At 47.4% G+C, this 144,179-nt stretch overlaps 1 protein-coding gene and 2 long non-coding RNA genes across 7 annotated transcripts; 1 reads left to right on the top strand and 2 right to left on the bottom strand.

Annotated features, from left to right (window-relative positions):
- Nucleotides 1-52,642: 52,642 nt before the first annotated feature.
- On the bottom strand, nt 52,643-79,674 carry LOC108351918 (uncharacterized). Of its 2 annotated transcripts, none has more exons than XR_015629091.1 (3): nt 78,111-79,674; nt 55,265-55,338; nt 52,643-54,351 (listed from the first exon to the last, which is right to left on the bottom strand). It is a non-coding gene; the product is annotated as an uncharacterized LOC108351918 (long non-coding RNA). The 2 variants fall into 2 exon arrangements; XR_015629092.1 differs by lacking the exon at nt 78,111-79,674 and adding an exon at nt 55,492-55,691.
- Nucleotides 72,985-77,483, bottom strand: LOC148003700 (uncharacterized). Its single transcript, XR_015629093.1, has 3 exons — nt 76,567-77,483; nt 74,357-74,419; nt 72,985-73,600 (listed from the first exon to the last, which is right to left on the bottom strand). It is a non-coding gene; the product is annotated as an uncharacterized LOC148003700 (long non-coding RNA).
- Nucleotides 79,551-141,005, top strand: Rfx8 (regulatory factor X8). 4 transcript variants are annotated; one of them, NM_001447251.1, is given in 15 exon segments: nt 79,551-79,675; nt 82,018-82,141; nt 90,013-90,074; nt 91,136-91,222; nt 109,028-109,091; nt 114,679-114,789; nt 116,188-116,265; nt 119,509-119,622; nt 121,675-121,825; nt 122,813-122,871; nt 124,850-125,006; nt 127,132-127,226; nt 133,379-133,493; nt 135,704-136,020; nt 140,654-141,005. In NM_001447251.1, coding segments are annotated over 15 exon segments (1,794 nt in total). In that variant the 5' UTR covers nt 79,551-79,610; the 3' UTR covers nt 140,849-141,005.
- Nucleotides 141,006-144,179: the final 3,174 nt, after the last annotated feature.

Raw genomic sequence — 144,179 nt, 5'->3', positions numbered from 1 at the left:
AATCATTTGATGTGGAAAGACCCACTTCTAGTCTGGATCTTTGAGGTGGGAAGATACACTTTTAACCTGGGCCACACCTCCTTCTGGCAGTCTGTGTAAAGGACGTGGGAGAAGGAAGCTTTTGCTCTTTGCCTGCTTGCTCTCGATGGCGAGCCTATTCCTTTATTGCCATTACAGACATCTTCTTTGGAATCCCAGTATTATTCTGAAGACTAGCTGAGACAGCCAGCCTCATGGACTAACAGCTAGCTACTGGATTCCTGTACCTTCCATTCATAGACTGGACAACAACCTGTAAGCCATTCTAATAAACCCCATATTCTGTGTGTGTGTATATGTGTGTGTGTGACTATATGTGTGCATATGACTATATGTGTGTATGTATATATATATATATATATATGTGTGTGTGCATACATATATTCATTCATTCACTCATCCATCCACTCATTCATTCTATACTTTCTGTAACCCTAGAGACCCCTGACAAGCACTCGAATCCTACTCACATAGCCCTCAATAGATTTGGCTTCTGAGCTGATAGCCAGTGCGTTCCTGGTGCTGTGCTTCCTGCTCAGCAACCCTCCGTGTACATTTTCACCTACACTGCACCCAGCCTGGGACTGTTGCACAGAAACCAACAGTTAAAAGAGCAGTGCCATCAGTTAGGAGCTGTCAGAGGCAGCGGATTAAAAATGTTGCCTTTTAGAGCGTCCCCGAGGATGGCACCTCTGTTCGTTGCTTTCCAGGTCCTAAAAATACAACAATACAATAGTTCAAAAAGGAGGGGGGGGGAGAGGAAGAGAGAGAGGAGAGAGAGAGAGAGAGAGAGAGAGAGAGAGAGAGAGAGAGAGAGAGAGAGATAGGAGCGAGCCTCATACAGAATCTCATAAAGATCAAACAAAGGGACCGAGCTGGTAAGGCCGAGGGTATATTAAATTCCAGCCCTGCCGCCTGATATCCTTCAGATCCATAGCCAGGGTCACCCTCTCCCCCTGGCTGCTATATATAGACATGCCGTTAGACCAGGCTTTTCTCCAGAGGCTGCTCCGCTCTGTGCTATGCCGCAGATCCCCACCCCAGGGAATGCTGGGAACAGGGGGCTGCTCTTGCCTGCAATTTTCCTCTTCATATTTGGTGGTATAGTCAGTTCCAAAGTCATGGATTTAAAAAAAAGTTATTTAAAGTATACAATAAAAAAGACAGAAGTACTGCCTTCGCAGCTTCTGTAGCTGCATGCCTCAACCGGAGAAGGCGCTTCCATTTAAACCCATGAGGTAGGCCAGGGCCCAGTATGTGTGTTTACAAGCACGTGTTATGTCTATGGTCCCAGATATGTGCTAACCACAAGTGCTCAGAGGGGTTTTCACCAGCATGGTGTTTACTGAGACAGAAAGGCGATGTCTAGAAAGCTGCTTCCGAGTGCCAGGACTTTAGCTGGTGCTGCCACAGAGAGCCAGCACCGTCGGACACCTGTAGCGCCCCCCACCACTCCGCGTGGTTCTAGCTTCCCTACCCAGCTGTCCGTTCCACGGTAACCCTCAGGTCTTCTCACGCTGTCTGATCGCCAGCCAGTTCTAGAACCCAAATCAGAACCAGCACAGATGAATTTCCAAGCCCGGCTAATGTGGAGATTGATTTCTTTGGCATTTCGGAACATCGTGTGGATTCTCTATCTCTGATTTCCTGCCAGTAAACATGGAAAAGCTAAAGTTTGCCTGTTAATTGAGAAGAGCTGTTAATTGGGGGGGGGGGGGGGAAGCTGTGAATTTGTTATTTATTCAGGGTACCAATCAGTGTATTTGGAAGCATGGGATTTTTAAGCAAGGAATGAATAAGGGGTCTTTCAGAGTTCAGTGAGGGCCTGGAGCTGCTGTTATAGAGGGTGAGAGTTCACTTCCTAACACCCACATCCGGAGGCTGATAACTGCCTGTGACTATTTTCCCATGGATTTGACCCTCTTTTCTGGCCTCTGAGGGCACACAGAAGAATGCCTCTCCCTCTCCCTCTCCCTCTCCCTCTCCCTCTCCCTCTCCCTCTCCCTCTCCCTCTCCCTCTCCCTCTCCCTCTCCCTCTCCCTCTCCCTCTCCCTCTCCCTCTCCCTCTCCTTCTCCCTCTCCCTCTCCTTCTTCCTCTCCCTTTCCCTCTCCTATTTCCCCTCCCCTCCTCCTCCCCTCTCCCTTCCCCCCACTTACCTATAAAGTTATCATTCTAAAACTACCAAATCAAAATCTTTAGCTCCATTACTCACTTACAGGAGGTCCAGGAGATGGACAAGTCCATCGAACAGCAGGAATTTGCCAGCCATAAATTCCAAGAAAGCACGTAACGAATGGTCTGGTTCCCTCAGTACAGGAGACCTTCCATGTCTAGGGCCTCAGCATCCCTGGGTTCAACCACCCGTGGACTGAAAACACTTGGGGAACAAAATCGTGTCTGCATTGAATGCACAAGGCTTTTTCTCTTGTTGTTATTCCCTAAAACAGTGTTTCTCAAGCCTTCCCAATGCTGCCACCCTTTAACATAGCTCCTCCAGCTGTGGTGACCCCCCCCCACACACACTGTATAATTATTCTCATTGCTACTTCACAGCTGTAATTTTGCTACTGTTGTGAATTCTAATGTAAATATCTGTTTGTTTGTTTGTTTGTTTTCTGATGGTCTTAGGCAACCCCTGAGAAAGGAACCGTGACACACAGGTTGAGAACCATCATCCCAAAGAGTTTAACGTCCTTTGAGTAACATTTAAATTATGTTAGGCACTACACGTAATCTAGACATGCTATAAAAGGAATGGGAGGATGTACGGGGGTTTTATGCATATATTACTCCATTTTGTATATGGGATATAAGCATGACAGAGAGAGAGACAGAGAGAAAGAAAGAGACCAGAGAAGTGACAGGTAGCTTAACAGCCAATCTATCACTTGTAATATGTTTACCTTGCTCCACAGACGACGGGAAACTTGAACATGAACTGGCTATTTGATCATGGTAAGATACTACTGCTACCTCTGAAGTTTGGACAACAGTATTGTATCTAGATCCTCTAAACCTAGTACTCTGAAAGTACCCATTGAGACATTTTCAGGCAAGAGATCCTGGGGCCTGGCTAAATGACCTGAGGTGGATCCCCAGAACCTGTGCACAGATCAGGTGACAGTAGTGTAAGAACCTGTGATTCCTCCCTGTGCACCTCTGAGGGGATAGGGGAATCCGAGGGAAAGTCACAGGGCGGCCATCTTGGAATGTGCAATGCGGCAGGAGTCACTGGGGACCCCGACTCAGCAAGACGGCAGGTGAGAGCTTACTCCCCAAAGTTGTTCTTTGATCTCCACATGCATAACTGATCTCTCTCTGTCTCGGCCTACACACACACACACACACACACACACACACACGGGCAGGGGGTGGGGCATTTGCCTCCAACAACACGGTGAGGAGGAATGGCAGAGGCTTATTTGACACATGATAGCCACATACTGATCATTAATCACAAAATGTATATATAATATCAAACCTATCAAACCAAAATTTATAGAATTCAATGTTGCCTCTAAATTTTGTCCATGTTGAAGAAACACCTCACTAATGGCAAAGATGTTAAGTTCGTGTGTGTGTGTGTGTGTGTGTGTGTGTGTGTGTGTGTGTGTGTGTTCACATCCTCTCAATCCACTGCATCACTCATGACCTCGAGTCTCATGCCCCTCTGAGCACCGCAGGCCTGGATGTGCAGCAAAGAGCCCATGTTCCAGGCTGCTGTCTGCCCTCCTGGAAGCCCTGTCCTCTGCACAGTTCTTGGCCCCTTTCCTATTCCCCTAGCTGCTCACCCCGTCACTATCTAGTGTTAATAGAAGTTTTAAAAAACAAATAAACACTTTTATTCAAAGTAATTCATTTCTCCTTTCTCATCCCAAGCCAGCTGTGTCATTTTCCCAGGGGCTGTTACAGGGAACACAGATCCGTTCCCCCTCCCAAACATAGGAATATTCTCTTAGCCTTAACATCAAGGTGCTAGTCTGCAGTCATGGCCTCCAATCAGAAGGTGAAGTCTATTTGCTGACATCTTGAACCAGAAATAGCATTTTGACTTGGATAAACCAGCTGAAAGGGAATGAAGCTGTGCTTCATGTGGCCTCAGTACCCCTCTGGAAACCTGGCCTCTTGGGTAGGTCTTGCCTAGGACTGACTGTAAGTAGGAGAACACATGGGGGCAGAGAGGTGACCTGGAAGGGTGAGGCCCCTGTTTCTCCTGGCTCCTGGCATAAGAACCCCAGCAGGACTGGCCTAGCCCCTGTACACTAAAACACTCAGTCATGAGCCAAGTGGGCGGTAATTCTTCCGAAGGATTTGCCTGGAGACTTCACTGTTAATTGCGAAAACAGTTATCTAAGGCAGCCAGCAGTTTACTCCTTCCCATTACATTATGGGACCAACAAGAACATAAGGATGGGAGCTCAGTGGATAGTGTTACTCAAGACCTAGAGAACAGACTTTCCCAAAGCAAGAGATCCCTAACGGAAGAGCCACACGGGAGAAGGGATTAGCAGAAAATGTTTCCGAAGAAAATGATCTGTGTCCGGAAGACTGGGGATTTCTAGCATGATTGCACATTGAATAAATGGACAGAGGGTTAAATGGACAGATAAAAGTGTGATGGGCAGTGGCATCTTAGAGCCAAATAATCATAGTGATACAATAAAGGAGAAATTTTTTTGCTTTTAAACGAACATTCAAATTTATCTCTGGATATTTTGAAAATGAATTCAAAATTTGAAATTGAAATCATGAGGCCTTAGCTGTGGGGTGCTTAGTGATGACATCATAGCAAGCACATATCTTCCATCCACTGCAAGAGAATAAGTTCCTTAGAGAATCACGGATTATGTACTCTTTTGTTCCAGTCAGATATTCAGCACCACGTTAGTGGGTAAATGAACAAGCCAGTATGTTCGGTTTGGTTGACCTTAGAGTCCTGGACAATGTTAAACCACCAAGAACAGTTTCAGCATGCTTTAGGCCCTGATTGGCTCTGTTCTGTTCCCCCCAATTTTTGCCCAGATCTGAGAATATAAGCACCATTTTATTCAACACCCTTCTGGTGAGTTCCTTTTGATCATGCGTGGGATATTTTAACATCAGAACTCCTCTATACTTCCCCACAAGTGGTCTCATCCCTTATCTTGTGCTTTCTGGCCAGCCGGGTCCTGCACTTATGTCATGATCGTGCTGGATTGAAAAATAGGAACAACTGGCAAATCTTCAAAATGAGAGATGTGGAGTGGCAGGTTACACAGAAAACTGCCAGCTTTTGACAGTAAGCAAATGACTCGAAAATTCTCCTGAAACACGAGAGAAAGCATCCATCAGGCTCATTTGTATTTGAGCTGAATAAAAGCCCGGTGATATGTAAAAAATGGACCTAGAGTTTCTGTCTGTCTGCATATTTTATTTACAGACATGAAACTTTGGGCTCAAATGTATCTGAACTCATGGAATAATTGACTAAGAAGGGAAAAGTGATAGATAGATAGATAAATAGATAGATAGATAGATAGATAGATAGACAGACAGACATTGCAGAGAAGGACAAAGGTGTATTGTGTGTGTGTGTGTGTGTGTGTGTGTGTGTGTGTGTGAGTGTGTGTGTGTGTGTGTGTGTCTGTGATAATTTTGTGCCCAGAGAGCCAAGTGAATTGTTGGTATTAGCTCGTTATCTTGACTGAGTTAGTGGCTTCTTGGTATAGACATATGCACTTGTTGAATGGCATTTGTCCCTCAGTATACACAGGTGGCTGATTCCAGAAACCCCTGTGGATACACAAGTCTGCCAACATTCAAGACATTCCCATGACACGTTCGTACTGCTTGCATCTAGCTTAGCATCCCTTCCCTTGTTCTTGCAGCTGCATCCAATCATCATCGTTATGCCTAGTGTATTATAAATGTTATGTAAATAGCATTAGAGAAAATGTATTGTTTAGGGGATGATAACACAGGGAAATGTCTGTGCATGTTCAGCATAGGTGCAATTAAAAGTATTTCCAATTCATGGTCGGCTGAGTTTACAAAACCTCATAACACCTTTCACTTATGAATTCTCCCTCCTTATTTTCATAGATAACTTGCTGAAAACTGCATATGTGTCCGGCTTTTTCTGGGAACTAGTCACTCCAGAAACATTTGTTGAATGAAAAGAGCTCAGAGTTCTGAGTGAGGGTAAGGCTTAGGGGGTTCCATATCTCCCAGAACTTCAGAGGAAGCTCAGTTGGGCTCACTGGCACCTGGGAAGTTTCACATCCCCTGAAGGCCCAGGGGTGGACTAGTCCTCACCTAAGGTAAAGACCTGTTAGGATTAGGGAGCTCCCTGTCTCCCAGGGAAGCTTCAGAGAAAGCTTGAGGACTAGGTTGGGAAACAGATTAACTGTAGATTAGATCCACAGGTAAGTGGAGATTTCCACAACCCACAGCCATTTCTGCAGACACAGGGCAGAGCCTGACCTTCAGAGGAACACTTGACATAGAGCCTTTGGCCCCAAGCACCAGCCCCACAGGAGGAAAACCTAGTAGGATTATCATAAAGCTAAACACTGCAAATGCCACCCCTAAAATATAAAGTTAAGAACGATAAATATAAAACATTCAGAAGAAAGAAAAACTGAAAACCAGCAAGCTACAGGCACAAGTCCCGCTGCGGGGGGGAGGGGGGACAAAACAAAACAGGAAAGACTAAGATCAGATCCCCGGCTCCATTAACAACCACACGTGGTGTGGGTGACCTGGATGGCCTCTCAGACAAAGAATACAAAAGAAGAAGCATCCCAAACAATTCCAAGAAGACATAACTGCACTCCAGGAAAACAAAGACCAAGACATGGATGGGACACGGAAGTTGATCGATTGGAGACGAGAATAGAGAGCAAAACTGAGGTGATGCTGGAGATGAAAACTGGACAGGACAAATCAGAATTTCAGTGGGAAACACAACAGAACGGACCCTGTAGAAGACAGAGAACCGGGGGTGAATGGCAAAGTGCAAGGCGGAGGAAAGAGATTCCTGGGTAAAGGTCAACGATGAAGTTAAGATGAAATGCGAACAGGAAGTACAAGCTCTGGGACGATGAAAAGACCTAGTCTTTGGATTATGGGAATAGGAGGAGACTATAGCAAAGTGTTATATTCTCAAGACAATCTTAGAAGAAAAGGTCCAAAAACCTAGGGGAAAAGATGCCCATCCAGGTTGAAGAGACCTACAGAACTCCAAATTAGCAGAACCAGAAAATAAAATCCTCATAACATAGTTAAAATATTTAGAGCCCAGAATAATGAACAGGTATTAAAAGATACAGGAAAGAAATGCCAAGTCACATACAAGGGCAGGCCCATAGTAGAAGCATGTGACTGACAGTCTGTGTATGTGGTGGTGGGCTTCCCTTTTCCCCATCTGAGAGCCTGGTAGAGACCAGCCAGTTCTACTCTCTGGGCTGAGGTACCCGGCTTGGGCCCAAGTCATTTTGCTTAAAGTAACCACAGCGGCTGCCAGGTGCCTGGTTTCAGCTTTCATCTCACAATGGTCATGGGCAAGCATCTGGGACTTCAGACAAGAAGATAGCCAAATTGATGGTGGCGGTGTTTTCTCAAACCAGACCCGAGGTGGGCCAGGAGTAGTGCCTGGTACTGGTGAATACCCCAGATCACAATGAGATAGAAACACTCATTTTAAATCTCCCAGAGGAAACAAGCCAGAGGTCTGATGGAGTTGATACAATGTTTCTCAATTATTCTGTAAAGCAGAAAGGGGAAAATCTCTTCCTCATACTTTTTATAAAGTCACATTACCCTGATACCAAAACTAGACAAAGGCCCAGCACTACCACCAAACAACAACGTCATCATGAAATACAGGCCAATCTCGCCAATGAACATAGGTTCAATTTTTTTCTTTAAAATTGGAACGGAGTGGGTTTTTTTCTCCATACAGTATATTCTATTCACGGTTTTCTCCATCCCCTCTCTCTCCCCAGACCTGAAGTGGAAATTTCTGGTTTCCTAATAACTCAGTTGTGTCACATGGTGTTTTTCTGGAAGCTGTCTTGTGAGCGGGCATGTGATGTTTTGCTGAAAACAGACACTTGAGAGGGTTCATAATGTTTAGAAAGAATATAAATGGAACCCCACCAACAGTGAGAGGAGGCTCTTGAATTGCTACACCTTACAGTGCTTCGCTGGTCTTCACTTTGGAGAAACACACCAAAGAGCTTCCGGGTAGCCTGGCTGCTTCCGCTGACTCATGCTGACTTGGAGCAGCCTGATCTTTCTGTCAGATCAAGCCACTGCTATGGATTCCTGTTGGGTGTTTGCTACTGAACGGGGCTGCTAGAATCTTAGCAACGAAGAGTGGAATCTCCCCCAAGGAACTACTTCTAAACAAATCCACAGCCCCGCTTTCCTACTAACCTTCCTTTCCCCCTACTTCTGGTTTGTGGGTTAGAAGGGAGGTTGAAGCATTTAGGAATCATAAATTAGATTTTGCAAAAAACCTAAGCCTTCACAGACCCTCCTCTCCCACCCAACTTCATGACTTCTTTTTCTTTTCCTGTTAGAAAACAAACAGCCAATATAAACACAAACCAAAATAAAATAAAGCGAACCAAACAGGAAAAAGAAAAAAAACATAAGAAACACACACACACACACACACACACACACACACACTCACACTCACTCACACACTCACACACACTCACTCACACACACACACTCACACACATACACACACACACACACACACACACACACACACACACACACACACCACAAAAGCAGAAATCACAATAGATAAGCAAGACAGAAAAAGCCCAGCAAAGTCTCACAAAACATTGTGAGACCATCTTGAAGAATACTAGACTTGCATTGTATTGGCCACTTACTGCTTGCTGGGCATGGGGCCTGTTTTGTATACTTAGTAACACTACACCAGAGAAAACTAACTTTTCCTTTTTGAATAGTTGTCAGTCGGAGCTTCTGAGTTAAGTCTGGAACCCCATCTGGCTTGGACCTGTACAGGCCTGTATGCTTGTCTCTGCGCATGTGTACTGCCTCAGTCTCTGTGTGTCCACCTGTAAGTATATTGTCTCTCTTGTGTCTAGAAGGCTGTTTTCCTTAGCATTTTTCATTCCCACCGGCTTTTACAATCTTTCTACCTACTCTTTCACCCAGATCCTAGAGCCCTGAGGGGAGAGTTTCGATGAAGACAAAATGTTCCACGGTTTCTCATTCGCTGTACATTGTCCAGTTGTGAGCCTCTGCATCTGATCCCATCTTCTGCATGAGGGAAGCTTCTCTGAGGCTGGCTGGGTGAGACACTGACATATGGAGTATACAGTAGTATTGTTAGTAGTCATCTTATTGCTACATTCCTTCAGCAGAACGATAGCATTTGGTTTTCTCCTAGGTCCATGAGCATCTAGTCTCAGATTCTTGGCTACCCAAGCCATGTCAGAAATGGGTCCCATCTCGTAGAGTGGTTGGTTACTCCTATAACGTTTGTACCGCTCTTGCCCCAGTGTACCTTGAAGGCAGGTCACCATTATGGATCAAGCATTTACAGCTTTGTTGGGTTTACCTTCCTCCTCTGGTAGCGGGCAGTACCATGTTTTAGTACCACCAGTGCCATGAACGCTGGTCAGGAGGGGTGATGACTCAAGTTAGGCACCAGCTCAACTTGTGTTCAGTGAGCTGTGTAGATGTCATCTTCAGAAATTGGGCCTTATCATTGGTTTGTCTTGACAATATCCTGAGTTGGTTGGGATTTTCATGGGGCCCCTTTGGCCAACAACTCAATTAGATGTAACCCATTCCAGGCACTGGAGTTTTCGTGAGTAGCAAGACACTAGTTGGGGCTTTGTCTCCCTCATTATTGGTTGATTCACTTTAGAGTTCTTTCACATATTTATACATTTTAGGAAGCTTCTACTATAGTATGTGTCTTAGTTAGGGTTTTACCACTGTGAACAGACACCATGACCAAGGCAATTCTTATAAAGGACAACATTTAATTGGGGCTGGCTTACAGATTCAGAGGTTCAGTCCATTATCAACAAGGTGGGAACATGACAGCATCCAGGCAGACATGGGGCTGGAGGAGTTGAGAGTTCTACATCTTGTTCAGAAGGCAGGTTGCCACTCCCTGGGCCAAGCATATTCAAATCCACCATAGTGTATTACCATATGACCCCTAATGTCCCTAATGTTATTGTCCCTCCCTGTATTCCCTTCCTCCTCTCTTGCCTCCTCCTCTTTGTTTAATCCTCTCTAGTCCCTGCTCCATCTCTCCATAACTATATATTCTGTCTCCAGATCTTTAGAGTTCCTTTCCCAGTCCCTGCTTCTATACCCAACTTCTGTGATAATACTGATAGCAGCATGTTTATTGAAGGTTTAAAAGCTAGCATCCACATATAAGAGAATGCATACCACATTTGTCTTCTGGGGCAGGGTTACTTCACCCAGGATGTTTTTTTCCCTAGTTCCCCCCCATTTAAACCGCAAATTTCATGATTTCGTCTTTTTTTAAACAGCTGAGCGATAGTCCACCATTATCTATTTTCATCCATCTGCTCGTGGCCATCTAATTACGAATAGAGCGGCAATAAAAATGAACCAGCAAAGGTCTCTACAGTAGGGTAGAGAGTCTTTTGGGCACATGCACAAGAGCGGTGTGTAGGTTGATGTCAAGGTGATACTCAATTAGACAATAGAGAGTGGGGTGGGGACAAAGGAGAAAGGAGGAAGGGGGGAAGATGAGTGTACGGAGGAGGATGGTTCAGAGTAGGGGAGCTAGATCAACTTTATCTCATCTAGGGTTAGGGTTTATATCTTTATCAATTGGCAGTGATTTTTATTGTGTGGATGAATTGTGGATTGAGGATTTAACACGTAAATCTAATAGCTAGATTACAGGTTTCTGGAACTTTGATTTACCAGGCTAAAGAGGACAGTGTGTGAAAGAAATGGATGAGAGGCAGTTGGAGTGTGCGGACCTTGTTCTGTTGCCTGTGGAGAGTGAGAACTTGCAAGGGCCTGCAGAAGGAGATGCGTGCGTGCGTGCGTGCGTGCGTGTGCGTGTGCGTGTGCGTGTGTGTGCGTGTGTGTGTGCGTGTATGTGCATGTGCGTGCGTGCGACAAGCGGGATAACTACCGCCTAGGGGACGCCGCAGAAAGGGCAGCTAAAAGGGAGACAGCAGGGAGTGGGTGGCTTGCAGACCACATGGCAGAGTAGGAGCCGGAGTAAATGGATCCAGCTCTCGGGAACAGATAGCAAACGATCCATATTAACTTTTACCGCAACAGTGGTACGGCTGGATTTCGAGGTAGATCTATTCCACGGTTGCTGAGGAACCACCACACTGATTTCCATCATGGCTGTAAAAGTTCGCTTTCCTACCGGCAAAGCGCGAGTGTCCCCTCACTCTGCGACCTCATCAGCACGAGCTGTCATTTGTTTTATTGATCTCCGTCATTCTTTCTGGCTTAAGATGAAATCTCAAAGTAGTTTTGAGTTTTCACTTCTCTGAGGACTAGATGTTGGCAGTCAAGTGCTTCTCGGCCATTTGAATTTCATCTTTTTGAGAACTTGCTATTTAGTTCCGTACCCCGTGTTTTAACCAAGTTGTTTTCTTAATGTCTGGTTTTATCTTCTTTTAGCTCCTTATATGGTTTAGATCTTAGCCTTCTATCAGATGTGTAATTGGTGAAGATCTTTCCCCATACTGCCGATTTGCCCAAATAATGGTGTCCTTGGCCATTTAGAAGCTTTTCAGTTTCATGAGGTCCCAGTAATAGTTTTCCTCATGTCTGTGCCATTGGTGTCCTGTTCAGAAAGTCATCTCCTGAGCCAACGAGTTCAAGACTATTTCTTACTTTCACTACTGTCAGATTCAGGGTACCGGGCCTGAGGTTGTGGGCCTTGATTCATCTGAGGTAGAATGTTGTGCAAGGTGACAAACACAGATCTGCTTGCACTTATCTTTGTGTGGTTTGACCAACACCATTATTTGAAGATGCATTCTTTCTCCACTTACTCATCTCTGGCTTGTCAAAGACCGGGTGTCCACAGACATACCAACTCACGTCTGGGTCTCCCGTCTTACCCCATTGATCAAGGTGCCTGCTTTTATGCCAGTACTGTGCTGTTCTTATTACTAAAGCTCTGTGGTGCTGCCTGAAGGGGAGGATGACATCCCCAGCAGCTCTTTAATCATCATTCAGAAATGTTTGAGCTCTCCTTGTGTGTGTGTGTGTGTGTGTGTGTGTGTGTGTGTGTGTGTGTTCTCATCTGAAGCTGAAAACTATTCTTTCAATTTTAGTGAAGAACTGTGTTGAAATCTTGATGGGGATTGCATTGAATCCATAGTTGCTCTTGGTAGAATGTTCATTTTCACCTTATTAGTCCCCCTGATCCATGAACATGGGAGGTTTTTCTGTCTTCTTTTTAAATTTCTTTCTTCAATATCTTAGAATTAGCCTGAGTTGTGTCTTGGGGGAGGGGTGTTATTGCAAAAGATACTGTTCTCCTGATTTCTCTCTCAATCTGTTTGTCGTTTGTATATAAGAAGACTACTGATTTTTGTGTGTTAATGTTATATCCAGCTACTTTGTTGAAAGTGTTTATCAGTTGTAGAATTTTCCTGGTGGATTATTTTAGGATGAAATACGTAGAAAACCATATAATCTGCAAATGAAGATATATTTTACCTTTTCTGTGTGTAGTCCTTGATTTCCTTCAGTTATTAGATGCAAAAATTCTTAATACCTGCAAATGAAACTCAAGATCAGAACAAAATCATTTGCCATGATCAAACTGGCTTCACTTGGAGATGCAGGCGTGGTTCAACATATGTAAGTGAGTAAATGTAATCTACCATATACATAGGTTCAGAGACAAAAAAAAAAGACCCAAAAAACAGAAAACACATGATCACCTCATTAGATGCAGAAAGAGCCTCTAACATCCACTCAAAACATAAGTCTTGGAGAATCTAGGCACACAGGGGACACTTCTCAACAAAATAAAGGCAGCATATTGAAAGTCCATAGCCAATGTCATGAGACATGAAGAAAACCTCAAAGCAACTTCACTGAAAGTAGAAGTAAGACAAGGATGTCCTCTCTCTCCACTCCTGTTCAGCTTCGTGCGCAAATCTTAGCAAGGGGTCGTAAGTCAAGAGGAGATACAAATAGAAACGAAGAAATCAAAGTATTCTTATCTCAGATAATATGATTTACACATACATGTCTAATGACTTCACTAGAAATCTCCTACAGTTAATAAACACATTTAACAAAGAACCAGGAAATAAAATTACACACAAAAATTGGTAGTCTCTTATTATAGTGTATTTTGAAGACACCAAGGAAAGAATCAGAGAAACATTGCCATTCACAAAAGCCTTAATTTTGAATAAATCTAGCCAAGGAAGTAAAAGTCTTGTACACTGAAGAAAACAAAAAACAAAAACAAGGAACCAAAGAGGATAACAGAAGCTGGAAAGACTGGTAGGATAAATATCATGAAAATGCCCATCTGATCAAAAGCAACCTACAGTCTTAACACAATTCCTGTCAAAATTCCAACAAGACTCTTCCTGAAAATTGAAAAAAAAAACTTAAATTTTATATGGAAATATAAAAGATCCAGGAAGGAAAAACCTCCTAAACAACTGGACAAAGAGGAAGGAGGGAGAGAGGAGGGGAGGAAGAAAAGGAAACTCTCTGGAGGAACCATCCAAGATTTTAAGCTGTACTACAAAGCTATAGAAATAAAAGGGCAGAAAAACAGACACATTGATCAACAGATAGGACTGAAGACCTGTGTATTAGCCCATACTCTTGCAGGCACCTGACTTTCCACAAAAAGTCTAGCAGTGCACATTGGAGAAAAGATAGCATCTTCTACAAGTGGTGCTGGCCAAACTGGATGGCTACATGCAGAAGGAGGAGACTGGATCCTTTTCTCTCACCCTGCACAAAACTCGATTCCAAATGGATCACCTTAACCTAAGACCTGATTACCCAAATCTGATAGAGGAGAACGTGGGAGAGTTAACATATAAGCACAGAAAAGGACTTTCTGAACAGGATCCCAATAAGTAAGAAAGACCAACAGTTGACAAATGGCACCTCGTGAAACTGCAACGCTTTTGTACAGCAAAGGACACTGTCTTAGCTAGGGCTTCACTGCTGTGAGCAGACACCATGACCAAGGCAACTCTTACAGAGGACAACATTTAATTGGGGTCTGGCTTAAAGGCTCAGAGGTTCAGTCCATTATCATCAAGGTGGGAACATGGCAGCATCCAGGCAGCATGGTGCAGGCAGAGCTGAGGGTTCTACATCTTCATCTGAAGGGTGCTAGCAGAATACTGACTTCCAGGCAGCTAGGATGAGGGTTTTATAGCCCACACCCATAGTGACACACCTACTCCAACAAGGCCACACCCACTCCAACAAGGCCACACCCACATTGACAAGCCACACCTACTCCAACGGGGCTACACCTTCTAATAGTGCCACTCCCTGGGCCAAGCATAAGCCAGCCATCACAGATACCATTGTCTGAATGAAGAATCAGCTCACAGAATGGGAAAAATATCTTTACTTGCTACACGTTGTAGGAAGCAGCCAATCTTGGTGACTCAGACTCAGAATGACAGACTTGGCAAATCCTCCCTCGTGTGGGTGCCAACATTGACTGTCTCAGTGTGTGACTAAATTGGAGTATCCATAAGGGCCAGGGAGTAGCACAGAGATGGAGGGGATAGAAGGCAGGCAGTTGAGAGCGTGGGTCGGGTCTGCACCAGGTCCTCTGCATCCTTATTATGGCTTCCAGTTGGTATGGGATTCCTGAGCACAAGAAGGAGTGGGTCTCTAACTCTCATGCCTTCTCTTGGGCTCTTCTTCTGTTGGCTTGTCTTGCCCTCGTTCTATCTTATATTTTGTTATTTTTTTAAATGTATGAATGAATGCTTGAATGAGTGACTGAATGAATGACTACCTAGCCTGGAGGGTAAATGTTAACAACTGAACTGTCACTTATAGCTGCTGTGAGAGGAAAAAACTCGGTTTTCTCCAATAGTGACCTCAGGTACATCAAGCACTTCGGGGCAGGTCTCATGTTCAGGAGTAGCTGACCAACATAACATATAATGGCTTCCACAGGTTTTGTGTGCTTTAATTTGGCTACAGTTTGGTGTTTTTGTTGTTGTTTCCTTTTCCTTTTTTGGTCTTATATTTTATTTTCTTAGGTGAGGGGCATTTTGTTGTTCTTTGAGCTTTTGGTTTGTTTGGTTTTGAGAAAGAACTTAAAGTTGGATGGGTAGGAAGGAGAAAAGAATTTGGAAGTACTGAGGGGATATAAAAAATACGTAAATTTAACAATTTTTAAAACAAGATATATAACAATAATTAATAAGTATAAACAAAAGAAGAAAGAAAAAAGGAAGGAAGGAAGGAAGGAAAGAAGGAAGGAAGGAAGGAAAGAAGGAAGGAAGGAAGGAAGGAAAGAAGGAAGGAAGGGAGGGAGGAAGGAAGGAAGGAAGGAAGGAAGGAAGGAAGGAAGAAGCCAAAAAAGAGGGCTGGAGGGAGGGCTCAGAGAGAGAGCACCGGCTACTCATCTAAATGACCCAGGTTCGGGTCCCACCACCCACACTGCAGCCTACCACCATTGGTAACTCCAGTTCTAGAGATCCTACGCCCTCTGCTGGCCTCCATTAGGCACTGAATGCATGTGGTGCACAGACACATGCAGGCAAAATGCTCCTACACATAAAATAAAAATAAACAAGTCCTTCAAATTATTGAGTCTGTACTCAAATTTATCTTCGCATAATAAACTTGCCCAGCTGCTATCTCCTGTCAGTTCCCACAAACTGTCAGAATCATTAATTCTACTGTTGTATCTTCGCCTCAGAATAAAAAGAAAAAGGACATTTTTCTTTGCCTATTAATGCTGAAACATTTGCTTGATTCCAAAGTGTACCATGGTTAGTATGAGAAAAAAAAAACAAAGCTTTGCTTTGATACCAAATAGATACATGAATTCAATTCAATGAATTCAATCAAGGTTATGCAAACAAAAAGGAGAAAAAAGTTTAGTTGGTAGTTCTCTCAGGCTGATACTCATTTTATATTTTCCAGAGTAAAATTTTAAAATTAATTTCATGATGTTACTGATTCAGCCCTGGATTGTTGGTGCTGTACCATCAAGTCAGAGGAAGCAGGGAGGGGCCTGGGTGCACGGCCCTGGGGTAACATAGATCACAAGTGGAAAGAGTCTTTGTGTGAGGCCCCTGGGAAGCAAGCTCTGGAGCACGTGCAGGGCGCAGTCAACAGAGCCATGGAAAACAAGAAAGCCCTCTGTCCTCAAAGACAGACTAAGGCACCCGGCATCCAGGAGCACCAGAAGACTTTGTGTGCTGATATTTACCATGAAATAACAGCCGGTGGTGAGGACACCTCATTGTTTGCATAGAGGGATAGAGATAACTATCAAGCACTCTGTTCCTACAGCCTAGCCTCTACCTGGGTTGAGGGTAATGTTTTTCCTGAAGGGAAACTGGTTTAGATGGTTCCAGTTTTGAAGCACACCTTGATATAAGCTACCATAAAACAAAAAAAAATTAATTAAGAAAAGTCAGAGATAGCACAAAGCCCTCTCTACTCTCTGTATGAAGGCTCTGGTTTTCTCCTGTGTCTGAAGTCAAGTCTCCATCAGTGTTTATCATCTTCCTCACTTCGGACTGCATTTCCTGCCTAGAAACAGTGTGTCAGGAGTTACTATTAAAACTGCACACAGAACTCTCAAAGCTACATGCAGGAAATAAAGCCCGGTGGGAGTGGGATGGGAGCCCGTGATGGGAGCCCGTGATGGGAGCCCAGGACCGGAACTCAAGTCTGGAGCCCAGAGGATAGGAGCCCAGGTCCAGAGCCCAGGTCCGGAGTCCAGGACTGGAGTCTGGGACCGCAGCCCAGGTCCGGAGTCCAGGACGGAAATGCCCCTTGGATCTTAGCTTCATCACTGCTTTGTCCAAGTTTCCCCTCCCCTGCTGTCCATGTCCATGCTTCCGGTCACAGCGTGTGTGACGGTGAGTAGCATCCAGAAAATGAGCCAATTCTGAGAGCTCCCATATGCTTCTTAGAGGCAGGGGATTCCTAACTTACTAAGCTCCATACGCAGCCACACATTCACGCAGACGCACATGATCACGCAATGTCCGTAGCATAGTGTTTCGGCTATGGTGGTGGTGTTGCTCATTGTTCCCGCCCAGATCTGCACTGAGACCAAAGGGGCATTAAAAAAAAAAAAAAAGCTTTAGCAAGGAAATATGCGAATGGGTTGAAAATTGTGGACAGGGGAAGTTCAGATGACCACACACCTGTAACTATTGAAAAGAAAGCCCACTCCCTTCGCTGACCAATAGGAACAGTGTCCTGAAGGCAAGACCTGTCCTGTCGAAAGGACTCCAATGTGTGAAAATGCAAATTCATTTGAAAGAAGAGGGCCTGAACTAAAATTGTCAGAGTGAGCTCCCTGCTCTAAAACAACAACCAAAAAACAAAACAAAACAAAAAACAAACAAACAAAAAGACCAGTTGCTCCTGATTTAGCCACAGAGGCACACATTAGTGTTACAGCCCTGGTCTGAGGGTGCTAGGATCCGTCTGGAGCTGGCAGTGGAACTAGGCCTTCCATTCATGTGGTACTGGGTTGGTAGCTATGAAAGAGGCAACACTGAGGTCATGAAACGGTGTGTCACAGTTCCAAAACATTGCTAGGTGTGGAAAAGTCAAAATGTCTAGAAGGAGGCCATGAGAGGCCAGCATCCAAAACTGTGAAGGCGAAGCTTGTATCCCAGTGGAGACCCCAGCAGGTTGGAGATGATAGAACTACAGGACATCCAACAAGAAAAGCTACATGCATGGAGTAGACCTGGCTCAAGAGAGAGGTTGTATATTGAAAAGGAGGCAGCAGAGCCCTTTGGAGCCCAGCTAATCCATCATGAGCCCCAGGTGCCTAGCATGGAGCCGCAGGATTTGGTGTTGGCCCTACTAGGGTTTGATCTTTATTTAACTGGATCAATCCTTGGGTATGTAACCATTCTGCCCTTTTGGAATGGAAATGCATGACTGGCTATTGCATGTTAGAAGCATGTGATTTAGTTTTAGGTGACAGGAGATCGCAGTTAACATGAGATCAGGATCCTGACCTTTTAAATAGTTTTGGAACTGTTGAAGACTACAGGGCTAACTGGTTTTGAAGGTTAACTGGGCTGTCATTTTGCATTATGAGCGGGCCATGAGCCTTTGGGGTCATAAAAGTGATGTGCTTGGGGGTCACATTGGGAAGGAATGGGGATGTGATAATGAATATTGATTGTCAGTTTGTCCAGATGTAGGATCACCTTGGAGGAGGTTCTGGGAATATTTCTGACGATTGGTTATCTAGATTCCATTAGCCTTGACACATCCCTGGGGGAATTATCTACTTTAAGTTAACTGAAGTGGGTGGACACACCTTGACTGGAGACAGCACTATCCTATGGGCTGGGATTGTAAGCTGGGTATAAGGAGGAAACTGATCCAAGCCCCTGAATTCACCAGTGCTTGCTGACTGAGGACACCACGGGATCAGCTACCATAAACCAGTGGTTGCCACACTGGCTACCTTGAACTGTGAGCAAAACCCAAACCGTCCTTCCTTCAGCTGCTTTCATGTTTTATCACAACAGGACAAGTAACTGATGCATTGGGTGGGCAGAGAGCAAGAAAATATGCCCACAAAGAACAGTGGGTAAGTAAACGGAGACCTACGTAGAAGTGGCGAGTATGGCAGAATTACTACACAAACACATCAAAGCACGTATAGTTGTGTTCTGTACGCTTTATACCTAGAGGAATGACTGCACGCAGTAAATGTAGACAGAAAGGAAACCTCTAGGAACAGAGATTCCAGTATCTGAGATGAAAGCCACACAGGATCAGGCTAACCAGGGTTAGACTCTGAAAGCCATCAGTGGACTGTTGACACAGCACTGGAAATCATCCAACCAGAAAGAAGGTGACTCAAGACTGGAGAAGATTATGAATCCTGGGAAAATGTGAAACAACCTAACACACATGTGACTGCTCTAAGTGTGATCCAGAGACAGCAAGATTGTCTGAAAGGGGGCTGGAGAGGCCACCTAGTGGGCTAGGAGCACTGGCTGCCCTTAAAGGGGACTCAGATTTGGATCTTAGCACCTACTTGTTGGCTTAGGGCTAGCTGTAAGCTCTAAGCTATCTATTTCTCTCTCTCTCTCTCTCTCTCTCTCTCTCTCTCTCTCTCTCTCTCTGTGTGTGTGTGTGTGTGTGTGTGTGTGTGTGTGTGTACAGACAGAGCACACAAAAATAAAAAAGGAATATTTAAAAAAATAATGAGAGGGGTTGGGGATTTAGCTCAGTGGTAGAGCGCTTGCCTAGCAAGGCCCTGGGTTCGGTCCCCAGCTCCAAAAAAAAGAACCAAAAAAAAAAAAAAAAAAGAGAGCAAATATTTTGCATATGACACAGACTAAGTCACATGTGAACCCCAAGCACAAGAAACAACGATTAAGTTACACCAGTTCTTACAGCAATCAGACTGCTGTCAGCCGTGGGTAAAGGTATAATATTTAATTACATGGCAGAGAACGTACAATACAAAGAAATCAAGACAGGCCTCGAATGTTCTGTCGGAAATGAGGAAGCTGGAAAACAACAGAGAAATCATGAGAAGAGAAAAAGCCGATATCTTAAAGCTGTAACTCCATCGAGTATCTTACTAAGCAAAGCTGAAATGAAATAGTTTGCAGACAAAGAAGCTGGAAAAAATGGTCACCAGCAAGCCCGCACTGTAAGCAACAGTAAAATATATTCTTTTTTTTCTTTTCTTTTTTTTTTTTTTCCAGAGCTGGGGACCGAACTCAGGGCCTTGTGCTTGCTAGGCAAGTGCTCTACCACTGAGCTAAATCCCCAACCCCAAAATATATTCTTTATGTAGAAGAGAAAGAATATAGGCTGGCATGATGGTTTGTTTATGCTCAGCCCATGAAGTGGCCCTATTGTAGTAGGTGTGTCACTGTGGGTGTGGCCTTAAGACCCTCATCCTAGCTGCCTAGAAGTCAGTATTCTGCTAGCAGCCTTCAGATGAAGATGTAGAACTCTCAGCTCCTCCTGCACCATGCCTGCCTGGACACTGCCATGTTCCCACCTTGGTGATGATGGACTGAACCTCTCTGAACCTATAAGCCAGCCCCAATTAAATGTTGTCCCTATAAGAGTTGCCTTGGTCATGGTATCTGTTCACAGCAGTAAAACCCTAAGACAGCTGGAGACCTAGAAATGTTAACTAAGTGGCTGAATAGGAGGGGTTTGTTGCCACTTTAATCTCCTCAGGAAATGATTGACCATCTAGAGACCAAGTAGCATGCTACAGAGTCAATTTTGTAGGTAAAAAAATGTTTGACGGCAGAAGCCTGAGAACTGAGGAACAGAAGCACACTATAGTTCTCACACTATACATTAAATATTACATCGTCCCTTGAAGTTAGAGCGAATCGTCAAGAATTGCCATAAAACAAGCCACAGCTAGTTAGCCAATGATGGGATTTTAATTCTTTTAATTAAAAATAATCAGTTGTTGTTATTGCACGTGTGTGCTTGTACGTGTGTGTTGGAGAGGGGTGTGTGCTACGGTGTTTGTGTGGTCAGGGGGCAATTGTGTGAAGTCGGTTCTTTTTCCATGTGGGCTCCGGGGAATAGACTCAAAACTCCAGGCTTGTACAGGAAGTGCCTTGAGCCATCTTCTGTGGCCTTGTGATGGGATTACTGTGAAGTGTTCAACTGACCCAAAGGGACGCAGAAACAGGAACACAAAGAACAGGTGTTGTGAATACAAGCAGGTAGCCAGACACATGCATGACAGGAGACTGACTTACACACATGCATGAGGTCAGGCAGCCAGACAGTACACTTACACACATGCATGTCACTAACCCCACCACACATGCATGGAGCAAACAGTCCACTTAAAAGACAAAGATTTTTCAGACTGTACATTTAAAAACCAACGCTATCGTATCTCAAAACATGCTCTGAAATCTTTTAACCCTCAAAATCCTGATGGCGTCTTAGTAAGGTACCCTCTTCTTACTTCCTCCCCGTCTGAAACAGTTCCTTCTCCATCCAATAAGCTTATGTTGCCCGAAGCTGTTGTGGTGATAGTTTTAAAGACTCTCTGTGCTGGTGACTCGGAAACGGCTTGCCCAACTGAGTGTTAGGATGACATATTTTGTCTCGTTTGTTTCCTTCTTTTGACCTCTGACCTCTGACCTCTCCCCCACTCCAGCTGGCTGGCTCTTGTCCAGTACACCATGAGAGTTGGGAGCACTGCCCACTCTCAGCTGCCTGTATTCCCAAGCTAAGGTTATTCTGGATGGACTCTGCCCTTGCCTAGAGCTAAGGAAACTCACTCAGCGTTAAGGATGCCTTATCTGTGCTCATGGACCCCTCCTTCTAACAACTTCTTAAAATTCATTTACAGCTGGTACCCAGCTTTAAATAACCTTGAGCAGCAGTAGCACCATTGGCTTTCTTGTACTCATATAAATAAAAAAAAGAAAGAGTTCTGGGTTCGGTCCCCAGCTCTGAAAAGAAGGAGAAGAAGAAGAAGAAGAAGAAGAAGAAGAAGAAGAAGAAGAAGAAGAAGAAGAAGAAGAAGAAGAAGAAGAAGAAGAAGAAGAAGAAGAAGAAGAAGAAGAAGAAGAAGAAGAAGAAAGGAAGGAAGGAAGGAAGGAAGGAAGGAAGGAAGGAAGAAAGGAAGGAAGGAAGGAAGGAAGGAAGAAAGAAAGAAAGAAAGAAAGAAAGAAAGAAAGAAAGAAAGAAAGAAAGAAAGAGTTCCAATCTTCAAATCATAGCTGAGACCATCTGGGGACCAGTCCCTCTATATGAGACCCACGAAGAGTCACCTTATAAAAACATATTCCTCTCACTCAGGAATTCCCAAGGGCTCTAGAGTCAGAAATACAAATCCAAAACACCTTTGACACCTCTCATTCCTACCTTGGAAAACAGTTGTTTAGTTGGTCCAAACCCAAAGAGTAATGCCAGGACAGAAGCCACTCACTCCCGTAGATGAGAAGAGCCACTTGCTAGCTTTGTCAGTGATCAAATACTAGAACAAAAGATGCTTTATGGGGTTGGGGATTTAGCTCAGTGGTAGAGCGCTTGCCTAGGAAGCGCAAGGCCCTGGGTTCGGTCCCCAGCTCCGAAAAAAAGAACCAAAAAAAAAAAAAAAGATGCTTTATTGTGTAGGGGAGCAGATACGCTATGTTGACCTCTGGCTTCCACACAGACACATATGTGTACTCAGACACAGACCAACACAGAGAGAGTGAGAGACTTAGGAAATTACAGCAGTTTTCAAAGCTATGTGCTAGGAAGCAAATAATAGAGACTGGATCTTATGCACACATGCATATGCACATACACACATGCGTGTTATCAGGCCACAGATTTTTATGTTAGGCAAACCCTGGACTAAACCTAACTCCCTATACTCACCAGTACGGCCAGGAGGTGAAAGGGCACAGTGTCAGGATAAGCCTGCCTAGGCTACCTCAGCATCTTTCAAGTGTTGCCTGAATGTTGTATTCTGCCTACCTGCTGGCCAGGTCCCTGTCGCTAGAATGGGCCTACTATAACCCTAGGAGTCTTAGCCCAACCAGCCTTTCTCAGACTGTTGCCCAGAGCCTTCTCAAGGACACAGGACTCACTATTCCTGGTATGTCACAGCAGCCTCTAGGCTTGGCGTGCTGGATACTGATGGGCATTCGCTACAGCATTGAGTGCCTCTGTTCTTCAGTGCTTACACCTAGGACAAAGCACATACTTTCCAAGACCGACGAAATAAGAAAGGTCAAAAGCAGAGCATGGGCAGGAATTGTGTCACCTGTGGCCTTTTGATGTCTTTCTAAGTTGCATGCAATCAGTGTCAAACAGGCACCCATGCTCTGTCCGTTTGTGCCACGAGATTCGAAGGTCGCCAGGGTGCTTCTCACTTATGAGAGATGGGGCAAAGCAGCCTGTGACAATGTAAAAAGCCAGCTTTGGAAAGCGATGGCAGGTTAGAATTGTAGCTCTCATTTCACTGTGACCCTGGCACAGAAAATAGCAGAGAATTAAGAGTCCCGTCCAGGGGTTGGGGATTTAGCTCAGTGGTAGAGCGCTTGCCTAGTAAGCGCAAGGCCCTGGGTTCGGTCCCCAGCTCCGGAAAAAAAAAAAAAAAGAAAAAAAAAAATAAACCAATTTTAAGAGTCCCGTCCAGCCATTGCTTAGTGCGCACGTGTCTACCTGGCACCCAGGCAGCTTTGTCTACTCCGACACAGGGAGTAGTGTGTATAAAGTGAAATTCCCCTATCTTCACCTCTATCTGTCCTCACTGTAAATTGAGAAATAAGTGAGGAAACAGAAAGAAATTAATTGGAGTCAAAATGCTAGTGAGCTCAGCAACTTCAAATTCACAAATACCTAAAGCTGGTTTCAAGTGAGTGAAGCAGAAACTGACTGAAGCTGAAACAGACATTGATATAGTTCATTAGCTCTCCTCACCACACATTCAGCAAGAACCCAGGGGAGCTGGACAGGCCTAACTGACAAGTAGGTTACTCCTCGGAATGTACATTCTCTCGCAAAGCATATGGAATATTCCCTAATTAGATGGGTTGGGAGGCTGTGAAACAAGATCCAAATATCAAAACAGAGAAATTGAATAAAGGGCTAGTTCTGACTGCATCAGAACTATCAACCAACGAGAAGAAAGGAATCTGGGAAACCCCGTTATATTTGAAAAATGTTAAGAAATGCTTTCATCTAACCTATAGGTCAATGAAGAAACCGAAGGGGGAGTTAGAGAACATGCCTCGAGCAGCCCACGTAAGTCTATGGAATTCGGTCAAACAGTGTTTACATGGACCTTTAGACCACTACATAACAACGTCAAGAAAAACAAAAACTCTCAAACAAAATATCCACATTAGAAGAATATAAGGCAGTTAATACAAACTAAAAGAAAGAAAATCGAGGGACAGAAGCTAGAAAAGGTATCAGGAAACAGAAGAACTACAGAGAAACTTCAAGGAAACTGCAAGTGGTTTATTGGTGTTTTGAGGGAAAAACAACAAAACAAAACAAAACTATGTTCAGAAACCAAGACTGATGGATAAAGAAAGAACAAGTTTCCAAAATTGTGATTCAAAAGGGAATGTCACCACTATTATTACAGAAATTAGAAGGGCAGAGGGGGCTATGAATGATTTTATATAAATAAATGGACAGATTCTCATAAAGACAGGAGTAAAATTTAATTCAGACATAGGGCTGCAGACAGAGCAAAGGATTTATGTGTTCAATCTATGGCCAAGGGGGCTTGGAGAGTAGGGAAACTGATAAAGTTTATAACTTTCCATAAAGAAGTCTCATTATCTAATGGTCTTGCTGTTGGGTTATACGGATTAGAGATGTATATATGTTTCACAAACTTCAGAAAATATGAGGGAGATACCTCCCAATTCATTCTATGAGGTCAATATTACGCCAACAAAGATGTTTCAAGAAAATGTCTAACACCCTAAAATACACAGACGACAGATCTTTAACATTGACAAACTGAATCCAGAAACTCATAAAAGAGTTGAAACACTGTGCCAAAATGGGATTTATTTTGGGGTGAAGGTTTAATATCTGAAAATCACGATATACTCTAGTGTGATACAAAATAAAGGACAAGGTGAAAACGATTACCTCAAAAGTTGTTGGGAAAAAAATAACAAAATCTCTCATTTGACCAAAATAATCCTCTCTTGATAAATTAAAAAATTTGTTGCAGATCCTCAATAATTACATAGAGATCACCCGTGACAAGTCCAAAGCTGACAAACCTATGAAAAAATGAGTAACTACCACCTAAAATCAAGAGCAGGGCAAAACAGTCCAACTTGCTACTCACTCAGGAGGCAGAGATGAGCAGATTTCTGAGTTCGAGGCCAGCCTGGTCTACAGAGAGTGAGTTCCAGGACATCCAGGGCTACACAGGGAAACCATGTCTCAAATAGCTAATAATAAACAAACAAACAAACAAACAAAAAAACAAACACAGTCATGTTTTAGGCTGTTTGGTAGTTAGGAGTGTTTACTCTGCAAGCATGAGGATGTAGGTTCGAATCTCCAGCGGCCATCTATGAAGCTGATCACGGCTGCACATGTCTGCATGCCCAGCATTTGGGGGCATGGAGATGAAATAGCAATCTCTCAGTGGGTGAGAGACCCAGACTTAGCCCAATAAGGAGAAAGACAGAGGAAGACAACTGTCCTCTCCCTCCAGCCTCCATATGCACATGATGTGTTGCACACTCCTGTGCATGCACACACATACGTGCAGGCACATACAGGCGCGTGATCAAGTTTTAGTCACTAGAATGTGAAAAACCCAATCAATTTCAACAAAAAGCTACATTCCTCTAGACTCTTGTATGCAGAGGATGCAACACAAACCAAAGGAAAACACCGGATACAATCCATGCTGTTGGTGTATCTCAGCAACTGTGTGCTAGAAAACAGATACAAATGGCCACATTTTAAACAATTTAAACATTTGTATCAGGTTTCCAGAATGGGCGAGGGCATAAGGGAAAGCTAGCCGCCTGGGGGTTGGGGAACATTAGTTACAGTAGGAGGGATTCTCAGGTTAGTGGGCATATTCTCAAACAGCCAGGTTGGCAGCCACACGACCCCATGTATTTGTTTTTTTAAAAAAAAAAAAAAAAAAAAAAAAAACTATTGAACAAAAACCCTTGCAAGTGAGTCCATTTAAGGCTCCAGAACTGTTTCACAACAGGAATAGAGAAACCTAAAATGTAATTAAAACTCACTTGGCCCTACATTGCTGTTGCCAGAGGTAGTTGGGTCGGAAAGATCACGTGATCTTGGCAGGCAGCTGGCCTTGAAGGGTGGTCTTCTGTACTTAATGATATTTAAAGAAATGAATACACAGGAAACGCTGTTTACACAAGTCACTTCTTGCTATGTGTTCTCCAGCATACGCCACTTCTTTCAGAGAGTCTCTTGTCTCTGGAGAGCGGTCATTAATCGGCCCAGCCCCTGCATGGGCAGAAGGAACAGTAGACAGGTGCCCTCAGAATAAATCTGGCTTTGTTTGTCAGCAATTAAAACATTAATACCAGGGTTGGGGATTTAGCTCAGTGGTAGAGCGCTTGCCTAGAGAGCGCAAGGCCCTGGGTTCGGTCCCCAGCTCCGAAAAAAGAAAAAAGAAAAAAAAACATTAATACCTTTTGAATCTTACACACTGGCTACTGAAATGTGTAGGTAAAAAGTCATGCATGAATGAGGGCGGTTCTGGTGTCTACAGGAGAAGATTCTGGCTTTGAAAGAGGGCAGCTTTCCTTTCCTTCCCCACCCCCAACCCCCCCCCCCCCATCAACTCTCTCTGCTTATTTTGGAGTCTCAGTGAATTTAAAGTCTGCATTAGTGTTGAGAGACTGGACTAGGCCAATGTAAGCAGAGTCATAACATTCTACAGTAGTAAGATGAGAACACGCACCGTGTTATGCTCAGAATAATGGCTTCTACTCAACAACAAAGATGTAAGGGAGAGTAAGGGAGAAGACAGTTGATAGCAATGTCAGCAAATGTTTCTGTGTGAATAGGCAGACTGCCAATGGCTTAGGTCCTACAGGCCAAGTACATCCCTGTGCCTGAGACAGCTATGAACTACTAAACTATTGAAACAGTCAACTGCAGTAGAACGCGTTCAGGCTGAACAAAAATGGTCCAAGGACCAGGGCCAGGGTTTACAAGCCCTGAAAGATAGTACTGGAGGAAAAGTTTAAAGCAGTGCCAATAGAAGAGGGTTGGAAATTAAAGACACTGAAACAACTAAAAACAACCAGCAAATTAGCATGAACACAGGCAACAGAACAGGGCAGGGATTGTGTGACATGAATAGAAAGTGAGCTCAGTGTAAACAAGTTCTTACAGAGGAGGAAAATACAAGTGAAACATGAACAATAGAACACTGCAAATCTTCAGCTTGCAAAAATCAAAATAAAGGAAAAGCAGCCAAAACAAAACAAAACAAAACAAAAACAAAGATAGAGGTTTGAAAAAAGTCTCAGTGGTGATGGATCCAGTTCAACTCCTCTGCCACACCTATATTAAGTTCTTAAGTACCAGAGGCCAAACTTTGCATCCGTAAGAAGAAACCGTAAGAGAATGATCATGTCAGCATACAAATCATTTGCTTATATTAAGGCACAGCATGAACCATAAAGGAAAATGACTAATTAGACTTGATTGATGTGGAAATATTTCTTCATTAAAACATGCCATAGAAATGAAGGAACCCGTCACAAGTCAAAAGCAAACGAGTGCAGATAGATACATGGTCATCAAGGACTTATAACCAGGGACCAGAGTGTAAAGAGTTCACATAACAGGAAAGATAAGTCTAATGGAGAAGAGGATGAGGCAGCTGCTCACAGAAAAGGAGATGAAGTAACCAATAATATAATTATAATAGGAGGAGGAAGGAGGAGGAAGGAAGGAGGAAGAAGGAAGGAGGAAGAAGGAAGAAAAGGAGAAGGAAGGAGGAGGAAGAAAAAAGGAAGAAGGAAGAAGGAAGGAGGAAGAAGGAAAAAGGAAGAAGGAAGGAGGAAGGAAGGAGGAAGAAGAAGGAAAAAGGAGGAAGGAGGAGAAAGGAGGAAGGAGGAAAAGGGAGATGGAGGGAGGAGAAGGGAGGAGAAGAAAGGAGGAAGGAGGAAGAAAGTGGAGCAGGAAGGAGAAGGAAGGAGGAGGAAGGAGGAGCAGGAAGAAGCAGGAAGAAGCAGGAAGAAGCAGGAAGAAGCAGAAGAAGGAGGAGAAGGAGGAAGGAGAAGAAGGAAGAAAGAGAAGGAGAAGAAAGATGAAGGAAGAGAAAGGAGGAGGAGAAGAAATAATAATGATGATGATGACCACCTTCATTATTAATCCCAGAAATAGTAGAAATTTGGGCCATACCAAGATAACAATTTGTTTCCGGTCATCTGGTATATTAGTTTGGTTTCTCTTGCTATGATAAACATAAAACCAAAACCAACTTGGGGATGAAAGGGTTAATTACAATCTTACACTTCTGGGTAAGGAACAAGAGTCAGGAGCGTGAAGAAACCATGAGGCGAAGGGGCTAACTGGTTTTCTCATTGGTTTGCTTCTTTTCTTATACAACCCAGACCCACCTGCCTAGGCATAGTGCATGGCGCTGCCCACAGTGGGCCGGGCCCTCCTGTACCAATTAGCGATCAAGACAATGCCCCACAGACAACAAAGGGGCTGAGCTAATTGAAGCAGTTTCTCAGCTCAGGTTCCATCTGCCTCGGTGACTCTAAGTTGTGTCAAGTTGACAAGAACTGAGTAGCATAACTGTGGGAAGAGCATGGAGCGCTCAGAACTCATGCAGGCTGCTCCGAGCTCTGGTGAGGAGATAAACCGGTTGGGTTCTTGAAAAAAACCCAACTATGACGAAGACCCTCAAATCCCACGCTTTGGTATTGGCTACAAAAACATTTGGAAGTATCACATTGGTTAGTTTCCCTGTCAATCTGCAAAACGCCTGATGCAGGGACTCAAAAGGAGACCAGGTCTCTGTGGTTCACAGTTTCGCGGGGTGGTTTACCTGTCGATCTCTTGGTCCCACGTGCTCGATGCGTCATGGAGGTTGGAGCTGCTGAGAACATGGCTGACCGTGAAGCAAAGAACAAGGCAGTGGCTAGGAACCCCACGATCTCCTTCCTTCAGTTAGGACCCATCTCCTTAAGTTTCCACAAATTGCGCCGCCATCTGGGGAACTACTTGTTTAAAACCTGAGCCTCTGTTGGGCATTTAATATCTACCCCACTGCACACTTGCAAACATCTCAGTGAAAAAAAAATACAGTAAAGATGTTAACAGCAATGACTACAGCAGCAAACACTTAGAACCACCAAAATACCCCCTTGTCCATATAAGACATGGTGTGCTACCCCAATGGTACACCATGCAGCAGTAAAAGCAACTTATTGAACCAGCGACAATCCTTATCAGGGACGGATCTCGCTGTGTTGAGGGTAGAACAGGATCAACAGGATCTATCATTATAAGACAGGTCTGTCTTAGTTAGGGTTTCTATTGCCGCGATGAAACACCATGACCTTAAGAGCAAGTCAGGGAGAAAAGGGTTCATTTGGTTTACACTTCGAAGGAAGTCAAGACAGGAACTCAAACAGAGCAGGATCCTGCAGGCAGGACATGATGCAGAGGCCATGGAGGGGTGCTGCTTACTAGCTTGCTCCGCCTGCTTTCTCATAGAACCCATGACCACCAGCAATGGGTTGGGCTTTCCCCCATCAATCATTGATTAAGAAAATGCCCTACAGCTGGATCTTATCAAGACGTGTTTTCAATTAAGGTTCCCTCCTTTCAGATAACTCTAGCTTGTGGGTCAAGTTGACACAAACTAGCCAGCACACAGGACAAATATGATATGTTTACACAACAAGGGTGGTGCACGATTGCCTTCAGGCTCGGTGGCCCAGAAACTAGTCTTAGTCCAAGAGACTGGAACCCTCAAAACCTAAGGGATTAATGTTAGAGGACTTGGAATCTACTTGTGCATGCTCAGAAAGGAAAACTGCAAGGGAGTGGATGCTGCTAGTGGGGCTCAGGAGGCCACAGGGAAAGGAGCAGATGAACAGTTTGAAAGCGGCCTGCTGGGTGCTGGGCACATGAGTATGCGCTTTCTCATTGAGGTCTTGCTGAGGTGTGCATGGCAATAGCATCTGTGTCCACTCATCCAACTGGGAGTAAATAATATTTGGGGGGGGGGGTGGGGGGGATGTGTTCATGTTGAACATGCCCATGCCTGTTCTTACTGTTAGTCTTTAAATAATCCAGTTCAACAATAATGTGGGGCTTGTGCTGTATTTGTTCACATGTCATCCAAAGATGACTTACAGTAGGATGGTGAACCCAGGCTATACATCACGTGATGTAAAGCACTTCAGCATTTGTGGATTTCAATATTTGCAGGAGACCTAAAAGCGACTCTTTATGGGACTTTGGGAAGGTTATATATTATGTATAAAATATATAGTATTTACATCAATGACATTTTATGTTTTAAATCGAAGTATTGAGCAGAAAGAAAAATGCAGTAAGATATTTAAACAAATCTCCAAAGTGCATGCACATGCACACACACTATACATGCCCAATACACACATACACACAGCACATATACACACAGCACACAAGCATACATGCACAACACAAACATCCACACAACATACAACACACATGCCATGCATGCATACACCCTAGGATATCTTGGTTAAGTGAATTTCAGACAAAGAACATATAATTTAGATATGGGCCCATCCTCTGCAACATATAGGCTATGCTCTATTTTTCGACTGTTAGTTATATGAATCTCTATATGGAAATAGTCTAAGATAACAATGTCTTGGCTGGGAGATTGCATGGGGTTAGGGAGACTGTCATGCAAGATCGAGAACTAGAGTTTAGATCCCTAGAAACTCTCGGGAATGCTGGTTGCAGTGTGGCAGCTGCCTCCAATCCCAGCCTCAGAAAGCAAGCTGGCCAGCAAGAAAAGCCATATGAGCAACTTCCAGGTATGACTGAGAGATCCTGCCTCAGTAAATGAGGTAGAAGAATGGTCATCCACGCCATATGTGTATACAACCATGCAAATAAAAAAATGTGCACACAGATACATACATACCACATAGAAACTGTTTTTTTTTTTCATTTTCCTATGGAAAAGCTCAGCAGCAATGACCAGTATAGCTTACATTAACTGTGGGAGCTCATTATACATTCTATAGCATAGAGGACCCTGCCATTCTTGACTACTGAGTTGCAGTGCCGGTGTCTTACCCCCCCACCCCCATTGCCCATACCATCAAGGCTTTCTAACTCTTTCATGTGCCTGTTGTGTCAAAGTGATGATCACCACATGCCATACATTATATCTCCTTTAATCCCTACAGTTCTGTAGTCTTGGGGCATCTCTTCAGTCTTGTAAATCTGACATTTCCCCCCAAACCAGACATCTGCCAGGATCACACACTAGTGAGTACTTTCAAAGCCGTGTTCCTCCCCGGTCATTGCCCCACCCCCAGTCTCCGCCCAGCCCTTCCAGGTGCCCCCATATTGCTACAGCCATTCAGTATGCTTTCTGAGTGTATACTAACCTTGTGCTTGCTGTGCTCCTAGACACAGACGATGATACACAGCTGGTACGCTTCTTCCTAGCCCTTCCCAGCTCCAGCCTCAAATCTCTGCTTCTGAGTCCTTGGTAAGACACTTAAGAAACGCCTGTGACAGCGCAGTGGTCAGCGTTTTCCCAAGGGTGCTGTAGAAGGCAGTGATGAAAGGCTTCTTGTACATGATATACTTCAAATACAAGGCCCCTTGACCGCCAATGTTCAAATGTTCCAGTTCCTTCTGGGGAAGAGAGAGAGAGAGAGAGAGAGAGAGAGAGAGGCAGAGACAGAGACAGAGACAGAGACAGAGACAGAATAAGAATAGATATAAATCTCTCAGCATGGATACCATCTTGGCAGCCAGAGACACTTTTCTCTGGAGCTTCTGCACATAAACAGCCCAAGCCCATGCAACAGTGCATCTTTACGTGTTCTACACACAGACCCCCTTTGTCGCTTAGAAGAGCAGCAAAAGTCCTTTCTGTCCTACAGAATGACAAAAAACCCACTGGCTTCCTTTCAAATATGCTAACTGCCCAGCTTCCAAGTTTCAGTTCAAGGCCCATTTTTGTGCCTGTAAGAATAAAGTCTCACTGCTAAAGTCTCATACTGTGTGTGAATGAGTGGCAATCCCAGGAAAGAAGGGATGGAGGTAGCCTCCCATGCCGTGCAGTTACCCCTCTCCCCTCCCTGTCCCCCATCGTGGAGCCATCTGTTCACAGGTGGCAGCCTCAGCTGGGACCACACTTGAGATTCCAGGGCCAGGGACCCAAGCCTAATTTCTTCCTTGACTCTGAGGAAATGTGACCCCTTTCCTTCTCTCGATATGAAAGTGAAATGGACAGATGGCCATCATGTTTCCAGACAGGTGCCCTGAGAATACAACTCCTTCTGAAATTCCAGGTAATGGAGATGGTGGTATATTTGGATTTGAGGACCAGCCAGGTGCCCCAGGGTGCAGTTCCCGTGTCTTTAGCTGCTCCCTCTTCGAAGGGCACTTATGAAGCATTTAAGGTGACACACACTGGTGGGCAGCCTTTCTGGCCACCTGAGATGACCAGCTGGGACTCGGGAAGCCTACCTTCCCTAGGGGACACACCTAGGTGACAGTTTGAACGGAATGATTTAGATGATATATTAGCCATAAAACTATGGGTCAGTTGTAACTCTAAGAGGCTCAGTTTATCTCCCAAACATGGTGAAAGCTGCACCTTGCTAAAGGAGACTCTGTATATGCGGGTACATGCATGTGCACACATCCCTGTATGCACATATCTCCATACAGATGTCCCTTGCTGTCCGTGGTGATTGGTATCAGAGAACACACAATACCAGAATCCCCGGATGACTGGGTCCTCTCTACGGAACAGAGCAATGTTTGTACAGAGCCCTTCCTTGCACATCTACCGGGGTAATTATGTCCCCATGATGCGCAATACCTGATGTGACATAAATGCTATGGAATCACTGTCACGCTGCATTGTTTAGGGGCAGTAATGACAAGGATGTGTATGTTCAATACAGACAAAATGTTCTTCCTCGGTTCGTTTGCAGGGGCTGATCCAAACATATGTCGGTCTCTAAGGTTAAAGATGGGGTTTCTTGGAATCAACAGAGAGTACTCTGGCCAGCTCACCGTCCCCATGACAGAGTGGGGTTTTTTTTAACTTCACAAAGTCACAGTAGGAGCTGGAGAGTCCACTCCAGGGTAGGGTTCCAGGGACAATTCCCAGCAGAAAGCCATCTGTCAGCAGTAACCGAAGAGCTCCTCTTCCTAGGAGCTCCCAGCTGGCAAAGTCACTGCCTGGCCCAGGGCTCCCGCTTCTGTGTTGTTGCTCCTTGGTGGAGCCTGACCAGGACACCAGAGAGCCCTGCAAGAAGGGCTGGAAAATGGAGTTTGGGGTAGGTGACAGAGACGGTGGATACACCATCCTCCCCAGCAAGCTACAGGCTCTAGGTTGGATAATCCAGCAGTCAGGGCCTCAGCCAGGGGTAAGGAGGGGCAAGTACTGGCTGTGGATGAGGCCAGAGCAGCAGGAGGTGCATATGGAAAGCAGGCAGTCCCAGGACAGCTGTAGACAGGGCCTGGCACACGGAGCTGGCGCACTGCTCTCTGGCCTCCCGGGGCCCTAAACAGATAGGCTTTTTCTCCTTGCCAGTCTGTGCATTCATGCCCAGCCAGGCTCTCAGTCTGGACCCCAAGCTACGACTGGGTCCCCCAAACTCTAGCACAGTGGAAAACCTGGTCCAGCCTTTTAGGCCAGACTCCTGGATCAGATCACAATTCATTCATATTAAAATGTACAGAAAGAATCAAAGGCTTCGTTAGTCTCTCCTCGGCTCCTTGGGAACTTTTTGGTAGGGAGTTTTTTCCAAGGATGCCAGTGAGGTGGCCTCTAAGACCCTTCCTGGCACAGCAAATCCAGGCACTGCTATGAGATTCCAAGTCTTAGGCTCTCAGAAAGACTCTCAAAGGGAGAGTGGGAGGCACTGGCAGATAAGAAAATGGAAGCAAGGGCTGCCTGGATTCAGGGTTCTGTGGATGAGGCTTGGACACTGAGACAAGGGACCTTCATGGCAGGGGAGACAATGTTCCCGTCCCTCTTAGATGACTGGAACACCATTGCAAATGCGGTTACTGTTCTGAAGCAGCTAACATTTTTCCCAGAGTCAGGTGACTTAGGCACAGGTGGGAGTTGGAGAAATAAATGTCCACTTTCATATAAGGATTGACTTGGGGCTAGATACTTTGAGAATTATGAATCAGGCTTTAGAGACCAAAACTGGTTTAGACCTTGAAAACAAACAACAAACTGTCATGGTTTGTATATGGTTGGCCCAGATAGTCACTGTTAGAAGGTGTGGCCTTGCTGGAGTAGGTGTGTCACTATGGGTGTGGGCTTTAAGATCCTCATCCTAGCTGCCTGGAAGTCAGTATTCTGCTAGCAGCCTTCAGATGAAGATGTAGAACTCTCAACTCCTCTTGCACCATGCCTGCCTGGATGCTGCCATGTTCCCACCTTGATGATAATGGACTGAACTTCTGAACCTGTAAGCCAGTCCCAACTAAATGTTGTCCTTGTAAGACTTGCCTTGGTCATGGTGTCTTTTCAGAGCAGTAAAACCCTAACTAAGACCCAAACCTTCTGGAAGAACAGATAGGATCACAGTAAGGTTGTTTTGGGTTTTGGACTTCTGCTAATATATTTTTTATAAAGTTTTTTTTTTTTGTAGATTTCAGGGGTGGAGGAAATCCAGTCATTTTCTTGAGCTTAAAGAGCATGTTGGTATTCACCATGCTAAACATGACATCACATTCCTAAACTTTTCTCTGGTGATATCACCACAGGCCTAAAGGCTTTGGGGCAATATGTCACGGGCCTGTCATTCCCTTGTTTACACATTCAACCAACTTTGGCTAGGGAGGAAAAAAAATCTAAAAAAGGATGTCTATACTAACCATGGGTCGAGATCCCAGCACCTCTGCTTGGCCTGTGTCCATTGTTCTTTCAATGCCAAAGAAGAAAGTCAAAAATGGATCAACATTGGTTCTGGGTACTTAAAATGGAGTTGGGAGACCATTGTTAAATCAGGTCTGGGACACCAGGACTACAGGGGAAGGCTGAACCACAGGTACATCCCCTCAGGCCCACAGGGATAAACCAGTTTCCTGAATCCTGTTGGTTCAGCTACACTACCCTTCCATGCAAGGGACCCTTTCCCAAGCTACACAGAGAGAGCTTGAGACTCAATTTTAACTCTTCCAGTGCCGATCATGACTTCTGGCCTACAAAACTGTAAACTCCACAGCCGTCTCGCTAAACCTCCCTGGTGCTCGCATCCGAGTTTTTCCAAGTTTTCAGTTCCAACTGGGCCTCAGCTGAATCTAAATTTCTTTGTCCTCAACGAAGTTGAGTTCATCCTCCATGCACAAGCATTTTGTGTGGTGTTAGGGTTGTCTGGGAGTTGTGAGTCATCTACGAATAATCTCAAGCGGACAGCCAGCGTGCCGATGAAAACATGCTTGACTTACTCTCTAAGATAGAGCCAAGAGGAGGTCAGGACTTCAGTCCAAAGATCGTCAGAGAAAATGCCCTGCTGGCCCAATCCAGCCAAGCAGTCAGTCTCTAAGAGGCTTTTCTTTTTTTTCAGAGCTGCCGAGTTAGACCGGAAGGCCGGCTTCCTATAATAACTCCATGCTCACAAGTCAAACCTTGGAGGACATCTCTTGAAGTCACCTCAGCCTCTTCTCTCCTAGTTCACCCTAATTGCTTCTTCGTTTTCCAGACACACCAGAGCTCACTCTAGCTTGAACACTCATCCAGGTCTTATTCCTTTAAATAATGTGCATTTGGTTTCTTATTTACCGTGTGCGCGCGCGCGCGTGTCTTGCTGTGCGTGGGAAGGTCAGAGGACAACTTTGTCTTTGCACCAGGTAGGTTCTCCAGCTTAAACCCCGGTCTCGTCAGGCTTGCTGGACGCTGTCTTTACACCTCTGAACCCTCTGCAGGCCCTTAGTTTCATTCATCTGAGAATGAGGGCTAAGAGCCGTGAATCCCTTCTCTGTGTACAGTCACTTGCCAGGCATTGATGTACTGTAGGCATTAGCTAGAGATCGGTCTTGACCTTTGTTCTCAAATTAAGGTTCCATTATTAAAGTTCTTTTTTGGGGACTGGAGAGATTGCTCGGTGGTCAAAAGGGCTGGCGGCTCTTCCCGAGAACCAAGGTTCAGTTCAGTTCCCATCACCCCGTGTATTCACTTTCTGTAACTCCAGTTCTAGAAGACTTGAGAATGACTCCTCTGGAGTCCACAGACGTCAGGCATATATACACATGCAGAAAAGCATCCATACGCACCAGGCATTGTGGCGCATATCATTATCCCAGCACTTGGGAGGCACAGCCAGTCAGATGGCTGTGAGTTTGAGGCCAGTCTGGTCTACATAGTTCCAGGACTGCCAGAGCTACAGAGTGAGACCACGTCTCAAAAGAAAAAAAAACCCACAAAAGCAAAGCAACCAAACAACAAACAAAATACACCCCCCACACACACAAAAGTAAAATATTCTTTTAAGAAAAAGATTCCGTGTTTTCCTTTGACAAAGTATGGGGTGGGGGGTTATGTTTGTGGGTTATATGTGAAGACTTCAGCATTTTATACAAGGAACGTCAGTACCCTCCAAATTCAGGCCCTGGCGCCACATCCCAGTGGATAGCAAGGGGTGAGAGGACAGATCCAAGTATGTGGTCCAAAGCCGGAGACTCTGTAGTTGACCACCCGTGTGGCTTGCTTTGGTTGCTTTGGGCTCCACACAGATAGATGGAGCACCTTGTTGATACATTGTAGCCTAGGGAACAAGATTCCCTAGGGCTTTCCCTCTTCCACAAAAGCAGATGTGCTTTCGGACTGGACAAGCTTCCCTGTGGATTTCTGAATACAGATGGTGGATTGAATGGCAGAATCTTACTATATAGCTTCTCTGGAAACCCTGTCATGCTATGGCAAACAGATGGTGTGAGGGGACAAGAGACAATAGCAAGGCTTTAGAATCTGGGCATCGAGTGCGAGTCCAGCCTGGTAGTGCAGGACACCTGGCTTCTGTGGCTTTCAAATGCAGTGTCCTTAAACAGAAAATGGCTGCCCTGGACACCACTGGAAGAGAGGCTTATGGGACCTGAAACCTGCTGGAGTGCAGTTGATTCTGCCTCCCCCAACTCTGCCAGGAAGCTGGAGGTTCAGCCTCTGGAGAAGTCAGAGGGCCAAGGCTTCAATACCAGGCACAGCAAGGGGCCAGGGCTCTAAAGGCATAGGAGTAGGGATAGGGTACCTCCTCTCAGCTTGTCTTCACCTGCTTGGTGGGATGCTAGAAGTTTCTCACATGGCCTAAAAAGAAAGATCTGAAGGTGTTGATGTCAGGTTCTACAGCTGGCTTTTACTACTTTGTGGGTTCTTTTTCCCACCCTTTATCCCCCCTCCCAGTTTTGCCCCTATCACTAGATAGGAGAGAACAAAGGATAGAAGGGAGAGTGAGATCCCTGAATCTAACTTGTTTCCACTCCTAACAAACCACAACCAACACCCCTACAGTACAACCAATAACTGCCCACCCTTCCTCTTGCGGCCCTAGCATTTATATACCCTCTGAAAAGTTCCCAGAATTCCAAATGTCACACAATCACAGAAACTATCTGCAGTTGGCAAAACCACACCTCTGCTAGAGCTCGAGGCAAATCATTGACAGCTTCTGAGGTCAGCCTGAAGCAGGCCCATATCCCACACCTAGGATTAAAATGAAAACACTTTCTTATATTTCTGTGGTTTTCAAAGAAACCAAAACTCCACAATTGTCACTTAATTTCCCCTTTTCTGTTTTAGGTCGTTGATTGTGCTGTGTGCAGCAGGAAATTAGAAACAGAGACATTTTCAATTAACTGAGTGCTTTTTGGGTCAGTGGCCAAGGTTTTCAGGAGACTCCCTCCTGGTCTCTCTACTGGAGCAGCCTGTGGTGTAGGGAAACAGTATCAGTCGAGCAATCCTGTCACCTGTGTTAAAGGCGGCTCTCTTTTTACATAAGCCATAATTTTATTTTCTGCCTTGAAATCTTCATTTATAATTCACAGATGCACAATAAATCCTTGGGAAATCAATCCACTCCTTCCCAAGACCATCCCTACTGTCCCTTAGGGCAAAAGGACCACGAACTCTGGTAGCTGTTTTACAGCATTAAGTTTTGGGGGACTAGAGTAAGATGTTTACCCATGGCCAATGGCTCGTAATTTTTGCTATGGGGCCTTGAGCCAGGCCCCCCAAAGCCAATTCCTATGGTAAGAAATTACCTTGATTATCTCTCTTGGATCTGCACTCCTGAACCCAACAGTGGCCTCTGCAGAATCCTGTACACACCCCAGGAAGCCTGGGCATTCTCTCTGTTTGAGATTTAGGAAAACCATAGCCCTTAGAAATGGCTTGTTTACTTTTCTGGCACTAAGTACTGTATTTCTCAAAGTTAACACCGGACATTTTGAGATCTGAGGCTTTTGGTTTGGCCACAGTCTCTTTGCAAATGACTGTGTTTCCCACAATTGAGGCACCAGGCACTTTGGTATTAGAAGTCTCCAGCTATAGACTGACCTATTATATTAGCACGGTGCACGTTAGAACCGATACTGGCCATATCCTTTATCCACTTGTCCATGGTGTTGCCCTGCTCCAATGACATTTTATACTCAATATTTGCCTATTCAGAGGCCAAGGTGTCTATCAGCAGCTGCCTTGTGTCAGGGTCTGATGCGGCTTTGTTCTCAACAGAGACAAACCTTGTTGCCATCCTCTGTGTCACTTTGCCAAAGGCCTGGATTCGAGGGCTTGCTCAACTGGGAGGTAAACGGCTACAACCTACTGGAAGACATTGAATCACAGGAAGTGTGTCCTTGGAGGGGATGTTGGGACCTTGCTCATTCACTTAGCCTAGCCACCATGAAGCAGGTAGCTCCCCCTGCCATGCCTAGGATCCAAACAGAACCAGGGAACGATCAATGAATGTCCCTAAAACCCAAGTTAAAACATGGCTTTCCACCTGGTAAGTGGTTTGTGGGTGGTTTTGTTGGTTCGAGTATTGAACTTAAGGCTTAAGCCTTACACATGCTCAGAAAATGCCCAACCATGAAGCTGAAAACTGTGGCCTCATTTTTTTTTTCTTGTAAGAAAGGGCATCTAGCTGTGTGTGTGTGTGTGTGTGTGTGTGTGTGTGTGTGTGTGTGTGTGTGTGTGTGTGTTATACATGTGAATGATGGGAGGGGTGCATCTATGTGCTCAGAGGCCAGATGACAATACTGGACACCCTGCTTTATCATTCTCCATCTTTATCCCTTGAGTTACAGTTTCTCTCTGAACCCAGAGCTAGGCTGATGGCCACCTCGCCCAACTCAGTTCTGAGACTACAGGCAACCTCGCCCAGTGTTTTATGTGGGTTCTGGCATTTAAACTGGTTCTTGAGCAGCAGGCGCTTTTGCTCACTGAGCCATCTTTCCAGTCCCAACTCGGCCGGTCTTGCATCTCTCTGCAGCCCAGGCAGGCCTCGAATTCTCCTGTAATTCTCCTGTCAGAGACTCTGGAATAACCACGATCTAATGCCATGTGTGCCTTTAGAAGCTATCATGGCATTTTGTCACAGCTCAGAGGCTACCTCAGCCTTTTACACAGGCTCGAAACACTGCAATGTCAGGCTTTCTCGAATTTCTTAGAGCTGTTCCTGGCTCCCTCTGCTGTGCCAGCCTCCCCCTACTCAACGACTCCATGCTCGGGCCAAGGCGTCTGGTTTTACCACTGTGCCTACTCTTCCCGGTGGCTCGGGCTCTTAGACATGGTCTCTAATTCACCTCTCTCTCTCTCTCTCTCTCTCTCTCTCTCTCTCTCTCTCTCTCTCTCTCTCTCTCTCTCTCTCCCTCCTTTTAGGAGGTCATGGAGATACTAGTTCAACCGAGTGTATCCAAGTCCAAACTCCCCATTTCCTCTCCAAGATGTCCTTCCAAAGCCTCCTTGGTCAACTGCCAACATCTGTAATCCTCAAATTAAACCATTTCCCCCGGTTCCCATGGCTGAACCTTTGCTAAGTCTTGCTGCGTGTCATCTTAAAACGGCTCAGGAGTTCATCTCCTGCTGTCTCCCCACCCACTCACGGCCACGCCCACCCCTGCCTTCTGCCCCTTGCTTCCCACCCATGGGACCACAGCTTTAGACCCTCCTGTGATTTATTTTTTTCATTTTCTAAGGTAGAATAAAATTCTTATGTTGACCTAGAAAGTGAGAGCGACCCAGTCTCTCCAGTTTGCACACTTACCATCCCAGCACTTGTTGATCCTTTATTCCCTGCCCCTGGGCCTTCGCATCCACCCCACCCCTGCTGCCCCTTCCTCTTCTCCCCTGTACTCAGGTGACCTCTCTTTATCCTTCAGACCTCCCTGTGGAACACAGCTCACTCCGATCCCTCGCTCACACATGGCATTCCTAATGGCCAGGCACCACTGATGTTAAGTTTGTAATCCTCTTCGTAACTCCTATAGCAGTCACTGGGTCAATGTCAATGGACACCTGTCCCATGTAGTGATGAGTCTTCAATACCTGCCTGCTGTCACTTAGACACGTCACCAGAAGCTTTACATGCTGGGAACTTTGTTCCCCAGTATAGAGATAATAACAGGTAAGCAGTGGCGCCTAGAGAGACAGTGTCAGATCACACAGCTGCTGTCTGAAGGGATACATGTGTTTTTCCAAAGGACTCCTATTAGTTCCTGTGAGAGCCAGTTCACACAAAGCTTCACACCCTCGAGTCTCTCTGGTTTTGTCTTTGCTCACAACTCTTTCTTTAGTTCTTTCCCCATTACATCGCTATCCCTCGTGATGCAGCCAGAAGGCCCTCACCAGAGGCCACCTGATGGGACCACATGATATTGGACAGAAGTGAGCTGAATAAACCTTGTGTTCTTTAAGCAGCCTCAGTCATTTTTATAGCAATAGTAAATGGCTTAATGCACTACCACAGGGTACAGAATGTAATATGTTGTTGGTAAATGTTTCTGGTGTATATCTGTGCATATGTATGTGTGTGCTTTCCTTTGTGTGTGTGTCTTCAAGAGGTCAACCACAGGTACTGTCCCTCAGTGCTGACTTGTTTGTGATACAGTCTCACACTGGGTCTGGTACTCATCCACTAGCTTCAGCTAGCTGACCAGCACACCCTAGACATCTCCTGACCTTGCCTGGTGCTGAAATGACAGGTGTACAATATCATACCTGTCTGTCTGTCTTTGTGGGTTCTGGGGGTTGAAGTCTTGCTTGCCAGGCAAACATCAACAACTGAGCTATCTTCTCAGCCCTCATAAATGTGCATAAGTTTTCTATGTTGCTTTTTTTTTCTTTTTTCGGAGCTGGGGACCGAACCCAGGGCCTTGCGCTTGCTAGGCAAGCGCTCTACCACTGAGCTAAATCCCCAACCCTTCTATGTTGCTTTTTATGTTTTGACTTTCATTCCCATCTTAGAGGAGAAAGAGAAGCAGTCTATACTGTGTCACCCTTAAGTGCAATACTTGGGAGTCCTCAAAAAGTCATAGTAACCAGGTCTCTGCTGTCTTCTACTATTTAGTGCACAGTGGAGATGCTAAGAAAGTCTCCTTAATAAGAACCAGCTGCGCTGGAGAGACGGCTCAGTGGTTAAGAGCACTGACTGCTCTTCCAGAGGTCTTGAATTCAATTCCCAGCAACCACATGGTGGCTCACAACTATCTGTAATGGAATCTGATGCCCTCTTCTGGTGTGTCTGAAGACAGCTACAGTGTGCTTATATATAATAAATCAATAAATAAATCTTAAAAAAAAAAAAGAACCAGCCATCTAATCAGATGGTGCCTTGCCACATGACTTTATCTGTTTGGTTAAACTGTCCCTTAAATGAGTTCAAATTAGGGGTGTCCAGAACACTCCCCAAGACAGCACACACTATTGCTATCGCTCTTGGTTGCCCATCAGAGCTCGATGGTACAAGTGAGATGCTGAAGACACCATATACTTTCATAAGCAGACATGACGAAACCAGGATGGTACTAACCAGCAGGTCGCCACTCCTCACTGGCTTCAGAATATAGGAAAGTGCTTTGGAGGATGCAGGAGGTTGAGGGGTGGTTATCAAACTCTTCACCCACGAGAAAACTGTAAACCACGGTAGTGAGTGTGACAGTGGTGAAAACATTTTCACCAGACACCAACCACTTTCTGGGTGTATTTAAGGCCTGCTCCACAGGAAGAAACACGTTTAGCACTTTAAATATACCAAGAACCCAGGTTGGGGAGCTCATAGGCTCTAGGGGTGAGTCTGCCATTCTGCTAAGTGACATGGAATCAAACAGCCGTCTAAATCTATGTCTCTGTACTCACAGTAATGCAGCTCTCCGACTTGAGGTTAACACAGAAACTCACAACTGGTCAAAGTGCAGAGAAACGTGTCAGTGGGATGCTCAGCCACAGATGGGACATCTATATGCATCACAGCCCCTCCCCCACCAAAAGAGACCTGGTAGCAAGGTTGTCAGAGACAGGGGTCAGGGAGCCCAACTGGCTTCTCCGGGCGTGATGGGACCACTGTGTTCATGAACATAGGACATCTATGGCTGCCTAAGATTCTGTCTTGCCTAAGAATGCATGACATCAAGCTAGTTGACAATCCATCACGGACATGTGGGGGTGGTGGGGATAAGTCCCCTAACTGAGGCAGTTGATGGCTTCTGGAGATTTTTCTTTAAGGCTGTGGCCCCTAGTAGGTCAACCATGCTGCAGTATATGGCCCCATGCCCACAAGTAGATAGGCAGCAGGAACTGGGTTTGATGGGTTACTAAATGGGCTGGGTGACTCTTTGAGTTGGAGGCCAGCCTGGTCTACAGAGTTAGTCCAGGACTGCCAGGCCTACACAGAGGGACCCTGTCTTGGAAAACAAATGTGCAGGGACATGAAATTGGGTGGGGTGGAGGGTCTGGGAAGAGTTATAAGGAAAGGAAGGTGAATATGATCAATTTCACTGATGAAATTCTCAAAGAAATAGTCACATATATTTACAAAACAAGAACAACAACAACCTCAAAGCAAAACAGCAACGAGTTCAAATTAATGCTAGGCTGTGAGACAAGACGGGACATTGTAGAATCTTGTAACAGCCTGATCTTAGGTTCACGTGCTATGTCTAAAGCACACGATTGACAGTGCTAGAATGAACAGATAGTAATTTACCTTAGCATGTGTGGGCTAGCCTATGAGAGACCAGCCTTCCCCACTGAGCCTTAACCACTCCTGATGAGGTCCACAAGGAAAGCCAGTTCGGGCTTCTCTCTGACTGGGGTATTAATGGATCTGGTCCCTGAAATGGATTAAGTATTTGCATCTCTCTCTCCATAACTGTAGGTCAAACCATCATCTCTCGTGGCATAGAGTCTTCATCTGTCTTGTGAGGCCGTAGCGGAGTACATGAGGCTGGAGTATTTATGAATTTCGGGGATGCCCTTCTCAACCATTCAGGAGGCCAGGAGGCCAAGATCAAGAGGTTTCTCTCTGACAGGATCTTTTCTCTACATCTTTGCACAGCAGAGGCGATCGCACAGAGGAGACAGGAAGAGAAGAAGAGAGGGTTCCGACCTATCCTCTTTTCAGAACGACTCCTACGAGACTTGTTGACCTCTGGAATGCCAAGCTCTGGTGAACTCTACCTGTTGGCAGCATTTTGTCACAGGAGGCCAGACTGACTAAAATACGCTGCTCCCACAGCAGTGTATCTAGATCTACTCTAGAATTGGCTCACGTCCTCCAACAGAAGGTGGCTGTTGAGTTTGCTTTGTTGTTTGTGAGTGAGTCCACTACGTACCCCAGGTTGGCCTAGAACTCACGATCCTTCGCCTTGGCCTCACGAGCTGGGCTTGGGGATCCAACAGAGTTTCGGGTTTTGTTCATGTGTGGTAACAGTCATTGTGTGTGTAAGTTTACACAGACAAAAGCACTCTGCTCCTAACCCTCATCCCCAAAGTCACAAATCTACACTTAACCAGAGAAAATAGCCCCTCAGCACGACTTCCTGTATCCAGGGGCGGGACTGTTTTGTGCTTTCCTTCTTCTCTGCTGCTCATTGGCTGAGTCAGCCCTACCAGCCGCCCCTGGGCTTCTTTCCAAGTTTTCTTTACTACAAGTAGCAGGGACAAACTTTTTTTAAATACTGATTGCTTTTTCCTAGCTTTTAGAATCTTCGAAGTCAAAGAATTCAAACCATCTTTAGCTTTTCTAACTAAGGGCATATCTACAAAAACCCACCATGTGCCTGCCCCTAAAGTGCCATGGAGCTGGAGTTACCCCAGCCCCACCAGTACAAGGTCTAGTCATTTCTCTTTATTCAATCTAGTTTGTGTAGTAAGCCTTGGGCTTGTTTCACTATTCATTTTTTTCTCTGTCCATGGTGTGACTCAGAAATCACTCTCTGTGTGTGCTTCCAGTCAGAGCTCTGACTAAAGACAAGTCTCGACATTCACTCCCCAGCCCTTTGCCTATGGTTTAATGTGGAGTTCGTTGCATGGTTAGTATGGCTACACTGCAGGAGATTTACCTGAATGAACTGTGAAGGAGAAGCAGAGAGCTAAACAGGAAGGCTAGGAAGCCGTCCTTCCCTCCTTCCCTCAGCAGGCATGCTCCTGAAAGGCGGCGTTCAGTGCAGGCCATCTAGTGGATCCTCCTGGGAAAAGTGCCCAGGGGGAGACAAGAAAACCGTTTGCCAGTGCAGGAAGATGGAGCCCAGCTCAGAGACTGGTGTTCTCACAGGAGGAAGACTACAGATCCTCCAACTGTTGGGGGCATGCTGTCCCTTCCCTCTTCCTGGCGTGGGTGTGTGGGAACCAGCAAGAATGAAGGCAGTCGTGCTGTCTGCTGGGAGTTGGGGCCTTAACTTTGACTTAGCATAAATTCTGACCAAGAACATCGCCCTGCCCCCCACCTCTCCTCAGCCCAGGGCCCCACTATACAGGATGTAATTCATCAACTGTTAGCTGAGGCCCCAGTGTGCCAAACAGACTGCTGGGACTGAGTCAGAAGGAGGGAAGAGACTGGCGTGAGACTGCTGTGACGACCTGGGTGTGGTCAGGTAGGTGGGACGTGAGGTCGCAAGGTCACGAGAAATACAGAGTCAGGGATGTTTTTACAAGATCAGTAGAATTGATTTTTAACCACACACTGTTCCTTATATTTAAACAAAACAAAACACACCTAGGTAATTAAAAAAATGACAAGAAACATACACACTGGTATGAAACTCCCCTTACATAATATGTATGTAACATGTAATACATAATATTCAATCTATATAGTATAGTGCCATGTATAGCATATGTATATATAAAAACTAACAATGAAATACAAAAAATATGGAATAAACAAAACTTGCATGTTTTCTGTACACATGCATGACCATTCCTGAGCAACCACCAATGTGTGATTCAGTTCCTGGAGGTGGAATCTGAGGCAGACTCAGGTGAGAGCATTTCGTCAGCGGGACCTTTTAGGAAGGAGCAGCACGAGCTCCATCACCGTTACCACTGCGAGCTGCCTCCATCATGACAGTCTCCTCTCTGAGTCTGCTGGGGAGGTGGTCACAGCCAGAACCCATGCTACCTTACAGGGTCCCTTACAGGGAGAGCATAGCGTCATGTTTGCATAGAACTAGCCTGCATCCTCCTGAGGCTTCGTGTGTCCCTAGCTGCCTTAGACTCCAGAGCAGCATGCTCTGGAGAAGCAGGACAAGACTCCCTACGTCTTCAATCCTGAAGTCCCTTCCAGAGATTTTTTTTGTTCCTTACTTGTCAAAACTGTCTATGTGCGGAGGCTTGGTTGTTAAGATCAGTTCTAGTTTCTAGAACTCCTCACAATTAGAGAGAGAGAGAGAGAGGAGAGAGGGGGGGGTAAGAAGGGGGAGAGGAAGGGAGAGTTAATTCACTCCAGATACCTGGCTCCCTCCTAGTTTTTCTCTGGCTTGACCACAGGGTGAACTCAGGACTGTGAATCATAAGACTAGCTCCATGAACACTCTGTTCCAAGACCCCAAACACGGAGAACTTTCCATGTTGCGTCCAGGTCTTCAGGAAGCTCGGTATTTCTCTGCACCCGCCAGCCTTGAAAGGAAGGCTTGTGTTCTGTAACTGTGTGTGTGTGTGTGTGTGTGTGTGTGTGTGTGTGTGTGTGTGTGTGTGTGGTGGAAGGGTGTTTAAATGCAGAAGCAGGCCCTTAAGTCCTGGTTTAGTGACTGGCAGCTTCAATCCATTTGGAGTTCCTGGGCCAGTTATGTGCCCTTCTTCCTGACAGCGTGCACTTAACAATCCTCATTGTACACGGTTGCCAGCTACCTGGCCCTGGGCCATTCCCACTGCCCAGGGAATACGGTTGCCCCTGTTGGCAGGCTCAGCACCCAGGAATGCAGATAGTTGTAGGAAGAAGGTACAGATGCCACCACCCCAAAAGAAACTCAGTCCTGTGTGAGTGGCTTCACCTTAGCCTTATCCTTTGGCCATGTGTGCTCAGAGGATAACTCACCCACAGCTGAACTCCACTCCCAACGTGGGAAGTTTGGGTTATACCTACTTTGCCGGGAGCCAGCCATCTCTGAGGTCAAGCTACTCAGGCAGGACAAACACTCTTTCTTGCGACTTCTGTTGTCCCCTTCCCTGCCACTTGTGACCAACAGTCAGCGTACGCCACAAAACCGTCTTAAGTGGGAGTCACTCTCTGGCCTCGGTGACCCACTCCATCAAAAACAGTATCAACTCAGCTGTTGGCCCTGGGCTCCCTCCCATCTGGCCTCTCACCTGCCTCGGGTCCTCTGTGTCCTTCAGGGAAGGAAAGGCTGTGTCAGGAAAGCACCCCACCCCCACCCCCAGGCCTTGGTGACCTGACACAGGAAGGGTTTCTGTCTTCCTGGTGTTATGTGTTCAGTACATGTGAGGGGGGATTTTCTACAATGAGGTAGGAGCCTAAGTAGAGGGGCCTCCTTTGCCCACAACACGGGGAGGAAGCAACGTGGAGAGTCACCCAGACTCCCACAACTTCTGCTCACATTTCAGCGGCCCCAGTGAACTACAGTGGGCACAGAAAAAGTACATTCCCACCATCCACCAGAGGGACAGAGAGTAAAATACTCGAGAACGGTCTTTAAAACTGCCAGACTACCCTTTAAATCAATAATGCATTTGAGCCTGGCCTCGTGTGTCAGCCTCGTTGACCTTAACAGACCTTCCTGACTCTCAGCCTTGCTTGCCCCTTCTATGACAACACACTCACAGTCACAAGGGGAAGAATTTCTGACTGCGGGAGCCAACCGGCGCTTCCCGCCAGCGGAAGGAACTGCTCATCAACCTGGGAGACCAGAGTCACACTGTTAAACAAGACTTCCAGAGAATTCCCAAACACCCTCTTAATCCGGTAAGTCTCATTTGGCCAGACAGGTAAGCATGTCTTAGACCCAGATCATGGGCCCAGGACCCTGAGAGGTACTGAGGTCACCGATAACCACACACTGTTTCTGAGTGAAGGAACTCCGGCGGGGACATGCAGGCAGACATATTTAAAGCATCCATCCAAAGAAAGCCCTGCTTGCTGTACGATCTCAATACCCCTGGAATACTGACGACACCGCTGGGAGACGTTGACTGTCTCAGTGGGAATATATTGATCTGAAGCCCAGGATCGAGGCTGCCAATGAGGGAAAGGTATCAGCAGGCTACGCTGCTCTCACAACCTCCCAGCAGCCACAGCTGCCCTTATGAGACCTGCCCACCATCAAGCCAGCCAATGTTTTAGCATGGATGGGAATGGAGGGAGCCCCCCCAGCCCAGTCGAAGAGCTTTTGTCAGTTTAGGCTGCTAGAGGAAGGAGATTATTCTCAGGATGTGAACCCCTGAAAGGCCAAGCATGCTCCAATGCGTAGCCCCTCACCCATGCATATATGTGTAGCAAAAACTGGACTCAGTGGGCTACTTAAAAAGACATGGAGTTGGGAGGGAGTGCAGGGGTTCAGTGTGGAAATGAGAGACGGAAGGCTTCAGAAGAATGAAACACGCACGGCCACTTAGAAGATGAAGGAGCCATTGTGGTTGGGAATCTGGATGTTGGAAGCGCTGGGGAAAGGCCCTGGCTGACAGTCATTGAGGGAGTGAGACCCCAGTCCTGTGACAAGAACAGAAATGAGTTAGAAAATGGAACTTGGCAGAGCCTCTAGACGAGGGCCCTGTGTTCCAGTGTGGGGACTTGCAGAGCCACACTGTGCTGGGCCTCTGACCTACAGGCCTCTGGTCTGGGTTTGGAACAACTTACTCTGGTGCCACGAACCACAATGGAGTGGATATGCAGCATAGCGTGCTAAGGTAAAGACATCCTGCAACGGCCGCAGCCACCGCTTAGAACTTAAACAAAACAGGCATCGGGTACGAGGGCAGGAGGATTTCATCACTGACTGGTTCTGACCTGCCAGAGCACCCAGATAATAAGTGGATAGAGACTTCGCTTGACTGTTAACTGCCTTGTGTTTTTACATTTTCATGTACACGCATGAGCACACACTTGTCCTTGGGTATGTGCATGCCATGGTGCATGTATGGAAGTCAGAGGACAGTATGGGCTGTCAGTACAGACAGTATTTCTCTTGCTCAACACTGCAAATGCTGGGCTAGCTGGCTCACGGGCTTCTAAAGGCTGTCCTGTGTCTGCTTCCCCACGTCACTGTAGAATTGTGGAGTTACAGACGCACGCTATTACAGCCGGCTTTACGTGGTTCAGGGGGAGGGAACCCAAGCCATCATGCTCACACAGCAAGTTCCTCGACCCCTGAGACATCTCCCTGGCTTCTGCTTTTAGGGTCTTTACCAATGTCTCTTAACCCTCCTAATGCTGAGACCCTTTAATACAGTCCCTCATGCTGTGGTGACCCCACCACCACCATAAACGTATTTTGTTGCCACTTCATAACAGTAATTTTGCTACTGTTCCGAGTCTTCGTGTAAGTATCTGATATTCAGGCTATCTGATGTAAGTATCTGATATGTGGGATATCTGATATGTGATCCCCAAAGGGAAGGGGTCACGACCCCAGCGGTGGAGAACCACCGCCTGCAGCTGTGCCTTGCTCCTGGTGAGCGGCTAGTACTGAGTGCACGCCGGAGAACTTTCCTAATCAGGCAGCTACAGAGCAACAGAGTGGAGACCTGACCCCCAGGCCTTCAACCCCAGTCTTCCTCCTTGTTGGGTGGCCTCTCATTGGGTTAAGGCTGCACATGGGCTGAGACAGGTTGGTTGGCTCAAGCCTTCTAAAAGCTTGCTGGCAAAACTTGGGAAGCTGGCTATAATCAACCACCAACAAAAGGCTGCCAAGTCTTGTCCAAAGCTGATCTGATATCACACCTACCAGAGGAGGCTGCTTAAGTTACTTCTGCCTCGGTCTGAGCAGGCTGCTGGAACAGCACAGCACAGCACAGCACAGCACAGCACAGCACAGCACAGTGTGGCTTGAGCGAGATGTTTGGTTTTTACTGTTGTAGAGTCTGGAAGCCCAGGGTTGAGCTGCCGGGGTTGCTGCTGCTTTGGTTTTCCTCCCCGGCTTATAGGCAGACACCTCAGTGTGCCCTCTGTAAAGGAGGGATGGCAAGCGATGTTCTTTCATCCTTTTAATAAGGACATTAAATGGATCACATACTCCTCCTCACTCTCCAGGACCTACTACTACCGCCCAGGCAGGGATTAAGTCCTCTCCGTGTGAATTGGGTGTGAACATCTGTCCTAGTTAGGGCTTTACTGCTGTGAACAGACACCACGACCAAGGCAACTCCTATAAGGACAACATTTAATTGGGGCTGGCTTACAGGTTCAGAGGTTCAGTCCATTATCATCAAGGGGGGAACATGGCAGCATCCAGGCAGGCATGGTGCAGGAGGAGCTGGGAGTTCTACATCATCTGAAAGCTGCTAGTGGAAGACTGACTTCCAGGCAGCTAGGATGAGAGTCTTAAAGCCCACACTCAGAGTGACACACCCACTCCAACAAGGACACACCCACACTCCAACAAGGCCACACCTTCTAATAGTGCCATTCCCTGGGTCAAGCATATACAAACCATTACAACCCACATACCATCACATATGTGCTTCTGTGCCGTGGTCAGACTTCAGGTCTGCTGGAACCTAGACTGAGTCAAAACTGCGTAGTTGGAAAGGACCTCAGAGATCTAACACTAACAGAGATAGAACTCAGTGCTAGCGCATTTGCCTAGCAAGCATGGGGGGCTTTGAGTTTAGTCTCCAGTGAACAAACATGCACATATACATGCACACACACATACACAAACATACACACACACATACACGCATGAAACACACAGAGAGATTGCATTCTAGGTGTGTGTTTAGTATGTGTGTGCGCACCCACACACACATGTACACCATGGTACACATGATTTCAGAGGACAACCTTCAGGACTTGGTTCTCTCCTTCCACTGTGTGGGTCTCAGGGATCAAACTCAGGTCATTTATCAGGCTTGGTGGCCAACCCCTTCTCTGCCGAGCCATCTCGAGGTCCCACACTGTTTCTCTTTCTTCCTCCCCCTGTTTCTGTTTAACAAAATGAGAACTCATACTGGTCGTGTGATGGTCACTCCCCTCCACCTCACTCTTGCTTCAGGGGCCATAGAGTGGCAGGGAAGCTGGACAGGCTGGCTGCCACGCACGTTGCACAAGGCCTCATTAGCAGTCAGAGATATAGCAGCGGCAACAGCACTTACTGGCTTGTAAGTCACAGCTTAGCTTCACGGGCTGCTGCGGCTTGTTAACCTTATGCAAGCGAACACATCGCTCATTGTAGATAGCTGCGTTTCTCAACCCTGGAGCCAGGTGAGGCATGGAACAGGACTGTGGACTGTCGCTTTAAGGGCCTGTTTGCTGAAGTAGAGCCATCGGCCAGCGACAACTGTATCGACCCTGGGACAAATTCTTCACAAGCAGCCACTTGAGGAGCTCCTTGGATTTGGGTTTGTGAGAGAACAGTGCTTTGTGGAAGGGAAGCCATATTGGCCGAAGCCAGCTGGGTCATGTTGACAGGCGTGTTTCCCATCTCTGCTTTTGGGAACACAAGACAGCTCTCCCACATCCAAGTGGCAGGGCAGGAGGCAGAGACCTCAGGCGAACCCGTAGCTCTAACCCAGAAGCTCCACCCCTGACTCGGCCTCTGGGTCTGTAGTGTCTGTGTGTCTGTCCCAACGTCACAAAACAATGCTACCAGTGAGGAACCAAGTACTTATGCCTGGGGACTTGTGAGGAATTTTCCACATTCAAACCATAATGTCCAGTAACAGAAAAACAGGCACAGCACCAGAAACCTTTATTTTTCCAGATACCAGATATGCATTAACAATACTAACAATACAGTCGCCCCGTGGTGCTCACCGTGTCCACGTACCCACAATGCAGCCAAGCAGATTTTGAAAGTATTTTGTGGGGCTTGAGAGATGGCTCAGTGGTTAAGAGCACTGACTGCTCTTCCAGAGGTCCTGAGTTCAATTCCCAGCAACAACATGTTGGCTCACAAACATCTGTAATGGAATCCAATGTCCTCTTCTGGTGTCTGAAGACAGCTACAGTGTACTTATATATAATAAATAAATTTTTTTAAGTATTTTGCATAGTACTGAATACAAACAGATCGTTTTCTCCTCCTTACTCTGTAAAGAACTAAAGGGGACAGTTCCGTCCCTGGGGTGAACAGTACACTATATCAAGGCATTTGATAAAATGGTGTCGGGTCTATAGGGGGTTATGCACAGGTTGCAGGTCCTGCACTATTTTATATGGAGATTCAAACATCCTGGTAGGCCTAGGAGTCCTTGAACCAGAACACTGTGGGCACGCAGGTACTGTAGTTTGGTTCTAGAGTGTCCCCCAAAGGTCTATGCATTAAAGACTTGTTCTCTTGGCCCTATGGGGAGGTAGTAGACACATCAGGAGGTGGACCTAGTGGGCAGTCTTCTGTCATTTCGGAAATCCCCTGAAGGGGATGGTGGGAGATTTAAAACTGTGAGCCAAGCTAAACTTCTTGTCTCTCCAACTTGACGATCTCAGAGGTTGTTATGGTAACAGATGGTTGACCAGTGCTCCATCAACCAGTGAAAGTGTTGTGGGTAGATGATGTGTGCCTTTTGCTCCTCCCTGAATTTCTATGGCTGATGAAGAACAGCTCACCGTGACCTTGCTTATGCAGATCCCTCAAAAATGAGGAAAAGGATGTTTACGACCTGTACCAGTTATCAAGTAGCACGGGGCTCAGAAGCTTAAGTGTGTACAAAGGTTACTTTCCTGTTGCCGTAATAGGGCACCAGCGCTGAGGTAAAAAATAAAAAAGGGCAGAATGGTTCCCACACGTACTGACCGTTCCACTCTTTCTCTCCCAGCTCCCTCTGATCTGGGTGGTCCACGAGTCGTGGCACGCTGCCCTCAGTCACAGCTCCATCCCATCCCACACTGCTGACCGCTACTCTCTGAGCCCGTGGCAATCTCTCTACCTACCCATCCAGTTCCCAGGGAGGGTTGTTGCCACGCCAGACATACACATCCCAGTTCCATGGCAGCCTGGTGTGTCCCGCCAACATGTACTCTCTTCAACTCAGTAAAGTCGCCACATGAAAGAACACACCACACAGTAACCTCTGATCCAATCAATATGATATAATTTGCCCATCTAGACAATACAACATCCTGTACACACCCGTCCCTTAAAAATAGTCATAAAACCAGTACCTATGCGCAGAGAAGCATCTTAACATCTGCTGCCATGTTCTCTCAGCTCCTTCCTCCTCACTCCCCTCTCTCTGCCTCTCGCTCCCTTCCAAAACCTCTGTTCCCACCTCCTTTCCTTCTTGTCCAATGACAGACCCCATTTTATCTTATCTGCCTTCACATGCATAATGACATCAACCCACACACCACAACTGAGGCAACTTATAGAAGAAAGTTTGTTTGAACTTACGATTCCAGTGGGGTAAGTTCACCATGGCAAGGAATCCTGGTGGCAGGTAAAAGCTCAAAGCAGGGAGAGGGGGAGAGAAGGAGAGAACAAAAGTAGCAAGAGTTCAGGGCTGGAGAGATAGCTCAGTGTTTAAGAGCCCTCACTGCTCTTCTGAAGATCCTGAGTTCAATTCCCAGGACCCACATGTCAGCTCACAGCCGATGCCACCTTCTGGTATGCAGATGTACATGCAGACTCATATATGTAAAATACACAGATAAAAAATATTTTTTTAAAAAAGCAAGACGTTTTACAGTGACACTCTTACTCCAACAAGGCCACATCTAAACCTTGCCAAACAGTACAATTCACTGAGAACCAAATGTTCGACTATTGCTGGGGGCAGTGTCAGTACTTGGTATCAAGTATTCGTCAGTACTCTCATATCAGAACTTGGGAGACAGAAGCAGGAGGATCTCTATGAGTTCACTACCGGCCTGGTCTACATAATGAGTTCTAAGCCAATCAGGGTAACATTATAGTCTGCCTCAAAAGACAAAAGCAACCAATACACATGTGTACTTGTACATGTACATACACACACACACATACACACATGAGCACATCCATGTACACATACACACACATATACGTGAGCCTATTCAAGGCATTTCTTATTCAAACTGTGTGTGTGTGTGTGTGTGTGTGTGTGTGTGTGTGTGTGTGTAGTGTGTGTGTGTTCTGTCGTTAACTTTTTAGAACTGGGATTTTTTGAAAAATAGCTTTATTAATTTACTCCTTTTTGTTTATTTGGTTTGTTTGTTTTTTTTTTTTTTTTGAGATAGGTGTCTTTGTGTATTTCTGGATGTTCTGGAACTTGCTCTGTAGACCAGGCTGGCCTCACACTCAGAGATCTGCTTGCCTCTGCATCCCGAGGCCTGGGAGTAAAGGCGTACACCCACCACACCCGGCATCCATTTTCTCTTAAAAAAAAAAAATCGAAGGCCAGAGAGATGGAGCAGCTCCTCTATAGAGGTCCACAGTTGGGCTCCCAGCCCCTACACTGTGGAACTCACAACTGTAACTCCAGCTCCAGGGGACTAGATCATCCCTTTCTAGACTCGGAGCACCTTCGCACACATTTTCGTGTATTTCCTGACACATATGCACACAATTTAAAAATTAACCTTTAAAACAACAAATCCATGACTTAAGTAAAAACCAAGGCAAGTCAGGAAAATGTTAACAGGGGCTGAGGTTTTAGCACACAAGGCTCTGTCTTAGAGCCCCATTCCTGCAAAACAGCCAGGATGGCACACTCTTGTAATCCAAGCACTCAGAGGAAGATTTGAAGTCCGAGGACGTTCTGCATAGCTGGTTCACGGATATCTTGGGACACGTGACTTTATCTGAAAAGGAAAAGGAAAACACAGTAGAGTTGTTTTACACTTTCTGCACATCTGTTAGTGTCCGTCTTACCAGAAGGCAGCTGTGCCCTCATATCTGGTTTTGTACTGAGCCTGGCGTATGGGGCATCAAGCTTCAAATGGCTCCTAGCGTTTGCCTCAGGAAGGAGAGATGAGGCGAAAGGCACTCAGTGCTCCGTGATCCTATGAAAACACCTTGGCTGCATGTCGTGGATGGCCGCGCGCTCTGGTGGGTTTCAGAGAGAGTACCCCAGCACCCTTCTTGAAATCCACAGGCTGGCACACTGTCACTCAGAGGGTTTCGATTCTCAATTCCCTCACAAGCATCCGGAGACTCTCCTGGGAGTCTCATTAAGACCAAACTTCTGCTAGAATCAGTAGCAGCCAATGTGCTGATGTTCCGGGTCTTCAATTCCTCCATGTGGGGGTGGGATGGGGGTGCGGGCGGGGGATAAGGGGTGGGGGAGGTGCGAGGTGGGGGTTGGAGAGGCGGGGCGGGGGGCGGGGTCTGCATGCAGATCTCCTGCGCTTTCATCTGGGGACGGTCTAGAGCCAGCCCCAGAATTCCCCATTCCCATTGGTTTTCATAACCCCCTCATTCCCACGGGGTCTTCAGCACTATGCTACAATCCAGGCACTGGACAGAAAAGGTGTTCTGACTTCACAGGAGGACGGAGCACGCACTCAGTAGAAAAGGGGGAAAAAATGCCAAATTCTCTTTCGGGAGAAAAAGCTGAAAAGCGGTGGGATCTATTTGCTTGCTGTCACAAGGCTAAGCCCTAAGCAGGTTAATCCTAGCAAAACACTGGTTTCTCTAAACCTTCCTCCTGGGGGCCTGCATGGCATCCCGTGGGCTTTCATCACATCCTATGCATAGAAGCCTTATTGTGCTTACCTGGTAGCTCCAGAGAGCCCGGTAGGCTGTCTATCATATGGTACCTGGAGTCTCTTGTAGAGATTGCATCAAAACTGGGAAAAGAAAAAAGAAAAAAAGGAAAAGAAAGAGTAAATAATTAAATGTGAAAGTCTAATACGGTTTCTCTACTGTTCTTATGACACTGATTTTCACCCCCTTATCAGGGTCCCATTTTCAGCTCACTGAACTGAAGACCCAGGTCTTACCGCTGTCCCACACAGAGCCCAGTGGCTCATAGGTAATTAACACGTATGTCTTGCACGATGATGAACAAGTGTAAGGTCTTAGCCTCTGCATCAACACAGCCGGATCAGTGGCAGCTTCATGTTTCCCTTGGCTGTTATTATCAATTAAATGTCACCCACAAAAGTTCCTGTAGTGGAAAATGTAAACCCCACAGTCATGTTTCTGTTACTTGAGGTGGGTTGGGGGCGGAGTTAAGAAGTAGATATGATACCCCATGATGACACTGATGTCAATGACAGACTTTAGCTGATTCTGTCACCACCTGGTGCCCCTGCTATCATTCAGCAGAGTCCCTCTGCTGGCCCATGCTCTTAGACCTCCCTGTCTCCAGAACTACAAGTCAAACAAACTTCTCCTCGGTATTAATTACCTATCCCCACCATTTTGTTATAGCAGCAGGGAGTAGACTAAGACAGATGCCCTCTAAGACCTTAAAATGATTTCTTAATCTCTGTGCTCAACAATGGGCTGCTGGTTTAGTAATCGAAGATGAATTCTTTGCAGCCTGGTGCCATCCCTTCGATCTCTGAGGCTGATTGTCTTACAGACACCCATTCCTACAAGTGGGTTCCAGTCAGTGCTTTAAGGGAAAATAATGCAGAAAGATCCTGCACTGTAATACAAACATTGGAAAGAGACCAAGGACTGGCTTAGGAAACATCGGCAGCCGTAAGCAAGAGGACAATCCAGCTCCCTTCTGTTTTCCCCGATCTTCCCCCTTCCTGCAAATGTCAGAAACCCAAGGCTGAATCAAGCAGTATTCGGGGCCCAGCCACGAGAGACAGGAAATGGTGTCTCTCAGTCTGCATTGGGGACACTGCAGCTAAGACAGTCTGATTGCTTTTCTGCAGCTGTCCCTCTAGGGAGAGCCAGCAGAGCCTGGCTCTAAGCTGTGTGTAATCTCCCTCTCAGTAGGCCAAGCAGAGGAGGCTCCTTGAAGGAGGATTCCTGAGCCTTTCCTCTTCCCTTCACAACTGCCATTCACTCTCCCAATGAAACAAAGGCCTCAAAATCAAAAGCCATTTTTGGGGTCCTGATACGTTGAAGGATGTTAGTTTTGACTCCCGTCTGCAAAGCTGTCACCTCTGCAGAACCTGAGTTAACCAATGTTTTCTCCCTCAGTGAGGTAGCAAACACCGTGATTCTGAGGTGAGCTCTGCTCTCCCCAGCTTCCCACAGCAAGAAGGCAGATAGCATCTAACTAATGGATGGAGGCTGCTGGCATTAAATAGCCAGCTGTCAGTCCCCTTCTCTACGGGTCTAAATGGGCAAGAACAACCTTGGTCTTTATCTTATTTTATTGACTTTAAGAGAGCTATTAAGAGCTATAAATAACAATGGAGCTCAGGGCTACATTTATGTTTACCTCTCTAGTTGGCAGTGTGACCGTGAGAGAGCAGACTGAAGTCTCCTGCAATAGCACCCTTTTCAGAGAGGCGGTCAATTTATACTCTGAGGGTTAAAGCGGCGTGACCTGAGTGAAGCATCCAATCACAAGGACAAATTGCACATGGCAAGACCATGTTTTCCCACAGGGGCATGTAAACAAATAACACTCATCAGCTGTAATAAAGTAAATCACTTCTCTCTGTCACACCTGAGAGGAGCATGGAACACATTTCAGGAAAAAGTCTGTGTTTTGAAGAAAAATGAGGTCACAAGACTCTTGTTTTCTTGGAGTTTTTTCACAAGCATTTAGAAGTCCCCTCAGGCGACTCCATTCCGGACCTTGTTCCAGCACACTTAATTACAAATGTAATTACCTGTACCTATTCTTAGTTTACCACACCAGATCATTCTTCTTCCAGCAGCTGGACACAAAGCCAAGTTTAGGGTTATTCTAGCTGTTGTCGAGGGATGAATGGATGAAGGAAAGGACAGTCACATACATGCAACAGTGTTTTATTCGGCCACGAAGAATGCAACAATGTTATTGTCAGGAAAGCAGGCACAACAGGAGGTCATTATCGGTGAGCTCAGTGCTCAGCCATCCTCAGAGAAGCTCCTGCAGCGTATGGTAATTAACGGACCCACAACTGGACAGTGTGCAGAGACTGAGAGAAGTGGAGCACACAGTCCTAAAAGGAATGTCTCCATCAGACCCTCCCTTCAGGGCTCAGGGATCTCTGTGGAAGAGGAAGTAGAGAGATTGCAAGAAGTAGAGGAGATGGAGAACTCCAAGGAACCAGTGTCCTTCAGACACAACGGGACCATTGCATCTGAACTCACAGAGGCTGCAGCAGCACGCACAGGCTTTGCACAGGTTCTATTCAGACAGGGTCCCAGAGCTGAGAGGGGAAAAGGACACTGGCCCCCACCCCTAACCAAGAAGCGATCTACAATACGAGCCCTGGTAAAGCGAACGTTTTCACAACGGAGCCTCACTGGGTATATATATCAAACACACTCCAGGGACATCCCATGCCCAGGAGTAGTTGGCCAACAAAAAACAAACTCAATGGTCTTTTTGTCTCATACTGAGTTGTTTGTGCTTTCTTTGTCTTGTTGGTCTCTTGCTTAAACATTTTAGTTTCTGATTTTGATGTGCTGTGTGTATGTGTTTCTTGGTTTTTTGCTTTTGTTTGGCTGGTTTGAGTTTTGTTTGTGTGTGTGTTCTTTTGAAAAGAGAAGAGAAAGAGCCTGTTGTTGGGGGAGGGGAAAGGTAGAGAGGACCTGGAGGAGTTGGGGGAGGGGAAAGCATGATCAAAATATGTTGAATAAAAACATTTATATTAAAAATAAACAAATAGGGGTTGGGGATTTGGCTCAGTGGTAGAGCGCTTGCCTAGGAAGCGCAAGGCCCTGGGTTCGGTCCCCAGCCCCGAAAAAAAGAACCAAAATAAATAAATAAATAAATAAATAAGTCTGGGCAGCGGTGATTTTGATCCCAGAACTCAAGAGACAGAGGTAGGCAGATCTCTATGAGTTCAGGGCCAGCCTGGTCTAACAGAGTGACAGGACAGCCTGAGCTACACAGAGAAACCTTGTCTCAAAAAAAAAAAAATAAACAAACAATAATTGTAAAAAAAATTTTTTTAAAAAGAAAGTACCCAGATCAACAAATGCAAGCAGCCATCATAAAGCCAATGACAGAAAAACATTCCTTTGAAAATTGTTGTCAGGGTCAAAGAAATGGTTCGTTCTGTGAGAGTACTTACTGCCAAACCTGATGAACTGAGTTCGATCCTCAGAACCTACATGGTAGAAGAGAACTAACTCCCTCACGTTGCCCTCCAACCTTCATGTGTGGCATTGTATGTGCCTATGGGAACACACATATACACACTAAATGAAGAAAAATGTACTAAAAAGAAAGTGTGTTTGTTTTTAGAAGAAAGAACAGAGGGGCTGGAGAGGCAGCTCTGATGTTTTCACAGACGACCCGTGTGCGGTACCCAGCATTCATGTCAGGTGACCCCCAACCACCTGTAATTTCAGCTCCTGCTGTCTGCTGACCCTTGAGAGAATCAGCACTTATGTGCACTCAGACAATTAAAAATAAGATAACATCTCTTTTTTTTCAAAGGAAGGGAGGGAGAAAGGGCATCACAGTCAAAGGACCAACTGGCTTTCAGACACACCAGAAGAGGGCATTGGATCCCATTACAGATGGTTGTGGGCCACCATGTGGTTGCTGGGAATTGAACTCAGGACCTCTAGAGGAGCAGTCAGTGCTCTTAACCACTGAGTCATCAAACTGGCTTTCACCTGAAATGGAGAAAGCTTGGAAGAGAAAATGGCATGTCTGTTATTTAGATAAAACACAGGAAACAAGGCAGTACTGGTGTCCAGGCTAACTCCAGCTTTTCTGTCCTGACATCAGGGTGAATGAAACTGCAATCAGCCCGGATTCCAGGCTGGAGGCTGCCTCTGAGCCCCTGCTGTTTGAGGAGCCTGCAGAATTTTCCAGTGGAGCTTGGGAAATGCAGAGGCAATAGCGACAAGATAGGTTTACCTCTTTGGTCCTGAACTTCAGGACCTCAGACCCACACTCCACACATTTAAAAGCTAGCTTGACATTTTGTCTTATGGTCAGTGTTTGTCCCTTGAGTTTTTCTTGGCTGTGAGTTCAGACTTGTTCTCTCCCCATGCTGAGGGAACCCAGATAACTCCTGGTCACAGCTGCCACTGTGGTTGGAAAGGGGCTCTTGGAAAATAGCTGGGCAGCTGATGGCCTTCTCCTTTGAACATGTTTACTTTGTTTCATGACATAAGACACTTTAGTTTTGTTCTTGTGGCTAAATCTCAATTCCTGGCGTCTCCCCAAACAAGCCGTTATTATCAAAGGGCTTCATGCATTTTTTTAAAACAAAATCAGCCCACTTTCCCAAGCCCTTCTTTTTTCCAGAGACTTCAGCTTTTCAAGATCAATTACACTGGTGGGAAGGCTCGGAAGGAACTAATTGCTGCTCTCATCATCTCCCGTTTCTTTACGTATATCCTCGGAAATTTTTCAGTCTTCCATTTTGTTTTGTTTTGTTTTGTTTTGTTTTGTTTTTTCCGTCAGACATCTTTTTTTCTTGGCTTGACACCACAGATGGCTATGTAATTGACTTTTGGTTTTGTACTTAAATTTGTTATTTTATCATTACCCAACTTCCAAAGTATTGTGCAGGTGATACCTACATCCCTGTAAAAATTACTTTAAAATATATAATTATTTTAGTATGATGCCAAGTGATACACATATATATACCTATAAGTATATGTATACATATACATATACACACATATATACATATGCAACATACATATACATATATACATGTGTGCAACAGCATTTTATTACATATGTTATATTATATACATATACATATATATATATATGCATGACTTACACATGGCAAGAACTCACCAAAACCAAATTAACCAACCCATCAATCAAAAGAAAAACTAAGGGGAAATAGTTTCTTTTTTTTTTTCTTTTTTCTTTTTTTTTGGAGCTGGGGACCGAACCCAGGGCCTTGCGCTTGCTAGGCAAGCGCTCTACCACTGAGCTAAATCCCCAACCCTGGGGAAATAGTTTCTAACTGAAACAGTTACTACACAAATTACAGTCCTTCCTATAGGAAGGTCTGTTTTGAATCACTACAAGATCAATCATTGTGATAGAAAAAGAGTTAAGAAATGTAATCAATTCACAAAAGAGCATGCAAACACCAAGCAACAGAACCATTGGGGAACAGTGCACACCTATCATCCTGCACTGGAGAGGACCCCAGCTTGAAGGCAGGGTGGGGCTACAAAGCCAGAGGCTATCGGAGAAGAAGAGGGCACGTGTGAGAAGGTACCAGGGAGTGGCTCACTGATCACTAACATGTAATGTGTTAAGTACAAACATGAACTGTCTGCTGTCCAGTAGAATGGGGCTGGGTAGGGTATTCAGAAGTGGGCAAGCATCTGTATGGTGCATGGCAAGAAAAGCTATGATAATCTTTGATTAGAGTAACCTGACATATTAAATTTTAAACATAGGGCTGGAGAGATGTCCCGTCAGTTAGGAGCACCTGCTGATCTTACAGAATCCTGAGTTCTGTTCCCAGGGCCCATGGTTAAAATGGCTCACAATCTCCAGGGGATCTGACCCCGTCATCTCACTTCGAGGGACTCCTGCACACTCCCAACCAAGCACACTCACACAGACACCTGTACATAAAGAAAATTAAAACAAAAATAAAAAAAATCAAGCACACATGGTCTTTAACCCGGCAATTCCACTTCCAGGAAAATACACTGGTAACCCATGCAGTGTGAGGCAGGCCATAGACTTTTACCCATTGCTTACTGTTTCCAGCTGGAGTGGGGTAATGCAACCCCTGCTGCTTATTGAACAGGCAGTGAACGTTGTCTTTAGAGAGCATCAGGAAGTCCAAGTCTGTGGAAGGCAAAACTAAAGTGTGCGACCGAAGTGTTCCAAAACGGATGGTAAAATATTTCCACTTTATAAACCACGGAGAAGGACAACGGTGCTTCATTCACTTGGCCTTACTTGGGGAATGTGGAGGTGACTGAACGCTGAAGGTCTCACCAAAGCCAGTCTCAGCCAGTGTAGCATTAGCCGGGAAGGCAGGTTCAGAGAACCTACTATCCCAAGAGCTAGGACGAAGATTAGGTCTTAACGGACACCTGTGTGTGAAAAGAACTCTTGTGGAAGTAAACAAGTATTTAGGGGGAAATTGAGTTCATTTCTTAAGTTTATCTTTACACAGAGCAGTGCTCAGTTTGAACCTGGGACTAAGTAAATAAGTGAATACCTGGAGTTTTATAGTGATTTTTAAAGATTTAATTCATTTATTAATGTTCTCTCTCTCTCTCTCTCTCTCTCTCTCTCTCTCTCTCTCTCTCTCTCCCCCCCCCCCAAAGATGGCACCAATCCCCTGAAGCTGAGGCTGGAGTTATGTGTGGCCATGAGCTGCCAAGTGTGCGTTGACTGTGAGCTCTCTCTCAGCCCATGACTTTTAAATTTCCAAGTAAGTTGAAGCTACCAACAAAACAGTTCAGTGTTAGTAAGTGGATTTTGCAGATCCACTGGAAGGTTGCACTGAGGGGCGTCAAGGCTAGCAACCATGTGGTACACATGTGAATCGTGTGTTCCCCCACACTGAGGGAGGTCAAGGACCATGAGGTGTACATGTGAATCACATGTTCCCACACACTAAGGGAGTCAAAGCTGGCAACCGTGCAGTATACATATGAACCATGTGGTTTTTTTCCACACTGAGGAGGGTCAAGGCTGTTGACATGCAGTCGGTGTACACATGTGTCACATGTTCCCACAAAATGAAGGAGGTCAAGGCTAGTGACCATGCAGTGTACATGTGAAATAGGATCAAAGAGTGACTGCATTTGGGGACATTGTTGAACTGGCTCTGACTGGTTCCAGGATTGCACCTTTCCTGGAGTTACTGATGACAGTTGGTGATGGTCCAGGGCTTCTTTTGATCTTCGTCCAATAGATTTGCAAATGGTTCCGTCCACTTTAAGACATGTTATGCCAGGAGGAGAGAAATGGCCCAGTGGTTAAGAGTTCTTGGGGCTGGGGATTTAGCTCAGTGGTAGAGCACTTACCTAGGAAGCGCAAGGCCCTGGGTTCGGTCCCCAGCTCCGAAAAAAAAAACCAAAAAAAAAAAAAAAAAAAAGAGTTCTTGCTGCTTTTCCAGAGGACTGGAATTTTGCTCCTAGTACCCAAGGTGGCTCACAACTACCTGTTAACTCTAGCGCTAGGGTGTCTAGCGCCCTCTTCTGGCCTCCATTGGTACTACATCCATCTGCACATAACCACACACAGAGGCAGATGAAGAATTAAAACAAAAGTATTTCTTAAATATCAGAGATAGTGTTCTCCTTTCCACCCTAGGACATTGGACAGTTTTGTTCACTACTTATTGTTAGAGGGTAAACTGTGGGTTGCGTCCCAGAATTTGTAAGTGAAAGCCTTGATCCCCCGTTCCTCGGAATGCATTTGGACCTGAGGCCTTTCAGAGCTGATCAAGTTAAAATAAAGTCACTGGGGTGAGCGCTAACCCAATATGACCTATGTCCTCATTAAAAAGGTGAACACAGACACAGAGGGAGAAGCGCGTGCACAGGAGCAGGGGAGAGGAAACTACGATAGATAAACCAAGAAGAAGGCCTGAGGAGGCGCCAGCGTTGCCAACACCCAAATCTTAGACTGTGAAAATACATGTCTGGTGTTTAAGCCATCCTGCATGTGGCATTTTGTTATGGTTTCCCAGGACAACTAATACTCTGAGCAAAGTCATCTCAGCAGGCCTTTCCTGGCTAATGAAAGTTTTTGTTTTTGCAGTACTGAAATGGAAGCATGCTTGCAAATTCTCTGCACTGAAGTATTAATGTATCGCTAGCCCTTGAATAAAGAATTGGCTTCTGTGATGGTTTTGTTTGTTTGTTTGTTTGTTTGTTTTCGGGGCTGGGGACCGAACCCAGGGCCTTGCTCTTGCTAGGCAAGCGCTCTACCACTGAGCTAAATCCACAACCCCTCTGTGATGGTTTTAATGTGCTTGTCCCACAGGGAATAGCACTCTTAGAAGGTGTGGCCTTGTTGGAGTGGGTGTGGCCCTGTTAGAGTAGGTGTGGTCTTGCTGGAGTGGGTGTGGCCTTGTTGGAGGAAGTGTGTCACTGTGGGAGTGGGCTTTGAGGTGTTCTATGCTGAAGCTCCACCCAGTCCAAAAGAACCTCCTCCTGGCTGCCTGAGGAAGATTATCGATTCCTGACTGCCTTCGAATAAAGATGTAGAGCTCTCAGCTCCTCCTCCAGCACCAAGTCTGCCTGCATGCTGCCATGCTCCCCACCATGATGACAATGGACTAAACCTCTGAAACTCTAAGCCATCCCTGATTAAATGTTTTGCCTTTATCAGAGCTGCCTTGGTCATGGTATCTCTTCACAGAAATAAAACCCTAACTAAGATGGCTTCTTTTTTGAAGATAAGCTTTAATGGCGTGTTAAATAAATCTGTGTTCTTACCCTCTGAACGATGTAATTTGACATGGTTTAAACTCACAATTATACGTATGTTTTCAGTGTGGACCATTTGGTACTTTGTCTGTGTTCTCTTCCCTGGGGAAGACTGTTTCTCCTGCTCTTGGCATGCTTTAGTTCCCGGTAGTTCTTTGTGTAGGGCTGAGGCCTTGTGTTTTTCTCCATCCTCTTTGGAATGATGGATGTCTCTTTAGGAGTGTTTAGGAGGTCATGCTGATGAGACCTCATGGGTGTAGCGTCGTGGGAGTCACATTCACACAGCAAACTCTTTTGGTGTTCGATCTTTTGGTTCTGAGAATCTTTCTGGCCCTTCTTCCACCATGTTCCAGAGCCTTAGGTGCAGGGTGGTTTTGTGAGTGTATCAGAGCTTCCACAGCTCTGCATTTTGATGGATTGTGGGTTTCTGCAGAAGTCTCGTCTGTTGCAAAGAGACATTTCTTTGGTGAGGGGTGAGGCCTACGCTTCTCTGTAGGCCTAAGGACAGATGTATAGAATATAGTTAAGGATTCTGTTGCTTCAGTAAAGTGGAGGTTACAGGTTCTCCTCCAAGATCCAAGACTTTACTAGCCCTGGGTTATTGGTTAATTTTCCAGTTATGGTTTCCTGAATAGTTAGCCCTAAAGCATACATACGAGTAACATTATTGAGACTAAACAGATTGTGTGTATGTGTTAAGGCATACATATGTACACACACACACACACACACACACACACACACACGAAAGCACATGCACAGACACATGGTGGTAAATTATCAGGACAAAACTGCTTGTGCCTGTATTCCTACTACTTTGGAGGCTGAGGCAGAAGAATCAAGAGTTCAAGGCCTGGCTAGGCTACCAAGTGGGTCCCTAGTTTCTCCCCACAAAAAAAGACCCCAAACAACAACAACAACAACAACAACAACAAACAAAGCAAATGGGGGAAAAAGAAAAACAAGACGAAGTAACAATACTGCCCAGTAAAATACTCCCCCAGCTGCCTCCTGCTTGGCACTGTGCCTTCAGTACTAATTTCTGAATGTTCTATGTTGACACCCCAGTTGTCTGGAGTAGCAATCAGTGTTCTCAGCAGTTTTTCCCTTGGCTTGAGCCTCCCAGTGGGACCTGAGCTAGCCTGCTGCCCCCACACTCCTGATTCATGCAGGAGTTCTTGGTGTTATCCTAGGTCAAGCAGGCCTGAGAGGTTTTCAGTATCCAAAGGGCCAGCCAAAGGGGACTTTCAGATCAAAGGAAGCCAGGCCCGGGGAGGACCAGGGGAAGTGGAGGTGTGTCCAGGATGGAGAAACTGTGTGTGATGTCACTCGGGCTCCGAAGGAGGGTGACATTGCGTGTTCTGTGATGTTAGGAGACATAAAATTTGACACGAGCCCTTTGCAGTTCACCTGGGACAAATGGTCTCCCAACCGGATTCTGATGCTCTACTCACAGCAGGGCCTCCCTTATTTGTGCCTCAAAACAGTTGCTCGCCGAGGCCGATTACTTCTCCCACATTACCCAAGTAGAGAGAAGAGGCCTTGTCTCCACAGTGAAAAGGAGGCAGTCCCCTTTGTTTAGAAATGCACCAGATAACTTGTTAGAAAATCATGGGTTTGTCTGTGACCACACCACCCTGACCGTACCCGATCTTGTCTGAAGCTAAGTAGTGTCAGGCCAGCTAGCACTTGGCTGGGAGAAAAGTAGGATTCATCCCTTCACGTCAGCAGGAACCAATACAGGAAGCCCTTAGCCCAATGCAGAAAATTAGTGGTATAAGGGCATTTGCAATCAGAATGTAATAATTCAATAATTTTAAATGAAGCCATTAATTAAGATAATTAATTAATAACCGGCAGACACTGACTCAGAGGCCAAGTTCAAGCTGCACTAGAAAGAGAGGCAGGAGAGAGGACTGGGTAGGACAGCAGAAACCCCGTTGGGAGAGACTTGGCGCAGAGACAGAAATATGACCACATTTCCTCAGTTCCCAAGAAGCAATACATGTCTTTAAATGTTGTGTTTGGAAGGTGTCAGCTGTGTGTTCTCTGGGCAGGAGTAACATGCAGCAGGGTGAAGAATTCCATTCACAGCCCCCCAGTGCCTACCCTGGACACCGAAGGTCACAGCGGCATCCAGCATCTAACGAGAGTCGCTAGGGAAAGAACACTGTGTAGCCCGGAATCAAGGATTTTCCTTAGCTGCTCTATTTATCACATAAGTAATATAATGATAACAGTCACAGAGCATTTTTAGAGATATATTTCAGTTTTAAATTATGTGCTTATGGAGGTTGGCATGAGCACGTAAGAGCGTAGGAGGGCCCAAGGCTAAAGGCGACCCCGGACCTGGAGTGTCGGGCAGTTGTGCCCCTCGGTGTGGATACTGGAGAATGAACTTGGATCCTTGGCAAGAACAGCAAGCGCTCCTAACCACTGAGCCGCCTCTGCAGCCCCCTAGTTGTGGCCAGCAAGGTAGCTCATGGGTGAAGAACTTTGCAATATAAGCCTCGAGACCTGAGTTCAACTCCCGGAATCCACATGAACGTGGAAGGAGAGGGTTGACTCAACGAAGTTTTACAACTCTGACCTTCATTTGAGTGCCACGGCACACGCACCACCAAACGCACAAAATGCACATATGTGCACACATACACACACACACACACACACACATCCCACACCACACCATGCATGCACATACATACACACAAATGCACTTTCGCACACAGCATGAATACACAGATACACACATACCCATCGTGCATGCACACACACACACACACACACACACACATACCAACACCACACCATGAATGCATACACACACACACACACACACACACACACACACACACCCTGCATGCACATGCAATGATAATTTTCCAAATAGTTCAAAATAGTAAGATTTGAAAAATTTTAAAAAAGAAGAGAAAAAAGTCTGGAAAAGATAAAGATTAGTCCCTCTAAATATTTTTTTAAAAACAGAAAAGATTAAGAAAACCAAATAATCAGTAAGATAAACAGATTATCCACTGAGAAATTAATGGGTCTAACATCACGTGGCAAGAACTCTTGAGAAAGAAGAAAAAAAACGGCCTGATAATATAAGGAGGATAAAAGATATCATCCCAGATCACCAAAACCTCCCAGGGAAGTTCAGCTCCCCAAGTTGGTGCCGAGGCGGGGGATGGGAGGGTATGAAGACATCTCCACAGACCTTGTAGGTGTTTTAATGTTGGAACCCCGATTGCCATCTTCGGAAGCATCCCAGACCCATACGGTACAACGGTCTCAGAGGAGACAGAAGGATGCGTCCTAACTCACAGGTGGGTGGAGGCGTTCTCTTCACATTCATGACTGATCTCCGCTCCTATTGCTATTCTTCCTGTTGCTCTGACAAAACACCCCAGCAAAGGTGAAGTTAAAGGAAGACTTGTTTGTTTCGTCTCACAGTTTGAGGGCTCTGTCTATCGCGCTCAGAAAGCCAAGATGGTGGCCAAAGTGTCAAGTAGCCACAGTCAGAAAGCAGAGAGTGATGCCGCGCTGGCTCTGCTGGCTTTCTCTGTGGGATGAGGTCTATGTGCAGCGGAGGGCAGGCACAAGGTAAGGCAAGGCCTATGCCCGAGCAGTGAAAGAAGAAAGACAGGCTGAGAACTTTAGAGATGGGACCGAGAGTATGGAGAGGGGAGAAGGAAGATGGAGGACAGCACAGATCCGTGTGGCTTTAAATGGCCACACGTAGCTATGGATGTCTTACAAGAGATGGATAATTACAGGACAATTGTCTTATCTAGGTGGGCAGTTCATGTCAATATCAACTGGCTCTGAGTTTACTGTGCGGATGTTTTGTGGGGTGAGAATTTACTGACATAAATCTGACTGAGAAATTACAAGCCTCTAGAGTTTTGATTTTGTCTGGTTACAGGGATTTGTGACAGCTAACTGCAAAATGGGTGGTCATTTGCATGGGACTGGGAACTTAAGGAGATGGGCCGTCCCTGCTGGGGACAGCCATGGAGGTGGTAAGACCCCTGGGGCCAGAAATTAGCCAGCTCTAGCTGGGATGGTACATCCTTTTTTTAAAAATATTTCCTGCTACACTTGTCTTTTTTATTCAGTCCAGGACTCCAAGCCATGGACTGGTTCACCCAAATTTAGCATGTGTCTTCCAGCCCCACTTAGCCTAGTCTAGAAAATCCCCCACAGACACGGTCCCAGGTGTCTGAGGCAATTCTAAATTCTGCCAAGCTCACAGCCTCGGCTATCCATTAGATCCCACCTTCAAAATCTTGTCCCACTGAGGAGTAATTTCAGCATTCAAGTCTGGGTGGGAGACGAACACAGTCGATGGTATGAACCGTATTGATAGACAAATGTATTAACGACGTGATTCATCTGATCAAATTGGGTTTAATCCAAAAATGACAGCTAGAATAATTTGCTCTGCCTTAGTTACTTTCCCATTGCTGTGATAAGACACCATAACCACGGCATCAGGAAATGGGTTTATTTGGCCTTACAGGCACAGAGAGGCGGAAAGCACACCACCGATGGTGGAGCAGCATGGAGTCAGGCAAGCAGAGCAGCTGGAACAGCAGCTGAGCGCTCACATCTCCTACCCCATGCCTGAAGCCGAGAGCTGGGAATGGTGCCAGTCTTTTGTTGGATAATTTTTTATTTACATTTCAAATGTTATCTGCTTTCCTGATTTCCCGTCCATAAACCTCCTATCCCTTCCCCCTCCCCCTTCTTCAATGAGGGTTCTCCCCCACCCATCCACCCACCCCTTCCCACCTCCCTGCCCTGACATTCCCCTACACTGGGGGGGGGGGGGGACGGAGTCCAGCCTTGGCAGAACCAAGGGCCTCCCCTCCCATTGGTGCCCAACAAGGCCATCCTCTGCTACATATGCAGCTGGAGCCATGGGTCTGTCCATGTGTATTCTTTGGATGGTGGTTTAGTCCCTGGGAGCTCTGTTTGGTTGGTATTGTTGTTCCTATGGGGTTGCAAATCCCTTCAGCTCCTTCAATCCTCTCTCTAACTCCTCCCATGGGGACCCTGTTCTCAGTTCAATGGTTGGCTGGGAGCATCCGCCTCTGTATTTGTCAGGCTCTGGCAGGGCCTCTCAGGAGACAGCTATATCAGGTTCCTGTCACCGGTGCCAGTCTTTTGAAACTCCAAGGCTCAACCACACCGGGCACACTTCCTCCAGTAAGGCCACACATCTTAAGTCCCCCAAACAGTGCCAAGGTCAGCTAAGGACCAAGTATTCAAATGCCAGGGACTTATGGGGGACACCTCCTCCTACCACCACACAATGCTGTCCAATATAAAGGTGAGTCATCATATGGTTTTTCTCAATAAACACAGAAAAATAGTACTCTTACAGAAAGCCAATAAAAACTAACATATGAGATTTTTTAATTTATTAAAAATTATATTAAAATCATACTACCGCAGAACCAATAAGATTCTATGTGGGCAAGGGGAATTCTAGCACCTGTATTTTGAAGGTATTGAACATCTGGCCTCACAGGACAGTAGATAAAAATATCAACACTGGACATGATCCTGGTCTCCGGGAGACCCTCCCTCCATAAAGCTAAAATAAACAAATTTTAAGTTGACCTTTAAGCAAACTTCCATCAAAAAGACTTTAAATATCATTCCATCAAGGTGGAGCAAGGCAGACAGTCCGGCTTTCACAGAATCATGACCAGGAGCACATTTTCTGGGCAGTCCAAAGTAAAAGCTCGTATTTTCATGAAATAAGGAACACATTTGCTATGTAGCCCAGGCTACCCTCTAACTCAAAATCGACTCATCTCAGATTCCTGAGTGCCAAAATTATAGGTGAGACTGCTACTGGTTTGTGATACAACAGACTTGAACAATGACCAAACAGTACTCCTACTCTCGAAAAAAAAATTACAAAGTTAAAATTCATATGTTAAACAAAATGAGAGAAAATATATAAAGAGAGATTTAAAGGGTGACAATCTATTGTCGCTTGGTAACAGCCCCCAAAGGACAGGAGAGACGTTTGGAGACAGCGAGTTTCTCACAACCAAAGGGCGACTCTAAACTTCAAGACTGAAGAGACCTAACCATTCCCAAACTAGTTTAGGGAATGCTCCCCAAATCCCATTATTGTGAGACTGGAGAGCAGTGCACACAGACCGCACTAGTGTAGAAAGGCAGGTGGAGCGTTTGTGTGCTTCCCTCGTCAGGGCGAGGCTGCTGAACCGAGTTAGACTTCGAGGGGGTAATTGTTTATGCCGTGATTTGTGTAATTATTATTAACAGCAGAGAAACAGTCCATGCTGCCATTCAACCCAAGGACCTTTTTCAAAATGAAGTGATAAAAATATTAAATTAATCCAAAAGGAGGTAAGAGAGGGGAGGAAGGTTCTTTTTGTTGTGAGATCTGGATGGTTAACAATTGCACTAGACAGCCGTCAGAAGGACCAATGGGTGGGATTGTGGGAGGGGTGGCCATGGGCACTCATTACTGACTATAGGAGAGGGAGGGGTGAGGCAAGATAGGGCAGATGTTTATCTCCCTGACTCTGATCCCCCTGGGGGGGGGTGCGTGAGGGGACTTCTGGCTTCTTCCTAAACACTTGATGGCCTCACTGTTTTCAAACGTGTGGATTAGTCAGAGAAGTCGTAATTCATAGCTGCTGTCCTCCAGTGGCCCCAGTAACATGGCTCTGTTCCCCAGGGGACCCTAACAGCCTTCGTTCCTTGACTGGCTTGTGGGTTCACGAAGCCACTGAACCATCTGCCTCCACATGAATGTCTCCCAGCTACTGGTAGAGCCGCTTTCTCCAGGAAGAAAAGTGGCCTTTGTTGGATTTGAGGAACTCTCCTCCCTGGCTGAGACAGCTTTAGACAGCTTTCCTAAGTGAGGGAGTTTGGGGTCCATTGTACAAGTTTTCCTGTGCTGAGTCCAGTGATAAACTGAGACTTTTGTTTTGTTTTGTTTTTCTTCCTTACAGAGGAAATCAAACGCAAAGGTCCCTGCGTGCCTGGCAGAGCCAACAAAGTCAGGAAGTTCAAGTGACAAGTGTCAGCTCCTGGTGGGCTCCAAACAAAAGCACCACCCCCTCCCTGAGAAACAGAAGCCTAGGAGTTGATATAGCAAAGGACACAAAGAAACAAACCCGCAAACAACACACAGTACCTTAAACACACACACACACACACACACACACACACACACACACACACACACAGCTTAGCTTCCGGCTCTGCCACCTCCGTGTTGAAGACTTTCCCTCAGCCATGCTAAGGACCCTTACTTGGCCCACACAGACGTCTGCTGGATATCAGTATAGATCGGGACTGCCACCAGACTAGTCTTTGTCACTGGCAAAGACAGTGAAGCAGAGGACGTGTATTAGAGTCTTGTCTGTGCAATGCTGTGATACACATGAGCCACAGGCAGGGCAAAGGGAAGACTGGGAGCCCCTGGGAAGACCTTCAGCACAAAGGGAGATTACAGTGGGCACCAGTAAACCAGGAGAAAGAGCAGCCCAGCTAGCCACAAAAGGCGGTTTTCCTAAAGGCCAGATGCAGCAAATGTGAAGGCAGATTGTTACAATTGAAAAGATGAAAATGATACATTGTGAGCAAACTGCTTACTCTCAAGGATCACATTTTTAAAACAATAGATACATCCAAGCCAGGCATGGGTGTGAATTATGTTAGGACCTGTCCAAAAATAAAATAAACAAAATTCCTATTCTGTAAGTTCGTTTCCGTCTGCCTTGGCACTAAGGATAGGACCAGGTCACCAGGTACGCACTCTGCAGTGGAGGGAGGGGGACGGGCATCCCCAGGCTTAGTGCTAGATGGGTGCTTTGAGCCCCTGTGACAGGTAGACATCATCGAGAGCTTGAGTCAGGATTCACGTTAATTTCGTTCTGATCCTCATCACTCCAAGCCTAGGAATAATGAGAGATGGAAAGGGTGGGACAGAGAAGAGTGGAGAAGAACTCCAGCCCCGGAGGGACCCCGAGAAAAGCCTGCCTAGAGAGTGGGGAGGGCTAAGGCCCTAGGTGAGGCTGCAGGAGGGTGATGAGGCAGAGGTTGTGTGCAGGGTGGAGAAGTAAAAACGTCTTTAAATGCATACTCAGTGATCCAGCCTGAGCAGATTGTACTCACTGCCAAGTTATCTCACTCTTGATTAAAAGGCACAATAAAAGTCCAGGAGCAGGGAAATCCTCGGTGCTAAGAGTGTTGGAGCTTCTGGGCATGTTTCAGTCCACTGAATCACAGGTTCCTGTGTGAGCTGAGCGGAAAACCAGAGGATGTGTATTTGTATGATTGTGACTCAGGATGCGAGGCAGGAAGCAAGGCCCAAGAGAAACCGCTGTAGCCATCTGTTTCCTAGCCCACTGGGGACAAATGAGTACCTGTGTGTGGGCACCTTCTGCTACAAGCCAGAGGGCAAATGTCACTAACACTTCTCAGACATTGATGGCTAAAGGCCCTTGAAGGAAGGTGTTATCTATTTCTGACTCCAGCCCAAGAATTCTGCGTCCTATCTACTAACGCTTGAGGAGTAAGTATCCTTGAGAATGTTGGCTAGATCCGCATGTGTGGAGGGCAACTATCTGAGTGGGTAAGAGACACACGGTAAGAGTTGTAGAGAGGTGATAGGCGTACGCAGACGCTGTCCCAGGCAGTTACCATCTATAAGAATCCCTTCCAAGTCTTTGCCATCTTCATTAAGCCCTTGAGCTTTGGGGTGATGACTGCTCCAGTGACGTCCATGGCCACACGTGACTGGGCATGATTGGACCTCAGCCCCCACCATCCTCTCATCTCAAATTCATTCCTGCTTTTTCTGTGGTATTATGGCTCCCATGATCCAGATGTTCCCTGTAGGATCCCTGTGGTTCTGGGCACATGACCTCTCGGGCCTCTAGCTATTACCCAATATATTCTATTTTGGAGGCATGTTGTGGGGTAGCCATATTTTATTTTTGCGTCTCTATGAAACATGGCAGTTACCAGATACCACAGACAGACACTGCAACATACTTTTACTATGGTCTCCCAGCCCCAGCACATAAGGTGTGCACAGGGTTTTCCTGGATGTTTGGTATGTGAACTAATGACTGAATGCTGCCCTCGCTCTGGTTGGTTTTGTGGGTCGACTTGACACAAGCTAGAGACATCACAGAGGAAGGAGCCTCAGTTGAAGAAATGGCTCTATGAGATCCAACTGTAAGGCTTTTTCTTAATTAGTGATCAATGGGGGGGGCAGCCCATTGTGGGTGATGCTACCCCTGGGCAGAGTTGTCCTGAGTTCTATAAGAAAGTAGGGAGAGCAAGTCTTGTGCAGCAAAGCCAGTAAGCAGCATCCCTCCACGGCTTCTGCATCATGAAGCTCCTGCCTTCATATTCCAGCCTGACTTGAGTTCCTGTTCTGACTTCCTCCAGTGATGGGCTATGATCAGGACATGTGTGAACCGAATTAACCCTTTTCTCTCCAACTTGTCTTTTGGTCATGGTCATTCATTGCAGCACCCTAAGACAGCACCTCGTGGCTGGTATAAGAGCATCTCAGAGTTTTCCCTGTAGAGGAGAAACAACAGAATATCAAAAGTTCATACATTCAAAAAGGAGAGTGAGCTTGCTCAAGGGGAATGCCAGTCTGCCAGTGGGCACAGAGACCCCACGCAGTCCTTCACTTCAGGAGAGGCAGTTGGGTTTTGTGGGGCCAGAGACCTCTCAGGCATCTGTCTCTCCTGGTCTCCCAACTGGGTTCCAGTGGCCCCTTCCCCAGCTTCCCTGAGCACTGTTTTGAGAACCGTGACCACGCTGGGTGGGCAGGCAGTGTCAGGAGTCTGGCACAGCTATGTTGGGTGAAAACTTTAAAGAGTTGGACCTTGACAATGAAAGCCAAGCACACCTAATCCAGACGCCACACATGTGAAAGGGGTCACAGGCCAAACCTCTCTGATCGCTGACATTGAGCTGCTAGGAGAGGAGATCTTTCACACACCAGGGTGTAACCACTTACAATCCACCCAGTCTCTGTGTATACGGTGTAGGCAGAACATAAATGAATGTTGTGAATGGACTCGACTCCTGTCCCTAAGATATTTAATTATGTCTATGCAAATGTTCCAAATCTGATACATAAATCTGAGGTCAGAAGCTCTTCTGGTCCCACAGTTCAGAGACTCAGCCTCTATTTACACCGTGGGCTGGCTTTGTGGGGGTCTTAGCGTTGGCAGCATTTATGAAGGCCAGGCTCTTTATGAAAGTGGGGCTTGTAAAGCCCACTCTACTGTAACCATCTGCAGACATCCACTGGGCTGTGTTTACCTCTGTTCTCCAGCAGAGTTCAGGCAGATGTCCTTGTAAATGATGCTTCCTTCCGGCTTCCTTCTGCAGGGGAATCCCAGTGGGTAATTAGTGGGAGCATCCTATGACCAACAGGAAGCTATCTCAAATACATGTGTGTGGCGTGGAGAGGCTTTGGTAAAACTCATTTCATGGTGGGGTCCGTATGAGGACATGATCCCTTGCAAAATGATGGGATCGAGCGGTAGTTTTCTGGGGTTCTTACCAAAGAGTGACCCACAGTATAAGGCAGGAGGAAGACCAAGAATCTTGCCTCAGGGCTGCCGTTCAAGAGTCGCTTTTACAAAATAACCCCTTTGCCCTTAAAACGCTTTAAAATATTTCCACGCATCTAAAGTAACGGTTTAGTGTGGTTTTCACCCATTCTTTTAAAAGTTGCTCAACAAGGCAGACAATGATGTCTGCTTTTGTGAGCAGTTACAGTTGGAGGTGGTGCCTTGCTGCCTCCCCTTGTTTGATGGCTCCCATGCAACCACAGATCAAGCCGCTGCCAGTCCTGTGAAGAGGAGGAAGCTGCTTCCCATTTTCTTTTGCTTCATTTTTCTGTCAGGCTTCTGGAGAGGTCTGCTCTGAGTCCTAATGTGCGCCGCCTTCTGTGACAAATGAGGGCTTTCTCTTCTCATTCCTCGAATTCTCAGAGTTCCTCTGAAGATAATGTTGTTTGTTACGCCACATAGCCAGCTTTCTGTATGGCCTCCGGGAATGGGAGAAAGGACAGAGACCTCTATGACAAGTGGGTGTCTCTGTGGCACCCTAGATTACTACCTAGTAGTCCTAATTACTTAGGAGACTGAGGCAAAGAGGTCACTTGAGCCCAGAGGTCCCAGGATAGCTTAGGCAACACAGTGAGACCCAGTGGGGAGGAGGGAATGTTGTTAGATTTTCAATGTTCCTATTGATTTCAACTGGGGCAACACCCAGCTATTAAACGGCTAAGTGCAGACCATGAAAATGGTAATATGTAGGAATGCTTTTGACTCTCCAATGAGAGTTTTAACACATATAACTTGAAAGTCTGTAGCCTACTGGTTTAAATAGTGTCCTGCAGGCCCAGATGGACAGTCCGAGCTGGCTGATCTCTGCAATGGCCCCTTTGCTCAACTGCCTGCTACATGGTGAGTCTCTGGCCCAGTGCTTTCCGTGTGCTCATTAGCTTTACTTAAAAACCTATCAGTGCCTGGAGGCACCTGGGTCCATCCCCAGAACGTGAATAATTGCAAGAATTGAACAATTAAGCACCCAGGATCATCAGAGGTGGCTTTGTGCACATAGAAAGCCCAGCTGCTGCCCTCTCAGAAGGTGAATCCAGACTAATTGGATAATCTAGAGACCAATTAGCCTGAAGGAGGAAAAAGAAGTCAATGTAGCTGTAAGAGATACATTCTCAGTCCCAGGAGCATTGTGTGCATAAGATGCAGCTTAAAGAACTGAGATTCTATATAATAGAAACATTCAAACCTATTTCCTTTCCCTTTGTGTAGGACAGTGGAGATGTTGAGTCAGAATCAGACAGAAAAGGGCTTTTCTAGTATGGGAGTATTAGAAGCATGGGCCAGGCTGTCCCTTCAGCTACAAAGTTTCCGTTATGTCAGTTGCTGTGAATCATCCTTTGAAACGAAAATGGTGTCTAGACTTTTTACTTAGCACTTAGGTAGTTTTATGTTCGACTCTAATAAAAGCCATAAATATTCTGCGGGTAAGAAGTCATGCACCCTTTGCACACTTAGCCCATTAAGAAGGCAAAGGCCAAGGGTAAACCTTCTAAGAATGTCACAGCATTGGCATGTAACTAATCAAAGTCTGAATCTGTCACACGCTTGATCACATGACTCGGGTGGCCCTTGGGGTGTGAAATCGACCCCATGGCCTCATTTCCTGAGTCCTTTAATCAACAGGCCTCAATAGCTTTGGGCTAAAATGAGGTAATGTTTGCATTTTGTAACATCACACATTGGAAGTAACAACTAGCAGAAACCAGTAGTCAACCCAAGAGTCACAGTGTCACATGTACTGCCGATGTCCAACCACAAGCCAGAAACTCGTTGGTGCTTGTTGGGCACACAAACATTACACAATCCAAGTGGGGTAACAAGGCCTGGAATGACAGACAGGCACTTGGCCTTGGTTATGTCTGGTCTCTGTGGACAGGAGTTAGTGTCTTGCGCGCTTACCTGAGTGGCAGGGGGTTGAGCTGATGATGAAGCAGCCTCTGGGATGGGAGGAGCCATGGCCTCTGTTGCCCTGAACCTGTGAGCAGGAGCCACAGGCTCACTGAGGGAAGCCCAGGGATAAACGACAAGGGGAATCTCCATGCTCTTCTTGGAGCAGCAAAGGACCTAGCTGCACTTGGAGACACAACTAGAGAAAGAGGGCTGGCTGGGAGACAGCTGCCGTGGGGGTGGGGGTGTCTTTCCCAGCCGTTCTCTCCTTATTTTTTCTCTTGTTGCTATTTCTTCAATGAAGTTGCCATCTTACTCCCCTCTCTCCTGGCAGCTGTTTCTCCTGGATGAGCCTGAGACCAGCGTCTCACCTACATCTACACCTGGCCTTCCCTGCCCTGAGGGATGCTCTCCAGAATCCCTCTCAGCCTCCAGCTCTGAGAGCATGATGCAACATCGTTTGTCCCTACCAGGTGGTTTTTAAATCAGCTTTTCAAGAACAAAGAAACTGAGCTGAGAAAAGTACATTAGCAATGGTACCACTTGTTGACTGAATCAGCTCACGGACCCTCCACTCAATCCAGCCCTGAACATTCTGCCTGAGGACAAGGCTGAATTCACCCAGTGTAGTGCAGTGTCCCCAAGAAGGCCCAGACACCATCCTGTATCAGCTCCAGTGACTTAGTCACACCTCAGGGTAAGGTTCTTCCTTGAATGTCCTGTAATTGCTCCTTTGGAACCACCTTGGAAGCTTACCCAATGATGCTGTTCCCAAGGAAGGGAGGCTGCCACAAACGGATGTACCCAAATGTGGGAGGCAGTTGGCCCTTTCATGGTCTTTTTTTTTTTTTTAAAGATTTATTTTATTTATTTATTATATATAAGTACACTGTAGCTGTCTTCAGATACACCAGAAGAGGGCATCGGATCTCTTTACAGATGGTTGTGAGCCACCATGTGGTTGCTGGGAATTGAACTCATGACAAAGAGCAGTCGGGTGCTCTTAACCGCTGAGCCATCTCTCCAGCCCCCCTTTCATGGTCTTAATGAATCTCTGCCCTGCTGTTGTAAGTCGCTTTTAAATAGGTGTGTTTGTTTCAAAAGGTGGTCAGTGTGTATCACATAAAACATTTTCCCATTTACTCAACAACATTGAGTATATACACACTGTCCAACAGAGACAATCTATCTCCAGAGGTTTTCATTGTGCAAGACCAGGGGTCTTCAATCCTGATGCTTCACCCTTTTAAGTAGAAAAAATTATTTTTGCCACTACTTCATAATTTTGTTACCATCGTGAGTCATAATGTAAATATCTGTGTTTTCTGGTGGTCTTCGGCAACCCCCATGGAGGGGTTCACAACCCACAAAGTGAGAACCACTGTGCTAGACTGAAACTCCACCGTGATAGATACAAATTCCCTAATTAATAAATGCCCTTCCCAAATACAGCTAGACAACTACCATTTATTTTCTCTGAGTTTGATGACCAGATGTGTAAGGAGGAGCACCCTTTGGGGCATCCCTGGATTAGTGTAAGAGTTTTAAAATCCTACCAGATTGTAGCACGTGTCTGAGTCTCATTACTTTTTCAGAAGGAATACTGGATTATGGTTGGGATATGCCACATCTTCTTTGCCCATCTGTCTGTCCGTGACACTTGGATGGCGTCCCCATGGATGGTGTTGCTATGAACTCGGGGCTGCACACACTTCAGTGCTTGCTCTCAGTTTGAGTGCATCTAGAAGTGGGCACCACCTGGTCCCTTGCTAACCCCGGTTAGCAGAGCAGTCAGTGTTTCCCATAGCAATGGCTCCACTTTAAACTGCCAGCATCAGGAAGCAAGGGTCCCAGTCTTCTCTCCCTGTTCATCAACATTTGCTTTCTATTTTTAAAAGTCATTCCAAGGCTGGAGAGATGGCTCAGCAGTTAAGAGCACTGACTGCTCTTCCAGAGGTCATGAGTTCAAATCCCAGCAACCATATGGTGGCTCACAGCCATCTGTAGTAGGATCCAATGCCCTCTTCTGGTGCGTCTGAAGACAGAGACAGCGTACTCACATAAAATAAAATAAGTCTTAAAAAAAAAAAGTCATTCCATTACAGCCTGGGCTTGCATCTCCTTGTCATCTTGAGTCTATCATCTCTTCAGATGCTTGGTGGACAGCTGTTCATTCATTCATAAGTAAGCCTTCACTCATTCGTAAGTTGAGGGTTGACGTTAGCAAGTATGTTTTTCATCTGGATTAAGACGTCCTTGTAACCAGTGAGCAGCCAATGTCATGTCCCCACGGTTGGACTCTTGACGTGTTTGGTCAGTACCTGTCCAGTAGCACTGGATACAATTGACTATTTCCCCAAGAAAGATGTGAGCTTCTGAGACAGCTGGCCCCTCAGTCACAAAACAGTCATGTTAACACACACTTGGGTCCACAGGGCAAGAAAGGCCTTGTCCTGACTGCAGGCTTGGAGGAATCAGTCTGCAGCAGCGGCCACCGGCCACCACCTTGACTTCAAGCTTCACCTGGGGTCCCTCTTCCTGGGATTCTGTTTTCAGCTTCTAGGCCACCTGGGACACAGCCTCTGGTCCAGAGGAGAACTTTTCCCAGGCCAACTTCCCTCCCCCGTCGCACCCCCATCCAGGCCCCATTATATTGAACCTCGTGAGGAAGGAGGTGTTGGCTAGAAGTCAATATTTTTCAAAGTGCCAAAATAATCAAATAATTCCCAAGTGCTGACCAGTTACAGACCCTTGATGATCAAACACTGCCAGTGAACTGGCCGGAAGCATATACTTGGGTATTTCTCTGCTGTTTCTTAGCTTGATCCGTTAGTCCAACCAAAGTTGGCCAGGGCGGGGAAGGGCGGCGGCATGTGGGGTGCCTCTCTGGCCTTTGGTGGGGGTGGGCGTGGAGGCGACCCCAACCCGCACCTCTGAGTGCAGGGCGTGTGCCCAGCATCCTCCCCCCTGGCTGCGCGCGCCCCCCGCGCGCCTCCGCTCTAAAGTAAACACGGCGGAGAGGACCGGTGCCCCGCTCGCTGCCCGCCGGGCGAGCCATGGCGGAGGCGGTGCCGGCCTCCCCTGCGGGCGGCCGCGGCCTGCACCGGGGTATCATCCAGTGGTGAGCGTCGGGACGCCGCGGGGCGGGCGCTGCCAGCGGGCGGGGAGCCCCGGAGGACGGGAGAGGAGCACCCCTGGTTCAGGAGACACCCGCGGAGGACACGGGCTCACACACATACAGTCCCGGATCCGCATCCGGCGCGGGTTTTCCACCTAGCTGTCCCGGAGGGTCACACTTCCCGTGGGGAGCAATCCAGCCTGTTCGGACCGGAGAGGAGCTGAGTCTGTTCTGAGACCTGGAACGCAGGCAGGCGTTGGTCAGGGAGGAAGCGGTTTTTGTTGTTGTTGTTGTTATTTTTCCCTCCTGGCATGAGCTCTAGAATGGAAGTGTCTTAAAACAACTTTTAGCTTCAACAATGCATTCCGTATTATTTGTGAAATTCATTTCTTGGCTATTTAAATGGGGGAGGGGAACTAGAAAGAAAAATAACTTTAGCCCGTGGGACTGAACTCAGAGTTTGCAGCTCTTTATAAATAGGAAAATAATTAAAGCCAGTTCTTAGACTGCAGCTTTATAAGGTGACCATTTTATATCAGCATACAGTTTTCTTCTTGTAAGCTTTAAGAAATATTTCTCAGAGAGAACTTTTAAAGAGTCATCTGAGTAAGAAGTGTGGGGGATGGGGGAGAAAAATATGTTTATGATTATAAATGTTACTACTTTCTTCCAAAAGAGAATATATTGCCCTTCTCATCTTGAGTGAGGGGGGAAAATGTAATCAGACCCCCTTGTCTGCCTTCTTAGCAGAAAAAGTCAGTTCCATGCCTTAATTAACTACTTCAGCTCACCACTGCTTGCTTCTGGGTGTTGAACTTTGCTACAGAGATTTGAAAGAATAACTACAAAGTTTAAAATACTTGGGAATCCTCTTAGGTAGCTTGTGGAGAGGCAAGGCAAGTGGCCCATGTCCCTTTTGGTGATAACCGAGGGTGCATTTGAGCAACAAGTCTGATTGACATACTTGGCCACAAGTTCTGCAGGGTTGAGAGAGCCAAAAGACTTCAATTCTCTTAACGTTGGCATTCAACCACTGTTCCAGTGTCTAATGTAGAACCTTGGAACAAAGAGACCAGGCTATCCAGAGGGAGGGGCAGCAGTGGCCAAGAGCTGGAGGAGCCCTGGCAGGCAGCTCAAGAAAGCAGGGAGAGGCCCCAGATGTTGTCCTGTAGAAGAAGAGCCCCATTTCTGCATTATTTCAGCTCCTGTTTTCCAGTCGGCGCTAGGAGGGACAACTATCTGTTAGTTGGGTAGGGTCCTGTTTGGGACGTAAGTACCACTGTCATCTGCACATGATAAATTATGTTGGGGTGTTGGCTAGTCTGGGGGAATAAGGTCTCCACATCAGAGACAGAAAGAGACAGCCTGGGGAGCACAAGACTGGACACAATAGTGTAGAAACAGACCGTGGGGACCTGGCTCGGTCAGGCCCTGGCATCCAACCTCAGGTAACATGCAGGCACATTTTGGTGGCACACTAGCAGCCCCTTAAGCAGAGTCACCTGTGGTATTCACCTGTCTCACACCCTCTCCTCGGAGTCACATGCGATAGAGGTCAGGCTTACCGGAGCAGATACTTCACTGGGCTGCGCTCCCTAGGGTCCCTGTGCCAGCCGCAATATCTGTGGCTTTCTTGCTTATTATATTTGCATTATAATGGGAGAGATAAAAATGGCAATTGTTGAAAAAAGTCAGGTTAATAAGAAATATAGTTTAACTAATAGCTCCTCCAGAGTTGTCAGTCCTCAGCTGGCCCCGTTGTTCATGTGTCTGCAGCAGGACAGAGCATTGTGGAGAGTATCTTAGGGACCAGTACTGTTACTGGCAGCTGTAAATCAGAGAGGAGGGGACCCTGGGTAGAAATAGCCCCATCAAAGTCATTTAACTTCCTTAACCAGTTCTAAAGGTTCCACCATAAGGTAGAGGTCAGTCTGTCAGTGGGACTCGGGGACCAGTCAACATCCATACCATCCCACCAGCCTGGACTCCTTCATTCTCCACTGTGGCATCTTGCAGTCGACCAGGCAAATCTCAGCTGCAGCTCTGTAAAGGTCCACCAGACCGTATCTACTTCCTTTTTAACATGCAAATTCCCCTGCAATAAAAACCCAAACCTTAACAGTGCCAACAACCGAAAACCCATAGTCTCTACTCCTCACCCTGGGCAAGTGAAAAAGAAAAAGATTCCTTTCTACTGCCTGTGAGCTTCTGCAGTTCCACTCAGTAACCTAGACAGAGGTCATTTGGTTGGACCCACCCGTGTCTGGTCATCGGTTCTGTCAGAAGTCCTTACTTTGGAAAAATAGCCACCAATTTCCTGTCTCTCCACCCCCCAACCCCCACAGGCTGGTTGACAATTTCTGCATCTGTGAAGGGTTCAGCGTGCCCCGATGTCTCATGTATGAGATTTATGTAGAAACCTGTGGGCAGAGTGCTCAGAACCAAGTCAATCCAGCGACATTTGGGAAGGTAAGTGTGGAGCTATAACAAGGCCATGTTCGCCCGCTGAGCTGTTTTTTCTTTGAGTTTTTTTTTTTTCTTCTTCAAAGTTACACTCCCGAGTGGCTTAAGGATGGAGATATGTTCTGAGAAATGCTAGGTTAAGCCATTGTCCAAACACAGACTGAGCCAGCTAGTGTCGCTGATGGAAAAGCCCTATGGCCTGCTGACTGTGAGGAAAAGTACATTTGGGCCTAATGGGGTCTCAGCAGGAATAGTGGCTCTGCCCTCAGGAGCACCCAGTCATTTGTATTGAAAATCTACTTTTCAATTTCACACTTTATACAGTAGTTTGGGTAAAGGTGCAACATTGTTTCCACGGCAACCCCAACACTCCCCTCAAAGACCCAGTTCTCAGGACCCTTACTCCTGCACAAAGCTGCCAAAGCTCTCAGAACACATTCTGAGCCCTTGTGATACCCAACAGTTGATGCTCCCTGCGGCTCTTTTGGACTTAGAGAACTCACTGGCTTTGGAAGTTGGCACACACATCTGAGAACTTCACCTGAGAATGCTTAGTACACAACCAAAGAACAGTCTGAGACCCTCTTTGCTCCACAGCTCGTAGGAGCAACTCCTTAACCACGGGCCCTGCTTTAGATGCTGGGGTCCAGCATTGATGAGGTTGACAGGGATCAAGTCCAGCCCTCTCTGAAGCTGGATTCTAACAGTCCAGGCCGCCAGGCTGAGGCGATATCACCGTGTTGTTTCATGCTTAGCAACATAAACCCGGAACTATTAAAGCCAAGGGTCCCACAGCTGGCCACGACGCGTGGCTAGCAGAGCTTGCCCCTGAACCAGGCACAGAGTTCCAGCCACTTGTCAAAACAAAACAAAACAGAACCAAAAAAAAAAAAATCACCAAAACACCCTTGAGTACAGAGCCACTGGAGACACCTGGTCTGAGTGATGCCCACTGGGTACAAGAGCCTTCTAAGCACCTTACCTTGGCTGTAAACGTGACAGGAGAGCTGTGTGCCCTACCTGTCTGAAGCTCAGTGAGGAACAAACGTTCTTGACAGACGGAAGGCGGTGTTGCCTCTGGACAGACACAGCCCACACCAGGATCTGTAGTCCGACTACAAAACGCAGACTGATGAAAATTGCTCAGGGCCTCCCTCCCTGGAGAGCCTCAGCACAGTTAACAACCCACACCACCGATCTCAAAGGGCAGGCGAAGAGCAACTTCAGGCCTTGCCCTTCTCCCCCATCCCCTCTGCCCTGCTAAAAACTGTTAGACGACATTCCTAGAGTTAGACACCAAGATCTGTCCCCTTATTTAGCCACTTCCTCATCCTGAGGCTGACCACCAAGGTCCAGCTGTCAGAAGTATAGAAGCCCAGCAATCAAACGCCCTCTTGGCCCACCTAATTATCACGCCCAATTATACTAAACACCTCATCCTAACACTGGGTTTTCCCTTCTCCCTTTACAAGCCTCCATTTATTAAGGGGCCATGTCTGTCCCTTCTCTCTCCAGAGGCAGCTCTTTGTCCCTCCTGGGACAAGTACTCCTCCCCCCTCCCCTTGTCACCCTCCCTTCTCCTTTGTCTTCTGTCTTTTGTTGTCTTTGTCTCTCATCCCTGTCCTTTGTCTCCCTGGATCTAATAAAACTCTTTTGTGCTGAGAATTTAGACTCATGGGTCCTGAGCCAAGACCTACCTATCTCTTAACTATGCTTGGGGGTCATAACGATAACCATTCACTTTCCCCCATCTTTGCAAGGGTCGTCTTGTACACAGAATTGGGTTAAGGATGTTATTCGATCAGTGGTAAATGTATGGCTGATCGTTGATTTTTTTTTTAGATTTATTTATTTATTATATGAGTACACTGTAGCTGTCTTCAGACACACCAGAAGAAGCCATTGGATCCCATTACAGATGGTTGTGAGCCACCATGTAGTTGCTGGGAATTGAACTCAGGACCTCTGGAAGAGCAGTCGGTGCTCTTAACTGCTGAGCCATCTCTCCAGCCCTGATCTTTTTTTTTTTTTAATTCATTTTTTGCAGAAAAATGATTAGGACTGGAAATCATGGTGTTAGGTGAAATAAGCTTTACACAGGAAGGCAAGAGTGTCACACACGTTTTCTCCCTTGTGGAATCTTCACCTCTCTATATATACATGTGCATATACATACATATGTGCCTACACATACACAATACATTCACCTACATACACACACATATAGTCACACATACACATACATATACATTCCTACAGATATGTATATGGTATGAGAGTGGAAATGGAACAAGTTGGGAAGAGGAAGGGGACCAACAGGTAGAAGAAACGGAGATAATGAAAGGGGGTGAACATGATAAAGCCACTTTACCTTCAGGTATGATATGAAACCAATTATTTTATACATTTAATATTCTGTAATGGAATGACTGAGGTAAAAAGCCTCATGGCGTATCCTAAAGCTCTCCCCTCCCTCCCCTCCCCTCATCTTCTTGCTTTGAACACCTGCCCACCCCCCCTTCCCTTGGGGAGGCCCCCTCCCTCAGGACTGAGGAGAAGTTGTGTCCCACAGCTGATTTAGGTTAGCTGTGTTTGGGTCCTCCAGGGAGTGAGGTGGTCAGATGAACACTTGGGAAAGGGCACTCTGTCTGTAGTTCAGAGCGCAGCAGGGGAGGCCGATGGTGGACAGACGCCTGTGAGACAGCAATTCAGTCTAAGAGAGAACGTATTCCAACCTGCTGCAGAAGGGTGGGGGAAGGTCTGTGGGGAGGGTGCTAGGCCACTTTCAAGTTGGACCATCAGGTGCCTTTGGTTGATACCAGTGATGTCAGGGAGAAGCAGGTTTCCAGGAAGCGTCCAGTCTGTGCAGCTGAGGCTGAGAGGTCTTTACAGAAGGTCCTTCTCTGCTCTGGTGCTTTAGATTCTTGTCTTGGGTCTGTTCAAGCTTAGTGGGCTCTGGCTGTGCGGTGGGGCACTCCTTTTATACCAGCACCTTGGCCAAAGTTGGCAGGGATTCCTGATAGACTTCTCAGAGGTCCCCTCGTTCCTTCCTTCCTTCATTTTATGAGCTGCTACTTGTGCCAGGCACTTTGCGGGCAAAGAGATTGCTAATCATTGTCTTCATCATCTTCATCATCATCTTCATCATCTTCATCATCTTCACCATCTTCATCATCTTCATCACCATCTTCATCATCTTCATCATCTTCATCACCATCTTCATCTTCTTCCTCCTCTTCCTCCTCCCCCTCCCCCTCCATCCCCCTTCTTCTCCTGCTGCTGCTGTCTGGATAGTAAAACCAAAGAGTTTGTAAATAAAAAAAAAAGGCCTGGGGCTGGGGATTTAGCTCAGTGGTAGAGCGCTTACCTAGGAAGCGCAAGGCCCTGGGTTCGGTCCCCAGCTCCGAAAAAAAGAACAAAAAAAAAAAAAAAAAAAAAAAAAAAAGGCCTAGTTAACTGGGGAGATAATTCAGGGATTCAGGGGGAGGCGTTGCTGACCAAGCATGAGGATCAGAGTTTAGTTCCCCAGCATCCATGCAAGAAGCAGGGTGTGGTGATGCACGTCTGTGATCCCAGCACTAAGGAAGAGACAGGCCGGCCCAGGGTCTTACCGGCCTTGAGCCACCTGGTGAGCTTTATGTCATTAACTACTACGTGAAGAGTTTATTCGATCCTTGTGTGACATCCCGCCTTGTGAAGTCCTCTACCATGCCAGGCACCAGGACAGTTTCCTGAGGTAGCTGTTGCGACCAAGCACATGCCTGTGCCAGGGCACCGCACAGATGATGATCTCTCAGACGTGAACCTGAAGACCGACAAGGAGAGTCCCAAGGTGTCTGGTCACACACACAAGGACCAAACTCTTCCCAGAGCAGCTTCTTCTTACCTCCCAGTAGCAATCCTGGAGATGCCAGTGTGTTTTCCTGAACACTGAGCTGTTTAGATCTATTCTTCTAACTCAGTCCACATGGCTGAAGTATCCAGTCACTCACGGCCATTCTGTGCTTCTGAAACTCAGCTGAATCTTCTAATGTGTCTGCTCGCAAATATAGGAAACAACTGCTTTCAACGTGGCTGCCCTTGTCACCCAGGGCCACCCAGGCCTCTCCTCTCTGGTGGATGCCACCCAGTCCCTCTCCAGTATGGACACAGGGCTGCTTTCTCCTTTGCTCTGTCCATGTGTTTTCCTTTATTTTTATTTTCTTTGGGGCTTTAATCCTTCTAGTCATTCTCTCCATTTCACTTTAAATATGTCACCAACAAAAATAAATACCGCCCCCCCCCACACACACAAGTTGAATTAAGCTAGGTCTCCCAAGACTGGTTTATAAGCTGTAAATACTCCCACATAAATAGATAAAAACCAAAGAGCGAAACTACATTAAAAAAGGTCTCTTTAGGGGTTGGGGATTTAGCTCAGTGGTAGAGCGCTTGCCTAGGAAGCGCAAGGCCCTGGGTTCGGTCCCCAGCTCCGGAAAAAAAGAACCAAAAAAAAAAAAAGTCTCTATTGATGTGTCTTACGATGGGGTGACTCAGGGAGGCTTTTTGACCACTGGGATTTCCCAGCTGTTATCCTGCAGCCCAAATGGTTGTCTTTCCATCACTCAGGATTTCAGGAAAGGTCATCAACAGCTCTGTGGAGCACTGGGTAGCCCAGCACAGCAGCCTTTCCTTAGCTGCCCACTTGCGGGTCTCAGCCTCAGAGGGAGGAGGGTAACTTCAGCAGGGTCCAGAGACTTTTCTTTCTCGGTCTCTCTTAGTGGTACCATTAGCTTGTTCACTTCTAGAAGCCCTCCCTCTTTTAAGATCCAGGGTCCAGGAATAAACAGCTCAGTGGTAGAGCTCTTGATAAGCATGTGGAGTCCCAGTGTCCAGCCTCTGCACCAAACAACAGGAAAAGGGTCTTGTCACGAGGCTGTTTCACACTGCAGAGCATTCCGAAGGAAAGAAAGGAGACTCCAGTGTCTGGCCTCTGTGTTTGTTTTGAATTCTTTGTCTTAATGCTTCCCTTAGAGTTCACTCCCGAGATGCCAAGGTTCTAACATTAAGTTTGGTTGGCAGGCTGCCTAGGGAATAGGCCAGTGGAAGGGACCGATTGTAGGGAATGTATCCTGTGTGCCAAAGCTGCGCTAACCCGGGAGGGGAAAGGAAGGGAAAGGATATGACCACAAAGCATGTTTACAAGAGAAACAACAAAATATCCAATTCTCACTTCCTCCCTCTTCCCCCTGGGACTGAGCCGATTCCCAAGGAGTTCCTGTGCAGATGATTCGGATGCGCAAGCCATGTGCAGTGTTCATTCTGCCCACAAACCGTGTCTTCCACAGATCGGGGAGTTTCCGGAGGTTGGCTTCCTCTACTAAAATAACACTAACGACTGTTTCTCCGATTAGAATCGGATCACGTCTCCTCTGTGAGCAACTCGGAAATGGAAAAGTGTTAGGAAGGGGAAAATCATGCTGGCTGCTGCCCTACCCCAAAAGTGTAGCTACATGCATGGTCCATTTGCACACATGTGTGTACACACACTCGTGTGAACAGCAGGAACTGGGAATAAGCACAGCCCTCATTCTCATGTCCTTGTCCCTGTGCCCTGCCATCTCTCTCTGTTCTGATGAGCTGGTGAGCAGGCAGCCGTCCTCCCTGGAAGCCTTGGGTGAGGCAAGCATCTTTTTTCACCCTAGTCCACTCAACTACAGCAGTTTGACCCTTGAAAGCCCAGCTTCTTATAGTGTACAAGTTCTTCATTTTGTTTCATTTTGTTGTTGTTGTTGCTGTTTCATTTTTTTTTTTTTTGTTTTTTTGATGGGGAGGGGAGACAGGGTTTCACTGTGCAAGAGACCTGTCTGTCCTAGAACTTGCCTCGTAGACCGGCTAGCCTCAAACTCATAAGAGATCTGCCTGCCTCTGCCTCTCCAGTGCTGGGGTTGAAGGCTCACATCACCGAGCTCCACTACGGTCCAACCTCAACACAACTTTCAAGCGGGGTGGTCTCCACTCCTCCTCTAGCACTGTGGCACGCCACAAAGCAGGTGTGGGGGCTTGTTCCCTGCCTCCCCTTCAGACCCTGCTGCTAGGTGTTGGTTGAACCTTCCTGGGAGGAAGGAGGGAGAAAGGCAAGTCAGAGGGGCTTTACTCTGTAAAGGGCCAGTTGGACCCTTTGGCAGTGGGCTCTTTAGTACCTGCCTTGGGCACTTTCCAGTACCTGTCCCTTGGCTTGTGGGTAGGTGTTCTGGAGTAGCCTGCTGGTGTTTGCCTGCTTTCTGCATGTTGGAGAACAATACAGGGCAAGTCCAGCTCTCTCATGCACTGCTGACTTGTGGCCATGGAAGGTGCATGCAAGTTCTTGGCTTGAGCAGACTGTGGATGCCGCTCCCAGTGGCCTTTCTGTTCAGCCACCGAGGCCCTCCTCGCCCTACCCACAAGAAACCTGGGCTGTCACAAGATGGCAACTGCATTGGCCTCACAGGAAACACTTTGAGTGACTGGACCACCCCAACCTTCCCACACTCCCTCACAGCAGGGAAGGGGGCCTCTGAGCAAGAAGCCAAGCCGTCCGCACCTCCTCATCTCTGCTTTACTGCGGGTGAGTGAGCTCAAAGTGCCCACAGATGCAATCTCCTCGGGTGTGTTGTGAGACAGTTTGTTCTTTCATCTATCCGTCTATCTGTCCATCCATCCTTCTATCCCTCCGTCTGACCATCTGTCCATTCGTCCATCCATCTATTCTTTTATCCATCCATCATCCCTTTGCTCTGTCCTGTTACTTAGATACTGCGAGGTTGGATAGATTAGAGATGGACACATAGATAATGGTGGCCTGATAGGCAGACAAGCAGACAGACAGACAGACAGGTATGGATGAGAGAAAGATAAGTCAGATAAGGGGAAGCCGTGTCACTGCTCTCAAATGCTGCTCCTGGGAGCACCTAGGAAGGGAAGCTATGGCACACAGGCAAGCAGGACCTGGGCGGGGCAGCTCTGCAGAGGAAGAGCAGATACCAATGGCAGTGCTCTGTGGCTTTCCCTGCTCTTGCTTCTAAAATGTCCCTGCATGCAGGGTTTCCCCTTCCTGTGGCCAACCCGAACTCGGGTGTCCCTGAACACTGGGCACATCAAGGCAACTCAGCCCGGAGACGAGAATTTGAATCCAAGTGACTGTTGTTCAATAGTTGAGCACCATCCACTCATAAAATCCTCTGAAATCAGAAAAGCGTGGTATACCGTGAAAGAAGCTACGACACCAGAGAAAGAGGGAAACAGCGGAAGAGCAACAGCAGCCACAGGCTAGACCCAGCAGCCACAGGCTAGACCCAGCAGCCACAGTTGATAATCCAACTTCCGGAGAAGCTTCAGGACTCCAGTCATCAATGTAACACTGAAGAGAGCAGAATGCAAGGCTGAGCGTGGTTAGATGCCAGCAATTCAGTCTAGACACCCAGACTGCTGGGACAGTCGCAGAGGCGCTCCACCTTCCTAATGCTGCAGTTTCTCATTCCGTGGTGACTCCCAGCCATAAAACCATTCCCACTGCTACTTCACAACTGTAATTTTGCCACTGTTACGAATCAAAATATAAATATCTTGTTTTCTGACGGTCGCAGGCAACACTGTAAAAGGGTTGTTCGGCCTCCTCCCCCCACCGAGGTTGCGACCCCCAGGTTGAGAACTGCCGTCCTAGAGTTTTGGTGCTGGGAACCTAAGCCAGCACATTACCTGCCCCAGCTGTGACTTGACTTCTCTGGCCTGTTCTAATTTCATTTGAACGTATACTTTTCATAATCAGCTGTGATTATATGACTCCTTGGTAAGTATAGATAAAGTGAGTTTGTCTCCGGGTTTTAAACTACATCTTTAATCCGGCTTTGTTCCCACAGCTCGTGCGTTTGGTTTTCCCCGATCTGGGCACCCGGAGGCTGGGCACACGAGGAAGTGCCAGGTAGGGTTGTAATGTTTGTTTTGTGTTAAATGGTGAACACGACGATGCAGGGGAATCTCAGTAACCGTTAAAACGTGTGACACAGATTAAACCATACTCGGCAACTCTTACCAAATGGCACCTCAGTGGAGACTAAACCCCCATCGTCTGGAGACACCAGGCATCTCCACACTCATGTGATTCAAAATCTTGTTAAAACATAAAGATCACCACATATACTTTAGATGTTAAGAAATGTGCCTGGTTATTAAAATGTTCAAGTAATCACATGCATAGAATAATGCCAATTGCTTTTAAATACTCTTCTGACTGAAACATCCTAAACGTTTGGCCAATTAGCCTATCAGCTGTATTCAGGAGGCTGGGGCCTGTAGTAATAGTTTTAACTCGGATGGAAACTCTGGTGCCACCAAGTGTGTCCTTATCCTAATTGCCACGTCACTATCACTGTCCTTCGTTGTTAGTTTAAAATCAAGACAGGACATCAGTGAGCAGGGACAGAAGCCAATTAGAGGAAGGACCAGCTGCCCATAAAGAAATGGAAGACAGTGAAGAGTTTGCCAAATGTAACCTCGGGCAGTAATTAAGCTGAAGAAATCTGGTTCTGTTGTTACCCTGGGCACACACTGCAGTTTCCTGGATGTTACTGGAGGAGATGAGGCTGTGGGTATGGTGTGGGGGTTTGTGAGGAGTTAAGTCTGGCTTCTCACAGGCTGAGTCCACCAAAGGGCAAAGGCGTCAAGGCCTGTCTTAGAACATCTCTCTGAGATGAGAAACTCAGGAATGGAGAAAGCAGAACTAGGCTTTTTGTAAGCCATCACAACAATGCAAGGCATGCAATGGACCATGCTTAGCATGGGTCCAAGATGTGGTGGGTACACCTAACCAGCCTGCTGTCCTCTCTGTCCTCAGTGAGAGGGGCTGTGCTGGGCAGTGTGGGGCTCACTGCCACTGTCCAGGGTCATGACCACATCTCACTACATCACACACACACACACACACACACACACACACACACACACACACACACGAGATAAAGGAAAGGACTCCTCTGTTTTCAGGTATCATTACGACGGGATCTATATCAAGAAGAGCTCCTTCTTCTATGCTCATTACTGCTACCTGCTGGGTAAAAAGAGCTGTCACAGGTTAGTCTGCCCTTGGGTTCCTAGGTCATGGGACACGGCCTGGTTTCTATGAAAACCACTCCAATCTCAGTTTTACCTAACTGACGTGGAGGCTGTTCTACCACAAATTCTTATGAAGAGCAGAAAAAATGCAAGCCAACATGCAGCCAGCATGCCGTGCCAGCCTCTGGCAATGTTACCGGCCAGAGGAAACCCACATCCACCTGACTTCCTCAAGTAATTGATTCTAACCATCTTTTTAGTCACCCATGCCATTTCTGGTCAGGTCTTCCCGGAGACGTCTATTGCCCTCAAGACTCCACTGTCCCCTCAAAGAACTAACCTCTCTTTGACCTCTCCCCTTTCCTGTGAACGCAGACTTTCACTCATGTCAGCCCAGGAGCCTCTTGCCTCTACCCACCCTTCCCCTCCATACAGGTGCTTTCTACCATCACCTCGGGTCCTTGCCCCGCCCCCGCCCCGCCCCGCCCCCGCTCCCGCCCCGCCCACTGCCTACAATTCCTCTCTGGCTGTTTCAGTACATCCCCACTGAGATGACCCATGGGAGCCTCACACCCAGGGTGCGGAAGCTTCAGCTCAGAGCCTCCCTAGAAATCGCCTCCACCTCACTTTTCCGTGACGACGCTCGTGCCGAGCTCCACTCCCGTCCCGCCCCACCCCATCCCCGAACGCCATTGGGCTGCAAACCCTTCTTCACTCTTCCCTTTATATATATACACGCCTTTGTCATCCTACTCAGAGAACGGTTATGTTACGGCTCCGTGTCTACAGATAGAGCCAAGCTGAAGGTTCAGCGTCTTCAGATGCAACCAAACCTAGACCCGTGTGCTTGGTATTAGGCCTAAGCTCGCACAGGTCATGGCTGCATCCTAAATAACAGTTCTCAGTACAAGGTAATCTAGAAATGGTCTGTGGTGTAATCAGGGAGTCAGTTGCGCTTCCCAAGGGCGCTGATGGACCCCAGTGTCCCATAGGTCCACTCCATGGACCTCATACATCTGCTCTTTTCTCAGCTTCTTCCTACTCCAAACACAACCATCCGACCTAGCTTCCTAAAATTCTAATTTGCCTGCCTCTTCCTTTCCCAGAAGCACCTGGGGTAAAGGCCACCCACTAGGCACTGCTAGCAGACTTTCCATCTTGCTTGGTGGTTTTTGCACACCGCCAGCCATCCTAACTTTCCTGTGACTCTGGAGCATACAGTTCCATTCTGTGCTCATCCCTCCGTGCTCCCGCCCCCCGCCCTCCACAATCCCTCCTCCTCTTCCTGGGTCCTCTTGGATCTACCATTCGTGTTGACAGCCCTCCAGGGGGACCATCTCCAACAGTGCCAGCTCCAGGATAGCCTCCTTCCCTCACATGTCTACACAGCTCACAGACTCTCTACCCCTCCAGCATTTCTGCCCTGTCCATTAGCTGCCACATCTCAAGAAATGGTAAATATAGATTCCAAAGGCAGAGATAAACACCCTGCTGCTGATCCCTAGCAAACTCTACGGGTAAAAATCTTGCCTATTATGTCATAGGTCCTTTGTGCAAGGACTCCCACGTGTTGAATTCCTCTTAAAAATTAGGTCTTGAGGGTTGGAGATTTAGCTCAATGGTAGAGCGCTTGCCTAGCAAGCGCAAGGCTCTGGGTTTGGTCCCCAGCTCCAAAAAAAAGAACAACAACAAAAAAAAAAGGTCTTGAGACAAAAAGAAAGGACAGCTTCATAGTTTTCAAATAACAAACACATCACCTCTCATCCTCCATTCACTTATTTATTCATTCAACAAACATTCGAGTTTTCACAGCAAATCGAGCCCCCTCTAAAGTCAGTAATACACACATATAACCATGGCCTCTTCCTCCTACCACGTGGAGCCAGGAGTAAGAAAATAGAACCAGATAAGGTGTGGTCTGAAGACAGTAATGGAGGCATAAGGGGGCTTCTCCAGACACCGTCATCTGAGTGAAAGAACAAAGATTCTGCCACATCATACAAGAGCCAGCGTAAAGGGCCTGGGGTTGAGAGAAGTGAGGAGGAGAAGAGTCTGTGGGCAGAGGGCTTGGTGGGTAAAGAGGACGAGAGTCAAAGGGCAGAGGGCTTGGTGGGTAAGGAGGACAAGAGTCAGAGGGCAGAGGGCTTGGTGGGTAAGGAGGACGAGAGTCAGAGGGCAGAGGGCTTGGTGGGTAAGGAGGACAAGAGTCAGAGGGCAGAGGGCTTGGTGGGTAAGGAGGACGAGAGTCAGAGGGCAGAGGGCTTGGTGAGTACACAGGAGATGGGAGAAGAGGTCCCTGAGTCAGGAGGGAGAGAGTAGAGAGGACAATTAGAAGACATTTTCAGAAGCCCCAGCGAGATGCTTTCTGCTGAAGTAGCTCGTGTCAGCCAGAGGCAGCTGAGCCGTGAGATGCTCTGTTGAGATAGTGACCACAGAGCTGGATGTGTTGGCTGTTCTTAAACTAGCAAGCTGTGTGCTCGTGGTGGGACAGTCACTCAGCTTCTCTGTTCCCCGGCTTCCTGTTCTTCCAAGAAGATTATATGCTTGGCAGGGATGTCGTCAAGATCAGATGCACAAACATGAGAAATGCTGCGAACAGCTGGGAGGTTGTGGCTGCACGCCAGTCTCAGGCGGACTCTTCTCCCCTGCGTGCTTTTTCATGGTGTCACATGTTCATTCCGGCTCTTGTATTTTAAGGTTCCATAACCTTCACCCAGCTCTCTCGTGTAACCTTTGTGTCTTTCATGAAGCTATTTCCACATTTGTTTCAAGGGATCCGATGCTGGGAAGTCTTGTCAAAACAGTGCACATCTGCACTCGTGACAGTCACTTGTCCCTTCTCATCCAGCTTCTTGTACACCTGGTACTCAGGTTATAGTGATGTTCCGTGTGTCCTGGGTATTTGGTATATGAGAGGGGACTCCTGATCCCATTTAAATCACCTGTTTGGGAAGTGAGCCCATCCCCTAACACCCTAGGGTGTAGCATGTAGGTTCTAACCCACTTCTGTGGTCCCAGTGGCAGCTTAACTTCCTGAGCCCAGGCATGCAGCATCCGTGCATGAGTTCTGGGGCCTTGGGCCTGACTCTCAAGGGAAAAGATGGGCACAGACAGAAAAGATGAAGTCTCTGCTGGAGAAACCGCACACTCTGGAAACTCAGCATGTTTGTTATAAGGACTTGAACATGGCGTGGGGTTATTGCGCGCAGCCTGACAAAGGGGCAGGGTCTCTGGTAAACCTCTGGATTAAGTGGACAGGTTTAGCTGATCTTGGTAGGAGCAGTCTCTGCAGGGAACAGTCTTTAGGCTGTGAACATGGGCGTGGGGAGTCTAGGGTGGATGTTTCTGTGCACCTACACTTGGACCAGAGGAAGGCTTTGCCATTCCTCCATGGCTATGAGGCTCTCCCTCCCCTCCCCATATTGGCTTGCCACCCTGCGCTTCATCTTTGTGGTGTTCCCAGAACGTCTACCAAACCCTCCTTTCCATGGTGTGTAGCCTCTGAGGGGCTTGGATCTCTATGCCGTATCCAGTAGGGAGGTGGGCCTGGGTCCTGCTAGCTCTCCTTGCCCCTGTGGATAGATCACGGAATCTGCCCATTTGGTGCTCCACACGTGGAAGCGATGTTAAATGAGCCAGTGGGTCACCCTTAGACTCTGAGATTGTCCTGCTGCTAAGAGAGTCCGAGGATCCCCTCTCCCCCTCCAGATCTCCTTTCCTGGGCAGAGAAGCCAAGATCACAGGCCACAGGAGCTGCGTCTCTCCTTGCGGTGTCCCTGGGCCTCAGGGCTGTCTGGTAAATATGAGATCTTCCCGTATCAGCACCCCCTTGCTCCCACGCGCTCCTTCACAGCACCCAGAGCTCTTGCCGCGTATGCAGGGCCCATCCACATTCTTCATGTGTTCAGTTGTGCTGGGGCAGGAGCCTGGAGCGAGGAGGAATCTATGTCCTCCTATCCCCTACATAAGCCGCCTCAAATGCTTCTAGAAAGCAGACCGTGTAGCCCTTATAAACCAGTGCTACCCGTTAGCAGAATGGTTAATTACCCAATTACACATCATCCATTTAAACGTGCCTCTAACTATGGAGGTTTGGACCTCCAAGTGAGACAAGAGCAGGTAGAAGCCCGCCTCTTCCTGCCCCTGCTCTCAGGGCACAGCTTTGAACCCTGAAGACCAGAGCAACCAGAGGGAAACTAGACTGGAAAGAGGAGTTGGTTTGGGATCCCAGGGTTGTGGGCCAACACAGGAGCAAGGCCTCTTCAAACCCTCGTCATCCTTACACCAAGAAGACACACCACCCAACTGCAACCCAGCATGAGTCTTAAGACTTCCGATTCTCTCTGCTGGCTACGAGGAATTCTGTCCAGGAAAACGATCCATCACTGTCCTTTCTCCAGGAGCCTGAGATACCTCATTTCAACCAAAGAAACTAAGGAGTACTGCCTGGTCCGTCCAGAGAGACCCAATCCAGTAAAGCCTCTTGGTGGCCCACTGTCTCCACAGTCCAACTGTCTCCTCCCCAGAGAGCTGGAGCACATCTGGAAAATGAGCATCTCCTTCACAGAGGAGAGGAATTCCCAAACCCAGCCTGAAGAGTGTGCGTGCACTCGTGTGTCTGACACAACACCTCTGGCCTCTAAGCACATGCACTGTGTGCACGCACATGCACACACACACACAGATACACAGATACATACACAGAGACACACACATATACGGAAATATACACAAAGAGACACACACATACACACAGACATACAGATATACACAGAAACATACACAGACACAGTGACATACATAGATGCGCGTGTGCATACACACACACACATACACACACACACACACACACACACACATTTCCTCCAGGAATGAAGGGAAAACAGAAAGGGGAAATGACTTGCCACTAGTCAGCTCACTCCTAAAGATGAGCTGAAGGAAATCCTTCAAAGAGCGAGGGCTGACAGCAGAGGGAATCCTGGGACATCAGGAAAGGAGAAGCAGTGGCCAGAGTGGAACAGAAGCAAGCACTAGACTGTTTTCTTCCTCTTGAGTAGTGCAGGCCACAGCCCATCGCTTGACCAAGACTGCATTCCACACGGAGACTCGTTAAAGCAGGGAAGGAAAAGGGACCTAAATGGAGAGAAGTGTCTGCACTTCATCTGAAGCGGGGAAGCACTGGGCTCTGAGAGTGACGTTGATGTGTACCAAAAATATGCCGTAACTAGAGCAGGATGGAATTCTGTGCTTAAAGTAACTCTCAGAGATGCAAGGATACAGATGCAGAACAAAGAACCCAAGGAAACATAGAAGCAAGGCACAGAAGAGCAAGTCAAGAGCTGGCGTACCAACAATTACCTTAATTGTAAATTATTTACATGCACCAACGGGAAGATAAAACTGGCAGAGTGGATTTTAAAAACGAGAAAATGACTCAGGTTTATATTGCCAACAAGAAACATACGTCAGATTTGATGGCCCAGACAAGTTGAAAGGTTTTTTTTTTTTTTTAATGGAAATAATATATCACTGGGGGCTGGAGAGATGGCTTAGCAGTTAAGGGCATATATGCTCGTCTAAAGGGTTCCTGTTCAATTCCCAACACCCATACCATGTGGCTCACAACTGCCTATAACTCTAGCTTCAAGGGAATCCGACACGACACCTCTGGCCTCTGTAAGCGCGCGCGCGCGCGCGCGCGCGCGCGCGCACACACACACACACACACACACAGAGAGAGAGAGAGAGAGGAGGGGAGACAGGGAGAGATACACAGAGATATATATACACAGACACACACACATACACAGACATATACACAGAGACACACCCAGACATACACACACATACAGAGATATACACAGACATACACAGACACACACAGAGACACACACAGGGAGACACAGATACACAGACACAAACACATACAAACAGATACACACAGAGACACAGACATACATACAAAGATACACAGAGACACACTCAGACGTACACACACATACAAAGAGACATATAGACATACACAGGCATACAGAGACATACACACAGACACAAATACACAGACACACAGAGACATACAGACACACACAGAAATACACAAACACAGAGACATACAGACACACACAGACATACAGAGACATACACACAGAGACATACAGACACATACAAAGACACACAGAGACACATACAGAGACATACACACAGACGGAGAGACACAAATAGACACACAGAGACATACAAACACACAGACATATACAGACACACAGAGACATATAGACACACACACACACACAGCAAAAGTGGAAGGACCGTCTATGAGGTCGCCCTAGGCTGTCTCTCTCTATGCTCAGTCCTGCAGAGCCCGTTCCTCAGCAAATAAAATGCAGCTGCACGCGAGTCATGTGTTTTACTTGGGAAGCACATCTGTTAGAGACTTGATATTCAGAGTTCTTATCAGGAACTTGTCATGCAGTCCCCTCTGCCCAGCACATGTCTAAGTAACAAAGAAAAGCGAGTGTTCTGCACACACTGTAGTTTTGTACAGTCTCCACTCCAAGAGCCACTCTTCCAGCAAACTTCGAATGGGAACAGTACACAAGCCAAGTTCCCAGACTCTAGCCAAGGACTGACCTTGCCCAGGCCTTCCTGCGGCTCCGACCTGAGGGTTACCTTTTATCTACGCAGTTGCACAAGTCTATGACTATACCAAGAAAGCATTGAATCTCTCTCTTTAAATGATTGAGCTGTGTATCTCACTGAAGTTGTTTTTGAGAAGAAAAAAGAAAAACAGCAAGACTTTTCTCTTGACATAAAAGCGTATTCAAAGTCTGTATGGGAAAGCGGACAGCTCAAAGGCCTTAACAAGGCAGAATAACTGGAAACACTCCGTCTTACTAAATGCTCTGTGTAGTTGCAACAACTAAAGTCTTGTGCCTGCAGTGTCGACACAGGAGCCCAGGCATGGGAGAGACTCTAGAAATATGACCAACTGATTTTTAATTAAAAAATATCACGTGCCATTTATTATGTGTGCATGCACATGCATACTATAGTACACATGTGGGGACCAGAGGATTGCTTGTGAGAATGAGGGTTCCAGGCATCGGATGTGTGTATCAGGCCTGGCAGAAAGCACTGAGCCATCTTGCCAGCCCTCAGGTGAAGGCAGAGGCACACAAGAAACGTAATAGGAGAGGGTGGCTTCGAGAAGAAACCACACATCCAGAAACCACACTTTTAAACCCAGCACTCAAAAGGCAGAAGCAGATGTCCATGAGCCTAGTCTATAGAGTGAGTTCCAGGCCAACCAGAGGTGTATAGAGAAACTCCGTCTCCACCTCCTTCCAAAAGTAGAAAGTTGTACCCCGAGCTAGACCGAAGGCTGAGGTTCCCAATTGTTTGAGTCTGAGAGTTTGAGATCACCCTAGGTAACATCAGCAGAAACTCATCTCGTTGCAAAGTTAACAAGAGCAAAGCCAACAAAATATAAGAATATTAAAACCTACTAAGCTTAGTGGGACCTGGGGCTAGGCAGGAAGTCCCCAGGCTGGCCACCCAATGTTTGAGCCGTAAAATGAGAAACGTAGTCGGACTTTTCCAAAAGTTCTGCAGAGGAGATGGAAAAGACACAGACTGGAGGAGAACACATGCAGTCCGCACCATCGTCAGATTCTGGAATCTAGAATCTAGAAAGAGCATATAAAACCCAACAATATGAAAACTCAGAACAAACGTATTAGAAAAGGGACAAGAGACAAACACCTCACAAAACTGAACCTTTCCACGGTGAGCTGCGCCTACGTACCCATGAGACTGATAGAATAAAAACACCAAATCCCAATAGAGATTCTGAGAACCCAGACCGATCCCACAACCCTGGTGGGAATGCAAAATGATGCATCACTCTAGAGAGTGGCTTGGCAGTTCTTAATTAAAACAGACACGAGTACTGTCCAACCATCCGTCGATCTCCTAGGCATTTGTCCTCAAATGAAAACTAACATCCGGGTGCAGACCCTCACAAGGATGTTCTCAGTGGCTGTAGTAGTGACAGCCTCAGACTGGAGGTGGCCTGGGAGTCCTTCAGCAGGTGACTGGTTAATCTAAGAGTGGTACATCTGTGCCACAGAAAGCCAAAGTAAAGAGGACGAGACCTTTGATGATCGTGGAAACCTGGATAGATCTGTGGGACTCGGCTACATGAAAATACCTCCAACCCTAAATGATTCTTTGTATAGAGCATGTTCAAAAGATGAAATGAGGGGCTGGGGATTTAGCTCAGTGGTAGAGCGCTTACCTAGGAAGCGCAAGGCCCTGGGTTCGGTCCCCAGCTCCGAAAAAAAAGAACCAAAAAAAAAAAAAAAAAAGATGAAATGAGGGACAGGTTAGAGGTTGGCAGAAATGGATGGTCTACGGGTTTGGGGAGCAAGAAATAGGCATGGTTATCAAAGTGCCATCCCTCCGAGCATCCTCCTTTCTGATTTATTGTTCTCGATTTTACATACTACCCCTCGTTTGTTTGTGGTTTGCGAATATTTTCTTGAACTCTGTATCTTATCTTTCCATCTTTATCCCATGAGCTTCCCTAGAACAATATCTCAGCTACGGTGAGGGACACATGAACATGAATAGGTGATAAGATATTTTACACACACATACTCATGTGCACACATACTCATGTACACACACATGCACACTTGCACCTGCACACTCACACATGCACACATACATGCACTCACACACACATGCACATACACATGTAAGCTCACACACAACACACACACGTACATGCATGTATGTGTACACATACCCATGGACACTCGCATATGCACATGTACATGCATGCTCACACACCATGCACATATATGTACACACATGCACACACGTGTATGCATGCGCACATGTGCACACAACACACTCACACAGGCATGCACACTCACACAACACACATACATGTGCACGCGCACACAAGTTTAAGTAAAACAGAAAATGTAAGATGGTTAGGTTGCATCAGTGGCAGTATCTGGACTGTGATGTGATACAGCTGGCCCTCTCTCTGTCCCTGAAGCTCCCATGGCCTCAGATTCAATTGACCATGGATGGGGATTAGTTGGGGGTAAAATTGACTGAGTATAGGAACTTTTTCTTTTTAAGCATTATTTCCTAAACAATATGGCATCCCAGCTTTTGACATAGGATTTCCACTGTGAGTTCGTAGGTACCGTGAGTCAGCTGGAGCTGATTTTGAGTGTGCAGGGGTGTGCACAACAAGGCCTCTGCAAATACTGTGCGTTTCTTACGGAGACCTGGGGCCTGGCAGCCATGGAGGTGGACTTCCTTAGGGAGTTAGCAGATCCTAGTGTCAATGCCTGTGGATCTGAAGGGGAGGATTGTGAGCAGTGTTAGCAGCGGGTGGAGCTGAGTCGAACATAAAAGGGATCTCCCCTTAATTATTTCTTACAGCTACATATAAATCTATAATTACGTCAGTAAAAAAATTCAGTTAGAAATAATAAAGCGAGCATAACTCCATAATCCTGGAGAACAGGCATGATGGGTAGGCCCCATGCTGTCTCCCAGCGGGGTCCTCAGGGCAGCAGGGGCTTGCAAAGCCTTGCAAGCCACTCCCATTCCAGTCTTTGCTCCCCTTCAAAGCTCTCTTTGCCCTTCTCCTCACCTGAGAGGTGAGAGATGGTAGCATCCATCTATAACTGACCTGAAATGCCTGGCACTTCTTAGCAAGGGGAAGCCAGCAAGGCAGAGTCTGGCTCTGCACACCTGGAAGCCATCAGCCACAGGGAGTGTAGCTGGCTCTGTTTGCCCTCCCTTCCCCAGGTTCAAAACCCAAGGGAGAGCCTTCAGATAAGCAGGCTTTTTTTTTGAGGTTCCCCCAAAGCTGTCTGCCTCCCCCAAGGCCAGAGTCTTTATGAGTTGAGATGACAGCTAATGTACAGCAGCCCTGGCATTTATGGAGGGGGCAAAATGAAGATCCCACAAGGGACGTAGCCTTGGGCTGGGGGTTGTGTAGCTTAGTGACAGAGCGCTTCTATGAAGTCCAGAGTTACAGCCTCACCACGGAAAGAAAGATAAGTATTTCTTACCAGAACCATGAGCATGCAAGCTCTTTAAGGCAGCTGGCTGGAACACCAACCTGTGCCTAGACTGCTTGAGCTACACACAGAAAAAGAAATGGAAGTACCCAGCCACCCACCCACACAAAACATGAGCACAGAGATTCATCCAAGAACAGCAGAGTAGCTTTCAGCATTATTTATGCCACTGTCCCCAAACACTCCAAACAGCCCATAACCTAGCTAAAAGACACTCAGTGTCCAGATAAGCCTGCCCCGTGTGCTTCCTACCCCTTCAGTATAGCTGCCTCATTAAACAGTCTCCACACCCCTCCCTCCACATCCCATGCTGGGGAGGAGAAATGTCGCATGCTGCAGCAGGAGGTCCCATCGCAGGGGCCAGGTCCTCGTGTCTGAGGACTGCCTGCAGAGATGACAGATGGAAGGCTCTGTGGGAGAGGTGGGTGTGGTGATTCTCACCCTTGACCCAGGACAGGCCAAGATCTGAGCAGACACTTGAGATGTTTGTTTGCTTCTTAATCAAAAAGACCGTAAACGTGCACCTCATGAAAAGTCCAGAGCTCTCTCCCCTGCTCCATCTCCAAGGCCAGGCAAGTTTTCAGGGAACAGGCCTCCCCAGATCCCATTGTGTTTCTTCAGACAGCTGGACTGAGCTGTGGATCCAAAAACTCAGTCTGAGGCTGAGGTGCGAAATCCCCTCCTCTTTTGTGGGAGTGTGTGTGTGTGTGTGTGTGTGTGTGTGTGTGTGTATACACACGTGTGTACATAAGTACATGTGCATGCATGTTTAATCAAACCAAAGGAAGCAACCCATTAACTTATATCCCCAAGGTAACACACTTTAAAGAAAATGTGTGTCCTTTTCCAATCTATTTAATATAAACTCTGAAAAGAATTACATGTTTCTCTTCAGGATGTAATAGAAATAGCTTTTGCCCTCCTCTTTACCACCACACACAGAGACACACACAAAGATGCATGTACATGCAGACATACACGATACATATAAACACAGACAGATGTGCATATACACACATATACATATACACACATAGTCACACCGATACATATACACACAAACATACATATGCACACAGATACATATGCAGACAGACATTCACATCATCTACACACATGCATATACATCTATACATACAGACATATATGCACGGACACAAATATGAAGACACGTGCACACATAACACACATATGCATATTCACACATATATATGAATACACACATAGCCACACAGATACATATACATACATATATGCACACACATACACACACACACAGATACACATGCACACAAGCATACATACACATCATATACACATACATATACGTACATACATACACATGCAGACACATGAATGCACATGTACACACATGCATATACACACATATGCATATGCAGACACATATGCATGGATGCACATATGAACACACATGCATACACATATGCATATACACACATATACATATGTATATACACGTAGCCACACAGATACATATACACAGACAGATACATATGTACACAGTCAGACGTATATTATATACATACATATTATACATACACATATACACATGCAAACACATATACATGCACAACATATGTACACACATACACACATACACACACACACACACACACACACACACACACACACACACACAGCTTTCCCAGCTTAACAAGCTAAAGGCCTTCTGTGACTGTCTAAGTTGTCCCTCACATGCTGAGCCTTTGTGCTTGCATTTCTTTGTTCCCCTGCCAGCTCATGAGCTCAGGGGGCTGCCTTGGGGTGGCAGCCTGAGCCTGTGGGATGCAGCTGTGGATTGGCAGCTGGATCCACAGACCGACAAAGCACCATGGGGCAGAGCGCTCATCATCCAGTCCCCCTCCCACCTTGGGGAAAGCAGGCTCATGACAAACCAGCTGCAGTCTGACAGTTGTGGCCTCCACCACCAGAGGATGCAGGAGGGTCCCCTGCCTACCCTAGCAAGGGACTCTCTTTCTTGTTTAGTCAGCTAGTGTATAAGAAGGAATAAGATGAGACAGAGCTGGGGCCAGGACCCCCCAGCGAGACCGCTGATGAGTCTCCCTACTAATGAGGTGTCCAAGTTGCAACCAGCTTTTTGGCCCTGTCCACCCTATGGTTTCCAGGGCTGGTTGGGACTTGTTAAAGTTGAACATATGCATTACCCAGTTGTTCTCTAGACACTTAAAAAAAATCTCGTGTATGAGAAATCATGCCCTGGATGACACCCCGGCTCTGCAATGGCTTTGGAAGCAGAGTCCACCCCTACCCCGACATCCTCAGGAACTTGCTCTAAGCACCCCTCCTTGGCCTTCCTCTGTGGAAAGCCACCTGGATGCAATGCCTGGTGTGTTTTGCTGTCTGCCTGTAAACTTGATCCCCTCACCCCCCAGAGGCAAGTTTGCATAAGAAAGCAAATGTGGACAGCTTACACTTTTAACACTTTCCCGGTAGTCATTTTGCAATTAAGTTGTTCATTAAATCTAATGGGTTAGGAGACAGTTAAATACTTGAATAGCAACCTCCCTCCATGCAGAAGATGACTAAGTTATAGCGCTCAGCGTGCCAGCCTTTTGTCCCAGTAGCATAACTCATACATTTTTAGTTTCAAAACACATTTACTGTGTGTGGGGTGTGTGGGTGTCAATGTCTGTGCGCTCTCTCTCTCTCTCTCTCTCTCTCTCTCTCTCTGTGTGTGTGTGTGTGTGTGTGTGTGTGTGTGTGTGTGTGTGTGTGTGTTCGTTCATCTGCTGATGTGCTGGGGATAAAGCCCTTTTGCCCATGCATGTGTAGTAGGTAAGGGCTCCACAGCTCAGCTACATCCTCAGCCCCTAAATTATTACGACCTTGCCAGGTGCATATGTACCCTAAAAGAACAAAACAATAAATAGGTAATGGCTATGAACTCAGATCAGAATGTCCTCTGGATTCTCCATCTCTGTCCTGATCTGAGAAATGGGATTACAGTTCTTCACAGCTGTCTTTGCAGGGTGGTCTGAGGGTTAGGGATCGCTGCATGCTCCAGGTGCCTACAATTCATGGAACGAAACTGCACAAGGTTTTACAATCATTACATAACAATGTATCCTGTATTTATATTTGTATCTGTGTTTACATTTGAATTCATATCCAAAACTGTGAAGAGTCACTTCCAGTCAAAAGCAAAATAATTCGTTCAGATGTGGTAAGCCGGCCTTGCAGGGGGACCACAGTGGCTGGAGGACAGTGCTCTGCCCCCGCACTCGGGCTACACAACATGGTCTGAGGGCGGGACTGCATCACACTGCTGTTTTCTTCTCTTTGTAATTGCTTTAAATTGTTTTCCCCGATGCTGAGCAATGTTCGAGGGAGATTGGGGTGCCAGCATGATGTAATGGAAGTCTGGATCAATGATAGTGATGTCAAAGCCGGAGAATGTGGAAGCAAACCAGAGTTAGAGCTAGCGCATCGCTTGGGGAAGTCTGTCTGTCTGTCTGTCTGTCTACTTATTTAAGATCACCATGTGTCCTGGAAGTATATCTTGGTCTCCTCAGTGCCAAGTGATTATGGAAACAGATTAAAGCAATGTGACTCTCATGCTACATAGAGCAAGTAGGCACTTGCTGGTCCCCAGAGAAACAAGGGTTCCCTGGGTTTCCTCCATGGAGGACTCAGAAAGAATCTAACTAGAGGTGGGTCTGGAGGAAGTCTGAGTCTACAGGTCATCAAATATTTAGAGACTCTGGCCCTTAAATAGGACTTAGAGTCATCTGACCCCATGCCTTCCCTGTCCTGTCCAGGGTCACCAGAGCCCAAGGGATTTACTGAAGGAAGTACATCCACCAGCTGCTGCAGCAGGATGTCACCTCTTTCCTCCCTGGTCTCCTGCCTTCCCCTGGCCTGGCTGGCCACACCCCTGCCCCATTGTTTATTAAATCCTAACAGCCTGGGTTAGGATGCAGCAGCTGAGGGGGGTAGCCCATGAGGACCACAGGTCTTCAAGGTGCAGACTAACACGGGGCCACTGCTGAGCCACAGCTCTGCCCTGGTGATTAGAAACTGCCACAGGCTTCAGACAGCCCCAGAGGACCTGGACCCCTCCTTCTCAGCAAGGCCAGCTCTGGTATTGTTTGTGGCTTCACTGGGGCCATAGTTTAGCAACAACCGTGCTTTGGCTCTCACTGTGCTGGGCCTGGGTGGCAGTTGACCCCAGTGGAGGGAAAATAGAACCCAGGTCTACCACAGGCTTAACTCGCTAGCCCAGCCCTCCAGGTTCAAGAGCAGCCAATGTCTGCAGTGTTCCCTGGGTCCTCTTGCCAGGTCCTCTCTGCACCAGCACTTTTAACTGAGACCTCCAAGCTTGCACACCTGGTTTTAAGGCCAGATCCCAGGAGTCCTCTGTTCAAGGTCACCACGGTGTGGAACTACTGTGCTGCAGTGTCCAGTTCAAGTCCTCAGTCATGCTGATTTCTTTATTTTTAAGTTAATGTATACTAATTGTATTTTTTTAAAGTGGCTTTTAACTGGAAGGTGGTGGCACATGCCTTTAATCCCAGCACTCTGGAGAAAGAGGCAGGTGGATCTCTGTGAGTTCAAGGCCAACCTGGTCTACAGAGCAGGTCCAGAACAGCCAAATCCTTAAGGCTAGACTCCAGAAAAAAGCCTGTCTCCAAAAAGCAAAAAGCAAAGACAATTAGCGATGATGATGGTGGTGGTGGCCCTTGTTATCTTGATCACAACTATGCCCTACAAGAGCTAACAAAATGTCTGTCCCGTGGTTGACACCTAATGTGCATATGGTGACTGAATGAGAAACCAATGGATAGTTAAATGGATGAACAGTGGGTGGGTGGATGGACGGACGGACGGATGGATGGATGGACGGACTGGATGGTGCCGAGTGGGCAGGGTGGTAGGTGGATAAACAGACCTGAATATCTTCCCGTTGTTCTCATATTCATTTCTGCAAGGAAAGGATCCAGGAATTCTGTGTTGGCACAGTGCAGAATTGTATCCCTCCCGTTTCACTGGGAAAAGCCTAGAGTCAGGTGTGCTGGTCTGCATCGTCAGCCTCAACGCCTGAGACAGAGGGGGCTGATTCTGAGTGTGAAGTCAGTCTGGTCTGTAGATCGAGTTCCAAGCCAGCTAGACACGCATAACGAGACCCCTGTTATAAATACCCACAAACCCTCGCTAGCCCGCCTCCTCAAGCCACATGACATCCAACGGGTGCATTCATCTCAGGGGCAGCCGCTTCTAGGGCACCACGCCACAATACCTCTAGCTAGTCTTTGGTTACAGCGGCAGCCGCCCTCCTGGCTCTCTGCTCACATCCCTAGCAACCGGACAACGTCATAACCTACATCAGCCTGACCAAATCAAAACTCCAGAAGCTTGTAACGTAACAATCACATTTATCTCAGTAATTATCTCAGTAAAAACACATCCGCATAATAAATTCAGAGCCACCTGATATGATAGAATTTGCCCACCTAGACAAGACAAGCTGTCCTCTAATAATCCATCCCTCATGTGATAGCCATAGTTACCTGTGGCTGATTAAAGCCACACAGAGAATGACCCTTCTCATCCTCCTCCATCTTGTCTCCCCTCCTTGGCTTCTCTCCCCTTTCCAAAACTCTGACCCTGCCTTACTTTTTACTGTCCAATTGCAGGCCTTGTCTTATCTTGCACCTGCCTTCTTTTAATTTCAACCACAGACCTCTGCCTCAAAAAGAAAGAAGAGGGAGATAAAGAGCTTCACTAGTGACTCCAGTAATGTCTCCAACTCCTGACAGCCAATCATATCATCCTGGTTAAGTTCTGTGGACTCTCACTTCCGATGTTTACTTATGTCTTATTCTAGGGATAAATTAGTTCCAAGCTTACTTACAATGTCCCAGAATCTATATGTTATTGGTTATGTCTCTTGGAGCTAAGTACCAGATAAAAAGGCAAAACAAGAGAAAGTTTTTCCTCTGGCTCACAATTTAGAGAGACGCACTCTCTCGTGGAGGAGGAGGTGCCCCAGCGGGCAGCTAGCTTATCTTTGGTGCTGTCCAGGAAGCGGACAGTGGGGAAAACCTAATGCTCACACATGACTTTCTGCCTTCCCCCTCTTGATTCATTTCCAGACCCCATCCCAGGAGATGGTGGTGCCACTCTTCAGGGTTAATCTCCTCTCCTCAGCCAATGCTTCTGGAAGCATTCATAGACACATCCAAAGATGGGCCTCATTAAGGCCCAAGTATTCCTAAAGCCAATCAAGTCATCGATCCAAGTTCACCATCACGAGCCCACCTTCGTCAATCGGATACCTGACTGTAGCACTTTGAAACCATAAAATTCTACCCTTGGCCCTGTGAGCTCATGGCTGTCTCAACACAAAGTGCCTTCGGCCCAGATCTTCATAGTTTCAACACTGTTCAAAAGTTTAGTCTTCTCTCAGACTTCAAGTATGTGTGATCACATGTGAGCTCCCCCCCCCCCGCCTCCCCACACACTCACAAAATTCTTTCTGCAAATATAGCTACAGTAGAGGCTAATACTACAGTATAGGAAGGGGGCACAGTTCAGTCCCAAATACAAGCCCCAAATGAAATTTCTAAAACACTTGAATTTCTCCACTTTCTACCATTTGTATGGAATCCATCCTTCTGTATCTTTGGTTTCTAGAGCCCATATCCCATGAGCTATTTGGAATGTCCAAAACAACACTGATGTTTTGATAACGATTCTCACTAAAGTACGAAGGGCACGCCTCCCTGAAGGGCTTGCATTCAGATTGTCTACCGCACTTGGGGAAAGAGTCCTGTGCAGAAACATTATCATCCATAGATATGCATGAGCATGTGTATATGTATATATCAGATACTCAGGAGGGAGGAGATACTGTCGCCACCACACAGATCTTTAGAAGAGAGCCCCAAAGCCAGTGCTGGCCCACTCTCCCAGGTGTCCCCCCGACTGTGGCTTCATACTCTGAGGAGAGAGACAGTCTGGTCTGCAGCCCCGTTCTCTCAGGCAAGAGGACCATGCTGACTCTGGTAGATGAAGCTTCCAAGCCATGCCTCCCGCTCAGCTCAGCCTTAGCTCTGGGGCAGATGGGGAAGAAGATACCCTCCTCTCTCATAGCCAGAGGGGGCACATTTCCTGGTGCAAGTGGAAGGCACTGAGTACCCATAATTAAAGGGAAAGCATCCCACCGAACATCGACATCGACGGGACTAAGTCTGTATGTGTCTCTCACACGAGGTGCCCCGCAGACATGACAGATGGTCTACCAGCAACCCCCAGTTCCCGTGTTCCGTGGAAGCGCGCTCTGCCGCATCTATTACCTAACGGCACTCTCGTGTCTGGGTCGCTAGCAGCGTACACCAAATCGGAAAGCAGCAAGACCCACCATTTTCACGGTGGGCTTTCTTTTCCCACAGGAGTGAAGTTGTAACCTTAATGGTGTCAGACACCTTGCTTGTGAAGGGAACAAAGCATTTAAAATTAAAATCCAAGGTTGTCCCAGATACAGAAATAATCTTTAAAAAAAAAAAATCCCCAAGCACGTGACAATTGCCATACGTGCCCAGGAACCTGAAGGGTGAGTTTTTGATAGAGTTTTACCCCAAACGAATACGCTCGCTGCAGAGGAAATTCTTTTCTTGTGTTCGGGGACGGGCATCTTAGTCACACGGTTTCTCTGTTGTCTGTTCCTGTACAGTGGCGACCTTGTTGCCTTCGGAAAGTCTCCTGATTTTAACAACGTTCTCCAGCAGGAAGAAACAGTGAGTATAAAATCACCACGTTCTAACAGACCCTCCGGTATTGGGGATTACATGCCTGCTGTGTCCCAAGTTCTGGAGAGTCCTTACCCATCACCCCTTTGATCTCGCCGTTGAATGTCCGGCATACGTCATACTCAGCTAGGACGGACCTGGCCCCTGCCCTGGAGGACCGCACTGCTCAGCTGCAGTCACAGCGAAGCTGTGTTTCCTGAGGTATAGTTCTAAAGGACAGGTGTTTGGTGATGGATTTGCTGCACCCTGCCTCTATTGTATTCTTTCAACTCTGAGAATCAGGACATTAGAGCTATTACTAGCTAATCTCTGACACTGTGGGTTGAGTCTCACTTTATTTGGCTAAGACATCATGACAAGACTTTGATCCCATTTCAGCTCAGTTTTCGAAAGCAAATTAGCCTAAACTGAGCAGTTTAAACACACTGATGTCTCATGGTTCCAAGTGCTTCCATTAAGGAGGGGGACAGCAGGCTGCTCCTCCTGGTCTTGGGTAGCAGAGCCTTCTCTGACCTCTTATTTGTGAGCGATCCAGTTCATGGATATCCATCCCACCCTCCAGACCTAACCACCCCCCAGGGGTCCACTTCTAAAGCCCCTCAGTTGATTACGATGTCAGCACCGGGATCTGAAGGAACACAAACACTATCGCTAGTAGATACAGTCTCACTGACAGAACCACTTTCTAAAACATCTGTTTTTATAACCAGTACACAAAAGTTATAAAGACAAAGTCTCATGGCCTTGTATTGGAAAAGCATTGTCTGTGGACAGGACGCCACTGAGGCAGATGAAGGGCAGTGAGTCCAGAAAGGCAGAAGGGTCAGATGTCATGCATGAGGGCTGATCCCTCCTCTTGAATCCCTTCCGAGTGCACTGGCAGTTTCTGTACTGGTGAGGAATTCACCCCAGGACACAGATAGAGTGAGCAGGCCAGCAGTGTGGATGCTCAGGGGCTAGCTAAGCAACAGCCACGCTGTGAAAGCAGATTGAGCAAGTACAGATTGTGGCGTCTGGACTTATTACTAGTCTTGGGGTACTCTTTCTTCTCCCCTGAGTGGTCTGAAGTGATCTTCTTCCTGGTGTAGGCAGAAGCTCTCCTAGGAGCCAAGCTGACCTTACCCATAATTCAGAATGTCTGTTACAGTTAGATGCAAGAATAAATAAATAAATAAAGCGTAAGTATCTAGGGGCTGGAGAGATGGCTCAGCGGTTAGAGCACCAGCTGCTCCCCTAGAGAACCCAGGTTCAATTCCCAGCACTCACATGACAGCTCACGGCTGTAACTCCAGTTCCCGGGATCCACAACCTGAGGCATGCATGCAGTACTCATACCTGTGCGTGCAGGCAAAATACCCATACACAGAAAATGAAATATTTTTTTAAAGTATAACTATTCATAAAACTGAGAAGCTAGTCAGAGGAAAGGAAAGGCAAGGTGCCGTGGGAAGCTCCTGGTGTTTGTGGCTAGAGACTGACTTGACTTATTTCAGTAGATCCTGTCCTTCCTCTTGCCCGGCCAGCTTGGCTATGTCACACCCAGCCACAAGCTTATCTTATTTGTCTTCCCTATGGTATCGGCTCCTTCCTGAGTGTTTTGACCCTGACATTCATTTTAGCTATGACAGATGACCAGGGAGAACCTGACAGATGAGGAGGCCACTCTAAGAAATCAACACAAAGTCAGTACTCTGAACAACACAAAATGATTGTCTCGTGTCTTTGGGGGCCGTGAGCCCCTCCTCAGTTCTCACCAGGCCGCAGTCAGGGTCTCTGTAGAGCAGATCTCTAACTGCAGCCCGGGGGGACCTTCCAGCATCAAAAGGCCGTCTATATTCCTGGGCTTATAGCCCCATTCTCCATCTTCGAAGCCAGCACAGCGTAAGCCGAGTCCTGCTCTGAGCTGAGTTCGGCCACCTGTTTTCAAGGATTCTTGTGATCCTTTGACATCAGGAGAAGGGCACTCCCGGTGTCAAGGTCCCTCCTGCCTTGATGTAGCAGAGTCACAGCATCTGGAGATTAGAGCATGGACATCTTGGGGCACCATAGTTCTCCCTGTTAAAAAGGGATTCTCAGAATCCTTGTTGGGAGAGTATTCATCTTGGGGTGTAGCTTGCATCTGACCTGAGAGGTAGGGCTAACAGTGGGGAGGCCTCAAGGACTGGCCTTTCGAGATGCCAATCATGAAGAACTTGATAATGGCAGGCTGCGGAATTTGATTCAAGAGGGCGTGGCATTAAACCTCAAACGGAGAACAGGACATACTGGGAGGGGTGACAGAAGATGTGGAAAGGACAAAAAGCAAGCCAGAAAGCTTTCCTGAGTGACACAACTCAGGAGAGGCACATGATGCCTGGGGATTTGGCAACAGTAAGAAGATGTCCCCATTGTATCCTCTGGTGGATACATAAGCTTTGTCTTAGTCAGCTGTTACTGTAACAAAATACCTGCTCTGATCAACTTAAAAATTAAAACTGTTGGGCTGGAGAGATGGCTCAGCGGTTAGAGCACTGACTGCTCTTCCAGAGGTCCTGAGTTCAATTCCCAGCAACCACATGGTGGCTCACAACCAGCTGTAATGAGATGCTCTCTTCTGAAGTGTCTGAAGAGAACTACAGTATACTAATATATAAATAAAATAAATAAATCTTTAAAAAAATTGAAACTGTTTACCTTGGCTCCCAATTTTGGAAGTTTTATAAACTTTTATGGGTTTGCCCCACTGCTTCTGAGGCTGTGGTGATGTGGCAGAATGTTGCAATGTGGAGAGCGTGCTGGTGCAAAGCTATTCTCCTCATGGCTATGTCTCGACAAAGACGGAAGAAGAGACCAAGTGCTCTACGTTTCAGGCTCTCATGGATTTTCCTTTTGATGTCTCATGACAATGTACTTTTATATTCTTATAATCATTTGTATTTATATATAATTTATCCTTTGAGAATTTCATACATATATACATTACATTTTCATCATATCTGTCCCGCTCCCTCCAGATAGCTTCCAAACATACCCCTCCAAACACCCCAGTGTGTTCTGTCCACATTCACCCAAGTGAGAGCCATTCACCATAGCGTGAGCAACCTGCCAGTGGCCACACCCCCAGAGAAAAGTGACTCTTCCTCCTCCAGTAGCCATCAAATGCCTATAGCTCCTAAGCTAGAGGTAGGGCCTGTGAGCCCCTCCCCCATCCACGCTGGATTCTTGGGCAGCTCCATCTATGTGGGTTTGTGCAGGTAACATCAGCTCATGAGCACAATGACCACGTTACGACCAGAAGACGGCAGTTCACCGGGCTCCTCCCTACCCTCCAGCTCTCATATTTTTTTCCTTGACCTCTTCTGAGATGTTCCCAGCCTTGCCGGGAGTGGGGGGAGGGGGGTCGAGTGGGAGTTGATACAGAAGTCCAGTCTAGGACTGAGAAGTCATCAGTGACCTGACACTACACAATAGCATGAGGTCTGAGTGGCGAAACAGGCATTTGTCATGTTGAAATAGAGAACATTGGTGGCCTCAAAATAGAAGGGAGAGGGAGAGAGGGAGAGAAAGAGAGAGAGAGAAAGAGGAGAAGAGGAAGAAGGAGGGGAAGGCAAAGAAGAAGAAGAAGAAGAAGAAGAAGAAGAAGAAGAAGAAGAGGAAGAGGAAGAGGAAGAGGAAGAGGAAGAGGAAGGAAGGAAAGAAAAAAGAGGGAAGGAGGGCAGAAGGGAGGAAGAGAAAATAAAGGGCCTACCTAGGGTGTCTGGGTGGTGGCTCATGAGTAAGAGTGAGTGTCTGGCATTGAATCCCAGGCACCCACAGAAGTGGCCAGGCACAGCTGTGCATGCTTACAAACCCCGCATTAAGGAGAAGAGACAGGTGGACCAGGCTAGCTCACTGACCAGCAAGCCTGGACAAAACATCAAACTTCCAGTTCAGTGAGAGACCCTGTCTTAAGGCTGGACAACAGCAGAGGAGGGTGCCTGGCATCCTGCCTTCCCCTCCACATGGGAGCTCATGTGTTCAACACACACGCATGCACGCACACATACACCTGCCTAGATTTATAGCTATCAACTGCATGGTCTAGAAAAGTGGTTGAAGCGATAGATTTCTGGCCTCCTCCGAGTCACCCAGGAACAAGGAAACTGGATCCCAAGTACCAGGACATAGTTTCAGGACCACACTTTGAGAAATGTTGCTTTGGGAACAGCAGCAGCAGCAGCCAGAGAGCAGGTATATCCAGGTCAGTCTGGGCTCTGGAGCAGATGGCCTAAGTGGGTTGTCACTGTGTGAAGCTGCTCAAGACTGGAACTGAAAGTCCTCTGGGTCCTCTTCCTGTTGGAAACACCAACAGCGAGGCTGGTGAGCTTCGTGAAACAGGCTCTTCCTGATGGTCGGTCACCTCAGCATCCCCCACAGACCAGAGAGCAGTGTGCCCTGGGGACATCGTCCTCAACATTCCCACCCTGTGTGTGTCCAGGAGTCCTCCAGAAGGGGTGTTGATATAGCACGCCAGAAGCAGTAGAACTCATTGTACGCATTTCCCCAAGTTCAGGGTCAGGTACTCAGAGTTCCGGAGCAATGGCTGTTGGGCAGTATCTCAACTCACAGTCTTCAGTGTAAGTCTTGGTAATAACCAGGGGTATCACAAAAAAGGGAGCAATCCCCAGGGGGTGCTACTGTGTGCGGCTCTCCAAGGGGATGTTGGCTGAGCACAGCCATCTGCCCCTAGGAAGGGTGCCTAGGAGTTCAGAGGAGCTGCTGACCCTCAGGAGCCAAAACCCTGAGAGGCCAGCAAGTAGCTGAGCCCAGCCAGGTGCACATAGGAACTGAAGAAGCCAGGGTCGGGGGTGGAATTCTGACCCGGAAGTTGCCAGAATTCCACAGCAGAACGGAGCAGACTGTTAAGATGGAGAGAGATAAAAAGTCTCAATTCAGCACGGATGACTTTGCATCAAAACGCACTCATGGGACTCATGGCGGCCCATTCTAGTCCAAGGAAATCTTTCAAAAGTCCTAGAGAAATCGTTTCAAATAAAATCGGTGTACTTTGGCCCGAGCAGGTCCCTCCCCTGCCAGTCAGCACTGTGAGGAGGGCCCACGTGCTTTCTGCCGACCCTTTCCCCTTCCGTTTTCGCCTGAAATTTGTCATTCAGAAATGAAGCCAGTGGCCCTCATCTTCCTGTCAGCCCAGGATTCCTGATGCAGTTAACTCTCTTCACAGCTCAGGCAGGGACAGGCACTTGATGGGACTCCATTTTATTTCAGGAAGCAACAATTCAACAGATGAAGGTTCTAGAAATACATAGTGACATTGGGCTGCTCACAGATGCTATTCTTATTGGACATTGACTGTAACACAGAAATACCATCTCCCAAGAACAATATATTCGGGCAATGTATTAAAATCTAAAGCCCCCCCTCCTTGTAGCAGACAGCATTATAGGAACCATTGTAACAGAATATGAGGGGAAGTTGCAGAAACAACACCACATTCAAGACCGTGATAACTTAGAGTAACCTGTGGCTGCAACTTAATTCATATGCCAGAGGATTCATTTTATCTTAAGGGATTAACCATGGCATAAATGACTTGCAGTGTGAAAGTCACTCACCGATAAAGACGGACCCGATGGGCTCACCTGTGTCTCCATTCAGAAGATGTCCATTCTGGGAACAAGAGCTGGCAAACAAGTACTCCTGTAAGCTGGTAGGTCTGTGTCCCGAGGGGCATGGTTCTCACATCAGTGCCTTTCTCCTGGGGCCGGAAAATCCAAGTCTGCCCTCAGATCCAGTGCCAGGCCCCCTGGGACTGCTGCCATGCCTTTTCTGAAGTGAGGGCTTCCCTCATGAAGGAAAGGACCAGAAGAGGGAAGCAGAGCCCTGGTACCTCTAGGAACTGGAGCTGGGAAGTAAAGCGGATGCCAGTGTTCAGGGATACAGGTGCCAGCGAGCAGGCGGGGCCTTTGGAGCACGAGCTCGAGGGTCAGAGCTCAGAGGCCGTCTGTCACGCAAAGCTGAGCACAGAGGTACAGGTCTAGCATCTCGGAGCCGGGCGGCTGAGGACAGGAGGATCTCTGGAGCTCACTGGCCAGCTAGTGTAGCCAGTCGGTGGCCCCAGTTCAGTGATACCCTGCCTCAAGGATTGAGGTAAAAGTGATAGAGAGGGACACTCAGTGCCCTCCTTGGGCCTATGAACGCATGCACAGGTGTAACACACACATACACACACACACACACACACACACACACACACACACACCACCACCACCACCACCACTACCACCCTCACCATCACCATCACCACCACCAACAACAACAACAGAAATAATATAGGGAGTCCACAGGATGGCTCAGCAGGCTGACCACCAAACCTGACAACCTGAGTTCACTCCCTAGGATTCACACAGTGCAAGGAGAGAGCCTCTTCTGGCCTCACACGTGCTGTGCCATGCATGTTCCCATATATGCCCACACACATGGATATGACCTTACACATGTGCTATGTCATGCATGTTCCCTATACACCTACACATACAAATGTGACCTCACTCTTGCTGTGCCATGCTTGTTCCCATATACACCCACGTGCATGGAAATGACCTCACAACATGCTGTGCCATACATGTTTCTATACACATCAACATGCATGAATATGACCTCACACATGTGCTGTGCCATGCATGTTCCCACATACACCCACACATGTGGATAAATACATGTGAAAATCCTTTAAAGATTTTAAAGGTGGAACATTTTAAAGGTGGAACTGGATGTCTCCCTCTGGCCTCTACACAAGCCTGTAATGTTCACTGACACATAAGTACACATACACACAAAACACATACAAAAAACCCTGCATCACACTCCCTCAAAAGTTAAAGTGATAGAACTGCCCTGGCAATGTATGAGTTACCACAGCAAACCTGACACTCCATGAACTGTTGGTAAGTTGTGCTGACCCTATCCACACAGCACAGGCTGTGGCGGACAGGGTGGGGTTTGGGGGGGAAGCCTGGCTCCTGTCATGTCAGACCTGTGACAAGAACGGCTTCAGATAATAGATCCCACAGGCAGACAGAGGTGCTAACATCCATTGCCCTCCTAGGTGGTCTTTCTTGCTGATGAATATTGCAACTACTGCCGAGACATTTTACAGTATGTGAGGAACCAAGAACTGGAGAAGGTAGGCTGTTATCTGTGAAATACAGGCACGTATGACCAGCTGTCAACCACTTAACTTGATGGGACCCCCTCCAGGGATAGCAAGAGCTAACCTGTGGCATCAGACAGCTCATGGAGTAACTACCAGGTCACTGGTGAGTTCTGGAAAGTGGTCTTGCCTCAGCTTAGTCATTTGGAAATCCTCTGAGGTCCTGACACGGGTATCATGACGCTTGAAGAACAGATTCAGCTGTGCCAAGTAGAGAGTGGGGAGCGAGACCCACCTTTTCCCCAGTAATGCCCAGCACACTTTATCAACACATGTCTCAGCAAAAGAAAAGGACTTTGAGGCAGGTGATTGGCCATGGATGGGTATTGCAGATTTCATTGTAGACAGAGCTCGGCAGTAACCTATCTATAGGGCGAAGCTCTAAGGTCTTCCCCACTGCACAAGGAGGGGTGTGAACTGGCTGTGGGAAGACTCTTAAATTAGAGTCTATCTAGCTTACTGTGAGCATGGCACACGTGAGGTCAGAGGACAGTTTTCAGGAGCCGTCCCTGTCCTGCTAAGTATGTGGGAATCAAGGCTAGAACTCAAGAAATCACATTTGGCGGGATAAGCCGAGCCATTTCGAATGCCTGGGCTTTGCTCTGCTAAGTAGGAGAAAAGAATCCAGGGAAGCAAGGGCACGTTCAAATGGAAGCTTTCCTGGTGCCTCTGACATCTGAGCAGTCCAGCTCCGAGCACACACGCTGTGGAGCCAGTGCGAGCACTGCGGAGTGGGAGAGAGCGGTGCGGCCCCTCTCGTCTCTGCAGCATCACGATGCCAAGCCTCTCACAGCTCCCTTCACATGCTCAGCAGATGTCTGCTTAAATCACGTCCCGTGACGGCTCCGTTTCTGGAACTAGGGAGGCATCTTCTGCATGGCTTGAGGAATGTGTGATCCGGTAACGAGGGGAACAGCGTTACCCAGTAAGGCTGACGAGTCCTGCTGCTATCCGTTAGTCACCCCCTTCCCGACGGAGGTGTTAGTCAGCAACTGCTAACCACAACAGAATATCCGAGATAAGAAACTTAGAATGCAGGAATATTCACTTTAATTTACGGTTTGGGGGAATTTCAGCCCATGTCTGGTTGGCATTGACCATCATTGTGCATCTGTGAAGACCCAGCAGCAGAACAGTGTGTTCCTGCTGGGGGAGACACTGAGAAAGGGGAAAAGCCCAAGGTCTCACAGTCCTCTGAAAGGTCACAGCCCCAGTGGCCAGGATGCCTCCTACTAGGCCTAACTCTTAAATGTGTCGCCACCTCCTAATAGCATACCAGCCAAGGCCCAAGCCTTCAACCAGTAGGCCATGGGCAAACATATTTCGATTCAAACTATAACAGCCATTATAAACAAAAAGCCTGGGACGGGCTTCTTTATAAAGAAAAAAAAAAGTTTATTTTGGGTCATAGTTTTAAAGGTTCAAGGTCTTCAGGATTTCATCTGGTGATAGCATTCTTGTTGGCAGTCTAGAGTAACCCAGCAGCTCTGTGTGTGTGTGTGTGTGTGTGTGTGTGTGTGTGTGTGTGTGTGTGTGTGTGTGTCTGTGTGTGTGTGTGTGTCTGTGTCTGTGTCTGTGTCTGTGTGTGTTTGTGTGTCTGTCTGTCTGTCTCCTTATAGAGCCATGAGCATCCATCCAGTCATCAGGCCTCTACCTCCATGGCCTTCTATAATCCAAGTCAGTTCAGCCTTGGTAGTCACAGGCATCAGGTAGAGGGGACACATTGGAGAATCACTTGTTTTTGGAGCAGGGGGCCTGGAACATGGGTCGCCAACCAGGCTATGAGTGGACTGCTTTTCTGACTCTACTTGGATAAGTCTGTCAGTGTCCCTGACACAGATCCCAAGTCATGACCCTCAGGGTGGCTTTCACCACCTTGACAGGAATCACTTCCTGCCTGGGGTCCCTGGATGCCTCAGGATGTCTCCACCCACGGGGATCCCACAGGCCAAGAGTCTTATGCTGGAGAGATGACTGAGTGGTTAAGAGCACTAGCCACTTTGGTGGAAGACCTGAGTCCACTTCCTGGCACCAACACCGTGGCTCACAAACACCTGTAACTCCTGTTCCATGGCTCTGAAGCCTTCTTCTGACTCTGTAGGCATGCATACATGTATGACCACACACAGGCACATAGGCATACACACACACACACACACACACACACACACACACACACACGGGCGGGGTGGAGGAGGGAGAAAATCAATAATAAACCTTTAAAGGGAGTGTTTTTTACTAACTGACCACTGCCAGTCCAGTTCAAAAGTTGGAATCTGGAAATGGGCAGACAAAACAGAAAAAGAAGGAACCGGACTTTTTGGCCCCTCTTTGTGTTCCCTACTTGATCTCTGAGAAGGGCTCGCCTGGCTTCACAGCTAGTGTTGAGTAGCTAGGCCCGGGGTGCAATACTGTCACTTTCCTTTTCGAGCTGGAAAATAAACAAAGTGATCAGTCAGTCAGTCAGTGAGCTTTTATTCTCAACCCTGATGAGGCCCCTGTAGCCTTCATCTTACTGTAACCAACCAGAGCCCTCTGGTGGCCAGAAACAGCTTTTCTAGGAAGTAGGTTTCCTGGTGTAGGACCAAGGCAGGGTGGGCACTTTGGTTACTGAAAAGAGGTGTTCCCTCTAGAGACATGGCCCAGAGGTTAAGAGTAGCGACTACTCTTCCAGAAGACTCAGGTTCAATTCCCAGCACCCACATGGTGGCTCATGGTCCACATGAGGTGTCAGGTCCCCTGGAACTGGAGTTAAGAGCACTAGCCACTTTGGTGGAAGACCTGAGTCCACTTCCTGGCACCAACACCGTGGCTCACAAACACCTGTAACTCCTGTTCCACGGCTCTGAAGCCTTCTTCTGACTCTGTAGGCATGCATACATGTATGACCACACACAGGCACATAGGCATACACACACCTGATACCTCAAGTGGACTCAGGTCTTCCACCAAAGTGGCTAGTGCTCTATAACTCCAGTTCCAGGGGACCTGACACCTCATACAAACCCAGGTGCAGGCAAAACACCAGTGCACATGAAGGAAGAAGAGTAGTTTCCAAACCCAGCTTGCAAAGCTGATATCACAACTTCGCATGCCCTGGTGCAAACCACTATCTATGCAGGGGTGAGGCCCACAAGGCCCTGCGGGTGTCAGTGACTATGGGTGAGGCCCACAAGTCACAGCCTGGGTTTCTGATGATATGTTCTGTCTCATCAGGTGGAGGATTTAATCACCTCCTTCTGGAAATCTCTGCAGCAAGACACAGTCATGCTCCTGTCTCTGCCCGACGTGCGCCAGCTCTTCGGATGCTATGACATGCAGCTATATAAGGTGGGTGGACCCTTGATCCCCTGGTGCATCCCTCCCAGAAACAGATGCTACTGGTCAAGTTAGAACACCCGCCAAGACATACCAGAACAGCACCCTCCCAATACACACTGGCCTAGAACAGCACACCCCAATACACACTAGCCTAGAACAGCACACCCAATACACACCAGTCCAGAACAGCACACCCCAATACACACCAGTTCAGAACAGCACACCCAATACACACCAGCCCAGAACAGCACACCCCAATACACACCAGCCCAGAACAGCACACCCCAATACACACCAGCCCAGAACAGCACACCCAATACACACCAGCCCAGAACAGCACACCCCAATACACACCAGTTCAGAACAGCACACCCAATACACACCAGTCCAGAACAGCACACCCCAATACACACCAGCCCAGAACAGCACACCCAATACACACCAGCCCAGAACAGCACACCCCAATACACACCAGCCTAGAACAGCACACCCAATACACACCAGTCCAGAACAGCACGCCCAATACACACCAGCCCAGAACAGCACACCCCAATACACACCAGTTCAGAACAGCACACCCAATACACACCAGTCCAGAACAGCACCCCCAATACACACCAACCCAGAACAGCACCCCCAGTACACACCAGCCCAGAACAGCACACCCCAATACACACCAGCCCAGAACAGCACACCCAATACACACCAGTCCAGAACAGCACACCCCAATACACACCAGTTCAGAACAGCACACCGCAATATACACCAGCCCAGAACAGCACACCCCAATATATATCAGCCCAGAACAGCACACCCAATACACACCAGCCCAAAACAGCATCCCCAATACACACCAGCCCAGAACAGCACCCCCAATACACACCAACCCAGAACAGCACCCCCAGTACACACCAGCCCAGAACAGCACACTCCAATACACACAAACCTGTGCACAATGGACCAGGGCCTTTTGCTCTTTTAAATTTCCTCATATACAGAGAATAATGACCCATGATTCAGATTTTAGTTCATTTTTTCTCTGAACATATCTACTAAAGATATTTACACACACACACACACACACACACACACACACAATTTCTTGGAAACAGGACCCCTTGATGTAACCAAAGCTGGATTTGAACTTACAATCCTCCTGCCTCAGTCTCTGGAGTACTGGGATTGTAGGTGTTCCCAGGCCAGTCCTTTTACAAAGGCATTCTCAGGGGTCTGGAGAGATGACTCAGAGCACTGGCTGCTCTTTGAAAGGACTCAGGATCCAGTCCCAGCACCCACATGGCAGCTCACAACCTTCCATGGTTCTAGTTCCAGGGGATCTCTGCCCTCTTCCGGTGTCCTCGGGCACTGCACACATGCAGCACACGGACGTGCAATCAGGCAAATGCTCATACACATTAAACAAACGACATCCAGGTAGGAAAGGAAGACGTTTTAGAATGCAGAGCCGTGGGTGACCACACTAGAGCAGTGCTGCTGCTGCCAGACTTGCTCTGCTCTGGAACTCTCATCTCTGGAGCAGTCACTGGATTCAGGGCGTCAGACAGACACCGGTCCTGCAGTGAAATAGTCTTTGCTCGTCAAAGTCTCACCGGTTAGGTCTTAGGGAGCTTGGGCTTCTAGTTTGTCACCACAGACGTAGAACAAAGGCTCTTAAAAATGTTGGTTCTGACTCGATGAGTTAGCCAGAGTGGGCATGGTGCTGTTGTTTGCTTTGTTGTTTGTGTTTTGTTTGTTTGCTTTAATTGAATCAGGGGCCACACCGAGGGTGTGCCTCAGTGGCATAGGCACAAGGCCTTGGGTTGCATCCACGGAATCTGGGGTGGGTGGGTGGATTCCACTATCAGTATCTGAAAAATGGATACTAGGGTGGCAGGGTGTCCTGTACTGGAAGCAGTGGCTGCCTTAGGTCATTAGTGATCTCCCTCAGACCAGCCATGACCTGGCCTGCCTCTGGGTCCCTTGCTGGAAGCCCCTGCACTCGCAGGCCGGAAGCCCCTGCACTCGCAGGCCATGCCACTGTGCTTGCTTCTTTCTCCATAGGGCCTGGAGGACACGCTGCTCCCGGACTTCCTGGAGGATGTCAGTATCCAGTACCTGAAATCAGTCCGGCTGTTCAGTAAGAGGTTTAAACTGTGGCTTCTCGGTGCCCTGGAGGGTTTTCCGGCCATCTTACAGATCTCCAAGCTCAAAGGTAGAGTTGCACACAAAGCACAAATTCTGTACGTCGAGGATGAATGCTGCCACTCGGCAGCTCTGTCCAACGGTCAGTCATGCACGGACATCTCTTTGTTCCTCGTGCATGAAACGGGCAGAGCCAGGCCTGCCTTGGTGACCTAGCCTTCGGTGCCTCTGATGGCTTCCTAGGCTGAGCCACACCCAGCAAAATTGGCCTGGGAGTGTCCTTCCCAGCAGCTGTCACAATGAATTACTGAGTTTCTTCAAGAGGAGGGGCGGGAGGGAGGGAGAGAGGGAGGAAGAGAGAGAGAGGAGGGAAAGAGAGAGAGAGAGAGAGCGCAGCTGCCCCCCTTCCCTCCGGTCCTTTGATAGTTTTCCCAAAGAGATGAGAAAATCAGGGTATTTAGAGATGTCAGGTGAAAAAGTCTAGACTCATCGGAGTTCCCATCCTAGTTAGCTCAGGCTGCTGTAACACATCACACCCTGGGCAGCTCACAAGCAGCTGAGATCCATCCCTTGCTTGCTCCTGAGGAATGGATCTCGTACAGGCCAGGAGTCCAGCCTAGGGAGGTGGCTGACCTGATCCAGTCATAGTTTGTTCTCTCACATTAAGGGAGAGTAGAGGACTCTTTCTGAGTTCTCCTCTCTTAAGAGCACCAGTCCCCTCAGGAAAGTTCCGAGTTTGCGAATAATTTGCTAACAGGCACCTCCTCTCAGTGCTGTCACTGTGGGGTGATGCTTTACCTCGTGAATAAGAGGAACACCAGCCCAGTCCAGACACTACGACTCAGCAAGTCTCAGCCGCACCGGCTTATGTTGGTCATGCTGCTGCTAGTGGAGTCCCTAAGCCAGCGGGGAAGAGGCCGGCCTGTGGGTGAGGAGGAGGAGGTGTGGGCTGAGGGCAGACAGCTTTGCTGCTTAGCCTCAGGGCCTGCCCCACCACCTGCACAGAGGAGCTAGAGTATGCAACAGCAGTAATGGCCCTGTGTGTTCTCCTCCACAGAAGTCACTGGATTTGTCAAAAGACTCAGGAGAAAGACATACCTTTCCAACATGGCGAAGGTATGTTGCAGCCCCTTGAAGGTTGCTGAGGCACTCGGTGATGTTCTACATCCTGCAATCCCTGCACACAGGAGCAAAGCCATTTCACCCCACCCATAGGCAGAGGGCAGACAGGAGATCCCGCTGGCCACTGGCTGGGTCCTATGGTGCAGTCCTGGAAGCTCACTCTGCCCCTTGCCCTGAGTCACCACTGATCTCTACATGGGAGAGAGTGCAGGGCAGCATCTAATAAATGCAGGAGAGATGCCCCTGGGGATGCTGGCCTGGGCTGGCTGGTGTCAGAGGTGAAAAGATACCATAGCAGACCCCTGACAGTCAGGCAGACAGACAGACAGACCCCTTCCCCTCTACATGTGTCCCTCTGAACTCTGCATGTCTGGGGCGCCAGTCTCCTCAGCTCTGAGCCTTTGTCTTTCTTAGGTGTTGACTTTGTAGCTGACACCATGGTTCTCAGCCTGTGGGTCTCGAGCGCTCTGAGGTCATGTATCAAGATATTTACATTACAATTCATAGCAGTAGCAAAATTACAGTTTTGAGGTAGCAATGAAAATAATCTTATGGTTGGGGTCACCACAGCATGAGGAACTATGTTAAAGGGTCGCAGCATCAGGAAGGCTGAGAGCCACTGTTTTAGAGGATGGTGACCCAGTTCAATCCTCCTGGATGTTTAAGTTCCTCTCCATAGGCTCAACCCACCTCTCACTGAAAATGGTTCCAAGGCCTTTGATGGCCACATCTGTGCTGTGTGTGGACATGTTGTCCCCTGGACAATACCATGCAACAGCTATGCACACAGGGCGTACTGTACCAGGTGCTCCAAGTCCTCCAGAGATGGCCTTCGCTGTCCAGAAGGCTGTCCAGAAGGCTGTCCAGACTGGGTGCAAACATTACATGTGTAAGGGATGAGCATTGCAAAGCTCGGCCCTCACTGCATCCAACCCACGAGCAGAAAGGGCCCCGGGTCCCATGGTGCTCAGCAAGATCTCACCCTGTCCTTTGCCCTGAAAGGTTCCAGTCACTTCGGTTCTCTCTGTATGAAGAGCATCAAGCAACCACCCCCAAGTTGGTACCAAGGGGCAGTAGTATGATGCCAGCTCTGGACATGGGCCCCAAGTCCATCTGAGCCAGAGAGGAACTTACCAGGTCGTCTGTGAACCAGCCCATCCGTTAGCACCCAGCATTCCCTGGGCTCTCAGCTGGTCCTCAAGCCATCCCTGGTCTGCAGCATATACACATTCATAGGTCCATCCAGCAGTGACTAGCTGGTCCTTGATCTCATCCCTTCAGCGTGGCATCTTTGGGCTCTAAAGTGAACCCACTCTGGGCCAATCTCTGCTCCTATGACTCCTTGAGGGTATTTACTCAAGTCCCCAATGCTGTTCCCTCCTCTGGAAAATGGAGATTACTGTAGTATAGGGATGACCAAGTGCCTATTGTATGAAGTCACAAAGGGCAAAGGTTTCTGTCGTCTTCACTCGACCGCTCAGTAAACCAGCTCCAAAGGGTTAAATTCATGCTTGAAGGTCCCCAACAGGAAGCACAGAGACAGAGCTGGGATGGAGCTCAGATATAGCGATTGCTTGCCATGAGCAGGACCCAGAGGGTGACTTCAGAACAAGGAAGGAAAGAGGGAGAGAGGAAATAAGACAGGCTTCCGACCCCATAGCCGTTCACTTAGGATCAAGAACAATGTTACAAGATGCTGATGGGTTATCCTCCACTCTCCTTCCTAGAGTAACCTGGGCCTGGGTGGGGATACTGAGGAAGAGGAAGCTTAGCAGCCCTGCACAGCCCCCCTCGGGGGGCTAGAACGTGTAGAGTTTGAACGTGTCATGTCATTTGAGATTGGACATTAGTGCACACACCCACAGCCATCATTCCCACCCCCTTGACGATCACAGGATGCTCTGATGTCTATGCAGGGTGGGCAGTGCGAACACAACACAAATTGATCACTATCCTCCCTCCGCATCCTTAGACAATGAAAATGGTCCTGAAGAACAGCAGGAGAGTCGGCCTCTTGAAGTCAGACCTCCGCGCCATTATCAGAGAAGGCACCCTGGATATATCGAAGAAGGTCCTGGAGGGTGACTCGGGGCACGAAGAGGAGCCAGAGAGCCACACAGAGATGAAATGTAACCCTCCTACATACTCTCCATTTGGGGGGGGGGGGCACAGCCAGCACTAGGAAGGTCTAACTCCAGCAGAATAGTTACCTAGTTGAATGTGCTCATGTTTATCTTCCTGTAGAGGGCAACAGGCAATCCAGGAACTCCCCAATGGCAGTGGTTCTCAACCTTCCTAACACTGTGACCCTTTAATACAGTCTTTATGTTGTGGTGACCGCCTGCCCCCAACCACAAATTATTAACTCCATAACTGTAATCTTGCTACTGTTATGAATCACAGTGTAAATAGCTGATACGTGACCCCTGTGAAAGGACCACAGAGGATCATGATGCACAGGTTGGGAACCATTGCTCCACGGCATCTGCTCCCAGGGCCTTCCTGAGTGTCAGATAGCATGTTAGTGCCAACGCATGTTTGAGGAGCAGGCCTCTGTATTGCTGCTTGACAGTATTTCTTTGCTGACATGAGATCATTTCTGTATCTGTCTTGTACGCACACAAACCCCAGTGTCTCTTCCATGCTGAGTGATTGGACAGAGTTAGCTCCATGAGTTACCAGGGTACTGCTGACCTGCAGTTAGCAGTGTAGCATTCTAACACTGTGCAGTATAAGGGTCGAGCCGCCCACCATGGCGTCATTCTACAAACAACTGATACAGAGACCCTCTTGACATTCAATAATTGTAATCATTTTCCAAGGAAGGGAAATCTCTCTTCTAAAGAGGCCCAGTTGGCGATGACACGCTGTGTGATGAGGTAGGGACAGACTACTGATTGAAGTACCTTCCCAGAGCACCTTTCAAGACAGGAGTTGGGAGTTACCAGAAGGTAGCAATGGGTTCCAGGATCCAATCCTGGCCAGAATGCCCAGGATGACCTAGAACCGTCTCCCTCTGTAGACATAATCCCTCCCCAGTCTGTACAGCTCTGGCTAAAGCTGCCTGCAAAGATGCAGGCTCCTTCGGGTGTCAGCTGTGCCTATCTTAGGGCCACACAGAGTGCTGCTTCCACACAGTAGCACCTCAGTTTCCATAACCCAGTGGACGCACGGATTCGGTAACAAACACCACCTGCAAAATAATCTTTTCTCTGACCTCGAAGTAGAGTTGACCTGGCTACGGTTGTGCTAGTTTTTAAGGTACTGAGAGACATCCATGATTTTGTAAGAGTGCCCCGTAACCCCTTTTCACTTGTCACTTGTGTCCCTTGTCCCTAAGACCCTGGCTCTCCCTAATCCAGATGCCCCCCGGGATGTCCCAATTCCTCAGCCAAGCAAGTTGCAGGGTTCTGGGCTTTCATTCCCAATGGTAGGAGCCTCACAGTCTTCCCTCCGAGGGCACTGGCTTCCCATGAAAACCCAGGTGGGAATCTGGTCACTGCTCTTGCCCCCAGCCTCGACCTAATTACAGAGCCCGATGAAGGCACATGGTCCCTAGATACCTACAAACTTCCTCTTGGCCTACCTAGAGCAGTGCCTGCCCACTGCCTTCTCTGGGTATCTGAGGATGCAGAGTCCTGCCAGCGCATTATTAACTGCCTTTGGCACCTTCAGGCCCAGTGTTTCTAAAGCTGGGAGCCACTGGGCCTGCTGTTCTCATAAACTCCACCTACTGGGCATCTGCCTCAGGAGGGAAGGCTGATCCTCCTTCGTCCTCCAGCAGTGCTACCTGGGACACCCAGACCTGACGTCACTCACAGGCTCACACACAGGCTGGGGGTTTCCACCTGTATGTGTACATAACCCCAGGCAAGGCACTTACTGCCTTTGATGCCCCCATCATTTAAGTGACACTAATGAGCCAGCTCCTTTGCAAGGCTGTCAAGGATAGGTGAGGTCATGTCTGCAGAGTGCAGTGAGCTCATCTGAAGCCAGACTCCATGTAATTGCAAGGTGGGGCTATTGTCTCAGGATCTGTCTTCCCATTGCAACAAGTGGTGGAGACAGGACTGTCATTTCCAAGAAGTCTACCCAAGGAGCGACAGCTCCATCCAGAGAGCTTGATCCCTTGTGTTCAAGATGAAGGTGGGGTCCCGGGAACCCCCTCTGCACTGTTCTTCTGGTCTGTCCTCTAGGTGTCTGACATGAGGTCCTAGCTCATGCAATCCTGTTTATTTCACTGTCTCCTCGCAGGCTTAGGCTGTTTAATTTCTTTGCTGGAAACCTCAACAGATCTTGCTGAACTCCTGAACTGTGTGTCTTCAAACCTCCAAGCGCTTGTCTTCCAGGTACTAAATTCTCAATTTTTACAGGAAAGAAGTGGGCGTTGATCCTTCTAGCTAAATGACAGCCTCAGGTACCTAGCAGTTACCTGTATGACTCTAGCCCTGATGACTACAGAGGCAGTAAACTCAGCTCAGAATTCATCCTTTGTTTCCAAAGACTGTGGGCCTTTGGAGAGTCCCTTTGAAGTACTGTCTGTCCCTGGAGGAATGAGAAGGAGGTTGGGGGGGCACAAATATGTCAGGGCAGTGTGGGTATTAGCATAGGGACATCAGCTCTCACCTCTCTTAACAAGGCGCAAAATGGGGAAGAGGTGGCACAGCACACCTTGTGTGTGTGTGTGTGTGTGTGTGTGTGTGTGTGTGTGTGTGTAGTGTTTGAGTAAAGGTGGGTTTCATACATGTGTGTATGTGTGCATGTGTGTTTGTATTTGTGTGTATGGTGTTTGAGTAAACGTGGGTTTCACTCACGCATGTGAGTGTTAAGTGTGAAATGGGAGGAAGCAGAGAACACGGTTGTGTGTGGGTAAACAGTCATATGTTAGAATAGGGGACATGTGTGCTCAGATGAGCACAGGTACGTGCACAGGACAGGGAGAACATGTGCCGAGGGCGGGCACACCAAGCAGACTGTTGAGAAGGAGGGAAGCTCTGCCTTTGGGACTAGCAGTGTCCATCCGGGTGTTTTACAGACACGTCCCAATGAAGTGGTTTGGAAAAAACTCGAGGAGTGGGCGTGCTGGTCCATGCCCTTAATTCCAGCACAGAGGCAGGAGGATCTCTATGAATCTGAGGCCAGTCTGGTCTATAGAGCAAGCTCCAGCACAGCCATGACTACTTAGAGAGACCCTGTCTCAAAAATAGAGAGAGAGGAGGAGGGAAGGGAGGGACGGAGGGAGGGAGGAAAGGAAGGAGGGAGGGAAGGAGGGAGGGAGGGAGGGAGAAAACGAAGAAGGAAAGGCAGGCTGCAGCTGTGTGTCGGTCAGTGGTACAGCATCTGCCTAGAGTGGGTAAGGTTGTGGATTCCACTTCTAGGACCACAAAAACAAACAAACAAAAAGGTGGATTGGGTTGTCAGTGGGTGCGAGGGGATTGCTTCCCTTGCAGGTGTGCCTCTAGGGACTCCCTCCCTTCACTGTGGTCCCCGGCCTGACTTCCATCACTGTCCAAGTGTCCAAGCCATGAAGAGCCAAGGGCACCTATGGAGAAGCTGTAGCACCACACCCACGGTCCCCATTGTGCAGGGGGATAGGGCAGGGGCAGCTCAGAGCTTTGAGCTGGAACTGAGATAGAATGCAGGCACCTTCAAGGTGACAAAGAGGGCTGGGAGAAAGCATGGGGCTTGAAGTGGCACATGAAAGGCATATGTGTGTATTAGCTGAGAGAGAAGGGCAGAGGTGTGGGGATGAGACCACAGGTAGAGATGAGCCTATGGAGAAGAAGGAATGGACATGGCAGGACCCTGGGCCTGAGACCTGAAAAAGGGCTTCAGACGCCACTTCCCCAACCCTCCCTGTCTAGCCCTGACCAGGATCTATATCGCCAATGGATGGATAAGCCAGAAAAATGCCTAAGGAAGGGCCAGGAAGCCCTTTCTCACTGTTCTTCCCATCCTTCGCTGCTTAAAAAATAACTACCCAAGCCATGTGAGGAGGGGGCACAATGATTGAGAAGTTGAGGCAGGGGCATCATGAATTCAAAACTAGCCTGCACTACATAGCCGGACCCTGGGAGAAAGGGGGAATAGTAATAATAATAATTGTTCCAGATTCTGTACCGAACAGTGATTGACTCGGAATGTCATTGATCCGTGCTTTCAAGGGTCTGACCTTATTACTGCATACTCGCTCAGCAATGAAATCTTTTTTTTCTTCTTCTTTTTTTCCGGAGCTGGGGACCGAACCCAGGGCCTTGCGCTTGCTAGGCAAGCGCTCTACCACTGAGCTAAATCCCCAACCCAGCAATGAAATCTTTAAAGCCAGTCCAGCCTCAAAGCAGCCAGACTAACTGGTTTGTGTTGCAAGCCACGTGACACCACCATGTGTTGCTGGTGTCCACTACCCTCTCTGCAGCCTTCAGTGAGGCATGTTAAGAAAAACAATGTATTTCTTTTTAAGCACATGCCTTGGAGGGGCTTGTTCCTATAAAATCGCTTAGCTGATTTAAAAATGCAGATGACTGTCAATACAACAGCCAGTGCGACGCTTTGGACTTGTCAGAGATGACTAATGGCTTTGGTTGTTAGCATCTGGCAGGATGCTAGTAGAGGAAAATGTCCAACTTTGTTCTTGCCTCACGCAGTTTGGACCCAAGAATACTTTCTAAATGTAGAAGCGAGAAGCTCCTGCTGGCAGCAGGACAAATTCTCACTGGTATTTATGCCCCCCCACACAGAGCTCCCACCCAGTTGCCTTCAGGAAGCACCCACACTGGACTGAGGAAGTGGCTCAGTTGGTAGAGCTCTTGCCTCACACAGAGGAATTCTAATCCCCCAGCACCTCATAAAACCACACATAGTGATGCTTGCCTGTTACCCCAAGCTTCAGAGGTGTGGCTGGAAGACCAGAAATTCATCACTGAGCTTGAGGCCAGTCCGGGTTACATGAGACCCTACTTCAAAATTAATGATAGATAGATAGATAGATAGATAGATAGATAGATAGATAGATAGATAGATAGATAGACAGACAGACAAGTAGATAGGTAGTTAGGTAGATAATGGATGGATAGATGGTGGATGGATGGATAGGTAGGTAGATAGATAGATGATAGATAAGTAGATAGATGGAGAGATGATGGATAGATAGGTAGATCTATAGATAGATAGATAGATAGATAGATAGATAGATAGATAGATAGATAATGGATAGATGATGGACAGATAGGTAGGTAGGTAGATAACGGATGGATAGATGATGGATATGAATGGATGGATAGATAGGTAGAATGGTAGATAATGGGTTGGTAGATGATAGATGATGTATAGATGATGGATGGATGGATGGATGGATGGATGGATGGATGGACAGACAAACATAGATATACAGATAGATGATTGATAGATACACACAACACATACATACACACATACACATACACATATACACACATACATACATACATACATATGCTCTTATTTTCACAGTGTCCCTCAACCCCATTCTCATCCCACACTCTGGGTCACCAGGGTTAGCCCCCCTCAGAGGGAGAAGTGTGATACGAAAGATGGTAAGCCCCAGAGAAAGCCTTTGGCATCTGTAGGTTTTCTGTGGGGATGTGAAGAAAAGCAGTAAGAAGAAAAGATATCTCCCTGTTTCCAGCAAGCTTTCCCTCTTGCCTTCAAAGGCACACAGTGGCCAGCCATGCGTAGACCACGTGACCTGTGACTGAGACTCTGTCTTAGAGACACTCTTCAAGTCTACACACTTAAAATTCACAGCATTTCATGGCTGTAGTTCACATGTAACTGTCCTCTGCTCTCAGCCTCCACACAGAACACCTTAGTTACATATGGCAACATCCTGTTGACATCCAGGTTAATACAATCTTGGCCATCAGATAGCCAGAGTTCTGCTGGGCACTGCTGGTGCTCACCAATCCTACACGTCCACACCCCTATTAGCCAGAGCTGAGTTTCCCACACAGGCACCCTCCGTGTCAGTGCTGTGGGTTTCGGTGGCCCTCTGTTGGTAAGACATAGCTCTTCCTCATGCAGAAGAGCTAGTCTGCATTAGCCACCAACCCCACCAGTGGTGCCTCCCCAGAGCACGTCAGTGCAGCTGCTACAATGTTTCTTTGTGGTACTGCTAAAGAAACACTTGGGGGGGGGAATTAAATGAACCAAGTTCAATTGGTTCCTGCATTAGGCAACTCTCAAAGCCAGAGAAGGTCCCCTCTGTCACATCGGGAGTATTTGTAGACAGGAAAATGATGGAGACAGAGGGCTGGCCATTAAGGTTCAAGAAAAGCCATGCCATGCAAAGAATTATGGGCTGAGACTTTGGCTAGTCCTTCTTCCTCCCTCCTCTCTCCCTTTCTTCTCTGTACCTCTCTGTCTTGATTTTCTCAGGCCAGATAAGAACCTTAGTTTCCTCTTAGTGACTGTCTTAGTTTGGGTTTTACTGCTGTGAAGAGACACCATGACCAAGGCAGCTCTGGGTTCCAGAGGTTCAGTCCGTTATCATCATGATGGGAAACATTGCATCATGCAGGCTGACTTGGTGCTGGAGGAGCCAAGAGTTCTACATCTTGAGCTGAAGGCAGCCCAAATGTGACTATTCCCCAGGCAACTAGGAGGAGGGTCTCTTCTGCCCTGGGCAGAGCTTAGGCATAGGGCCTCGAAACCCACACCCACAGTGACATTCGTCCTCCAACAAGGCCACACCCACTCCAACAAGGCCACACCCACTCCAACAAGGCCACAACTCCTAATAGTGCCACTTCCCATGGGCCAAACATACTCAAACCACCACAGTGACAAACTTTTGGTCTGAGTGAATCTATATGGACCTGTTGGGACCCAGTGCAAAAACTCAGTTCAAGTCAACCCCAGCCCCAATAAAGTTTGCTTGCTACGTTTCACAGTTGACCTCATTTTAAATATTGTGAGGGGATTGAAAGTAAAACAGACCCATCTCCCACCTCCCTACTTCTCTCCACCTACTTCAAAGGGCTCTGACCCAGAACCACCCACAGGAAATGGAGCAAACTCGCTGCTAGACTAGCGGCCTAGTGATCCTGACAAATCAGATCTGGCCTCTCATCCACAGAACAGATGGGAAAGGTAGAGTCCAGAGAGATGGTCAGTGGTTAAGAGCATTTGCTGTTCTTTCAGAGGACCCAAGTTCAGTTCCCAGCATCCACATGGGGCAACTCATGCCTGTAACTCTTGCTCCAATGAATCTAGTGCCCTCTAACGGCATTTACAGGCCCTGTACACACACACACACACACACACACACACACACACACACACACACACACGGAGAGACAGAGACAGAGAGAGACAGAGAGACAGCGAGAGACAGAGATGGGGCCAGCCTTCCTGACCCTGTCTTAGGATTACTGACAAGAACTCCCAAACCACAAAAGGAGAGGCAGCACTGGACAGGGTAAGGATGTTGGGGTAAGGTTGTCAGGGAGATGTTAAGTGTACATAGTTAATCAGCCTTGATCAAACTGTGGTCTGGTGAGGGTTAGCCCAGGAGAGCTTTGACAGTCATAAGACAGTCACCACTGTCTGCGGGAAGAGGGTGAGTCCTGTCATGAGAGGCTTATCTGCCCTGAAATCAAAGGGGACTTCCTTTAAAAAGTGACTCAGTGCAAAGGAGACAAATGGAAGCAGAGTTGTCAGGCTTCAGACTTACTTGTGGAGCAGCAGTTAGTCCCTAGGTGCACACAGGTCAAAGGACAACCTTGGCACTGTGCCTCAGACCCCGCCCACCCTTCTCTCTTAAGACAGACACTCCATCCACCCCCTCACCCTCCCCCTCACCCACAAATGTGGTAAAGAAATAACAGCAGGGTGGCTGGGGGCTGGAATGTGGGTGGAGGTCAGAGGTCACTGTTCAGGATTTGGCTTTCCTATGTTGTGTCTGAGGCAGGGCTTCTTTTCTTCCTGCTGCTGCTGTCTGGCCCTGGACATCCCTGGCATCCTTTGAGACAGGGTAGTGTTCTGGGACCAAACTCAGGTCCTGTTGCTTTTGAGGTAAACACTGCCAACAGCTGTCCGCTGAGCCCAGCTTTAATCAGGAGTCTGTAGTCCAGGCGAAGAGTCCAGACTAAGAGCAAAAGCAGCCACTACGTCCTCCTTACAAGACTAGAAAATAGGCCTCAGGCTTGCCTCTGCCTTCCCCAAATGGATTCTTCCCTTGTACAATGCATCCAGACCACAGTATCCCCGCCCTCCACTCCTCCCAGCTGCATCCTCCCCTCTCTCCTCATCCACTCCCTCCCCACCTCCCTTGAGAAAACAGCAGGCCTCCTAGAGACAAGAGCCAACTCCAAGAAAACAAAACGCAGTAAGACCAGGCAGAGTGGGCCTCGGTTCCCATTAAAGTGTCTGCTCATGACAAATACGTGCTTTTGAAAACATGTTTCTTTTCCTTGATTTTTATCATAAACGCCATTTTTCCCTTCTTACGCCCCAAAAATAATAGCCAAGCAAAAGCAAAGAGGAGTTTATCAAGCTCGCCGCCAGCTTCCAACTGAAGTGGAATTTCCTTCTCACCGCTGTGAGCAAAGCCATGACCCTGAGCCACAGAGACAGTTTCGGTGAGTCTGACCCTCAGAGGCATGTCGTTGATGGGGGTATGTGGGGGTAGCCCTGAGTCCCCACCTGCAGTGTCCCAGGTGCTGGTGTACATGGGGGTGGACTCTGAGAGAGAACACTTGCTTACGGTGTACAAGTTCAAACCCCAACACTGAAAAACAAACAAATAAATAGTGAAACCGTAGGTAAGCAAATAATAGGGTGTTATGAGATAAAAGCCAATAGACAAGGTAAGTAATTAGAATGTTACTTATAGTGTGTACATGGACACAAAAAACCATAGTTATTTGTTTATTAGTGGCCATGCGCTTGTCCACGGAATAAAGAGACTGTGTCTCCTCTTTCCATCACAGTGGAGACAGAAAGACTGTCCCTGCTTTTGAGGCATAAACGGTAACATTTTGAGGACAGCACCCAGGGAAGGAGGGGAAGCCTGTTCTCTGACGTGCCGTTTTTCAACTGTTAGGAACAGCAATTGATAAAGCCGTCACCGTGTGCCAATGACTTAGTTCCTGCCCAGTGATGGTTCTCTTCCGTGAAGGGCAACCAGGCCATTGATGAAGATGAAACATAAGGAGGTTGTGGGGAGGGAACTTTTTTTTTGTAGTTTTTTTGAGATGAATCATTCGATGAACAGATATTTCTCCCCACCCCCTGAGTCCCCACCTGCAATGTCCCAGGTGCTGTCATGGGCACTGGTCAGACAGCACGCCGTAGGAGACTGGTGAGGCACACCTCTAGGTGTGTCCATGAGGACATCTCCAGAGCAGGTTACCTGAGGAAGGATGAGCCAACCTTCCCTGTGTATGGTGCCTCCCACCTCTAGGCCCTGAAGGCACTTGTGCACCTTATGGTATGAGCTGCTTTGCTCCCCGTCCCTTCCCTGTCGTGATGGGCTGAACCCTCTGAGACAGTGACCAAAGCTGTCTCCCGCCCCCAGGCTGCTTCTGTTGGGCCCAGTGATGATAACTACCTCATACAGCAGAGGGAAGGCAAAGCCTCCACTCCCACAGTCTACACACTAGTCAGGCAGGATCAGCCCCCCCCCCCACCAGGCTGCCAGGCACCATCACTCCATGTAGACACAGCAGGAAGAAGGCAAGCCTTAGTCTAGATCAGTTTGCAAACACCCTGTAGCTCTTGGGAAGATTGCTGCTAGAGACAGCCATGTAGGTGACGCCCATTGTTAATGGGGCACTCCCTTCTGGTCCAAACATTATGCTAACACCCATCCCAAGCAAAGAAATAGAGCAAGACCAGGTGTGAGTGCAGAAGATGCCCAGGTCTGAGGGTGTCATTCCACCACCTCAGCCCCCCTGTCTGCACATCACTCAAAGTCAGAGCGTGCACGCCAGCAGTTACCCCCTCCCTGTAAACTGTAGTCTTCACAAGGTTTAGCATGCTGGGCATTGTTGACTAGGTTTACTGTAGGCAAGTCAGACAACCGTCTCACAAGCAGAGTCCGTCCCCTGCATTCATAGATCAGCAAACCCTGGGTGGGGAAAATTGTGGGGGCTTTGAAATGGGCACATAGCTTTAAGAAGACGGAGTCCACACTTCTGGAATATGCTTTCATCACTTTACAACTCCACAACCTGCAGCCAACCGAAAACCCAAGCCCCTCACACTCACACAAGCAAGTCGCCGGCATCCTCCTGTGAGGCTGATTCTGCCCAGAGGACGGATCACACCTGTGTCATAACTGGTCATAAAATACATGGTCACTGGTCCCCACTGCTGCCTGTGTTTAGTGACTCCAATTCGCTTTCAGTCCTTCTACAGCATATCCCCTCTCTCACTAATAACTTAAATCACACCAAAGCCCCAGTTTTGCTTTGTTTAAAAAGTATCTTTAAAGATTGCACCGTCCAGATCTCCCATTCTGTTTCCCGGGCAAACATCAAGGGCAGACTTCTCTCTGGTAGAGCAGAAGGAACTGCACCTGTCTCCTCCATGATGCGCTTGCACCACACCTGGTCTGTTAATACCAGATGGGTATTAACTTCTCTCTTACCAAGTCAGCTCTAGCCTCTGGCCCTCTGTCTGCAGCTGACCTACAGGGCTCCCAGTGTGGACGGCTGCAGGAGTCAAAAGTCCAGTCCCTTACGGCCAGCCACCCCAACCATTCAGTTCATTCTCTGGTGTCAAGGAGTTAAAAGCCACCGGTTCCCTAGAGCTTGACATCTTCATCTCTGGTGTCATTTAAATGCAGGTGCCTGGCATCTGTTTCACCTGCTGCTGTTGGAATACGTGATCCACATCCTGGAGTCATGCATGGAAGAGGAGGAGGAAGAGGAGGACCTGGGAAGCCTCCAGGACCTGCTGTCGGATGACCAGTTCCTCACCCAGCCGGACCAGGCCCTTTTCCACTCTCTAGATTCTCTGCCAGCATCGGAATGTGCAAGCCGGAACGTGGAGTCACCTCAGGTGACACTGAAACACATGAGCCAGAGCTGCAGTCCCATGGGTGTGAGCAGCATGGTCCTCCAGGTGCTGGGCTTCCTGGTGGACACCGCCACAGGCAATAAGGTAGAGACCCCCACACAGACAAGACACACAGAGAGACAGAGACACAGATACATACAAGGGGAGAAAGACAGAGACATACAGAGGGATATAGAGAGACAGACGGACATACAGACACACAGAGGAGTGAGTTAATAAAAATATTAAAAATGCTATGAAACTCAGAAAGATGGCATGGTCTGAACAAAGGTGAGGGGTTCCAGAACCCTCTTATTTGCAGTCATTTTGTCAGGGGCAACTGTGATAGCTTGCCTGCCCATTGCTGGTTGCGTGTGTGTGTGTGTGTGTGTGGTGTGGTGTGTGTGTGTGTGTATGTGTGTGTGTGTGTGCATGGAGGGACATGTATGTGCTTATGTGTGTGTATTGTGTGTGCACATGTTAGGGTACGTGTGTGTGTGTGTATTCATTTGTGAATGTGTGTAGGGGCATGTGTGTGCATGCATGGGTGTGTCATCTGGCTGTATGTGTGTGTGACGTGTGTCCATCTTGGATGTTTTGAGACAGAATCTCTCCCGGGCCTAGAACTGGTCATTAAACTAGGTTGGCTTAACTGAGCCCCAGAAACCCACCCATCTCTGTCCCCACCTGACTTTTCTCAGAAGCTTCTGGAATTAGGCTCATGCTTGCAGCACAAGCGCTTTACTGAGTCCTTTCTGTGGCCCTAATTTCTTCAACTCCTGTACACATTTGGGGTTTAGCCACCATCCCTAGTTTTCTATTTGTGATCATGAATCCCTTCTAGAGCAGACAGGCTATGTAGAAGCAGATACATTGTCCATGACTCCATCAACAGTGAATATCAAAACTGTGCATACCCAGTATTCCCCAAAGTACAGCCCCCCGGGTGGGGAACTGTCTTTGCAAAACAAACCCTTAAGTGTTCCAGAGCTCAAAGATTCTATACAAGAAGTTCAGAAAGGCATCACATAAGTCAAAAAGCCATCAATGGGAGCCAAGGAAATGGGTCTTTGAGGTTACACTGTCTGTCTGTCTGTCTGTCTCTGCTCAGACTTTGCTTTTTCATCTTGGAAAAGCAAAGTCGTCCATCCAGTTGTGTTAACAGCCTCTGTGTATTCTTGGCGTGGGTATGGGTATGGGTATGGCCAACATTCAGACAGACACTGAGAAAGAAATCAGGCTTGTTCAGGGGCCAGGGACCAGCATCTCGGGAAGACAGAGGAGTCATTGACTCAAAGCTCCAACCTGAAGGGATTAGAGTACTAAGACCTTTGGTAGGGAGGGAAGAGAGGAGCCAGGATGGATGGTTACGCCCTAGGTACATCTTTACCATCTATGGTATGCCTCTCTGTTTCCCTTCTTGTTGAGAATACTGCAGTAGATCTCAGCCACATAGCCTGGCTTCTTCTGAACTTCTTTAGAGACAAATATCACTTTTCTTCAGGTTATACTCTTGTCAGGCTCCTGTTATGTGATAGTTGAACACGGAAAACTAAAAATTATGGAGTGCCGTCTGCACTCTAGTGTTTGCCAGAGGCTCCGAGCTCCATCAATCTAAGGGAAGATCAGCAAACATCTTAATTTAGGCAGGTCTTCCCTTTAGGATTTAGAGTGCCCAGAAATAGACAGACTATGAAAGGACTGGGGAGAGGAAGCAATCTTGTAGACGGGTAAACGTAGTCCTTCTGAGGACAACGCCAAAGGAACCAGCCTGTTACAACATATGTCCCTATAAAAGACTTCTTCTCATGTGTGAGTGAGCCTAGTCAGTCAGCTAGGAACAAATGACCCCAAAGTCAGAGACCCGACTGTAAGTGGGAGCTGGGCCTCCTCACATGAGGAGCTGGAGCCAACGTTCCAAGAGCATTGACAGAAAGCAGCCCAAGGCCCTATGAAGAAGGCTAACAGGGAATGACTCTCCCCCAGAGAGTGGCCTAGAAAATCTGTGCAGGCCCAGCAGCAGGCCTGTAGGAGCCTGTTATAGAGCAGTCCATAGAACTCAGTAGGACCACCAACATCAGTGCTGGGCTGCAGTAGTCAATAAGAATATGAATTACAGCGTGAGAATCTATTAAAGAGTAAAAATTGACACCCAGTGATGTTGGTTAAAAGATGATGAGGAACACTTTACTCAAGACGATTCTGGTGGGTGCAAGGACCACTGAATGGAGCCTTGCCCATCTCTGAAAACAATAGCGTATAGGTCAGGATCAAGGAGAAGTCAGCTGTCGGAAGTCACTAGGAGACATCAGACATCAGGAGGGTTCTGGGTAAGTCACCTTGAAAGGATTGTCTTCAACGGTGGACCATGGTGCCCAGATCTTTCCCAGGGAATAGTGAAGGCTGGGGAAGCCACGTGTGGAGGATGTCGGAGTATCAGGGATGGTAGGAATCTTCTCAGATTGACTAGAGATTCCCTTTCAGTGAATAGATAGTTCTAGAAGAAGGTTCAGGGTTAAGTTTGGCCAAGTAGGGAACTTTGTCAACGTTTGCCTGCACACTCTCAGGAAGGTGAACAGTTGAACACGATGGAGAGCAGGCATGAGCATCACTTTGCCATGTGGGAAAGGGGATGTCACCAGATCTGCGTTACAGTGCCATAGCTGAGACCTTCGGATGGTGGGTTTTCGCCAAGATCACCTCACTGAGAGCACAGGGTTCGCTCCCGTACAGATACCTTCCCGAGGCTAATCCTCCTAGTATCCTCTCTTCAGTGGCCCTTCCACCCACCGGATTAATTCTAAATTCATTCAGCGACCTGGTCAAGTGCACAGTTCATGCACACGAACTCCCGAGTCTTACCTCTTCATGTGTTACCTCAGAGCAAGCAGCTTAATTCCATAGGTTTAAATAAGCCAGTCCCTGAAAAGTGCTTTAAAACAACACCCAGCCAACCACCATGGCTCTTCCTCCCGGCAAGCTCCTCGCTCTGAGCACCTGCCCTTAACGCCACCCAGCCCTATAGTCCCGGAAGCTCATCACGGTGAGGTCTGACTTGTGTTTAATTGGCGGAAACAATAGAGAAGGCTCTAAGAACTTAATTGAACTTCGTAATGAAGAAGTACAAGCAGATGAATGACAGATAATCCAAGGTAATATGCATTAGAGATTAATTAAAGCCACTCTGTTTCTTCACGCCTGCTGACTTAGCTGTAATGACTTAACCAAGCTAACACCGAGGAGTCACATGCCTCTGATTTTCATTGCATTCATTATCCGGCATGTGTGCACATCATCAACAACAAAAGGCACACACACACACACACACACACACACACACACACACACACACCCATGTCCCATCTGCTGAGAGTTAATGCCCCGTGTACTGCACATCTGTGACAGCCTTGTTCTCAGAACAATTTAGCGCTGCCCTGCACCTAGGGCATTCCAGACTGACACATCCATCCGTCAGTCCTGCGAACTGTGGCAACATTCCAAAGGCTCTAAGAGATGCCAAGGCATGTTCAAGAAAAAAAGTAAAAGGTGTTGGTGACACCAGATAAATAATCTTTAAAAATAAACTGTTTTTTACCTTCTTCATTTAAAGTGGTGTGTGTGTGTGTGTGTGTGTGTGTGTGTGTGTGTGTGGATGTGTGGAGAGAGAGAGAGAGAGAGAGAGAGAGAGAGAGAGAGAGAGAGAGAGAGAGACTTTGTATCCATGGTAGGGTTGGTTGGTTTGCTCCATGTAGGCCGTGTGTGCAGGAGAATACTCATGTGCAGGTTAAAGGACAACTCATGGAGCTGGTTCCCTCCTTCCACCATGTAGGTCCCTGGGATCAAACTCATCCACCTTGGTAGCATCTTTACCAACTGAGCCTTCTGTCACTACCTCAAAGACAGATTTTTTTTTTTCGGAGCTGGGGACCAAACCCAGGGCCTTGCGCTTGCTAGGCAAGCGCTCTACCACTGAGCTAAATCCCCAACCCGCAAAGACAGATTTTTGAGGTGTGCTTGAGGGTGGAGTGTTTATTATTGCAGTTGGAGAGAGAGGTTTTGTGTGTGTGTGTGTGTGAGTCCTGCACCTAACATTTGTCTTGTCCACATCTTTGAGAAATACATTCCCTTGTGGAAGATTGGTTGGTGAACTCAGACCAAGAGGAGATAACCATAACTACTCTGAAGTCCCTAAGGTCATGCTCAATGCTTTGCAAATCTCCCAAGTTCCCCTAGAGCTGAGGGGATCCCAGCCAGCCCTCTCCATCCCCTGTTCCCCTGGTGTGAGCAGGTCAGCGAGACAGTGAAGGAGCTGTACCAGAGCCCGTGAACCTCTGTAATCCTTTACTGCCCTTCTAGTGCCAATTCAACCAGTGGAAGGCAACTGTTTTCACGCCCCTCCCCAAGTCTGAGTCTATCTTTGAGGAATGGTGGAGGTTTTGTGGGAAGTAGTCAGCCCCAGGGTGTCTCCCCAAAACTGCAGACAGACCCTCATGCCTTTCCTAAAGATGGTTCACGCCATTCCTTGGCATGAGCCATCTCTCCTGCCTGATCTTATGACTGGCTGGTCCTCCCAGGAGATCTCCATGAGTGTGGAGGATCCCTTAAGAGATTAGGGTCCCCAGCAGGAGCAAAGGAAATGCACACGCTTCCTGTTAGGTTCCCCAAGTGGATGGCTTCTGCAAACAGGAGCTGAATAATGGGTTCTTTTGTCTTTTCCCTTTGAACCCCACCCCTGCAGCTCATCCAGGTTCTGCTGGAGGACAAGGCTACTGAAAGCGCCGTGAAGCTCAGCCTTCCCGTGGGACAAGAAGCCCTCATAACCCTAAGCAATGGACAAAGATTTGTGATTCACATATCAGACGTGCCCCAAAGCTCAGAAAACACCTACTGCAGGAAAAGCGACTCGACCATGCCAGGGGGCTTGCTGGAGTAGCGTGAGGAAGCAGGCTTGAAGTTTTAAAACATGTATGAAGTCCTAAAGCTTTTGTATTGCTCTCCGAGAGTTTAATGTATATAATAGATGACGCATTTTATGTTTGTAATTTTGAGGAATTGTATTTGATCAAACTATAAACTAATTTTGAGAATAATCCGTCTCACCTTTTGCTATTCTTTGGGATCTCTTGGACAGTTCCCTTCGGGGACAGAACAGACAACCGGTTTAAGAAATCTCATGTGGTAAAAAAATTTGTCAGACTTGAAGAGCAAAAGGAAGCTCAGTGAATTCTCCCCGTGCACTAGTGTGTGTGTGTGTGTGTGTGTGTGTGTGTGAGTGTGTATATATGTTATGTGTGTGTTACATGTGTGTTTACACATTATGTGTGTATATGTGTACGTGTACATCTGTGTATGTGTGGGGGTGTGTGTGCGTGTCTGTGTGTATGTATGCGTGTTTGTGTGTGTATGTGTGTATGTTTGTGTGTTACATGTGTGTACATGCTATGTGTGTATGTGTGCGTGTACGTCTGTATGTGTACATGTGTGGGTGCGTGTGTGTGTGCGTGTTTGTGTGTGCATGTGTATGTGTGTGTGCGTGTCTTTGTGTGTATGTGTATGTCTTTGTGTGTGTGTATGTGTGTATGTGTGTGTGTGTGTGTGTGTGTGTGTGTCCCATTATGCTCAATCCCTGGTACTCCCCGGTGTGGCTAATCGCCTGCTTCATTACCTTAGTTTTCAAAGCATGAGGTAGAATTATAATTCAAAAATGTCTACGACAGGTCCCTTTTACAAAGCACAATCTTAAAAGTTGTTGAAGCTTTGTGTATCGCTGCTGTGCCGATACAATTTCTGCAACTGATTGATGATTAACATGATTTCTGGCATAAATGAAAAGACTTGAGAAATTACATATCCTTTAGATCCACATAGGAGGGGAATTAGATTCACCTGCAAAATGAATTTAATTTCCTATATGCATAGAAGTTTTAGGAAATAGGAACTGGGTCACACTAGAATTTTTCATCTTTGGGGGTCGGAGAGATAGCTCAGCAGTGAAGAGTGCTTGCTGCTACTTCAGAGAACCCAGGTTCTCTTCCCACCTTGCAGCCACCTGTAGCTCCAGTTCTGGGGGACCCAACGCCCTCTAGTGGCTTCTCTGTTCACTGCATTCACTTGTGTAACTCCATATCCATGTATAAACAAACACACTGATTAAAATTAAAAGTAAAAATTGTTTTAGAATATGCATCATGGGGCTGGAGAGATGGTTCAGTGGTTAAGAGCACTGATGCACTTCTAAAATTCCTGAGTTCAATTCCCAACAGTCCATGTGGCTCACAACCATCTGTAATGAGATCTATCTGTAATGCTCTCTTCTGATGTGTCTGAAGACAGCTACAGTATACTTATATATAATAAATAAACACATCTTTAAAAAAAGAATATGCATCGCAATAGTTTTAAAGATAATCACAATTTTAGACCCCACCCTAACCACCTCAGTCCCCAAACTCTCAGGAAGTCTTAGAGACTAATTCAGACACTAACAACACTCTCCTCCCTCCAGAGGCTGTTTGTGTCTCTTGTTTGCTAACATTAAACAGACAGTTGGCAGCTGAGTCATGGGGGAAAAGCTACAACGGGCTGGTGAGACGGCTCAGCAGGTAAAGGCACTGGCTACCAAGTCTGATGTCCTGAGTTCAGTCCTTGGATCCCCCATGGTGGAAAGAGAGAAGTGACTCCAAGTCCCCACTCCGACCACCACCACATGCACAATTCATTAATCACCTGGACGAATAGAGATGTAATGAACTAAAATAATAAGTATTTAAAAATAATGAGAAATCAAGGCACTGGGGATGTGGCCGGCGCTACAGCGTTTGCTCAGAGCGTACAAGATCTTGGGCTCTGTCTCCAGTATCAGAAATTGATGATCACTAAGATGAGTTGATCCCATGACAAGGCTTGAACTGGAGTTTCCTGGAGAGAGCAGGACTAAGAGGCACCTGGAGGAGTCTAAAAGCAAGCTGGGTTTGAAAAGCGTAGGGCCTGCATGCCCTGGGGTGTGGACAGAAGTGCCCTGTGTGGGCATGAGTGCCCAGCCACGGAGGAGCATCCTGCCACGGAGGAGCATCCTGCCACGGAGGAGCATCCTGCCACGGAGGAGCATCCTGCCACGGAGGAGCATCCTGCCACGGAGCCGCGTCCTGCCACGGAGGGGTGTCCTGCCACGGAGGGGCGTCCTGCCACGGAGCCGCGTCCTGCCACGGAGGGGTGTCCTGCCACGGAGGGGTGTCCTGCCACGGAGGGGCATCCTGCTCTAACTCCTGTGCCCCTTTCTGTCGAGCCAGACAGGGGTTGGAGTAAGGTACAATTATTTATCTACCTCTGCCAGCCTCAGGCCTGCAGCCATTGTCAGCAGGATGGAAGAACCACTCTCTATCTTTCTAGAAGAATTCACTGGTCTCCCCTGGCCACAGGAAATCTCTCTGCCATTCCTTGAGTTTGAATATTGACCCGGGGGATAGAAACAGCGCATAAAGGGGGCCTGTCTTCCACTGTTTCTGTGCACCGCTTTGCAGCTGCAGCAGCATGAAGAGGAGTCTACACGGCCTGTTTTCTGCTGTGGCTTTGTGCCACTTTGTGGCTGTGGCGTCATGGCAGCCCCTCTGTGAGCACGTGTCCCGACATGGCCACTGTTTACTTAGTGATTCCCTCACAGTCCACAGGTTGCTTGGCTGGTCTTGAGCCTCAGTGGCAGTCCCTGACAGACTTGCAGAGGGCTGACTGAACAAGGAAAACTTGTCTGGGATGACTTGGCTGTCCTTTGGGGAACTCGCATTCTCTTTGCAGAGGGAACTCGGAGGAGAGCAGAGGAGGAGATCCACAGCATGGTCACTTCATTTTATTCTTGTGCCACTGCCAAGCTCAGAGCCAGAGAGGAAGCTGCACTAACAGCTGTGGGCACCAGGGAGGTGTTCAGCATCCAGAACTGCCTCAGTCACTCCACCACACACCTTATGGACTTCAGTTCACACCAGCTGATGTCTAGACAGTGTTCCCCAATTGTTTTGTTAGGACAGCCTGAACAACACCTTCTGCAGACCCCACATCCCTCACTGCTGTGGCATTGCTAAACTCACGATGCAGCAGAAACACAGGCTCCTCAGGAATGCACACTAGCAACAGCACCTCTTCTGGAACAATAACAGGAGACAGGGGTATTGATGAGACCCTGCACAGACAGGAATCCCCCCAAGGCTGTTCGTCAGTGTGGAGCTTACAGACATGGAGGCATATCACATCTCTCTCTGGGGTAATAATAG

The sequence above is a fragment of the Rattus norvegicus genome, chromosome 9 (genome assembly GCF_021556685.1).
Source record: "Rattus norvegicus strain SHRSP/BbbUtx chromosome 9, alternate assembly SHRSP_T2T, whole genome shotgun sequence".
In the NCBI taxonomy this organism is placed as follows: Eukaryota; Metazoa; Chordata; class Mammalia; order Rodentia; family Muridae; genus Rattus; species Rattus norvegicus.
This window is presented reverse-complemented; position numbering and strand designations above follow the sequence as displayed.

Coding starts and splice junctions, on each gene's coding strand:
- Rfx8 (XM_087567261.1), top strand. CDS start 82,070: ATGTATGAGATTTATGTAGAAACCTGTGGGCAGAGTGCTCAGAACCAA. Junction 90,075..91,135: donor GGCACACGAGGAAGTGCCAG/GTAGGGTTGTAA, acceptor CTCTGTTTTCAG/GTATCATTACGACGGGATCT. Junction 125,007..127,131: donor GAGCCACACAGAGATGAAAT/GTAACCCTCCTA, acceptor GTCTCCTCGCAG/GCTTAGGCTGTTTAATTTCT.